The sequence below is a fragment of the Leuciscus leuciscus genome, assembly GCF_965113295.1.
Source record: "Leuciscus leuciscus genome assembly, chromosome: 6".
Classification (NCBI taxonomy): Eukaryota; Metazoa; Chordata; class Actinopteri; order Cypriniformes; family Leuciscidae; genus Leuciscus; species Leuciscus leuciscus.
Genome location: NC_138730.1, coordinates 26,763,250 through 26,907,428, shown reverse-complemented (window position 1 = coordinate 26,907,428; position 144,179 = coordinate 26,763,250). Strand labels below are relative to the sequence as shown.

Genomic DNA, 144,179 nt, shown 5'->3' with positions numbered 1-144,179 from the left:
TTTAATCAACTTACAGATTAGCCTATAAAGTTTATTGGAGCTATGTGAGCGCTCAGTTTTTTTTTTCTGTCATTGGCTAAAATCTCATGTTATTAAAGATGGAAGTGCAACACACAGGCTATTTACAGTAAGACTATTTAGTACTTGCTTTGACTCGACAACAATTGCTAAACTCTCAGCTCCTCAAATACACAGAACCTTAACCTTTATATATAGTGTGTTTATAGAGTAAAGAAATAGCTGTACATATTCAAACAACCAGTTCTTTATTTAACATTGCATTGCAAACAAGCAGAGGTTCAAATGTATGCTGCACTTCTTTCAAGCATGAGTTAGGTTTAGTCACAAGCTCTTTAATACATTTCAGTGGATAAATATTTGCAAAACCCACAGACAGAAGTAAAGGGTGACGAATAGTAATGAATTGTGAAAAAAAATATTTGCGTGTGACCGTGATTCTTACGCATTTGCACGGCAATATACGTCAAATTCATAGTGAACTTTTAAATTCAAATTTTGGCCACATCTGAAATGGGTCAAAACACAGATATTACCTGAGAAGTTCATGTAAATATGCAAGAAATCCGCGCTCATTCAAAAATATTAACATACAATAATAATAAAAATAACAAACATTACTATTTAAATTAAAAATGAGTGAAAACGTCACTGTAAATTTTATGATAATTCATACTTTTAGTTCCCAAAAACATAATTTCACAGTACGTTGCAATAAATGTACATGCATTTTTCTGTTAAATCTAATAATCATAATGTGATTTTTAAAATTATTATTATTATAAAAATTCAACTCATTCTAAAAAAAATACTTAAATACATTTTTTTATATTTTTGTGATCTTAAAATCTTAAAGCTTAGAGCTTTTTGTGGCGTAATCCTGAGGCAACTTCTTGACTTTATCCTGTGTGCGCTCATCATGTCAATAACATACACACTAAGGTTTTTACTGCAGAATTTTTTCATTCATCTTCCGTTAAAAATCCATACAGACTGATTCGCCATGAAATAGTTGCTGTAACGTGCTCAGTCAGTAAGCAGACACAAAAAGCAAAAGCAGTCACACGAGAGAGAAAATGGATCACTGTGTCCTCACTAAACCTAACCCTCTGTCTACAAGCCTACACTATTGTCTCCTAAGAGCAAAATATAAAAGAAAGTGCATTTTACCCCATCTGTTTCTGACAGGCTCATATGTTTGGGCGGATGTGTGAAGAAGGGGCATCGCTAGAGGAAGAGGTTGATTGAGAGGGATTTAGTGCTGCTGATGTTCCATCACTTGCCCATAAACTTCCTGAACCAAACACCCCCCTCGAAAGACACTAAGTTAATCCATTCTAAACAAGCATGAGTGTGCTTGCCAGTAAACTAAGAGAGTTCTCTGAGGATATTTCATGTCTTGCTCCATCCAGTGTTTCTTTTGGCACAGTAAGATAAGCAGAAAAGGCTTTTGAAGAAAAGGATGCCTGCTACGGCTCTGCAACAGAGATGAAACACGAAGCAGCCAAGAACTTTTGTTGCTAAGTGTCTCAGTGATTTCTGCAGCACAGTCGATATCTTACGAGACTTTTTAATGAAGACCAGCTTGGCGCTGTTCCGCATGAAAATAATATGCCTCATATTCCTTTATGAAATCAAAAGTGACTCCATTTACTGTAATACGCATTCTTATTTATATGATTTATCTGTGCATGTTATTCCAAATACAAAAAAGGTTATTTTTGGTAATATTTAATCAAAATGCACTACCTTGCTCTTCTTCTAAAATGACTTTCCTTTTCCACTGATGCCATTTACAAAAGCTATTAAATAATTTTAATAAATAGCCAAAAAGCTAAAAAAAAAAAAAAAAAAAAAATCAAATTATTATTTAGACAAACTCAATTTAGTTTGGCTCCATTCTGCTATTTACATAATTGATCAAAATATCAGTACGATTTTATATATATATTTTTTTACATTGTTACAAACAGTGGTGGGGAAAGTTACTTTTAAAAGTAATGTTACAATATTGCATTACTCCCTTAAAAAGTAACTACGCATTACTTTTTTATAATGAAATGCAAATTCACACATGTACAGTAGAGGGCGCAGCTCAAACAAACTGTTCAGCTGTGCTGCTATTCTGGATGAAGAAGTATAGACGCAGGATACGAAAGTTAAATTAAAACATGAAGAAAATGAAACGCATTGCTTATTGGTATGGAAATTGGATAATTGATAATTGGTATTGGTCAGCGGCAAAGACATTGATTAAAAAAGTGAGATACATTAAGTATATTTGTGTTATTTAAAGGTGCAATAGGTTGGGAAATGCTAACTTTAGCCTGTTAGCATTGAAAGCATACGATCCCACCCACCCATCAAATCGCCGTCCAAAGCCACGCCTCCTCCAAAACGCATGAAAGTGCACAGACGAGAAGCAGTCGACCAGAGACAACGTTATTGGATTACACTCAAAACTTTACAGTACAATGAGTAACAGTACTACAATAACGAACGCAAACAACTTTTTAAAAACGTAATTAGATGCAGCAAATTTTCGGTTGTGAAGCTACCAAAACGTGTCAGTGTTTAAAGCTACACTGTGTAAGATTTTCTCCCATCTAGCGGTGAAATTATATATGACTACCAACTGAATATAACTTTCTAGCCCCTCCCATTCCGAGGGCGTTTTAACTCCTACCATGGCTTCCAGTTCGACTTCGTCCATGAGTGTTTCTTCAAGTGATGAGGTTACTTTAGAAAACAATGAAAAATAACAAAAATTTACAGTCCCCTTTGATATAGCCTACAAATGGCGCCAGTAAAACTATTCATCGCCTGTGATCCGTTGCAGCACACAGATTTATGTTTCAAGGTAAACAATCCTTTTTCATAATTGACGCGAGGAAAAGTATTCTAGACGTCGTTCTAGCATTATGCACAACCATGCTATAGTTTTAGCCAAGCAACTATAAAACTTTGAATTTACACAAATAGGCTGAATTACCTGTCGAGAAGAAAGCAGGCCACTTTGGTGTCCCTTTTAAATTTCCTTGCTCCACATGAGCTCTTTCCATCTTGGAAAAGCCACTCCAATATTGACTTTGGTCTTGTTGATTTGCCTGTCGCGTTGTTTTAATTTGTTTTAATTCTCTCTTTCGCTTCCTTGGCGACTCTACATGTCCTCGAGAATAGGCGTGATCCTCCAGGCTTTAAAATCTGCCGGCAGTCGCGAGTAATCTCCCCCTCGCATTCGTCACAGTGCCACTGGGCGAAGCTTGAATTTCCAGGTATGTCCCTCTTTGGCTAAAGTATTTTCAAGATGGAGGCACAACATGGCTGCTCGCTCGCTCGTATGTATTCTGAATGGCAGATTCTATGCTTACGAGAATACTTGATTAGTTGGTGGAAGTAATTACACATGAATGAGCACATATAATTTTGAAAGAACAAATTGTTTTTGCTAAGAATCAACTTTAAAAATTACACAGTGTAGCTCTAATAATATTACATGCATGACAGGGTTTCCACGAGTCTGCTTGAATCCAATGAAGATAGATAGATCGTAGATCCTTTGATAGTGCCACTTGTTGTCGGTTCAGAAGGAAAGTTAGGTTGTTGCTGTTTGCCTCCCATTCTCGCTCTGTCTGAACAGCATACGTGAAATACGCTGATGACGAATGATATCTGCGTTAACAACAGCCTGCGCAGTGGTGTGCAAACACACGTTGACTGACAGGGAACACATGCTGAATAAAATGAATGGACGCACATTCACATTTAGTCTGGAACTGCAATAACCATAATTTTTACACTGCACACACAACACCTTTGCACTTTACTCACAATTTCTCTCAACATGGGGACAGGAGAGCTGTCAGTCAATCAATGGGAAAACAAAGTAAATTTGTGCTTCTTATTTGAAAAAAGTAACTCCGATATTTTGTTAAAAATATAAAAAATGCTGCTGAAATTTCAGCTTTGCATCACAGGAATAACATGTACATGTATTAAAATAGGATACTTTTCAAGAACATCAAAGGGGCTGTTTACATCTGGCCACTTCATGTGTTTTCTCAGATCGGATAGCTATCCGATCGTGAAAAGACCAGGTGTAAATGCCCTCCGAAACACATTCGAGACGGATTTGAATCCGATCGCTCAAACCACTTCAGGAGGTGGTCTGGGCCACATTCCAGACGAAACTGGACAAGTGTAAATGCATCTGGTTGTTGAAACCCCATATGTAAATTGTACTCCTCCCAAAAATGCAAAAAAAATTATCGTGTGAGACCGTGTTATAGGCTATATGTAATGTTATAGCCAGATATGACGACGCTATGGAACACGCATCACCGCAGATGAGCTGAGCATCTATTCATTAAGCCAACTTGCAAACTATCGCAAATCAAAGTGAAAGTAAGTCGTAGACGCTTAACACACAATCATCATCGTTAAAAGTAAATACTTAAAAAACGAAATGATCTTACCAGGGCTGTTGCCGCTCTCTCTTATGCGGTCTTTGTTTTTGAAATTTTTGCTGATGATCAATAAAATGCAACTCATATCTGTTGCTTTCGGTGACGTGCGCTCCATTAAATCTGCATATAGCGCGGGAATTGAAGATCGGATTTAAATCCGTTTCGCAAAAACACATTTATGTGACCAGGTGTAAATGGAATCGTTTTGATAAATCAGATAGCTATCCGATCTGAGAAAACGCATGAAGTGGCCAGGTGTAAACAGCCCCAAAAAATCTTACCAACCCCAAACTTTGAACAGTATAGTGTAACCTTCACCTTCAATTCAAAAAAAGGATTCAAAAATGGACAATCCATCAAAATGGAAAAGTCCCCAATCCTGTTTCAGCTAAGCAAGGCAAATTATGAAAGAAAAATGGTGTGGCCAGCGACAATTCACATTGACTTTAATATCCCAAACATATCTGCTCAAGAATCTCTCAAATATTTTGTAGACATTCTGTCAGTCCATTAGTTGTGATCCTCCTTCGAATTTACAGTACCCTGGAAACCATACATCTAAAATTCATTTTATGAAATATTCCCTCTTTTCTCACATGCCCTTTTCAGTCACAGCAGCTACATAGAAGAAAAATGATTCACAGCCCTTATAGCATAATGATATACAGCAGTCCAAAAAGTGCACATTGGACCATAATTGATATAACTGCATTAATGCTCATGCTTAGCTGTATTGTTCTCATGTAAACCCCAGCCAACTGTGGTTAGATCATAATTTTATAGGGAAACAATGTGAGCTGGACTGAAGCCATGCACTAAATAGGAAGATGGGACAACGTTGTTTCTCTCTCAAACATTGGCGTGATCTGATGCGGAGCTCAGATTAGTGAATATTTGTTGCGGAGCTTCAGTCTCTGTTTACAACAAACGAGTCAAACGAGCCACCAAGCATTCAGAGTTTAAAGCATGCCAGCATGCTTTGCGAAACAATAGAATATATTCGCTCACAAAGGCAACTAAAAGCCTGAACTCCATCACATATTTTACTTCAAAGGATGAAAGGTAACAGTAGAAATTTTCAAGTGTAACTTACAGCAGCAAACTAATTTCAGCAATACAGGGTCTTTTGAATGAGATTGCTGGAGAGAAAGGCATAATAGAGCCCATTCAACCTCTCAACTTTCTTTTTTAAAAGAACCAAAAGGATAAGTCTAATTAATTAAATCATTTACATATCAAAACATTCATTTCTCCATGATAATGGAAGAAAACTTGAGTCATTTGAAGGGGGGAGGGGTACCTGGCTACACATAAAGGCTGGTCTGATGACACTTTTGTGCGAGGAAAAAAAAAATAGTAGAAAGATCAGACTAACCTTTCTCTTTATCTGATGAAGCGGGTCTTAAGCATGGCTTTATAATGAGCATCATTACTAGGGCATAATGCTAAAGTCTATAGGGATCGGGCATGTCAATGACAGGCAAAAAGGAACAATGAGATAAACACACACTAGCTGGACATATTTGCCTCTGCTTACCTCACACAACTATTGCTGCATTTAAATGGGAAGCAAAGAAGATGAAGTGTGACCTGTGCACATGATATAGGACCGTATGGCACTTTTCACTAATTTAGTTATATCGCAGATAACCTTGGCAGCGGTTAATGTCTGTTTAGTTTCTAAAACAGATGTTCAATCATTTACCTTGCCCCTTCTCGGTCACGAAGCAGAATAATGTTATGCTAATGAGCACCTGAATGACTGAAGTTGGTTAGTTAATCTGGAAATCGATGCTACACTCAAAAAAATATTTAAGCCTAAATGTATGATTTATGTATTTAAATTGCATATAAAATTTCCAGAGCCGGACAGTAACGGAGTACATTTACTTGAGTACAGTACTTAAGTACAATTTTGAGGGATCTGTACTTTACTCGAGTATCATTTTTTGGGGAGTACTCATGACTTTACTCAAGTACATTTGAAAGGCAAATATTGTACTCTTTACTCCACTACATTTCTATCCATAACTGTGAGTACCCGTTACTTCTTCTAAAAAAAAAAGGAAAAAAGAAACATCTCGGAAACCCTCAATTTGTTGTTTCCCTCTCAAATGTGATTGGATTGTGCAGGCGCCACTGATTGGGACAGCCTATCAGCAATCACCTTCAGCTTTCCGCCAAAGTCAACTCCATGGTCAGATTTAGATAAGAGACGAAACCATGGACGAAACAATGGATGAAGACGCAGCAGGTCCATCCCGTGAGCGATATTTTTATTTTTTTCAAGATGGTAGGGGAAGACTGATGAATATTCATTAGGGAAGTCATCCCTGATTGGTCTTAACCCCAGTGACGGGTAGGTTTAGGGGCGGGGTTATGGAGGTCATAAGACCCCCAGTGACGGGTAGGTTTAGGGGCGGGGTTATGGAGGTCATAAGACCCCCAGTGACGGGTAGGTTTAGGGGCGGGGTTATGGAGGTCATAAGACCCCCAGTGACGGGTAGGTTTAGGGGTGGGGTTAGGGAGGTCATAAGGCCCCCAGTGACGGGTAGGTTTAGGGGTGGGGTTAGGTCATCAGACCAATCAGGGATGACTTCCCTAATGAATATTCATGAGTCTTCCCCTACCATCCTGGGAAAAAAAATATCACATCCCGGAAATGTGCCAACCTGTGCCCCACCTCGCCAGACTATTTCAATTTTCTGAACAAGTTAATGATAGTTTTCGCTTCAAGTGTTTGCTGTGTTTACCAATGTATGTAAGCACTGTGGCAGTAGTAATGCAATATTTAGAAAATGTACTCTTGTACTCTTGATACTCAAGTACTTTTAAAAACAAGTACTTTAGTACTTTTACTTAAGTAGACATCTGACTGTAGTACTTTTACTTGTACTTGAGTAAAATTTAGCAAGGGGTATCTGTACTTTTACTCAAGTAATTAAGCTGTGTACTCTGTCCGCCTCTGAAAATTTCCATCAATTTTGCATGTTTATTATACACAGAATAACAGGTAAAGGCTACTAATAAACTGAATGTGTTTTAAATAATCAACAAGGTTGATAGCCTACATTTATCATCAATATCCAAATTGTTCCAATGGCATAGATTTCAATTGAATATTGCTTGTTCAACAGCTAGCCATATTTTAACCATCTTCATACTTTTTTATTTTAACATAATAATTGTAATGGTTTTCACAATGAACAGATCTATGCTAGTACTGAGCAATTTTGAATAAATGCATTTTTATATGCAAGGTATACATTTTTATATATAAATCTTCAATTTATATAGGCCAAAATATTTTTGAGTGAATATATGTTAAGCGTCTGTCTCGATCACATTTAAAATAATAACCTAGCCAAATAACCATGATATTCAAGTATGGTTAACATTACATAATTCACTTGTTTTTCATTCCTTTTAGCAAATGATTGAACATCTTAATGTTGGTCTACTCTTCTGCAAAATAGTTCTGCACAGCAAAATAATAAAGCATAAATTGAAGTTGACCCAGTAATTCATGAAACCGTGGGATATAAAAGTGCAGTAGGCTATGAATGTGTCAAAAGACTTCATGCAGGCAGTGCTATAGGTGGGAAATATACAGTAGCCTATGCTCTGTTGTGCAAATCAAAGCGATGGCTGATGGTGAAAGATGGAAAGGCCTCTGATGCAGCACCCAAACCTGCTGATATCAAAGAGCGGGGATAATTCAGATTCATGCCCCTGTAGAAGCTCCTATCGGAATGTTTTCCTGAAGCCCAGCTTGCACGATGAAAGACAGAGCTGGATGTCCAAATGTTGCTTTAATCTAATACAGTTCAAGAAACATGTCAATATCTCCCCTCAGATGCTGTTTCATCACTAAAAACAAGAATATAGGGCAAATCATACGCGTAAATTTGAACCGGGAAAAGGAAGCATTTTCTTTTAAAATAAATGTGTAAAAGATTTGATTTGGAGATGATGACAGTAAAGTAAGTATAGACTGATTCCTGAGAATTTTCACCGTTTGTATACCTCCGCTTGTCTGTGTTTGCGCGTTGTTCGCTTATAACTTCGCTTTGGACTTGTTCATTAAGAAGTCTAGCAGTCACGGCCTACGACTTTCCAAAGTTAGAAATATTGGCGTATTTGGGCTTGTTGGTGGTTGGCTCCCATAGGACAAAACGTCATGCCTGAATGTGTTTAAAGACTACGTTATTGAACCAACGTGTATTATGAGTTTTGAGAACAGTAAAATCCCGGTTTTAATTCAGTGCATTTATGAAGTGGTCATATGGCCCTTGAATAACGTGTAGGGGAAAGTTCACAGTGTTGTTTGCAGATGAAATATAACACAGATAACATTAAATAAATATTTTTTATCAGGTTAGATTTGGATTATTATTGACTTTTACTACTCACAAACATATGTCATGTTAGTTCCTGCAAGTGCAATGGGTTGTGGGAAATATAGAGTGCACGGATCCACACTTCGGAAACCTACCAGAAATAGTAGACCAACTTATCATCTTTCAGTATATTATGCTTTAGGACACACTTATGCCTGTTCTCACATACTATATTTAGGATGGATAGTATAGCAGGTGACTGTCTTTATGAGGGAGTCAACTAATCATTCATTTAACCTATTCATTTAAAAAACAGATTAATTCAGGAACAAAACATTTGAGTTTGTTCAAATATACTTACTGATTCATGCTGTTCACTAGCATAACACAAATACATGGCATTTTGTGTCTAAAATTAGAGTTTGAACTTTTTCTTTATTGAACTATTAACTAATAATACAAGGCCTAATAATAATATGAAAAAAATAAAATAAAATATGAAAGCAATAGGCCTATCACACCTGCAGTCATGCGGTTGGTGTGAATATAGCTCAGCTCATGTGATATTATCTAATAACAGCAGTGAGGGAAATGCTTTTCTAGCTGCATAGTGCTATAATCAAAGTTTCTCTTTTATGAAAGAGACGGAATGAAAGGTTAGATAAGACCAGTGGCGAAGCTATGGGTGGACCCAAGTGGGCATGGGCATTGAGCCTCACTTTATCAAAAGTTGTCCCTTTTCCAAACAGATGTATGATGATAAATGATTATGATAAATGTCTATATACACACTATAATTTATAGTATTTATTTAAATAATGATTAAATTAAACTTTCCATGTTCAATTGCAGGCGATTTCCTAGAATTTCCTCTCCCTATAGGTGCATATCATGCACTTGTCAAAATTGTAAAACTTGTAATAGTGATTTGTGCATTTGTGAAGTTAAATTTGAAAATGGCGAAGCAAATGTCAATCAAGCCAAATTGGATATCCCAAATGTTCTGCTGCAAGCTACAGTAGCAATGAGTCTGGCTGATTCCTTTAGCGTAAACGGAGACACTTGATTATGAGGAGTTCAACCCCATTTTTAATCAGAAGTTCCGTTGTCTCAGACTAATATTGCATTCGTACAAATATTTTCTCAATGTTTATAGTTTAACATTTTTAAACATTAATTCATATAGGCCTAATGTGCATACTGACATAACCTTCTTGATAGAAAAAGGATGATTGTTTTTTTATACTCTGTAAAAAATTATATGATTAATAAGTCATGCCAACATAATTATGTTTTTCAACTAACTTATAGAGATAATTTCAATTTTTTTTACTTTTTTATAAGTTAAACAAGTTTCAACTTGATTTTAAAGGTATTTGTAATGCAATTTAAGTTGAAATGATTTGTACAGAAAATTTGATTATACTTAAATTAAAACAGCAGCAGAACTTAAGTTTTTAAGTTTAAATAATTTGACATGTTTAAAATATATATATATATATATTTGTTGTTGTTTTGTTAATTTTTTTGAAGCTTTGAACTTGAAACTGTGCTGCGATATATTTTTTTCTGGTAATTTGGTTGGCAGTTTTCATACTATATACACTTTGCCCACCCCCTTGAACATGTCTGGCCTCGCCCCTGGATAACGCAAATAATTATTTGCTACCATTTGACAAAATAATGTGACTTTAATACAGAGACTTCTTACGAAGACTTCAGATACCCCAACACCTGTGAAGAGATGACTCCTGCGAGGACTCCAGATGACGCAAACTGAATCAACATGCACCAATGCTACATTTTCTATCTGAGCTCATTGTTTCTGCCTAAAATTAATACATGATGTTAGCTAACTCTGTGATTTGTATATGTACCTTTCTGAAATCCATTACTTGGACACAGTCATCTCTGATAACAAATCACTCTAAATTGTAATGTAGACACGTGCGTTTTAGCTGATTTGAAACGATATGTATTGTGAAAAGCGATATACAGATACATGTGAATTGAATTGAATTATTATTGGCCTAATAATCTGTGAGCTCATGTGTAATTCAAACCGATGGGCATAATGTATCATTTATGTATTTTTCTTTCTTCAGAGTTTCTCTTTATTGCTCTGTGAGTATTTCACCTCTTGTCCTTGAACAAGAAACTCATCTGCCTCACAGGAACAGAACGGTTATTGTGAATTCTCCCTTCATAGTAGCTGTTTGAGGGCCACGCATCTTCACTGTTTCTTTTCTAACCTTGAAGGTCCTTTCTTTGTGATCAAGCTCCAGCATCAACATGTCACTCATCTTTTAGCAACTATTCACTGCTGTACCGCTTAAGGGAAACGTGTAAAAATAAAGTCTGGATAGATGCAAAGAGAAGTTAGCCTTTGAAGTGATAGCAAATATTTGGATTTTAAAGATGTTAAGATGCTGTCAACACTTTGTTTTTAATTTAAGATATTGTTACTGAGCTACTTATATTTGAAGTCGAAAGGTTAATGATTTCCAAACAACAGCAGTAGTAATTGAAAAATGTCTTGTTTTAATTAATAATCCCAGAAAATGAAACGCTTTTGTCACTTTATTCAAGTTAGCCAGATTTCTGCTTTAACAGCAATCTCTAAAAAATCATGGCGGATCTCCAAGACAGCATTCCAAAAATATCAAAGTTATGACGGGAATGTGTGATGGATAGACAACTCAACTAAAGCAAACACTGCTCTATATCAGTCAGTATAAGCATATGCTGATGCTATGCAGCTAGTGGTTCCTGTCAATCATTTCCTATTCACAGAGCTCAAAAATCCTTCAGATGTCATGGGCTGAGACTTCAGCACAGAACCATGCAAATACAATATGTATAATTTAATGGCAGTGACTTAAATCAGTATAAACAGGCTTTCTTGATGTTTGGGCTGGGTCAAAGAATCTCTCTGCTCCCAGTCAATCAGTGATGGTGTTCAAGAGAGACACCAAAGGCATTTGATTTTTTTTTTTTTTTTTGTAGAGAGACTTGTGTGTGTTGATGTTTGTGTGTAAACAACACTACGGACTTTGATTTCACCTCAAAGCTGCTGTAAACACACACTCCTTTTACCCGCACAAACAGATGAAGACCATCGTTTCTCCTCTTCAGCTCCCATGATGCTCTCCGGGTGGCATATTGACAGTTCAATTTGACGCTTCTCTGCTATAGTTAGTGCTGACACTCCCCACACCCCTCGCCTGTCCTAAAACTGAAGACAGACCGCCTCTGCATGCAGTTCATCTTCAATAGCCTGCCTTACATAGAAACAGCCATTCAAATTAATAAACTGCATTCTTATTCTAACTTGTTTTGTTTTCCATTAGTTGCGACTGATGACAGGAAATCTGGTCGATATATGGTAGGAGAGTGAACATGGGCGAGTTGTGATACAGTCGGTTTAATCAATTAGACGTATAATCAACACAATTCTGAGGTAACAGCAGAGCTAGCAGAGCTGCCAATCTAAAATATATTAAGGATTTGCAGGACAAAAAAAATCACATCTGACTTAGCTTGGTAGCGTTAATGAATGTTAAATGACAGAACTTGTTTCATCTGAATTAGCAGATTCTCTTGTTAAATTTGATTTATAACACAATATTCACACAAGATTTTCAGCTACACCTAAACTTGAATATAACACTTCTTTCCGAAGTGCTTCTACTGTTCCCACAAAAATGCCTGTTTAATTAACAATAACAGCACTGTTATGGAGTGATTTTGGATGGCATAATCATTGTTTTGAACAAATAAATTTGATTATCAAAGTTATTCAAATTCAACTCGTACTGTTAGTGGTGTTGGTTGTAACATTAGCACATGTGTACTTGACATTAATTTACACCGTTTTATAGTTTGTAACAGACGAATATGAGAATATCAAACCAAAGTTTGAAACATTGCATGTGCAAACAAACACTGAGTTACAGACTTTAAAACAAAATGTGTTATAAAATGTAACAACATTACATTTTATTTTATTCTAACCTTTCCCTCACCCCTTGGATTCCCTCTGTTCAACCATGCTTACCTCAGCCCAGTAAGAGGAAACTGTGTGGTGCGCCCCAGGATGCAGAGATCCAGCCCTAGGCACCCTAACCCCCTCACCGCCCGCCACAGGGCTAGACGTACCTACATGAATGCTTCTCGGGGTAGAGCGGCTGGCATGGTCCACTGCAGCCCCAGCCTGTCAATCTCAATTGGGACAGGATACTCTGCACAGATCATCTGCATGTTTGCTGGCTCCCGACGGCAAGCATGGAACACCACAGGATGTGACTCAACTGCCAGGAGGCAGAGAGGAGTAGGTAAACAAGTCAGACACCGAGAGAAGCAGCTAATGAGAGGTGATGTACTGTATGCACTTGCACTGTAGCTGCTATGCATGTGACAGAGAAATTGCACTGAATAATGTGAGGCTTTGGAGTTTGACAAACTGTTAAAAGCTGGTTTGAAAAAAAGCAGTACAATGGTTGTGGGGGGGTGGGGGGTCTTGCTACTGTTGTTAGCAAGGCCACAAAGTAAATACTTTTTTTCACCAAACGTCTGTGTTCAAATATCTTAACAATTTAGACAATTTTAGACTCTTTAAATGAATTTGTTCAGTACAAATTAAGTTCAATTAAATGCATTTGTGGCATAATGTTCATTACCACAATAATTAATTGTGGCCTCCTTTTCATTAAAAGATTTAATCTGGGTTACAGTGAGGCACTTACAATGGAATTGAATGGGTTTAATAAAAAAAAAAAAAAAAAAAAAATGAATCAATAAAATACCTGTTTAAACTGTCTAAATAGTAGCCACAAGATAGTTTTAGTTTGATCAAGTTTTTGCAACTTCATTGCCATAAAAAGTAACTCTGCAATAATAGCATTTTTGTCTTGTAAGTTATTTTTTGTTTGTATATACTTCTGTTATTATTTACCTACTCATTTTATATTGTTTATTCTTTGGGAAGGGATTAGTAAAGAGGTGGGTGCCATTTCATTTACAGCTTGTTTTCTCCTGTTTAAGCTAAGTTAAGGAGTTATATTCTCATTGTACTTTTCTTTTCTTTTCTTTATAGCTTAGTTAGTTTCTCCCTAATAGTTAGAGGGTTTATGTTTGTTGTTTTGGCCTCGCCCCCTCTTGAAGCCTTAATTACAGCTTTTGTAAAACATTTGTAAAATAAAATGACTTGTTTTTGACATTGAGTTGTTTCCGGTCTTTGTTAAAGCACTGGGGTTGGGAATTTAACTTTGCTGCCTCCACACATCACACCATTTTTATTCTGTTACATGTTCCTCCAACCCTAGACTAAATAGGGACATAACAAGCATATATTGGCAATGGTTGCCAATTCAGATCAAAATATAATCTAAATCATTTATTGTATAATAAATCATTTTTATGAACATTATTTAAAAATACTGTTGATCTTAAAGTGTCCCTATTATGCTTTTTCGAATATTACCTTTATGCAGTGTAGTATAACTGTCTGTGAATGTAAACGGTCTGCAAAGTTGTAAAGTTGAAAGTGCACGATAAATAAAGTTATTGTCTCCAAAACGAAAGAATTGACTCTGAACCAACTAAACGAGTCGTCAGGAATTCCAGTCTCACTTCCATGACCTGCATCCGTAAAGCGGTAATACATTTGCATAATGCCCACCACCTATGGTCTTCATTAGCTGCCCGCGAACAACGTCTACTTTGACCTGTCCTCAAACACTGTAGCACGTTTGTGTTGTACACATGTCGAGAAGATGCTGTATTCTGCTCTGCAAAAGCAAATAATCTTCGTAAACATTTCCAAAGGATAAGGATGTGAAGAGTCATTAAAATTACCACAGTGATACAACAGCAGTATAACCTTTTGACGCTTGCTTCTCAAATCTCTGTGAGGTCTAAATGGGATTTACAAAATGCTTATCCATTAAAGATGGGACAGTACTCACTTTATTTGAACTAACTTGCTCGTCAGAATCACAGCCGTAAGTATGATTAATTATTGATGTATATATTTTCTACCGGGAGTTCAACCGAGTAAATGGCTAACTGAGTTATTACTGTCTTACTGAAATAGTTCTGCTAAGCAGCTGTGGGCCACTATTACCTAAAATTGTGTTCATTAATGCAGATTGTCTGTTGCTCTTACTACTTTGAGTAATAATAAAGAATGGAGCAGGATTTGTTTTATAAACTTTAATATTACATCAGTCATTCACGTTAGTGCTCGGCTAACGCATGTGCTGTTATTGGTACAGTTAATAATACAGTTCCCACATGTTCACATCAATAAATTAGTAATATACACATCGGTTTGACGATGGACATATACTTGTTAATCCTGATGGTGAGGAATTACAGTTGCAACATCTCATAATGTATGTCAAACTGAGTAGAGTATCACTGAGAAACGTCCAGTTCAAGTCGTCCTTGCTATGGATGTTCGGGTGGAATAACTAGTTCTTCCAGTGTTTCATTATTGGACTCGCGCACAGATTGACATGGTAAAATCGACACCATCGTTACTGTCTTTACAGTGTGTTCAATCGCTGAGGACTGAGGAAGCCTCCGGAGCTGAAGTTCAGTTATGGTAATGGAGGTTTCATTTATGACAGGAGCTATAAGCAAAGACCAGTCGTAACAGACTGGGCCGTCTGGCCAATCAGAGCAGAGTAGCTCGCGGAAAGGAGGATTTAGAGAGACTGATTTATCAGATGAGTCATTTGAAAATTGTGGTGATGTGCAATGTATATTATGAGGAACCTTTAAAATAGCATAATAGGGGCACTTTAACTTGTACTGGAACCATAATATTCATTTAATGTGAAGTAACTTTAAAAAGTAGCATAATACAGTACCTTGACCAGTCTTAAGTCTTTATAGCTCATGCAAAGTGAGTTTTTTTTTTGAAGCAACATAATTCAAGACATCTCAAATGAGCTTTCTATCAAGGTAATATATTTAGACAGGTCTAAATGAGGCACACAATGCAAGTGTGCAAATCCATGTAAAATGTGAAGAAGTAATGCTTCTTCATTTTTCATTTAAATAACTTCTCTGTGTTGAATTTAACCTCAAGCTTTGAGAAACGTGCCATGGCTTTGTGTGACGTGAGAGGATTGAAGAAGAGATACAATATCACACCATACAGTGACTGGCTGCTGTATAAATACAAATCCACCTGTTTTCCCCAAGTCCAGCAGGGCCCGAACACGATCCGAATGGTTCCATTCACACCTGAACAAGGTGAGGGTGAAGGGATCAGCTTGTGAGAGCCGGTTAAGTGTGAGATGTGTGAAGCCACAAGAACAGAGGAGGATGGTACTGAGATTGCAACAGACTTTTCTCCAGAGAGCTTTAGGGCTGTGCATCAGTCTGGCCACTAAAGAGATTAAAATGCCAAGAGTCATGTGTTGTGACGGTCAGAGCCGCTATATATTTACTGACGTACAAAATGACCAATATCATGACTCAACTCACTGTGTCAGGTGTGACTACACAGGTTAAAAAACTATAATTCCCTGTCCACACCTTTAAAGCGTGAATCTTATGGCCCGCCGGTTTAGGGAAGTTTTCTGCCCCTAAAATTCCTTCTGTCAGCTTGCTTTGGATCCACTTGATAAAAGGAGAGAAGCAACCTCAGTGTGATTTTGGACTCTGCCCAAGGAAAAAAATCTACACAGTACAGTGGAATTCACTTTTTATGTTTAGGTGCTCAGCCTTAGCTGATGCTCTCTTCTCACAAGCCCAAAAGGAGGAAGGATATATTGAAGTTTATTATGTAACAGCTCTGGATCTTCAGAGGCCTTTTAGCAGAAACTGTAAGTTGACCCAACTCAATCCCTCCAACCATATGAGCAATTGTATTCATTGATCTGATCGTCTTACTATGCGTTTCATCTCTCAGACGTTGTCTAAAGTCACACAGAGCAAAAGTCTGTTCGATTCACGTCAAGATTCAGTTTATTTTGTTATCAGATCTCTCACTCCATCAGGTAATACATGAATTTGTCTGATATTCAAAGTCACTGAATAATCTTACTTATCTCTACCACATGTTAGTAAGACTTTGGGTAACTGTCGGGATTAGGATATGTTCTGTTTAGTTGTTCCTCTGTTCTTGTTTTCCATCTCTGTCTCTTTCAGTTACTTATTATTCCCTTTGTTTTTGTAGTTACTGATTCATTTCACCTGGGTTTCATTTAGCTCCCTTTGATTGCCCAGTGTATTTAAGCCCTGTGTTTCTGTTATTCCTGGTCGTTTCATATTGATGCGTTGTGTGTTTTTGCTCCCGAGATTATTCTAGTGTTTTTCATGAGTTTTAAGTTTAATAAAGACTATTATTTATATCTTCTTCATCTTGATCGTGCCCTGCGATCACACATGCTACAGTAACACTTTATTTTGATGGTCCTTTACACAGTCTACCAATTATAATTAACTTTGCAACTACATACCACTAAATCTTATTAAAGTATTGGTAGAGTATTAGTAGACTGTTAATCTCTGCTACCCCCAAAGTAACTTTGCAAGTAAATGTTAACTCTAATAATAATACTCTATTTCTAATACTCTAATGGGAGTTAGTTGACATGTACTGTAGCTGCAAAGCTACTTATAGTTGGTCAAATGTCTAAAGTGGACAAAAGTTCAACCTGACTTGGTCCAACCAGAAACTAATTCAATGTTTGCTATTTTAAACATGTTTTATCATGTAATTTATTCCTGTGAATTTTCAGCATCATTACTCCAGTATTTCAGAAATCATTCTAATATGCTGATTTGCTGCTCAAGAAACATTTATTATTATTACCAGTGTTGAAAACAATTGTGCTGCTTTATATTTTTGTGGATACATCTTTTGAAAGTTCAAAAGAACAGCGTTTATTTTATAATATAACTCTTTTTGTAACATTATAAATGTATTTACAGTCACTTTTGATCGATTTAATGCACACACACATTTTTAAGAAACTCAGAACCTTTAGATCCTTCAGGATTTACACTACACACACACAAAGTAGAGGATCAATCTCAAAGCAGACTTTTCAGTCTACACCTTTTGTTCATACCACTGAAACTGATGTGGAATTCATTCACCATGTCAGCAAGAGTTTTTTTCCCCCCTACATTGAATGCCAACAATGTTCCATATGAATGTTGATTGTGGGGACAATGGCTCATCGAGTACATTGATGTGAGGCAACGCTCCATACAGAGGACAACTAATGTGGCAGAACTTATGTGGCTTGTGTCTGAACATGTTACCGCAGCTGTATTTCACCCAGCGCGAGCACAGTCGCACGCCTTAAGACCATCTCCCCATGCGCAGATTAACCTGATTATAGCTATTCTATGTCCGTGATAATCCTGTATGGTGAGTTAGGAGGATATAACCGCTCAGGGATGATAAACAGAGCTGCAGTCCATCGACAGCAGGAGGCCATTCATAGACATCGCTGCTACTCAGCATTAGCAGTGAGAAAGCCCTTGAGTGTGACAGGCACAAAGAAGAACTGAAAAAAACTGACAGTGTATATTAAAGTCAATATTCATTCTCACTGAGGGCTAATGAAGGGCCATTTGCTTTTTTTCAATAGCGATCCAATCAAAGTGACTTTGCAGAGGGTTTCTTTCTTTTACAATGTCATTTGCACTGCAGATACAATGTAAGGTTTAGAAGGAGACATTAATGGCATCACAGTTGAGAGGCTTCTCTTTTTCATTTATGTATTTTATCCAACAAATCTAAGAAATATTAGCATCACGTTGCCATGCATGCAGTTCACTGTTGCTTGTCCATTCTTAAATATTGTCATTCTCCAGCTTTGAGGGTGATTAAACTGTAAGAGTTTTTGAATTCCTGTAGGAGGCTTCAGTCTGGCCATCTAATCCATCAGACCAGCCTAGATGAGTCGTGTGGATCTGTGCCCTAATCAGAATGAATGATGCCGCAGTGATCAAGGATGCAGGTCAATCTCTTTCCAAACTTCATTTACATGAAATGTTCCAGCCTCCGGTACAGCATTCAAACACCTGGCTACAAGCACGGTTTACCAAATATCTTGTGCCCTTGAGATGTTGTCCCTGTAGACGAAGATGCAAAAGTCAGCAGAACGCCCCCTGGATCATTGCAATTTTGGCATCTGATTAAGATACTCATTGGGATCTATAGAGTAGAATCCGCCCTGTAAACAGGAAAATTTAACAGGCACATTTAACCATATCACACACACACATATATATATATTAGGGCTGGGGGAATTAACGCGTTAATCTTTGCGATTAATTTTAGATGTTTAACGCGTAAAAAAAAATAAGCTTTTTGTTGCATTGTTTTAATGATTTCCTGTTGCGGCTGCTATTGAAAAGGCCGAAAATATGCCGTCCCGCCCCTCCGTGTTCGGCGATCAGGCTTCATTCTCGCACAGCTTTCATGAGCGGGTCTTTTCCGCTCCGTGTGTGCGCTGCGCTCTCCGTTCCGTGTGTGTGTGTGTCGGCACGCTGCTGCGCTCTCTACTCAATGTTCCGCTCCTTGTTTGCGCTGCGCGTTCTGCTCTGTCGTTAACGGCCCAAACGCTCCAATCATGTACCGATCACGCACTGGAAAAGCAAAGTCCGCTCAAATAACGTGAAATTTCTCAGTAGTAGACTTCTGTTTGCAATAGCCCTACTGAGCTGGTATAGTCATGCTGGGCAACAATGGTAAAATGACCTGCTCTGATCACATGCTCTGGTTATAATAGCTTTGTAGGACTACATTTTATTTTGATAATTAGTGTAAAATAAAAAATAAAATAAAAATCTGTTACATTTATTATGTTGATTGATTATTGAAAAATAATAATATATTGCTATATTGATGTTTAATATTATTTTAATATAGGGCTATTTTCTGTTCCTTTTTTTTTTCCCTGTGTTGTTTAATTTAATTAGGTGATTCTATTGATGATTACAAGCTTGGGCGAAATGCAATTAATTGCAATTAATTACAGCAAATTTTGCAATTAATTAGTTAATTTTTTTAAATCGATTCCCAGCCCTAATATAGTTTTGATTTGGTATTGACTTTGAAGTGCTACCTATTGCAATACAATATTGTCACTCTATAGCAACGCTCTCCCACATATTAAGCTATTGTAACTGCACTTATTTCTGTCGTTGGTATAAGTGGCAGTGGGTGGAATAGACAAGAAATGTAAAATTTTCTACCATCTTGCTGACAACTTTTCTTTAGTCATTCGGCAGTCTTGCAGACTGAACCGCTGCAGGAAATCCACCCTTACATTATTATATAATTCATTATATTAATAAACTGTTCAAAAGTTTGATGTCAGTAAGATTTTTTTTAAAGAAATCAATACTTTTATTCAACAAAATGCACTCAATTAATCAAAAGCACATTGGTACAAAATACTTATTTTTCAAATAAATGCTGTTCTTTTGAACATTCTATTTATCAAAGAAGCCTGAAAAAACAGCTAAAGATATTAAAGATATTAAGCAGCACAACTGTTTTCAGCTTTGATAATAAGAAATGTTTCTTGAAATGTTTATTCTCTTCTTGTATTAGAATGATTCCTGAAGGAATTAATATATTTATTTAGCAAGTGCCAGTAAAGACATTTGAATGGGGAAAACTATTATGGTTTCCTTAAAAATATTAAGCAGCACAACTGTTTTCAACATTGATAATAATAGGAAATGTTTTTTTGTGTTTTTTTAGCATCAAATCAGCATATTAGAATGATTTCTGAATGTGACACTGAAGACTGTAATGATGCTGAAAATTCAGCTTTGCATCACAGGAATAAATGTAACGTTTATTAAATAGAAAAAAAAGTTATTTTACATGATTTCACAATATTACTGATTTTACGGTATTTTTGGTCAATTTAATGCATCCTTGATAAGCCCAAATCTTACCAACCTTGAACTTTTGAACGGTGTATGATTAAAAATGATATATGAATAAAATATTATTGCAGTAAATAACATCATTGTCTCCGTCAGCAATCCTTTTACACCTCATTGATGTCACGCGCCAAGTTGGAGCGTTCATACATGACATCAATGTTTGTGGGCGGGGCGGGGCCCCAGCTCAGTTCACACTTCACAGGGGCCATCAAGATTTGCGGTACACAGCAGGTAGAAGTCAATTCTCCAACTGTCGGTCGATTTTAAGCAAAGTAGACGTCGTGCTGACAGGCTGTATTTAAGTTCCAGGAAAAAGAACCAATTGCACCTCAGCTTATGCATACAACGTGAAGTGGTATATGACAATATTCACATTTTCCAGTGGCTTGCCAACAATATTCTTCACAAAAGAACAGTCCATTCTTCCGTATGGCACTTCACATTTTTAACATCTCTCTTTGAAGATTCAAGAAGATGTATCATATAATGGCATGCTTTTGATATGAAGTGGCAGCATTTAACCGAAGGAAAGCGAAGAGATCTGGCTGAAAAAGGATGACAGAGTATCAAAGCAGATAGAGCACTTAAGACTCAACTCTAACTGAGAGCCTCTTACAGCTCTCATCAGATGAACCATGATCTAGATATGACATTTCTGCCTGCTGCCCCTCATAAAAAAGTTTTTCTGCCAGCCAACACAAAACTCTGCAACTGTGACACACAGCTTGGCGGCCTATCTCCAAAGATAATTGAAAGAGTTTACGAGGTTCGAAAACTAGCCTTGCTCGGGTGGTTTAGAGAACTCATTTCTGAGTGGCAATTTACAGTTGATTTGCGGACACTTAAGAAAGGTATAGAGGGGTCTGTCTTATCCTAAAGTTGTGGAGCCTGAGGCCTGTCTGTTCTAATCTGCAGATTGAGGTTCTGATAGCTCTATGTGTGTCTGATTGCTCTCGGTTTCCCTGAGGGCAACTACCCTCGCCCAAGCTGTATCCTCCTGCTCTTGATTGGTTCAAGCACCCTATTTTGATCATAACAATAAAAAATAAAAAAAGGTATCTGCAAGGTAAAAACTAGTAGCTATTTTTTTTTTAAGTAAACCTGCGAAATTGAAGTGTGTGTTAATGTTTTTATTTATTTTTAAAGCAAATGCAAGAACTTGAACTTCTCCCAGCATTCTGCTGTACTTTGTTATTGCGAGATGTGAAATGTGCAAATGTAGCTGAAGCCTTAATAACAGGCACTGCAGAGCAGCTCTGGGACGGTTTTTAGTTTTGATTCACATTGTTAAATATATTTAATGTACAAATAAATAAAACAGTCCATAACTTTAAAACATTTTCAGAGACGCATGATATCTTATTTATTCATCTAAAGGACGAAGTAAGACTGCCAGCTGCTCACTGAAAAATAGATAACTCTGCCAATAACGGCATATTATCTCAGCTTTAACGTGATGAAAAAAATGTGATATATATATATATATATATATATATAGTACAGAAAACATTGCAAAAGACTGTACTGTATAAACACTCTTTATTTGTTATGTTATAAAACATTGTGAAAAGCCGTAGATAGGCAACTGGCTGTGAATGAACAATAGATTTCAGTAGCTCTGAATGGAGTCAAGGTACACTATTCAATGCACTAGCCAATCCTACAGTATAATTCTTCATAACGCTGGATTGTATAGGAACGAGGCACAAAAGGAACCATTAAAGGGTTAGTTCACCCAAAAAATGAAAATTCTGTCAGTAATTACTCACCCTCATGTTGTTCCAACCCCGTAATACTTTTGTTCATCTTCAGAACACATATTAAGATATTTTTGATGAAATCTGAGAGCTGGCTCACTCCTTCATAGGCTGCTATGTAATCGATATCTGCCATCCCAGAAAAGTTAGTAAAGACATTGTTAAAATAAATTTTCATTTTTGGGTGAACTAACTCTTTAAGCACCACGTCTGGAAATTGTCAAAAGGCATAATATGAAACAAAGTGTAAAAAGATTTCATGGTTAGATCACACCAAAATATAAATTTTCAGCCAAACTTGTAAGCGATGCGTGTGGTGCTAATCTAACACTGCCCACACCTTCAAAAGCACTATACCTTCAGAGAAGTGTGCTGGTGGTGGTGCATCATGCTGCGAGACTGAGGACTTGGAATCTTGTTGAAATAAAGAGAACAATGGATTGTGCAAAATGCAGAAAAATACAATGAGACGACATATTTCACCCTGCTAAAATAAATTTGTGAGAGCGTTTTTCAGCAGGACAAACAAAAGGCAAAATTAACATCGGAGAGGCTTAAGAACAAACAAAAATGTAATGTTGAAATGGACCAGTCAAAGCCCTGATCTCACTCCAGTTGAGATTCTGTCACGCTACTTGAAAATTGCAGAGCACCAGCACAATTCAAATAATTTGAACAAGCAAATCTGTCCGTAAGAAAGATTGAAATAGCTCTTGAACTGTGTGCACGCAGCTGTCATCGGCTGCAAAAGTACCTTTTAAATGTGCGTTTTTATCAAATATTAAACAGCAAAGTTCCTTCAAAGTTGTTTTTAGCATTCAACAATGTTGTAATTTATACTGTATACTGAAGACCTCTGCAAAGCACTGTATATAAACAGAAAGCGGGCGAGCGAGAGCGAGCTATAGAAAGGAGAGGTTTGTGTGTGTTTATGAGTATTTTGACAGAATCAACACTTCAAAGCGGAGCATAGTCATCCCAAGGTCAGTTCAAAGCAAATAAAAGGCCCACTCAGCAATGTGAAGATATGTGCATGCACTTCAGCATTCTTCACTCCTGCATGCAAAAATAAATACATAAATAAAAATAATAATTAAGGGCCAAGCCAACAATGCCGAAATATTTAGATGTCTTTTAATGGTCTTAATCATTTTAATTACAAATCACTGGTTAGGAAATGAGCAAGAATTGCACAAATACTGTAGATAAAATAACTTTGCACAGAATAGACTTCCCCAACTTGCAGACAGTTTTTTTTTTACAGGAGGAAGAGTCAGTGTTGTTCCACTCAATGTTGATGGCTTCAAACAGTTCATGAGTAGTTGTAAAATATAAAATATTCAGAGACTAAATATTCACTATATAGGTTCAAATCTCAAAATCTCTGACCAGGTCAAAACATGAGCATTGTTCCCAAGCCACTTCTTGGCTGTCTTTGCAATTTGGGCAGGAGCATTGTCTTTTTGGAAAATAACATAATTCCTCTTTAGATAACCCTTTCAAATGTGGGAAACAAGCCAAGATGTGAATTTGCTTAAATTTTGCTAATTTTCTGACCAATAATTTCTGGTTAAGACAATTAAAAGCAAAGTGTTTAGCCATTTTGGGCTTGCACCCCCAGAGTGTAGGCTACATTAAACATACACCAGCCAAAGAATCAACAATCAACCCAGGGCTCAGCTTAGAGGACAAACCCCCGCGAATGTTAACATGCGACTTGAAAACAGAAGTCGTCACCAGACAGCTCTGCATTTGGCCAGCATTAGACGTGCCTGATTGTGAATACAGATCCAAGGCCTGCTCTTTAAAATTATTGATCAGAACACCATTAGTAGAGACCTTAAAGGCTTAGCTCTGCATATCGCTCTGATTATTTTGTTATTATTACATCTTCTAATAATATTAGCCTATACGAGTTGAAAACTCATCCCGGATCCCAGCTGTTTTCGTAACATTTCCAAATCCGCCTTTCCCTTGGTTTAAAGTGCCATTGCTTGCATAATTATCCTGGCTCTTTTAATGAGTTTTCTACTGGCTTGAAGAGGTAATTGGATTTTTCTTGAAGCAATCTTGTTAAATGCATAAAATCGTATATTTAATTTAGAGAGGAAATCGATGGCGTAGTGAGTGTCGTTGGCAGCGCTCTTGCCATAGTGGACATGCAACGAGCGCCGCTGAGGAGAAGCCGGCAATATATTAACACACACACTAACATCTCGTTACTGTAATGAAAGCTGTAAATCCAAAGCGTGAGCTTTATAAGTGTTTCATGGGAACCGTATAAGCAAGATTCGGGTATTCTGTTGTGTTAAGGAGACTTTATTAATGCTGTTAATTTTCTAAATGGACCGCAATTTTTCACGGAACGCCCGAAGCCGTCATATTGCAGTCAAGCAAGAACAGACAATTCTAATCAATATTGCTGAGCTCTGTCTCTGACATTTGTGTCTGTCAAACTGATTTAAAATCTGAGAGGGCAGCGAGTTGGAAAGCTGAGGTGGCTTGACTCACAGGCTGCAAACACCTCGCAAGTGGTGATTCGCATGAAGATGACGTGCTGATGATAGCTGTGCTCTTTCAGTTCCAAGTTCAACTGAGTCCAGGCACCTAAAAGAACCCAAGAAATCAAAACGAATATTTTTTACACCATTTGAGTTTGCTTTGGGTTGGTCTAGTGTACACCTAAATAATGACAAAATTCAAGTTTAAAATTAGCATCTGTCCAAATTGCATTTTTCTCAGAGGTTCTCAGAGACATATATATCTCATGCATCTGTGACCTTTGTATACCTGTACATGACATTCTTCAAAAACAAGACAAAAAAAAAAAAAAAAAAAACTATATAGGCTACTACACTGTATTCTGACATGAACTGGTTCATGGCTGACATAACTTAAGTCCATAGTGTTCCGGAAGTAAAACTCCATACATTTTTTCCATAGGGGAACTGATTTAATAAGAACAGTAACTTATAAACCGTAAAAGACAGACCTACGGTGATCTACAAGGTTGTTAATTGATGGTATATGCTTTTGTTGAAGCCAATCACCCAAATTATTTCACCTTATTTTTTTTAAATAATCGAGTTCAGCGATTACCCATGATTCTGAAGTAGGGACAGATGTTTTCTTGCATTATTATTATTTAATTTTTTTTGACGAGTGTAACAGCTTATCGAAAAAGAAAACCTATAGGACGGGACTTTTGTTCTATGTTCTATGCATCGGTTGTTGATTGGATTTTGAGATATGGGCATTACACTCAAAAATAGATGCAGATGAATGCAAGCTTGCACAAGTGTGTTTAAGCAGACTGGATAAGTTCGGACGTTTTAACCAGAAGCTGCATTTACGCATGTCATTTTGATAAATTTTTTGTATATATTTTTTTAAACATACAAATTGTCAGATTTTCAAATAGCCTACTTTTTCGCTTCAAATCAAAGTTTGTAATGTTTTAACTCACCCCATAGCTGGCTGGTTTGATTCATGGCTTATAACTCTTAAACAAATACTTTCCTTATGGAAAAAATACATCCAGAACTAGGGCCACTGAAGCAATGGCAGAGCACTGTTGCACTCTGTTGGCTACAGGAAGAGAGCATCTCCGTCGATATGCCCCTCACAAACATCCAGTTTTGTAAGAAAAACATCACATAAAGAAATTTGGTCGAAAAATGGTCAAGACATTTAATGGTATAAGTGCCACTTCAGAACTGTTTTTTAAAATTACCTTAATCAACAGAAAGGAATGTAATAACTACTTTTATGGTATTAAAATCATTTTACAAGTCATATTAATTCTAGGTAATCAGTTATTGGACTGAAGCTGTCATTATCACACTTTTCAATCACTTAGAACTGTGCAGCTGAAATGACCTCGCACTGTACTCACATTGAAACAATATATATATATATTATTTAATTAGAAATGATGCATATAAATTATAGTGGTTTCCTTTAAAAAAACATGCCTCTATACATCAGGTCTTTGAGAAGAAGCTGTTGAATTGATTGTCAGCCATACTAATGCTAAGCCTTCTGCTGGGTTCAGAAAGGAAAGGCCACTTAGACAAGCAGGCATTCACTCTCAGTCTCAGTCAGTTAATGGAAATGAATGTGAAGTCATTAAGTAAAGACATGACTCAATGTGAAGTAAATAAAAAAGAAACAGAGGACAGGACAAGCTTTCTATTCCGAGCTGTTCTTATAATTTTTCTGAATAAATAATGAAGGTCTGCCAGAGATCTTGAAGAAGTGAATGAATGATTCTTCTTTTTAAAAAAGGACCAGTTTGTTTTATAAGCCTCTTGTAACAAGCCCAGCATTCCTCTCAAGTGTCTTATGAGATCATTTCCTAATAACGTCCATAATCCCAAAGCAAAGAGTGACCAGCTTGTAAAAGTAAAGTAAATAGAATCAAACTCATGAAAAGAAAAAGCGACATTGATTTGCAGTCCCTTTGATATATGTGTTATAGAGTCTGATATCTGTAAAGAGAACAATGATGGGGTGACCCTATCCTCCTTTGTTTGCATTATCTGCTCGCTGCAGTGACTTGCTTAATTAAAACTGTATTTATTATTACTTAGTGCCAAGTCAAACGAGATTTCAATTGCCCTTTTAGTTTTCATTTAGTGAGCCAGTTAACAAATAATTACATTTGCTTTCTGATAGCAGCTTCCCTCTAATGATCACAGACAGTATTCTCAGTCTTTATTACCCTTAGTCAGATAAACAAACAAAATGACAAGTTATCACTTGCGTTGAAAGCCAAATCCATTATCGACGGCGTAACATGATCACTTTATAATCATACAGACTGGGCAAGACACAAAATATCCCATATAATTCAAATCAAACTTGTATCTCAGATTTTGACAGGCACAACCACAGTTGATAATGAGCACGCAAACAAACTGACAAATTAAAAGCGTGTATAGTTTGGACACTTAGATTCAATCTCCAAACGCCATCTGAAAAACAGTTTACAGCATCTTTTTGAGTGCCAGAAGTTGTTGGGGAAGAAACTAAAATGGAACATGTTTCATGACTCAGAACAGATCACAGCTATCTCACACTGTGATAGCGCAAGCCAGGCTGCAACAGGCGGACTGCCATCCTAACATGTCAAGCTGTGTACGAGTCCGACAGCGAGACTAGGCTCATTGGAGAGATCTAACTAGCCCGGGCGAGACAATTTATAGGCTAAGCTTCACGTCCGACCGTGTCGTCGCACACCCAGTCTGCCCGTGCTTAGACGCTTGATCGTATTTCTGGATGTATGCTTGTGTTCACTAACTGAATCATCAATCTCCTCTTTCGGAGGCTAATTTAGCTGAGGCCTTTTAAATGCTCTGACAAGCTTCGTGTCATTTATCAAACTCGAAGCCCTGTTGGTTCTCTCTGCTAGCCTTGATTACATATCATGTCTGTGTGCAAACCAGCCTGTTCCACAAACAAAAGCAGCCAATTCAGCAGCAAGATCTCCACATCAAAACATGCACTGTCGGGATGTCCGAATGAATGAAAGCAGTCAGGAAATGGACACACTGTGTGCTGCAATTTGTGTGCTTTATTACAAAAATCTGTACAAAATGTCTTCCCAGTTTTAGAATGTGTTACTGTCATTTCATATCATTACAATTTAAAACCATGATAATAACCTGTCGGACAATAGCTAAACATTGAATATACTGTAGTAGTAAGGTCTGTGTTGTCCGTATGTTAACACCGTTTCACACGTCGCCAGATATTATTTAGGATAATGTCTTTACATTCTTTTTTTTCCCATACACTTTGCAACTCAGACTCATATAAACACCAGGCCTGCTTTAAAACAAACAGCTCTCACAAGATATTCAGCAAGAACCACAGAAAAAAAAAAAAAAGAAAAAAAAAACTGTACACGGGACAGCATAGAGCACTACAAAAACATTTTGCCGCTTAGAGTTTCTCCATTGAGACTGAGGTTTTCGAGAAAGGAATAGGCTTAATACAAAAGACTCCCCTTCAAACGTTCGCTGTCGTAAGGGTTCTCTCTACAAACTTACAAAATAACATCTCAAAATAACTCAGGTTGACAGCATCAACTGAAAGGCAAGTACTATACATTTTCAATGATTAAATCCACTCTGGCCTGTCCTGCTCGATACATCAAAGTCTATTCACTACGAGTTTGACTTGTATTTTGGTCGGCGTTACTGCAGGATACTTCAGAAGTTGTGATAGCGATACGCCTCGGCCCAAATTTTCTCATGGAACTAAGGCCTGATAACAGACGTGAAGTTATGCATAACGGATATTTTACAAAGCAACAGCTGCAGATCCTCGCTAGGCAATGCGTTCGGAAAAGATACCGTGTTCTCTTGCTGAATTCATATTGATTTTTTTTTTTTTTTTAAGAACCTATGAGTCATAGAAACATCTGATAGAACAGAAACATTGATCTTTTGAGCATCACTGCTATATGGCTAGCAGGATGGCACTGTCCTCATTTATAACCATGGGGAGAGCACTTCAAATGTCTCTTAGAAACAATTGGTATTCCTTGACCAGCTCGCATGGCGCAGCGGTCCACCGTCCATTATTCTCTTGGGCCTGAAGATCGCTCTTTGGGCGCTTGCAACCACATCCCAAGTCCAGACTTGGCATCTAACTGTAATTTAAATAGAAGTGCTTCCGAATCGAATCTCCACAGTCTATTCGTTATCAAAACTGCTGCTCTCTGCAGATAAATCTCCCCCCTTCGCATTGAATGTTCCTTTTTTTTTGCTCTCCTCCTCTGTCAAGCATCAATGAGTCAGTGGTATTCTCTTGAGCATTGTTCATTTCCATTATTCCCTTGATTGAGCAGACCTTGGCAGTAATTTTAATCCCGGCTAGGAGGAGAATATATTGCTGCTGTCGCCGTGACCATACAGGTCGGCTAGCTTCCGGAAGCGAGGTCCCCAGTCGCTCAGATAGTCATAGTTCTGCTCCGAGTCTGTGCTAAGGGAGTCCAGAGAACTGAGGGAATCAGCCACAGAGCCGCTGCCCTCGAAAGCATACGTCTGCAGGGAGTCATAGGGAGGTGCTGAAGGATCGACGTCAGCGTCCTTCAGGCGGTCCCAAATAAACTCCCGGAAGATCCCGTTGTCGGGAGTGATTTTGTAAGGGGGAGGGCGGGAGCAGTAAAGGGTGGGCACTTCCGGGGTGACATCTCGGCGGGCTTTGCTGTCCCTCACTATGTTGAGGTTTCGCAGTGCCACCATGTCAAATGCCTCTGTGTCTTCCTCACCTCCACCTTCATCGTCATAGCGCACAATGTTCTCCCGCACATCCCGGTCTTCATCCAGGATCAGAGGTTCCTTCTTCCGCCTCCTCATTGTCACAATCAGCAACACCAGAACTGGAAACCCAAGACAGAAAAATCATATGGTGTTAGTACAAGCAAACCAGAAACAGAACAGAAACCAGATTTGTAAAAAATTTATAAATAATAACAAATTAATTTTTTATTTATTCAGCAAGGAAACATTAAATTTGTCAAGTGACAGTAAAGACATTCATAATGTTACAAAATATTTGCTGTTTTTTTTTACTTTCTATTAATCATGGTTTCCCCCAAAAATATTAAGCGGAACAACATTCAACATTGATAATAATAAGAAAATGTTTCTTGAGCAGCAAATTAGCATATCAGAATGCTGAAGAATCATGTGACACAGAAGACTGGAGTAATGATGCTGAAAATTCAGATTTGCCATGAAGGAATAAATTACATTTTAAAATAGAACACAGTTAATTTAAATTGGAATAATATTTCACAATATTACTGTTTTTTTACTGTATTTTTGACCAAATAAATGCAGCCTTTGTGAGCATAAGAGGAAAAGAATGATTACAGACAGCAAACTTTTGAATAGTAATGTACACTATTTGCATACTGTCAAGAAATATACAACATTATTAAAAGCATATAGTAATAATAATATAATGTATACTATTTTGTGTGTAGATGTATGTACAGCATGTATATGTATGTGTTTGTGTAAATATACATATGATATTAAATGTTGTATAACATACTATTAGGTAATATCATAACTTGCATGTTGTTTACTGACTAGTATACTTGCATATAGTTTAATAACTTATGCATATAGCCTACATTAATAGTTTGTTATTATTATTAATTATTGTATTCATTTCTATAGTTTAAAACCTTAAATACTACAGTATATCACAAGAGTAACTTGTTTGCATTTAATTCATTTCATTACATTTATTTATTTTCCTTTTTAATAATATAGACATTAAGAGTGGAGTCTTTAGAGAAGATGGGTTCGAACAAGTCACAAGCTGTTCAAATTCATCGATTTGAAAAAATTAAATAAAAAATCAAGGCCACTTCTCTGACATCTTAAGTATATTTATTCATAGTTCTGTTTCCACCAGACTTCTGGGGCACAAATAGCTGCACAGTGTTGTTTACACTTTGTGCAAATAGTCATTACGATTAAACTATTTGCTAACAATGTGAACAAGAAACCCCTTTTATATGAGAGTAGTGTTTAATAAATTGCTTCATTACAGATTCATGTCCACAGTAAACAACAATTCCATGAAAAATCAAGCACCAAGTTAGATTTAGATGCACCCAAGCTTTTTTTTTAAAAAAGAAGGAAGAAGAAGAAGAAGAAGAAGAAGAAGAAGAAAACACACATTATGTTTTCATGTTTTATGGGGACTTTCCATAGACACAATGATTTTTATACTGTACAAACTGTATATTCGATGCCCTTACACTAACCCTACCCATCACACAAAACTTTATGCATTTTTAGATTTTCAAATAGCATCACTTAGTATGCTTTATAAGCCGTTTTCAGCATAGGGACCAAAAATGTCCCCACAAGGACCATTATTTTGGATACTGCCATCTTCGTGGGGACATTTTGCCCCCATAATACAGGGTTTTCAAAGACACAAACACCTTCAAATCTCAAGCAGTCCATTTACCTTCGGTGCAAGATAAGCAAAGACATAAGAGGTGTAGAATCAGATCAGAATCTCGACCGTAACTGTATCTCAAAAATATGACACCGGACCAAAATATTACTCTCTCATTGTTTTACACCCTATAGAACAATTCTGCCTCAAGGCCTGACACTTTGAGATACAACATGAAAGATAAACTGAATTATCTCTGCAGTTCAATTAGGGCAGATCTGGTACATTAGTTTTATCAATAAGTTCATCAGACTGGGCTGTAGTGATTTTAATAATGCTGCTGACAAATCCTGAGCAGGAGGCGTTTCATCATTGGAGGTGCTCCTGGGAGCAGGAGGAATCAAAGGAGTTACAGTCGGATTCAGTCTCATCCTGCATGTTTGTTTACAGTGGTTATTAACTGTACGGGCCCTTATCCGGGCACAAAAACACATGCCAGCACTTTTGTCTTCTCACTCTTAGCTCTGTCATGTGTGAATATAAGCAAACAGACAGAGATAAACACATAGATGCACGAAGAGCAAGATTTAGGGCAGGATGTGTTGCTGTAAATATGAGGCTTTAACGGCCACTTGCTTCCTTCCCGCTCCAACACAAGCTGCTTATTCGGGAAAGGCCAGCATTAAATCCTTTTAATGAGTGCAGCATATGCCTACTGTATGTGTAAAATAAGACTGGATTATATGTCAGTCAGAAAATATCACCCTGCCCTGAAAGCACAGACCCCGTATACAGCACATCAAAACTATCAACGAATGGCAAGGTTGCACCGTCGCACAAAAGACGTGTCTCTGTGATTCAAACCGGGGATCAAATAATCCACGGAAAAATATGGCGTGAAAGAGACGGAGAATTTCTGTCATTTTAAAAAGAGAAAAGGGGAAGCGAATTGCAGGAAATAACTAACATAACAAGACACATGCACAAAAAAGTAAAATAAATCCATTTTTGTGGCGTGTGGAATGCAAAAACCAATCCTCCGTGTTGCCGCTCTCAGACCCATGAATGCGAGGGATCTTACAGTATAGCCACAACACAGTCCTCCCACGGGAGTCTATCTCTCTCTCTCTCTCGCTCAATGTAGATAGCGCATTTGTGTATTTGGCTGCCGTTACTAAGCTCGAGGGGGAGGGAAGGGAGCAGATAAAGTAGGGAGAGAGAAAGAGGAGGTGTAAGTGGGAGCAGGCTGAAGTGAGAGAGAGAAAGATAGAGTGGAGGGAAAAGGGAGGCAAACGTCTAATGATCCATCCTTCAGGCCTGCCACAGCAAGTGTGAAATATGGTGCCAAAGTCTCATACTTCATCCTCAGGCCTAGTGTCGTTTTGCAGGGGCAGACAAGCTGGGCGAGTGGGCTGGCGAGGCAGCGGCTGCACGAGTGCAGTCATAATCACAGTACACACACACTCCAATACAAAAGCAAAGCATATATCAGCCTTAAATTCAAGAGCAACGGTCTTACAACCATTTATGGTGCCAACAAAGGAAATGCAATATAAAACTGAAGATAAAGGAATAGAAAAATAAAAAATTGGTCGTAATTTACTCAACCTAATTTCTTTTTGAAAATCTGTATTTTTTTCTTCTTCTGTGGAACACAAAAGGAGATTATATGAAAAATATCCAAGCTGCCTTATAATAAAAGTGAATGGTGACCATGGCTCCAAGGCAAGATTTTCAAGAAATAAAAAAAAGAATTTCAGTCTTTTCCTCACACAAAGCTAGCAGAAAAAGGCCTTGTATAGAGAAACGAGCCATTTGAAATACTTTTATGGTGATTTTTTTTGTCCTTTTCGGAGCTTGAAAGATCCCTTAACTTTTGTGAAATGCTAAATATAGACAATTCAATAGAGTATAACAGTAGCAAAGGAGACAAACTGAAGACCTAGAGTTTGTACCAAAATTATACATATAGAGAAAATTATGTATGATATTTTTACATATCTGGAAATCTTTTCTTACTTTCTTATTTAATGTGATCATTGGTTTCAGTAAAAAGCAAAAAGGTTGCTTTGGATATGATTTCCAGGGTGTACTATAGAATATGTAATGCAATTACATATGTATGTGCAATAATTTACACTTTTTGGGTGAACTACAGTATCTATACATAATGTATATATGCATATCCTACATGTATATCCTATATCAATGCAGTTGTTTTTTTAATATTTTCTAGGACAAAAGCAAATGATTGTATTTCTACATGAAAACAGTTTATTTCTCTATTAAACTCAAAGCAACTCGATTTAAAACAGAAACTTCTATTTTGCTAAAATCAAATTTTGTGTGAAGCATTGTTTTATTAGAGACAATGTGAACCTGTTGTTTAACAACCCAATATTAAAAGAGTTCTTTAAAAGACATACAATGTAAGAAAAAAACTGTAGAAAATGTTTACTTTACCGCCTAAGGCGTACAACAGCTTGTTACTGGGTTAGTACCCTTAAAGAGATAACTGTAGTAATATGTACCCTCCTGGCATTATATATGAAGCGTTTAGGTGAAAATAAGGTACTAAGATCTCTTTGAAAGTCTCTTTAAGGGTTCTGCGCTGAAACACGCTGTTGTATCCTTAAATCCAGTAAAAAATAAAATAAATAAAAAAAACATTCTGAGAGTGCAGGGTTTGTATTTTTTAAGCCATTGTTATGAAAAGTTATATAGATCTAAATAATGCAGTCTTAAAACTTAATTGTTACAGACTGTGCCCACTTTAAGGCTTGATTTACCCTCTCTGCAGTTTTGACACAAGATGGATGTTCAACGGGAGCAGCAGATCAATTTAACATTATCCTCAATTTGCAGTAATTGGATTGAGAAAACAATCCGTCATCCAGAATCAATTAAACAACAAGTGGGATATTTTGTGGGGGTCTCGTTCTCATCGACCTCTTAAAAATGAGGCAGCGACTACTAGATTATGCACTGCCCTTCATTCTCTCTTTCACTCCCTCCCTCTCTTTCTCTCGGTCTCATGCGTTCCCTTCACATATCTCAACCACTGCCAATAGCCCAGGGCAGTGAAGACTAATCAAGATATACTGGCGATATGCGGATCTATCTGGCTGTTGACATTTATGCCGCTGCCCAACACAAGGTGTTTGTGCTTTATGACACCTGTCTGTCCCTGCGTTTTCACAGCAGTGACATTATCTGCAAAATAAAATATGATTTATTCTGGCTGATGAAAGAGCACAGTGCATCGCCTTAAGGGCCCTCATAAGTATTACTGACTACCGTCCACTTGCACCGTCAGAGGCCATAGTGAAGCGCGCCTGGAAGACAAGATGCCCTGCAATCAGTCGAGCAGAAATTGAAAAGGTGATGTCAGTGTTGCGAGTGTGACCTGTGGACATGAATGTATCAGAGCGCCTCGGGCTTACCTGACCTCTCTGTATTCCTCCACCTAAGACTGGAATAATGAGCACATTAAGGTTTCCCTCAGAACAACTAGAACGACACAGCGGCTGTCATGATGTGATATGCGCTACAGAAATCCTTTAGATTACTTTATGCAAACACTGATAAATAGCAATGTGTTTACAGATCCCTTCTTTTGACATTTTTTGCACCATTATCAATGCTTGGGCTTGATAGTGTGAGTAGGAGTAATAGAGAGTTCACCTGAAAATATGTCATCATTAACTCGCCCCATGTCGTTCTAAACCTGCATGAGTTTCTTTCTTCTGTGGAATACTAAAGGGATTATTATTTATAGCACAACATCCAAGATGCTCTTTACCATTCAATGGAAGTGAATGGTGACCAACTGTCAAGGTATGACATTCAATCAATTTTTCCTCACACAAAGCTATCATATGGCTTCATCATCTACTTTCATTAAAATATGGCTCGAAAAGTGGGTTTTCGCAGTGATGTGACCCATTTTGTGTTCCCCAAAGAACCTTTCAGCAAACAATTCTTAAAATACCCATTTTTTTCTTAGTGAGAAGTACATTTTAATAACAAAGAACCTTAATTCCACTATATATATAAAACAAAAAACGTTTTGTGGAATGGTTCTAAAGGTTCTCTAACTATAGATGCCAATAAAAAATCTTTATTTTTAAGAATGTATATCAAAAAGAACAGCGTGAACATTCTTTAAAACATCTAATTTTGTGTTCAACGAAAGCACAAAAGAGTCATGCAGGGGTGAAATAACAATATTTTCATTTCTGGGTGAAAAAAAAATCCTTTAATGGAGAAACTCTTTTGTACTGTATGTTGTTAGATAAAAAAAGACAAAAGACTCAAAGTTGACATGTCCTTGTGTATCATTCATTGCCTGGCATGGTTTAGTTGTGCGCTGCTTTGAAAACTAAAGCAGCAGCAGCCAAAAAGCTTGTTGATTCATTACTCTGAATAAGATAAAAGCAGGAAAGAAGATTATTTTCCCTCTGCAGCTCTCCTACTCTGAAGGCATCCTCCTCCGTCTCCTCCTCCCCTCAACCATGAGTGAGCAGTCTTGAGCCCCTTAGGGGCCGGACTCTCTTTGCCAAAAATAACTGCATTGCTCTGATCAGGCAGAGCAGTGGTCTAATCCAACTTGTGTAGTTTGGGAGGAGATGGGGTAGAGGGGTGGCGGCACTGGAGATCCCTACATTCACACGAGACGGCAAACCACAAGAATGCCAATATAACATCATTTACAGTTGTTTGCTGAGCTCACATTCGGATGATAAATACTTAAGAACAGCGATCAATCAAAACAGTGATGGAGTCTGCTACTGTGTGCCACAAGCTGTGCTGTTTGGTGAAGATGGGATTACTCACAGGTTCCTGTTGAACCTGAGGATGGACAACAACGAGAAGCAAAACATGTCTCATGGTTTCCACAGTAATATTAAGCACAACCGTTTTCAACTTTGATAATAATTAGAAATGTTTCTTGAGCAGCAGTTCAGCATGTTAGAATGATTTCTGAAAGATCATGTGGCACTGAAGACTGGAGTAATGATGCTGAAAACTCAGCTTTGCCATCACAAGAATAAATTGCATTTTCATATATATTAATATTAAATTTTGTTCAAATAAATGCAGCTTTAGTGAGCATAAGAGTCTTCTTTCAAAAACATTTGAAGGGGAGTTTATTGTTTACTTTTCTGTTTATTATGTTGTTTTCCATGTTTTAAGCATAAACCTCAATACCTTTAGTTAGATTTGTACTGAAAATAAGAGGAAAAAAAGGAATTTGAATCTGAAATCAAATTTTGCTTCATCATGATCTTATGTATGGTGCTCCAAGTCATGTGTGAGAACAGCAGAGAGTTCTTAGGGAATGTGAAATTGAAACATATTGCACTCAGCTTCACTGCAACATATTATTTCAGATCTACTGTTTAGTTGTAACGTATTTATTCAGATAGAAATGAACTAGTTCATACTTAGATGTAATGGCACAGAAGAGGCGGAAAGAGTTTCCATTGTTACGTATTCATAATCTGTGCACTCAGGGGGGAAAAAGAGAGTAATCAAAAAATGGAAATTACTGAGGTTTGGATCAAAATGTACACACACAAATTCTTGTCTTGTCACAATAACAGGACTCAGACAGAGACAACATTTGTCAGCAAATAGAGTTGTGGCTGTGTCCATAGACAGATCTCCACATCGCCATCACAGCCAGAGAGACAACCTATCAATGGTATAATCAAGAAATCAATCAAACCATCAAGACTGCATTCACTGCCTCTGTGCAGTCTTCAGGTCGACAAATCAACACAAAGGCACGCCAGTCAACCAATCAGACCAAGTGAATGGTACATATGGGGTATAGGTCACTCATCAAACAATCAGCTAATAAGGCTCCAAATAATAAGTAATCATCCAGACCTGCAGCCTCCCTGTAAGAAGGTAAACAAGTCAATTGTGGCCAAGCAGACCTCTCAGCGCATGCCGAGTCCCAACTGTTAGAGCAGTCGTGCCAGCACTTCTTAAGTAACGACAGCCCAAATGTGTGCTAAATGTCAGTACGGGGGAGGTGGAAATGCAGGGAATGCTCTTAAAAAATAATTTGAAAAACAATAACAAAAATTGGGAAAATATCCTTTGATTGGAAGCTGCATTCACAAAGCTCTCTGGCATTTTTAAATGCGGATACCTTAACATTAGTTTTCTCTTAAAGACAACATGAAATCAAAATATTTTGAATCAAATGTTATTCATAAAAAAAAAAAAAAAATAAAAAAAAATACAATATACACTACTGTTCAAATGTTTGGGGTAGGTACAATTTTATAAATGTTAATTGAAAGAGCTCTCTTAGGGCGTTTTTCCACTGGGTTCATTTGCTGCGGTTCGAACCCGAGTGCGCTAGTTCCCGGCGCCCCCCGCAGCGTTGGTCTGGTTTCACACTCAATTAGTTGTATCGAACCCAGGTGCGTTTGCAGTGATCTTACGCACACAGAACGCACACAGAAAACGCATGGAGAATACAACTCGTGTGAGGAAACAATGATATTCGACAGTGATACGCATGGGCGGGATACTATACTTCCTGAACAAGCGCGCACCCGAGTCCGTGTTGCTTGCACATTAACGCGAACCGCACCACGGTTCGGGAGCAACCGAGCTCAGACCACCTCCTCCAGGTAGTCTCGGGTTCGGTACTCTAGTGCGCACCCGGGTCCGATGACAGCGTTCACATTAGCGATTTTTCATGCGAACCGTGCCCCGGTCCGCACTAAACTGCCAGTGTGAAAGCACCCTAATACTCACAAGTAAAACAATTTATATTGTGCATATATTTATTTTTAAATGTCATTTATTTCTGTGATGGCAAAGCTGTTACTCCAGTCTTCAGTGTCACACAATCCTTCAGAAATCATTCTAATATACAGCATTTATTTGAAATAAAAATAGTTTGTAACAATGTAAATGTCTTTACTGTCACTTTTGATTCATTTAAAGGGATAGTTCACTTTGAAATTAAATTTTGGTATGTTTTAGCTTACCTCAAGGGCATCCAAGATGTAGGTGTCTTTTTTTCCGCAGTAGTTTCAATTTTGATATTTTTAGGTCAAACCGTTCTTGTCTGTCAGTCATATAATACAGGTCTATGGTCACTGTCTCAAAGAGCATGCACAGAGTCCAAATTAAAACAATTCCCCATCGTCCAAATTAAACAATTCCCCATCGTAAGTACACATTGATGGCCTAAGACACGAAACGAGCGGTTTGAAGTCGACAATAGAAGTCGCCTTGGCTACTGCAGTTCATTGGAACGAAACCGTAGCCAAGGCGACATCTAGTGTATATATCTATACCCGCCCACGCTCTCAGATCACTTGGACGTGGCTGTGTACAAGAGGTAAAAACGATATAAATACTGTTCGTTTTCTCACACAAACCGCTCGTTTCGTGTCTCAGGCCATCAATGTGTACTTACGATGGGGAATTATTTAATTTGGACGATGGGGAATTGTTTTAATTTGGACTCTGTGCATGCTCTTTGAGACAGTGACCATCGACCTGCATTATATGACTGACAGACAAGAATGGTTTGACCTAAAAATATCAAAATTGAAACTACTGCGGAAAAAAAGACACCCACATCTTGGATGCCCTTGAGGTAAGCTAAAACATATAAAAATGTAATTTCAAAGTGAACTATCCCTTTAATGTATCCTTGCTGAACAATAAAAATAAAAAAAAAGATTAAAAAAAAGAAACTTACACCAAACATTTGAACAGTAGTGTATTTTAAAAATGTAACTTTCTCAGACTCTGAAACCTTTTCTTCAAATTTCCAGCAAACTATTTTGTTCATAATAAGCCATTTGTGTGTTGATTTGATCATCTCAAACAGCCGGACACAAAAACACTGGTTAAATCATTGGCGGGAGTTTGAGGCGGGTCTATATGTTATTCAAGAAAGGGAAATGATCGTCAAGAAACAAAGAAAAGCAGCACTTTGTCAAAGTCAGTTTGTTTCATTAAACAGGCTTATTTAACCATTGCTTTATGTGCTCAGGAGGTATAAATGTATTTCCTACCAAGCAGGGTGATGATGCAGGCCAGGATGGCGATGAGAGCTCCGGTGCTGAGTCCAGCTGACAGCATGAAGGCCTCTGTGCCACATGACTGGGGCGTCCCATCAGGGTCACAGTCACACACTCTAATAGACAGCGTGTTAGTGCTGCTGAGGGCAGGGGACCCGCTGTCCACTATCAACACTGGCAGCCGATACATAGCCTGTTCCCTCCTCTGAAAACCACTCCGCTTAGTTAGAACAGAAGCGGTATTGTCTGGAGAGAGAAAGAGAGAGAAAGAGACATGATATCAGGTGAAAAGTGAAAAAATGACTCCTATGAATAGATAAAACGAAACCTTTTCTGTCTTAGGAATAAGAGCTGAGATTCAAGGATTCGCTATAAACTGTCTAAATGAAATGACGCACCTTTATTGTCTCGGAGGGTGAAGTTCATGTTCCCAGCTGTCTCTGCAGTGAGGGAGAAGAAGAAGCGATGCCCGCTGGGTGGTTCATCTTTATCCACTGCACTTACTGTTTCAATGACCTAAGACAGTGTTGAAGAAGGAGTAAAGAACAGGAAGATGAATACCGCTGCTATTGCCTCACTACAGACAAAATCGTCCACAGCTCTCTCGCTCAAAACACTGCATTGTCACAATAACAATGAATGTTTCAGATTACAGATAAACCTGAATATTTCATGAATGGACTTATTTAATTGATGAGTAGATTAATTAGTAAAAAAAAAATGTAATTAAAATATTTCCTCAGTAAGGCACCATAAGGAAGATCATTTCAGATATTACATTTTTGTGGCAAGTTGAAGCCCTGAATAAGTCAATTAATTATGTAATGAATTAAGTCAATTTTGTTTGCATATAACTGAAAAAACACTGTACAAAGTGGATACAATGTGGCTTCTTCAAGCAGTCATATCTAACTGGCCTGACCATTATTGTATTTGTTGATGTAACCTAACGTAATCAAACTGAATCCGTCAAATTATCTAATATTTTTTCGCTTAATAAAAAGTTGATTTAGATGCCACTCTATGAATATTTTAGGTTCAATTGCGATACTATTTTTAACAGTATAAACCTATCACTCAGCATCTCTCGCCATGAGAGCCACATATTAAGACAATTAACAGTTAATCTTTTAAATATTAATATTTACAGAACTTTACAGAATTAATGGTAACACTTTACAATAAGGTTTCATTAGTTAACATTAGTTAACAAAGATTAGCAAATACTGTAACTCATACAATACAAATACTGTATTGCTCATGTTAGTTAATAAATTAACTAATGTTAACAAATGAAACCTTATTGTAAAGTGTTACCGAATTAATTAACAAATATAACATGTTAAATCAGCAGCTCTTTTTCATGTAACACCACACAACAAATTTCAGCCATCAGCTGAATTCAAGGTGGTGAACTTGGAAGAAACAAATACACAATTCACAAGTTTAAATCACACTGAAAACAACATCAGGAGGATAGGCGAAGCCAGTAAGCTATCTGTGAGAGATGGCGCTCATACGGTATCCAGGGATTTAGCAAAGTAGAGGGCCATCCCAGTCTAAATCTGGACCGAAACCCCTCTAAAGCTGGGCAAAGTGCTGCGTTTTAGAGATGAATATCAGGGTGACCCATCAGGTGGTACGGTAAGAAGATTCTCCTGACACACTGTTGTGGCCTAATCTGTGGGCTTTGGCTGGGTTAAATACTGTGCACAGCTCTTCCCTTGTGTCAGGCTGGAGTCAGCACAAACTCAATCTGCTTGAAAAATCTCCTAAAACCTCACACACAGGCCGAATGCAGCGGAGCTGTGGCTAACAGACTCTTCTGTATCTTTTCCCTGTTCGTCCGAGGAATATGACCTTGTGCTAACCTAGAGTTTTCAGCACTTTAATTCTCCACTCATTTATTTTTATTTAACACCCCTTCCCCACATTTACGCTAAGTGAGTATTTGGCAATGGGAACTCTGACGGATTTATCATTTATCTGTAAATATTTTTAAAAACGTTGCACTATTAAAATCCTGCATAAATGACACAAGCAGCACAGGATGTTCCCTCAGCACCAAGCGCTGATTACAGTAAACTGTGACAAATTTAATTTCAGATAGTCCATTAAGGCGAATGCAAAGTGTATTGATAAAATCATTGATGCAACGGGTTCATTCAAAATGAATAAGAACATCTTGCCAAGGCAGAACAGCTTAAACAAAACCTGATTTTGCATTTGACCAAAGAGAAAAGTCAATAATTTTTTTTAAGAATAATACTGCAAAAACACAAAATAGCTCTTGTATAGCCAAGAAGTGCATATACAGTATGAAAATAAAATGGGTGATATAAGCTCCTTTCACAGTGCATGTAAAAATGGCTGGAGGGCAAGGAATCTCCCCTGTGCCACCTGGTTTTAAAGAGGGGTAAAAGTGGTAAGACTGCCCGTGGAGAGTTAGCAGTCACAAGCGCTTTAAAACACCAGTCTGTCAGCCTGCCACTGCAGACCGACCGTGTCTCTGAGGCATAAAGAAACAAGACAGAATATAGACGACCTTAAAGAGATTAAAAAAAATGTAAAAACTCTCACTCCTCATAATCTAATCTGCTAAATCACCTGTAACAAATCATCTGGCTCATTTAGAGACCGAAGCTTCAATTCATATTAAGCTTCTATTAAATTCAAAAAGGCATATTAGGAACAAAAGAGAAACCAAGGGCACAGAGAAAAGAGCTTTGCGCTGGGAAGCGAAGGTGAAGACATACGTTTGGTGCATGTGACCCCATTACAAGCACTTGTTGGATGGGGATCTGGGGACCCTTTTCAACGAGCCATCTGTTTTAGCCTCGAATGCAATGATGGGGAATATTCCCTCTCGTATCACATACATTGGAGATGGGTGATTATGATCACCTTTATCTAGATTTTTCATGCATTTTTTTAATTTTTGAATTTTTTAAAAGCCAAGCTTTCATTGTTAATAGAACTGATTGTCAACAATAGCAAAGATGAAACAAAAATGTGCTAATTAAACAATATTGCTGATGAAAATAAGATATTAACAATGTACTAACAATGTTTAAAAAAAAAAAAAAAAAAAAAGAAAGAAATAAAGATTTAAATAATCCAGTCACCAATAATTCAAACTAACTTCTGGTTTTAAAGAAGGAAAGACTAGAGCCTGGCTTGCATAATTTTTTAATGTCTTGCAGTGAGCGTTTTTTTTTTTTTTTATGACGATGTATCAAGATAAAAACAAATCTGCAAATGAATCTGCATTCTGGTTTGTTACATTGCACTACTGTAGTTTATTTTTAACACAAGAACATCTTACGTCTGAGCGGAATCAAACAATCACAAAACCAGCCTAATCATACAGGACTTCGACTGGTCATTCAGACATCCCTCATTTTGAAATAACGTACTTTTTCCACAGTCTAGCTCTCTGAGTACATAAGAAAAAAGTGAAAGAATTAAATGTGCACTCAAACCTGGTTTCATTTGCTCATGAAACCTGGCAACAGCATTACCATACAACTATATGCAACACTTCATTCTTCCTCCAGGCAATTCTGAATTTAAATTCAAGAGCTCCATACAGTCTCTTTCAGAGGGGCTGGCTTCTTGATGGAGCAGGTGTGAAGCTCTAAATTTACAAATGTGCAGATGAGGTGTACGAAAACAATAAAGTGGAGATACACTCAAAGATAATTTAACAGCAAGCGCAAAAGCTGGCTGAAAAAGAGCCTATTTCGCCACAGACGCAAATAGAAAAACAGAATTTGCGACAATTTTGCAAGGCACTGAAGTGACAAAGAATGTAAAAGTGCCATCACTGTTTCTTGATGATACTGTCCCTCAAGGCAAACATTCTGTCTGATCAAAATTCTTCATCTAACAGCTCCAGAATGCCTCATTGAAAGGCTTTGACTTTCAGATTTGGTCTCCAAAAGCACTCCAGGATGTCTGAGAGCCTCTGTTCTGCAGGTACAGCGTTTTAAGGGCCGTGATAAGGACAGAGTCCTCATGCCAAGAATCACAGGAGAGATCCGTGCAATCAAGACAGCATTTGACTATCACTGCTGCATCGCTCAAGTGCTCCCATGGCTGAAGATATGGAAGTGAACATGAATCACAGGGGAAACTAAATCATTATGAAAACACACAGACGCTTTCATCTCTACTCAGAGAAAGAGAGACCGTTCTACTGTTCCTCGGAGAGGCTGGAAAGTAATTTACCCTCTAATATGAGAGAGAGCTCTGAAAGTTAGAAGTGATAGAAGTCTGAGGTGTCCAAAACACATGGAGAGTGTTCTTGGGGGACTTAGGTAATGCGTTTCAAGGCTACGATAGCATTTGTGAAAAGAGCCTACCAGCACCTTTTCATTTAGGCAAAACAAACACAGTTCCCTGTGACTCTGGGACACAAGCAGGCCAGGACTAATTGTTATGGCCCAGACAATCATGCCACTACAGGGGATTGTATCTCATGCTCAGTAAACCCTGTAGCCTTGTTCTGTTCTCTCTTTGTTTTGAGAGCTCTTATGGGAGGGATTATTTTTTCTTAAGAAAAAGAAAAACATCCTTCAGTATTCTTTCACTACTCCCAAAAGAACTGATCAGATCAAGTCAATTTCTGATACACTAATAAAAACAACATCGTAATTAAATGAGTAAGAATTTCAAACAGCTCTTCAAATGCTTGACCATTAACTCTCCTCTAAATATACACCATCTTTCTGAGCTTTAAAAGAAACAATTACAATTACTAAGTGGGGTTTCTATGGAAGCTTGCTTTTTTCGACTATTTATATATAGGAAAGGTGCCTCTAGTTGATTGTCTTGTTTTCACCACTGGTGTTGGTTCTCTGACATTACCCAGTGCTTTTCTAGATCAATGGTGAATCGAGTCACAAAATTTGTCAGCGGCTTTTATCATTCCCATTTGGACAGAACAAAGGGCCAGAATGTTTTCTCCATGCATTTAGTATGTGGCATTCGTAATGCCCTTTATACCACATTTATCTTAGTAATGATGTTCTGACAAACATAGGAATATGAATGTGACAGAGAATGTGTTTGAATCAGGGCATGTTGCTGACTCGAAAAAAGAGGAATCCGTTGGTTTGCTTGTGTTTGTGTTCAGCAATTGCCTGCAGCAGGACCTCACATTTGGCTACTTGACAATGCCACGCTCCCCAACAAACCAATTTCATGCCACAGTCACCTCTGTCTCATTTGCATCAGTGTAAAGCTTTTTCTGCATGAGCGCACAATGTTTTGATCCCCTGATTAGAGTGATCTGCAGCAGAAAGTCACTAGAATCCTGTTGTTATCATTTTGTCCATCTGTGGCTCTCGCTGTTCTTTACTGGCTACTGATCAGCACTAAGGTCCAGATTCTATCTGGTTAATTTATATAAAAAATATAAACTAATGAAAAGCAATTTTTTTGTTTTGTTTCTTTCTTCTGTTGAACACAAAAGAAGATTTTTTTAAAGAATTTTGGTAACCAGACAGTTGACGGAACCCATTGACTTCCATAGTAGGAAAAAAAAATACTACGGATGTCAATAGGTGCCATCAACTGTTTGATTACCAACATTCTTCAAAATATCTTTTTTTGTGTTCAACAGAAAGAAAAATAAACTCCATCAGGTTTGGAACAACATGAGGGTGAGTAAATGATTACAGAATTTTCATTTTTGGGTGAACTATTCCTTTAAGCTGGACATAATCTCTTTTCTCATTTATTAGTTGCTTCCAACAGTAATAGTGCACAATTAATTTGTGTAGTATCAGAGAAGATTATTTTTTTTGTTTAATTGCACTATATTGCAGAGTATTGAAATCACATTTGATATGAAAGCCTTTCTGTTGAAGAATCAAGAGCCACAATTACCTGTCCTGGACCAACGTTTTCACACAGGAAAGTCTCATACTCTATGGCAAAGACTGGTGCATTGTCATTAATGTCCATCACTGTGATCAGAGCCACTCCTTTCCCCACCTGCGACGGATCCACTGAAATCACAGAGAAAAATATGCGTGCATGAACAGGCTAACAGATGAAAAAACATGAGGACACCAACACATTTATTTCAATATGTTTCATTTATTTAAATGGTTTACATTTCTTAATGGGTCGCATTTATTTAAATATGTGCCTTGCCATCTTTCTGGCCATAGTCACCATTAGTTTATTCACTGGGTGCTTTAAATCATCATTATGAAAATACTTCACAAAACAAAAAGTGTTGTAATGAATAGTATAAAAAAACATTAAGTATAACTATGATGTAAATTCATTATGTATCAGTGTATAATAAAGGTAGAGAAGAGATTGTGAGGGGATCCTGAAGCAGTTGTCACACGAGTGTGCTAAGTAGCCATTTAGCTACACTTATGTTGAGATTGACAGGATGAGATGAACATTCTCCTCCTGAACTTTCTTTTAAAGACTCCACTTAAATATTCCCATTGATGTTCTTACAAGCGATTGCAAATGTAGTTCTCCTACTGCGGCTGCCTAAACTTTGTTCACTTGGCCCATTTTATCCAGAGAAACAAACATTTATATTTGAAGCTGAGTTACATTAACAATTTGACCCTTTGTATACAAAGGTACAAAGGAGACAAAGCCGCACTGAGGAGTAAATCTTATCTTAAGACATGATAGTCACTGCGATTTATGCAATACAGCAAACTGAAATAGGGATTAGCTGCTGGGGTTTTTTGTTGCTCACTTCTCCCATGAGTGCTATAAAAAAAGACTCCAGGAAATTTACTGCTGCAATACACGCAATAGAATTTTATGTGAGTTTGAATCAAGCAGAATTTGCAACTGAGCTGTCAAAATATACAGGCCAGTTGCAACATCATCCCATTTATCAGCAATCGGATCCAAAACAGCAGACGTAAAGGGCCTTTTCTGGTACGACTCGGGAACATACATGATTGGTTTGAACGTTAAGCCATGTGCACATTTGAGTCAAGTTTTTGTTCTACTTTTAGCAAATAAGGTGATACTTTCAACCATCAGGCGTGCTGCACTTGGCAATCAACAAATTAACAGACTGCACAAGGGCGTTGGGTTATTTTTGTTGTGTAACTATGAATGTAGATATCCCAAATGGTATTGGCACTTAAGCACAAGCCAATAGCAAACACCTGTTGAGGGCAAACTGCCGCTAGTCAACCAGAACAGACACAGCTGCTAGTATTCTTTGAGCGGGCTGACTGCTGTTTGCTAGTACATACTCACATTCGTTGCATGCTCACAATGCACAACAAAACTAATTAAGAGCATTTCAGTTGTGTGCTAATCGACAAAATCTCCATGCGTTTTTGCAAGCTGTCCTGTATTATGAGATTTCCATAATTTTGGCACCGGTGATGATATTGGGGGGCATCGATGAGGACAAAACGCGGTCATGGTCTTCAGCCAAATGAGTTGATGGAGAGCAAAAATAAATCTATTCTGCAGGTGTGAACACAGCAGCAGTGGGCTGGAAATATGCTGGCTCATTCGGAGTTGATTTCCATTGAAAACACAGTGATTTATTGTACGCAACACACTAGCTTGACTCTTTACGTGGCAAGCAGAATTCAGCCTAACTGTCTAACACAAACGCTGCTCTGGTTTAGGGAAAACGCATATCCCAACAAAACCACGCTAGTAAATATATGACTCATGCCTCCCACTATCTTCAGCCCAAGATATATAGAGCCCATCTGCCTCCGTCCCGTACACACCTGCAGGAAACATGCTGAGTTGCACGCGGGAAGAGAGAAACAGTGTGCGGTTTGAGCTAATTCATTTATTAATTTGACTTTTTAGAGGATGAGGGATCTACCATGAATTAAATCCAGGCAGACTGCCATCGCTGCATACGTATCGTAGCTGGCTTTACAATGCTCTAAACAATAAAACGGGTGATAAGTTACCTCAGCGCCGATGGTACGGACAGTGGCTGTTAAGCACATTGTCGTGGCGGTGACTATAATGTCACAACTGACGCCCCTGGGCACAGGCTCATAATTCGCCATGTTAAGTGCAGTCACATGTAATAGAGCCACACTTTTTTGACCAATGAATTTCCATGATTTTTTCAAGACCTTCTCAGTCATTTGTGATTACTTGATAAGCACTGTTTTGAGAAATAAATGTAGAATAATTCCTGAGCTTATGTCAGGTAACAATGTTGTAAACTAATAGCAAGTATTTATTGATATTAAAAGTGTGGTCAATCCCCATAAGCCAATGATTATTTTCATGTTATGGCAAATAACTAAGTCAGTCAACTAAACTAGCAAAAATCATTACGTCGTTATTCATTACAGTCGTTACAGTGCTATTAAATTACTGTTTTTAAAGATTAACATTGCCATCGTCTAAAGTGAAAAATGGAAATCCTACGCTGTAAAAAGTCATTTTTCAGCTTAAATTATTTTTATTTTATACGCTGATGCACATCCCCCCCAATCCCCCCCCCCACCCAATTTATTTTTTATAAATAGAACATCCAGATCGTTATAAAATTATTTATTCTTTTTTTTCTATATGGCAATAAACATTGCAGAAAAACTAAATATCACAATGTCCCTGGTAATAATTATCAGAATAAACAGTTCTGTAATATAGTCAATTCTCCTAAATGAAGGCTGTTTGCGGTAACTGATGTAGAATATTGCACATTAACATAGATTGTGTGGTCACATTTATAGTAATTTTACAAGAAATTCAAAGAGATTCTTGCATACGAAGCAACTTTGTCCTGAATGTCCCTTTCAAATATGATTGCCATTAGAATCTAAAATATCCATTTTCCAAAATCCAAATTTTTTTAAGGCCATTAACACCTTACCAAACTATAACAAAGGACTTTGAGGCTACCTTTTGGTAGCTAGCAAACCTCTGTCTCATTCTTACAGACAAATAGAAGAGGACATTTCAATCTTCTCTGCCAAAACCCATTTCAGAGACAGTGGGTGCCTCTGACAATGACTGATTGTCTATGAGGGTAAACCAGCAAACTTTGGTTAAGTGTGTCCACATTTATGGATATGGGTTAAAAAATGTAACCACATGATGGATATCATTCCCCTCCATCACTCAAGTCAATATGGTTATGGCTGTCTGTGCGAAGACTGCAGGGGATCTGCGAAAACAGATGCACTTGAGTGAAGGTCATGGTGGGAATCAGCATCAAAAGTTAGGTGGGAGAGGAAGCTGCAGTTCAGCCCATCGGCTACAATCAGGACAAGACTCGATCAAGCTACACGGATTCTGGAGGTGCCAATGGACAGCGGTCAACTCAGTGGCGCAGCATCTGTTCCCATCCTGGCCAGAGCGCACTCGCATAGATTAAACGCTTATGCTATATCTGCTGTGCAGCAAGACAGAGAGGTGCGACATGCACATAGGATATGGTTGGACATATTGATCACTCCAGAGCAGTGCTGCTAACTGTTAGCCGAGGCAGCCTTGGGATAATGACATTCATTGTGAAATTCAAGGCTTTAATTTTATGAAGGATTTCTTCCTAATAGAATTTAGGATTGCAAAAAATAAATAAAAATGCAACTGCTCAACACTCCACAATTCAAACCGAAAGGAAAGTTAATTGGGTATCTTTCAATAAAACGTTTAGAAGAGCTCAGTTATGAAGGACAAATCTAGCAGTAGAAGTTTGATACTACATTGTTAGATAATAAAAAGGAGTACCGTAGCAAATTTATATAAATCAGGCCTCTTTCACAGATCATAATTTTGTGTTTCATTCTTTATTTCAGCCGAGAAAGATAACTACTTTCAATGTAACCACAAATTTACAGAAGACCTTCAAACCATAACATTAGCCATATAAATTAGCTCCATTATTGCACAAACTAATTTGAGGTTACTTACAGCTTTCAGTAGCCAGGATGGTGATGTTATGTACAGCATTGGCTTCTCTGTCTAATGGCTTAGCCGTGCTGATGACTCCTGTTGATGACTCAATGTTGAAAAATCGCTCCAAGTCTGTGTTTCTGTCTATTGAATACCTGGGGAAAAAAGTTTTAATGAATTTCAAGCTTTGACTTTTAAATGAATTCTATAGATATGGATATGCCCTTTAGCCATAGCTACAAGCCCAAGCAGCAATCATTATTTTCACTGGCTCTTAGGCACAGAACTACTTAATTATGAGCGTTTGTATTTTAGTACAAAACAACTAAAGTCCCACAACTCATTTACAGTCAACATTTGCATCAACTCCCACATAAACAAAATATTTTAATTCAACAATGATGACACTAATGACTTGCATATGTGTTGTCTTTGGGTCAGTAAGATTTCATTTTTTATAAATAAATTCATCCCTTTATCCAGCAAGGACATGCTAAATGGATCAAAAGTGACAGCAAAGATATTTGGCAAAATATTTATATTTCAAGTAAATGCTGTTCTATAAACTTTCTAGTTTCTAAGAATCCTGATAAAAGTCAACTTGTTTTGTTTTTTTTACAAAAAAACTAAGCAGCACAAGTGTTTTCTAAATTAATAATAATAATAATAATAATAAATGTTCCTTGAGCAGCAAATCAGCATATTAGAAAGATTTTTGAAGTTTCTGTGACACTGAAGACTGGAGTAATGATGCTGAAAATTCAGCTTTACCATAAAAAAAAAAAAAAAAAAAAATAATAATTTGTCAAATTTAAAAACTATTTTTAAATGTAACAATTTTTCACAATATTACTGTTTAACTGTATGTTATGTTTTATCAAATAAATGCAGCCTTTGTGAGCATAGGCTAATGTTTTTTTTCAAAAACGAAATACAAATTTTATCGACCCCTAACTTTTGAACGGTAGTGAATGTATTTTTTCATAAGCCATTTTGCACAGGTTTGTGTGATCTGATCTCTATCCAGAGAAATATTACACTGCAATGGTTGAATGCAATCCAGCTAAAGACAATCTAGATATTATCTAAATACGAAAATCAGGTCTTATATTTTTATTAAAGCTTTAAGCTTTAATAAAACGCTGTAGTCGTTCTCAAGATTTAATCTTGCCTTCATAAAACCAGTATCACTACGGTGTGAAGTAATTCCAGGCTATGCCTTACCTGATGGGACTATTGGTGGAGTCCGGGTCCAGTGCAGAGACGGTCCCTATGATGGTTCCCACTTTAGCAGCTTCAGAGACAACCATTTTACTGAGCGGAGAGGAGAAGATAGGAGGCTCATCTACATTCTCCACAGTCAGCCTCACCATCGCCGTATCACTGAACGGTCCTTGAGACAAGAACCGTGGGTCTATGTTCCTGTTGGATGCCTCAATTTTCAGAGTGTAGCTTGACTTTGTTTCAAAGTCAAGATGCTGAGGTAAAGAGCACAAAAGGAGGGAGGGAGGGAGAGAGGGGGAAAGTGTTGAAGAGATAGTTTTGTAATTATAAACAAGGACAGAGAATATGTGGTAAGGATCCAGGCAAGTCAAAAACAGAGTTCAGATTTGAAATCTAGCCATGTGATGTGTGTACATATATAATGCATCCAAGAACCTTTGATCCTCTCCTTTTAGCTCTCATATTTCATTTAAGTATTGCTATCGATTGACAGGACAGAAAAGAACAGTGTCAAAGCAGTACATTGATTTTAAGACAGAGATACATGATGCCGAAAATGTCTTGTGGAATACTTTCTCATATAGTCATTTATCACTCCTGTCTGCTGTAATATGCAACGCATTGAAAACTACCTTCCGTGCCTCCTTCATATCACTGACAATACATAACTTCCCTGAGGGTGCAACAAAGCCAAATCCAGGACTTGTGAACGTTTAAATGTAGCTTTAAAATGAGAAGTCAGAGTCAGTTTATTGTCAATTCTATCCTACACAGTTTCCCTGGAAACCACAGTGCAAATATATAAAACACTGTATATACAACATACAGAGTTCGAAACACAAGTTTTCAGACAGATTATCTTTGTATTTATGTTGGCTGTATACTTTTTGAAAAAGTTTTTATTAACTTAAACATATTTAAAATAGAGATATTTGTGAACAATCTAAAATAGAGTGTTATATCCAAAAGAAATTTGTGTCACGTCATTGACCCGTATAAAAATATATACTGTACATTATATGCTAGAAGCAAAACACATTACACTGTGCGGGGTACAGTCGGAATGTAAAGGGGTTTTAGTAAAGGGTGCAAGCAAAATAAATTAAAATCCCCCCAAAATTCAAGATATGGCTGCAAAAAACAATTCCCCTGTTTGAGTTTTTATTTCTATAACATATGGTACACAAGCAAGGGGGGGATGGGTGGGCATAAGGTGGGTCAAAGAAGTTGAGGAGCATGATCGCCTTTGGGAAGAAACTGTTCTCGAGTACAGTGGTTCAGGAGTGTATGCTCCCGAGGCTTTTCCCAGAATGAAGAAGGGCAAAAAAGCTGAAGGCCAAAGTATTGTCCTTCATGCTGTTACTGACTTTCTTTAGACACTGCTTGGGGGAAGTAACATGCTGAGCAGCCTGCACTGTAGGGACTTCCAGCGAGAGGAAGAGCAGTTTCCAAACACTGTTGATTTCCTGAAGTCAACAATTATCTCTTTTGTCTTGTTGACATTAAGAGATGGTTGTTGACTCCTCAACATTTTTCTAGGTCTTTCATCTCCTCTCTGCATGATATCTCATCATTGTTATTGATGAGCCCAAGCACTGCGATGTCATCTCTAAAGTTGATGATATGGTTGCCGGGGTGCCTGGCAACCAAGCTTAGAGTCAACAGCGAGAACAATAGAGGGCTGAGGACATGGCCCTGGGGGACACCAGTAGCCAGGGTGACAATTTGTGAGGTCTGGTCATGGATCCTTACTGCCTGCGGTCTGTTTTTCAGGAAATCTAAATTGCGATGCTTAGTTTTAAAGCAAAATGCCTGCTATGCAGTATCTTTTAAAGAAAAATGTTGAAAAAGAAATAAAACAAAAGTAAAAAAACAACAACAACAATGAATTCTATCATGAGTGTTATTCATAATGGATAGTTTTGCCCATAAGCAAAATGTCAGAAGTCAAGTGTAGGTGGGTTGGAGGTCTTGATAAGGGTCATGACCAGCTGCTAACAGCATTTCATTATTATGGATGTGAGAGCAAAAGGATGCTAACCATTAGGGCATGCTACCGTAGAGTTCTTCAGCGCTCCTACTCTGCAGACATGCACAGAGTAAATTACTTTGTCAGGAATTCAAAGGGGTCTTATATTGGAAATGAAAGCAGTAGTTGTTAGTGTCTGCACATTTTCTCATCGCACTCCCTTCACAGGCATAAAAATGTATTGCCTTCCCTTATTTGCCATCATAGCAATGGGGCTGAAAGTACATATAAGGTTTGGGCTGTCTATGGCCTACCTTCTGCAGAGTTATGACTCCTTCTTGGGTATCATTGTCTGGTGCGACCCTGAACACCCCAAGGCCGTCGCCCTCTATAATTCTGTAGTCCATCTCAGCGCTTGGTCCGATGTCAGAATCCAAGGCTTTTATCTTGGCCACCACTGACGCCACAGGCAGGGATTCAGGCACAGCAAACTGATAGGATTCTGCAAAAGAGACCCGGCAAACACACACACCCACACACAGAGGTTATTGATGATGCTATTTCTCTTTTTTCCTTCCTTATCACCCAGCTGTTAGGGCCGGTCTGAGCTAATAATGTATCCCTCTGCTCCGTAGCAGGTAAGCCACTCTATAGATATAGCAAGCACGAGGATAGTCTGAGCTCTACACTTTCCCGGACACATAATGATGGTGGTGAACATATTCTCTTAACTCAGGTGATATTTATATTTATATTATTCATACTACTCAAAATACTGTAAATATGTTCATAATCTGTAACATGCACTAGACTCCCACTGTCTAGTGTAATATTCTCTAACTCAGGTGATATTTATATTTATATTATTCATACTTCTCAAAATACTGTAAATATGTTCATAATCTGTAAATGTTTATTCAGACTAAACCCAACTGTGACCCCTTTTTTTTTACTTTTTATACTATTTTATTTTATTTTATTTTTTTATATATTTTATTCTTAGAATTTGTATTACTATGTTTCTTGTTGTATTTGTATTTGTATATGTGCACTGGAAGCTTCAGTACCAAGAAAAATTCCTTGTGGGTGCAAGCACACTTGGCAATAAAGCTCTTTCTGATTCTGATTCTGATTCTGAAGGCATCGTGCAGCTAAAAATAGGGCCAGAAATGACTATGACAATAATCTAAAAAAATCCTCTATTATAAAAGAAGATTGTTCAGTTCTATTAAGAAGATCATCTCCCTGATAATTACACAGCAACTACAGCGAGCGCTTGATCTCTATAATACAAGATCAGCCTGAGTTATTAAACATATCAGATTGCACTCATGCAATTTAAATGGAGAGACAGCATGTGATAATGATGGATCAGGTCCACGTTTGCTTTAAGTTGGTAGTAGAATCATACTCCGTGAAAAGCGGGGCGGGTTGTCGTTAACATCCGTCAGCGTGACCGTCACCGAAGTGGTGCCTGAGAGTCCACCCATTTGGCCAACCATGTCTTTGGCTTGGATTACCAGAAGATACTGGTCCCGTGCTTCTCGATCCATGTTGGGCAGAGCTGTCCTCACAATGCCTGCACAGAAAAGTTTGAACTGTTTTACTGAACGTCCTGTTGTCTAGTGTTGATTAAAATGTAAGAAATATGGGGGGTGTTGATGCATGAGATGTACTGTGTAATGATAACATCCTCCTGGCCTGAAAGAGCTGTGAAAAAGCATCTAGATTACAATATGGATCACTTCCCTTCTGTATTATAGGGATATGGAGTGTGCATCAATTAAAATAGGATTACCATTTAGTAATCTAAACAGCAAGGACCTTTTTCAGATTTGCTAGGCCATATCATAATGGATCACTCATCGATGAGTCAAATTCACTGAAGCCAGTGCAGGACTGTAAATCAATTTCCTCTCCAAGTCATTGTTAGTTTTGGAATTATTTATTGGCACACCAAGAGTGATTAAATAGTACCTACTTCCTTTTTGCATACAGAAAGCTATGATAAGTCCTAATCAATAACCACTGCTATTTGCCATATCTGGCTTCATTTTCCCCCGCATGTTGTGGTGGCGTCTCTAAAATTAGCTGTACACTTTAAAAGAAAAGGGAGAAAAAGTTTAATCAAGGTTTGTAATTTACCCAGTTGATTGAGTCCATATGTGGAAATGACCTCAGTTACAGCTAGAGTGCTGATTACATTAAGGATTTCATTCCCTGTATTCAGTTGCTAATGTGCGGCAGTAACTTCATCACAAGTCCCATCAACTTTTTTCTATCTTTAAGTCAGTCAATCAAAATAGTGGTCTCTTGACGTTTCCATATTTCCATTACAGGAACTGGTGGTTACCGCGTCAATGCCTTGAGAAGACTGCTTACTCAAGTTACAATGGAAAGGAAGGGTTTTTTTGTGTGTGTTTTTTAATTAATCTGATTTAAAATGCACACTATTTAGCTAAAGAGATTGACGGGTGAGAATGATGCTGCTGGATAAGCTTCAAATCTCAACATTTTAGTGTCTGAATATTTTACTGACAACATTGCAAAGAAATAAACATTTGTAAATTCTGCATACCTGTTTTTGGTTCCACTGAGAAATAGGGTTGTCCCTCAAGGATGCTGTACACAACTCTGGCACTGTTTCCATATGTGGGATCATCTGCGTCAGTTGCCTTAACCTCAACCACAGATGTGCCTGGAAAAAATTATCCACCTAATTTGGTCAAAATGTTACCAGACATAAACTGGATTCATAGGCATTGGGCCTCACTTGATTACAGAACTGAAATCTGATGCAGCCTATCACGAAAACATGAACGAGCTCAAATAAACCTATAAAGAAAAAATAGGATGCACGGATGTAGATCAGTGTCCATTGTTCTGATCCAGCAAGTCTTTTATGCCAAGGTTGCATTTATTTGTAAAAAACAAACATTTTAATATATTTAAAAATGTTATTTATTCCTGTGATGGCAAAGCTGAATTAAAACGTCTTGCTCTTGCATTCCTGAACCATCTGACACGCTGTCAGTTACAGAAACGAGGCATCTGCTGCAAAACGCATACATGAAGTTCATTAGAGCATTTTGTAATCACATTTGATAAGAGTCACAATGGCTTCCCCAGTGACAACTTTCATTTCAATTGTATGCCAATTTCCCCAGAAATTACAATTATGTTTTCTTGAACACATGGGATAGAAATACTGCGTTATCCGTAAATTATTTCCGTGATTGTTTTTCATATTTTTTTGCATAAATTAACAATGAAACTCGGATTGAAACATATCTTGCGTGGCTTCTGCAGTGTTTTTTTTATTTTTTTTATTCTTGTGCCTGTCTTGATTACAGAGTACTGAGCGGGTGTTGCCTCAGTTCTCATTACGCCATGCATTCTTGCAAAACAACAACTTTAAACACAAATCTGTATGTGGCCTGCACTTGCATCCCCTTATCTTATCATGACTTTCTGTTTTGTTTGTCTTTTCTTTGCACAATACAGGTTTTGGGTTTGTAAGATTTTGTTATGTTTATTTATTAGTAGTATTATTATTTAAAAGAAGGTTCTTATGCTCACCAAGACTGCAATTATTTGATCAGAAATACTGCAAAAAAAACATTACGATTGTGAAATATTAGTACAATTTAAAATAACAGTTTTCTATTTTAATATATTTTAAAATATAATTTATTCCTGTGGTGGCAAAGCTGAATTTTCAGCATCATTAATCCAGTCTGAGCCTGGGTTCTCCCAAGGTTTTTTTTTCTCCATTAGGTCACCTGATGGAGTTTTAGGACACCATTAGGTCACTTGATGGAGTTTTTTGGTTCCTTGCCACTGTTGCCTTTGGCTTGCTCAGTTGGGGATATTTTGGGGATATTTAATTTAATTTTATGAATCAATAAATTCCTCTTGAAACAAACTTTGTTGTATTATTTTTATTTAATACTGTGAAGCTGCTTTGATACAATCTGTATTGTGAAAAGCGCTATACAAATAAACTTGACTTGACTTGACTTCAGTGTCACATGATCCTTCAGAAATCATTCTAATATGCTGATTTGGTGCTCAAGAAACATTTCTTATCAATATTGAATACAGTTGGGCTGCTTAATCGTTTTGTGGAAATTGTGATACAGGATTAGAAAGATTATTTAACAGCATATTATTTGAAAAATAATTTTTGGTAACAAATGTACAAATCTTTACTGTTATTTTTGATCAATCCAATACCTCAGTGCTGCAGAATAAAAGTGTTAATTTCTTTCAAAATGATTAAAGGTGAAATAGATGATATACTTCAGTTACTATTATTTATCCTGTAGAACTGGAGCACAAAGGGAAGTTTAGTGCTGTTTTACTGTTATTTCCCAGATTTTTTATTTAAACTGTAAAATGGCTAATGGAAAGTGCCAGACCCTCATTTGAGCACAATTTACAGGCCCATTCCAAACTGCGGTGTTCCTCACGCAGATTATTCTTAAATGCGTTTGCTTGTAAAAAACTAGAGCAGACATTTGGGGACAGGCCCAGATGTTGTCATATTGGTAACCTAAGCATCTGGAGACACAGCCGAGTGTACAAAAATGCAGCACCATGGCAACACTTCACCGCAGGGACCAAGGCCAAATGAGTGTTACTCTTTATAAGATGGTGCGATGTGATTTAGTCTGTTATAGGTAACCTTGTACCTCTGCAGAATCACTTTAGATTCAACAGGCTGATACATTTATAGCCAGTTAAGGACATGGCATATGGTCAGCCCTTAAACACACATCATTCCAAAACCGTTATGTGTGAAAGTGATTGGAAGGGAGTATAAAGGCATATGTTGTGAATTTCCATTTGGCCTCATGCTGACGTCTGGCGTGAGGGAGAGGTGCCTGGGTTAGGTTGTGGTCCTCAAACTTGTGTAAAAAAAATAGAAATCTCCTGTTTCTTAATTACCAAATTAAATTAATCATTTTCTCGTTAATCAAATCCATTCATCACCGGTTGACTGCTAATGAATTTAAATGGATCTATAAAGCAGTCATTGAGGACAAGGGTCGCTTGCATTCACAGAGGCTAATGGCTTTGTTCACGCCGTTGGACAGACAGTGGCAGTCAGCATGTTAATTGCTCTTCTAAAAAAGCATGTCAATGTTTGCGTGATTGTCAGCTACTATGCTCTGCGTGGTCGAACTAACAAACAAGTGCCCTGTACCAGGGGCATTCATTATCCTCAGCTAACCCCCCATACCTAAACAAATACATGACACAATTACCAATAATCATCATTAAATTGGATGCACCAATAAACCCTGGCTGATATGATAAGCTGATACTTATCTTAAAAATTTATTACAGATAAATGGTTGTTATTTTTGTATTTTGTAAAAAAAAAAAAAAAAATGTGATCAATCATAAATTTAGGCTTGGCAACATTATAATGTACAGTAGGAAAAATGGATATTCATTTTGAAATTTGCTAAAGATAAATTTAACAGTTATCGTTATTTTATTATTAGTGTTTTAAAAATGTATTTTTACATTTACATTACCTTAGAGGAAATGAGCATGCAAAATCAAACCAATCAGTAGGAATACATCATTTAGTTGTATATCCATCTTTAGTTTTGTATGAACAAATCCAAGGCACTTACCAACAGGAGACATTTCAGGAACTTGAGCATTGTAAGGGCCATCCAGGAACTTGGGCTCATTGTCGTTAATATCCTGCACTTTGATAACAAACTCTGACTCTGGTTCGACTGGCAGGCTAGTGGCGCGGTCTTGGGCCTGAGCTCGCAGCGTGTAGTAGGCCTGTTCCTCTCTGTCCAGGCGCTTCGTGGCATGTATGTCACCTGTGTTCTCATCGATGGTGAAAATGGAGGTTGCACCTTCACCTCTGAGCACGTATTTCACTTTGCCCTCACCTTTGTCCACATCAGAATGAAGCTACAGGGTAAGATGAAAGGAGAAAACAGTTGTTCATATCTATCATCATCGTAACGGTTGTCTAGTTAGCATAGTAATGAATAATGACATTAATTCTGTTTACTCATGTGAAAGTACTTCTGCAGTGGTTTAAATAATAAATGGGGATAAACCATCTCCAGCAGAGAAGAGAACGGACTCAATAAATGTCATAACTCAAGTTATTCAACCTCATAAATCTCAAAACACATGGATGGATGAAAAAAAAATTAAATCTATCTTTCTTGTTATACAGAATATGGCTTGAGGTGCTGTTGCTATGAGTTACCTTTCCAACGAAGAAAGAAACAGGAACAACAGTGAGGGAATCTCACAGTTATTTGAGGTCAGTCGCTCTGTCCTAAATGTTTGGTCAGATTTATGAGTGTACAGTTGTTTTGCGAGAAGCATGACAATTATACATGGTTTGTTGTTTTATATTTACCATTGTGCTTAAATAGTGCCAACAATGCACATCCGTAATAAACCATAAACCAATTTAATTCAGTCCAGAAATCCTTATTATGAGCCTTTTTCTCATGCCGTTACCATTTTATGGAAACTGACTTGGTATTTCTGTCACCAGCAGTGAATTTTATTTACTTGTTTATTTCTTGAAAGACTTTATTTTGCTCCCTTGGGGATTATAAGCCAAGTCCTTAGCTTTCCCTTCCTTTGCTTTTCTTTCCTTTATATAAATCTAACATTTTTGGACTTCAAATCCACATTTCACAATACACTGCCTTTCACTGCTGAACAATACTTTCATGTACAGGATCTTGCTGGTTTGAAAAGACAACTTGTTTGCTTCAATTAAGCTGTCCTGTCATATCATAAGTCTTTATGATGCTGTTTCTCACAGACATACTCAGAATGATTGGCTGGTGTGTCATAGTTGCATTACTTTCATGGGACAAAGTGAATGAACGACTGTATTTGGGTAGAAGGCATGCAGTGTCCTGTGGTGTGACATGCTATAATTCATCTAAAACCATTATTTTAATGATTTTATATTATGCATGCAGTTTATGACCACATTTGAACTGAGACTCTATATGGAATTGTACTTTTAATACATTTTTCACACCACAGGACTGCAAAAAGGAAAAAAAGCTCCCATCTAGTCACATCTGGTTTAGGTTGCAGTTTACTTGCCAATAATATAGCGCTGCTCCACATATGATGTGAGTTAATCAAAAATTACAATGGTTTCAGTGCAGAAACCGAGTGTGCTAATGACATTTGAGGCTAATTAATCAAAGTAAATGTGTGTTTGGATGTCAGTGCTGGCAATTCTCCAAGGCCAACTCCAGTCTGATGACTGTTGTGTGGCTCGGCTCTGCATTTCTTTTTTCAAATGTTTATTCTGACCATAATTCACCGTGATGATGACTGCAGATCATTAGATTGTGTGTGCTCAGCTGTATCGCTCCAGCTCACAAACTCATCTAAAACAATTACAATAAATGTATATATCTTTTCATCTGAATAAAGCTGTCAAACGTATTATCATTCTCAGAAGTTCAAAAAGTTTTTAGTAAAGTGGTTGCTAAAAATGGTTTACTGCCTTTTAACTTTATCCAAAAACAATGCAATATACATTTTTGGTTCTTTTTCCAACAGTTTAGCTGATAAAGAATGTATTTTGGCTACCATGTATGTATTGATGGTATAACATCTTCTTATAATGCTTGCCCCAAGGGGGTTCCACAAGGTTCTATTTTAGGACCAATTCTATTTTCACTTTATATCAATGACTTTCCTGGAGTATGTAAAGATGTAAATGTTCAGATGTATGCAGATGATGTAGTAATTTTTACCCATGCTAAGCATTTTGAAAAAGCCTCGATTACTTTGACTTCTGCTATGACCAATATACAGGATTGGCTTACCAGGACAGGTTTAGTATTGAACACACAAAAAACCTGTGTGTATGATGTTTTCAAAACAGTTAGTAGAGTTGACACATTCAAATGTATTTCTGAGAGGGGAGGAGCTTGAAGTTGTTAAAGAGTTTACGTATCTTGGGGTTACTTTGGATTATACTCTTACTTTTAAAAGCTTTGTAAAAAAGTTGTCTAATATTGTAAAATTTAATTTAAAGAATTGTAAGTACTTTAGGCCATTCTTCTTGACAGTTGGTGCTGCAAGGTTGTATTTATATTCAAAGATTTTTTCACATATCCAGTATTGTTTCAATAGTTGGTCATTCACAGGTGACACAACTCTAAAGTTAATAGGAACACTGTATAAGAAGGCGATAAAAGTGTTGGATAAAAAAACCTTCTCATTTCTTCACTGTAAAATTCAACAAAAAAACCCCCATTATTTATTGAGTTTTGAAAATTTTCAACATTTCAATTATGCATGTTTTATTTATAAGGTATGGCCTTGCCCCACCTCCGTTGAAATAATTTATAAAACAGAGGACAGATTGTGGTATTGGTACCAGGTCTGTCATTAGAAGAGATTGTGAAGTACCATATAGGCGAACATCTTTTGGTCAGAAAGTATTATCTGTGATAGGGAGCAAATATTATAATAGTTTACCGCAGTCAATAAGACAATGTTCTACTTATCACACTTTTAAAGAACATCTACAGAAGTGGCTTATGACAAATCAGGTTTTGGGTATTGTTTTTTTGTAGTGTTGTGTGCTGAGTATTTGTTTTTATGTGTACCTGCCTAGGGACTGCGGATGTAAATTAGCAATGTTGCTATAATCCGGCTTGTTTACATTGTGTATTTAGTGCAAATGTTCATTAACATGCTTTGTCCCTATCAAATAAAAACAAACTGAACTGAAACATTTTATTCAAGAATCCTGAAAAAAAAAATTTATATCATGGTTTCCACAAAAGTTGACACAACTGCACAACTGTGTTGATGATAGTGATTAATGATAATAAAAAAAAATTCTTGAGCAGAAAATCAGCATATCAGAATGATTTCTGAAGGATCATGTGACAGTGAATTTCAGCTTTGTCATAACAGGAATACCATTTTAAAATATATTAAAATAGAAATCAATTATTGTTGTGATATTTCACAATATTACTGTTTATATATATATATATATATATATATATATATATATATATATATATATATGTGTGTGTGTGTGTGTATATATATATATATTACAGACCCTAAACCTTGGAATGGTAGTGTATATGCCAGTGTACTCCTAAAAGTTTCTTTTTAGGCACATACTCATTTAAAATTCTGGGGAAAAAGAGCACAAATAAGAATAAATAAAATAATTGATGACTCATTTCTGCACTACACAGATTTTTGTCCAATCAAATGTAATTGAACCTCACCTTAATATCAAAAGCAACCAACTACCATGAAGCAAATCATGGGTCATGGCTATGACGGAACTAAAATCAATTAGGCTTTTAAAAAAAAAGAAGAAGAAAACAAATCCTTCAAAACCTTCAATATGACCTGCCCAGTCTTCCTGTTTAAATAGGATATATGGCAACACAGGAAATATAAACAACATAAAGACAATATTGGAATATCTGTGCCAAGTATTTCAATCAATTTTATCAGCTCTCTGAGCATAGCTCATTGTATACAGTGGGGAGAAAAAGTATGTGATACACTGCCGATTTTGCAGGTTTTCCTACTTACAAAGCATGTAGAGGTCTGTAATTTTTATCATAGGTACACTTCAACTGTGAGAGACGGAATTTAAAACAAAAATCCAGAAAATCACATTGTATGATTTTTAAATAATGCATTTTATTGCATGACATAAGTATTTGATCACCTACCAACCAGTAAGAATTCTGGCTCTCACAGACCTGTTAGTTTTTCTCTAAGAAGCCCTCCTGTTCTCCACTCATTACCTGTATTAACTGCATCTGTTTGAACTCGTTACCTGTATAAAGGACCTGTCCACACACTCAATCAAACAGACTCCAACCTCTCCACAATGGCCAAGACCAGAGAGCTGTGTAATGACATCAGGGATAAAATTGTAGACCTGCACAAGGCTGGTATGGGCTACAGGACAATAGGCAAGCAGCTTGGTGAGAAGGCAACAACAGTACTGTTGGCGCAATTATTAGAAAATGGAAGAAGTTCAAGATGACGGTCAATCTCCCTCGGTCTGGGGTGCCATGCAAGATCTCACCTCGTGGGGCATCATTGATCATGAGGAAGGAGAGGGATCAGCCCAGAACTACACGGCAGGACCTGGTCAATGACCTGAAGAGAGCTGGGACCACAGTCTCAAAGAAAACTGGATTAAAATCCTGCAGCGCACGCAAGGTCCCCCTGCTCAAGCCAGCGCATGTCCAGGCCCGTCTGAAGTTTGCCAATGACCATCTGGATGATCCAGAGGAGGAATGGGAGAAGGTGTCTGTGGTCTGATGAGACAAAAAATAGAGCTTTTTGGTCTAAACTCCACTCGCCGTATTTGGAGGAAGAAGAAGGATGAGTACAACCCCAAGAACACCATCCCAACCGTGAAGCATGGAGGTGGAAACATCATTCTTTGGGGACGCTTTTCTGCAAAGGGGACAGGACGGCTGCACCGTATTGAGGGGAGGATGGATGGGGCCATGTATCACGAGATCTTGGCCAACAACCTCCTTCCCTCAGTAAGAGCATTGAAGATGGCTCGTGGCTGGGTCTTCCAGCATGACAACGACCCGAAACACACAGCCAGGGCAACTAAGGAGTGACTCCGTAAGAAGCATCTCAAGGTCCTGGAGTGGCCTAGGCAGTCTCCAGACCTGAACCCAATTGAAAATCTTTGGAGGGAGCTGAAAGTCCGTATTGCCCAGCGACAGCCCCGAAACTTGAAGGATCTAGAGAAGGTCTGTATGGAGGAGTGGGCAAAAATTCCTGCTGCAGTGTGTGAAAACCTGGTCAAGAACTACAGGAAACGTATGATCTCTGTGAGTGCAAACAAAGGTTTCTGTACCAAATATTAAGTTCTGTTTTTTTGATGTATCAAATACTTATGTCATGCAATAAAATGCAAATTAATTACTTAAAAATCATACAATGTGATTTTCTGGATTTTTGTTTAAGATTCCGTCACTCACAGTTGAAGAGTACCTATGATAAAAATTACAGACCTCTACATGCTTTGTAAGTTGGAAAGCCTGCAAAATCGGCAGAGTATCAAATACTTGTTCTCCTCACGGTATGTTTGTGTGTGTGTGTGCGCGTGTGTGTGTGTGTGTGTGTGTGTGTGCGTGTGCGTGTGTGTGTGTGCGTGTGTGTGTGTGTGTGTGTGTGTGTGTGTGTGTGTGTGTGTGTGTGTGTGTGTGTGTGTGTGAATAAGAGGAAAACATGTTAATCACACTCCTATGCAGGAATGCAATGCTGGGGTCGCTTCTTGACATAGTCCTCTATCACTCGACCATTGGCTCTTTTTCAGAGAAAGAGAAAGAGATAAAGAACCAAGGAGTGACAAAAGGTGCACATTAATGGGCTGCTGAGAACAAGAACAAGAACAAGAACAAGAAGCTAAAACATGAACGAGAGTAAGGAAGAACTGAGCCTGAAGAAAACTATACTGGAGGGTGAAGTCTTGGGATGAGTGCTCACCTTTTCTCTCTCAGCCTTTAGTAAGACCTGCCGGCAATATCACCACCCCTAAAAAACTATTCGGCTGAGTCATGCCATGTCTGACTCTGTAAATAAGCAATGTGGGTTGTTGTTGACGTGGATGATAGCACAACGTAACGTTTCCTTCATCTGGACCGGGACCAGTCTCACGCTGCCAACGCATTCCACCACAATAAAGAAGATAAATGAAGAGTGTCATTACATCCCTGTCATCTGTCTCTGGCAAACCAGCGAGCCCAATTACGTTGTGAGATTACAAACGCTGCCTGTTTTACACACAGCTAATTTATGTTCATCTGTCTCCTTCTTGGATCCTGCAGGGGTGCCCTTAATATGATGCTCCCTCTCTTAGCCACTCTCACTCACTCCAAATACGGAAAGATTATGGATGTGGCAAATGTGGAAGTGTCTTGCCTGCCAGCGCACATCAGTTACTTTCCTCACAATCTCACATAATGAGTGACTTTCAATCTGAAACGAACTTCATAATCAATAACACAATTGATATGGGTGTTGTTGCTGGAGTGATCGGCACTGGCGAGGCGTTTAGTGTAATTTCTTCATATAGCGATTCAGAAGCTGTGACTAAAATTGCACAGCAAGATATATTACAGATGGTGCCTCCTTTAATTAACTACATCTACTCAATCAAAACAATGAACATGCCTCTTGTCTTGCGAATTAAGCACTGCAAAATAAGTGGCATCATATAGATGTGTAGAAATTGCTTAGTTTTACATTCACACAGGACAATTAAGGTGATACAGTACGTTTATATTATTTTTTTTAAATGTCTATTTCAAATAAAAGTGGCTTTCAAGGTTTCCACAAAAAATATTAAGCAGAACAACTGTTTTCAACTTGAGCAGCAAATCGGCATGTTAGAATGATTTCTAAAGGATCATGTGACACTGAAGACTGGAGTAATGATGCTGAAAAATTCAGCGTTGACATCACAGGAATAAAGTAGAAAACAGTATTTTATTTTTTTTATTTTTTTTATAAATGCAGCATTGGTGAGCATAAGAAACTTCTCATAAAAAAAACTTACTGACCCCAAACTTTATGAGCAGTATGAACTATATTGAGACAAAAGCATATTTATCATGCTTTATATGATCTTTTGGCAATAAATATAGTAGACTCATACTAAATAATCTATTAAGAGAATTAAAGTATATACATTTTTCACCACAGAGCAGTTATAGTATTTAGGCTACCCACAGTCACAAAACAACAATGCTTATTATTTATCATAAGAAATATCACAGTATCACAGACCATAATTAGACAACTTTTTCTAAATTATGAAAATTTTTGATGTAAAAATCATACTAACATTATAAGTGAACCCTTAAGGAAACATTACAAAATAATAATAAAAAAAATGCAGTTCTTGGCCCCTTTTAATACTGCTGAGAATGTCAGCGTTGTTTGATTTGGACTTAAAAACTTAAATCATTTGTGACCCTGGACCACAAAACCAGTCATAAGTCGCATGGGTATATTTGTGGCAATAGCCAACAATGCATTGTATGGGTCAAAATTATCGATTTTTCTTTTATGCCAAAAATTATTAGGATATTAAGTAAAGATCATGTTCTAAGAAGATTTCTTGTAAGTTTCCTACCTTAAATATATCAAAAATGTATTTGCCTTTTGTCTGTTTGCCAACAGAAATGGACAACTTTAAAGGCAATTTTCTCAATATTTCGTTTTTTTGCACCCTCAGATTCCAGGTTTTCAAATAGTTGTATCTCGTCCAAATATTGTCCTATCCTAACAAACCACACATCAATAGAAAGCTTATTTATTCAGCTTTCAGATTATTACTTCTCAATAAATTGAAACACTTCTCACTGGATGTCGCAGCACAGTTTAATACCTGTTGTGTGATCGATCTGCAAGTAAATTAATCTGCTCTGAGCTTGCGATGCGCTGTCTGTTAGGCCGAGCTTATAAATGGTTTGTGCCGCACAATTCAAACAAGTTGCGCTATTTCTTTCCGCTTTTGGAGCATTTGCAGTTTGATGTTTCTTATTTGCCATACGAATGTCAGCCCATAATCTAAGAGAGTTGGGCAACTTAATTTGTAGCTGAACCAGTGGGTCCTCAAACAAAACTTAATTGCAAGGAAAAAGTTCACAAAATGCAAACATTTATTCACAGTCAGGAGCCCTATTTACATATGCTTTGCATGTGCCTGTTCACCTTTATTTTAGAGTAAAGCATTTCTCATCTCTTCTTGTCTCAAAATAACAGCTCACATCCTTTGCATCTCTTGGCAGACAAATGCAAGTGGCATGCTGTTTTTTGCGCTTAATGTTTTGATGGTAAATCCAAGGTGACAAAGATATGAATAAAACAGGGAAGTGGCATTTTCCCATCCTGAGCCATTACCTACTGTAGCAACAGCTTTTCACCTAAACTCAAAGTGGTACTCATGTTGATGACGCTTTTTAAAGAGACAAAATTAGCTCAATATGATTTTTTTCATTATAATAAAGCAGGAATGGGATCCAATATTAAAGAAAGAAACTAAAAATGAAGCATCCACCAACAAAACATTATGAAACAAAATAGATTATGACATTTTAATGCGTCTAATCAGTTAGACTTAAATTCTTTAGCTTTAGAATAGTGGTGCTAATGAAGCACGAAAGCTAATTGCAATAATGCTAACCAGCAGCCATGTGGAAAACGTATTATGTTAGATGATTCTTAAACAAACTAGATGCTGAGTCACTGTGCTAACCTCGATGTGTGGGAGTTTCTTGTTCTGTTCATCAGCCTGAAACAAGAGCGCAGTCATCCTCAAAGACCAATGCTAATCATGCTATCACTGCAAAAATAGGTTACCCTCTCCTTTAGGAAATGACAGAAAGAATGAAGGCTGTTTGATCCAGTACTTGAAGCTAATACGACTAGAAACGTGAACATGAAGAAGGCCTACTGTTGCCATTCAGAGTTATTTTATGATAATTTACAACAGGTCTTGCATAATACCATTGTCTTACTGTGGTGTTTATCAACTTGAAGAATTAAAATATATATATATCTTTTTTTCAATTACATATGTAATTGTAAGTACTTTTTTAAAACAATTACAAATTATAAATTAAATAAAAACAATTGAATGTTATAAGTTAATTATATAAGCTAATATAGCAGATCAAAACATAAAAGCAAGTGGAAGATAATGAAGAGAAACAATAACAAAAACATATTACATGCAATAAACAAAGAGTGCTTGAGTCCGAATGTGATTTTTCTCTTTCTGATCTTTACTGTTATTTGATTATTAGGCTACTGATGACATCATAGACAGCAGGAGATCTAATAAGCTGCATCCACACTAATACACATCTTTAACCATTTAAACGAGCACTCTTCACAAAGCGCAAGAGCATTTGAAATTGAAAGCAGCCTTCTGTCAGTGAGTTTCATATTTTTAAATATAAGCCCACTGCATTCCAAACGACATAATTGATGCCTTCATAGAGCATTTGTAATAAAAATACCGGCGGGCGAGACTGCACACGTATACAAGTTTTATATGCAAGCGTAACAAAGCAAAGCGTGTGTTTCTCACAGTGCATATCTTATGTAATGAAGCCAGCGAATGTTGTTGTAATTCATTTCAACCTTTCAGAACTTTCTGAAGGATTATTTTATGGATGGTTCGAGTGGTGTTCTGAGTAATTGGAAGCAAGCAGAATACGGGTGTTTCTAAAGCACACGCAGCGACACCGCGAATCTGGTTAAAAACTAAGCTCAGAATCGATTCTGAAATTCTCAGAATCGATCCAGAATCATTGGAGAGAGAATGGCAATGCATCGATTTTTTTCTCCCAGCGCTAATAAGGAATGTTATTTTTTAGTCCAATGATCCTGTATCTCCTTAGCATCTCACTATTGCACCTGTGGGAGGGGCCAAAAATGCAATGATGTAGAAAGGCTAGGGGTCCTATCTTGCACCCAGTGCAATTGACTTTGTACACCGACGCATGTATCATTCCTATTTTGCACCCGCGCAAAGCGGACTTTTCCCTCCACAGAAGCACGTCGGTTAACTAAGAAATACACTTGCGCTCCCGGGGGCGGTTCAGCGCAAAGAGGAGGCGTGTTCCGGCGCAAACGTTCCTTCATGCTATTTTGCAGGTTTAGAAAACAATACGCTGATTTCACGCAGCCGTTATTTTGAAATCGAAAGCGAGGCTCCGGTGGGAAGAAAACCGGAAGTGTCGCCTTTAATCACAGGAGAGTCGTGAATGTGATAGCGTATTGTTGTGTTTAATGATGTTGTGTCAATTCTAAAAATGTACAAACATTTCTTTCATACTTTAGACTATATACAGTGAAATTCGTTTATAAATAAAATATTTTTTTTATATATAATTCAGAATGTAAAAAACGAAGCAGGAATGAACTATATACATATCCTATATTGGATATTAACATCCAATAGTGTAAATCGCGGAGGCAGCTTCAGGTTGGTAATCCAAGGCATTGTTGTTTATCTTTACTTCCGGGGTTCTTCCCACCGGAGCCTCACTTTCGATTTCAAAATGGCGGCTGCGTGAAATCAGCGTATTGCGCCACTAACCAGGAAAAAAATAGTTTAAAGTCAGTGGCGCGTTGCGCATGTTATTCATATGCTATTTTAAGGGCGCATGCTTGGCCATAATCAATGTAGCGTGTGCACAACACGCACTTTGATTCTCTCATCTACACAGAAGCAGCAGTTTTCATTTTTGCAAATCATACATTAGATAGATAGATAGATAGATAGATAGATAGATAGATAGATAGATAGATAGATAGATAGATAGATAGATAGATAGATAGATAGAGAGATAGATAGATAGATAGATAGATAGACAGACAATTTATTATAAAAGCATACATCTAACTTACACATTACCCAAATTATCATACGCCTGTTTAACCGAAGTAAATTTGGGTGGGTTTCTCCATCCCCAATGTCCCTGATGAGAACGTCGGTCTCCTCGGCTGTGAACCGCTCCTGGCGTGCGCCTGGCAAATCCGCCGTTATAATAGGAATCCGCTTTAGAACAAGCGTGCCTGCTCTTAAAGGGAATGTGAGATGTCGCTCTGATTGGTTTATTTCACGTTACGCCCAAACCACACCTATGAATAATGAAGCTACTTCAGACCAACCCCTTTTAGATTTGCGCCGGGCGCAAGAGGCATTTATCCCGCCGGGAAAATAGCAACAGCGCCGGAGATCCGCCCACAAAGTTACTTGCGCTTTGCGCTTGAAACTTGCGTTTCAGATCGTTAAAATAGGGCCCTCGGTGTTGATCTGATTCAGTAGAGGCAATCTTTCGTCTCTGTCACCAGATGTAGAAGAGAAGAGAAGGCAGATTTAAAATGTATACAAGATTTAATCCAAAAGCAGGTGCAAAGACATAACCGTGTGTCCAACAAAAACACATACAACAACCGACAACCAAAGACTGAAAACAGAGGAACTAAATACACAGAGATAATAAAATTATAATGATGATTAGATGAGATAGTGATTACCGTAAAACTTCAAATAATAGCCGAGTCCCAAATAGACGCCTGTCTCTTTTACACGCCTGGTGTGGCTACAGGTTTGGATAAATAAAGGTCGGTCTCAAATAGAGGGCTGGTCTGTTTTTTTTTTGTTTCGGGTTGTATTTAATCTTCTAAAACCCATCAGATCGTCTGTTTAAGACAGTTCTATGGAGCAGATTGCGCACGCAAGAGAGCCCTGCGCATCTGGGCGGGAGCTGTTAGCGCAAACAAGGCAGGCAGAGTTAGCGGAGGCCGGAGAGGGAGAAGTGGAGGAGAGCGACGAGGAGGAGGAATTCACCAATGAACTTGCAGTTGAGGATCGCGGTGATGATGATAGTGATGAATAGGGTCCTTTTGTATAGTGCAGCGCCGCGTCGCGTCTATGACAACTCGAGGTATCACACACCGGACGCGCACTTTGTCAGTTTATGGCCAGCAATATTGTTATGTTTAAGGATATTATGTAATTAATATCATGTCTGTACTATGTTATGATTGTAGGCTACTGTACAATTAAATACAATCGTTGTTTTGTCTGCAGTCTGAATTCACTTTACCTCAGAGCGTCCGTTAACTGCATGAATTGAGAATATCACCTGAAAATCCGATAACATCAGCAATTTTCATTCAAGCAGCTGCAATGTACACTCATAGAGAATAATGTGCTCGAATTTTAAAGGCGTGGCGCTGCGCGGCGCTTCTCGTCTGGTGTCCGACCCCCTTTAGACATTCGGAAATATAGTAGGCTAATTCTTACATTAACTGATTTATTAAACACAAACACAGATTTGGTAACCTCCTACTGTCATGCTTTCCATCTATCAGCCTATGCTATTTGGATCTTTATCTCTAGGCCTACACTCAACAACATCTCTACACTAAATTAAAGGCCTGTCTCATATAGACACCTGTCTCAAATACAAGCTGGTGCAGTTCTGCGATTTGGGAAAATAAAAGCCCGGGCTATTATTTGAAGTTTACGGTAGATAGTGTCCATGACAACTGATGACTGGCGGGAAACTAAGACAAAGAAACACATGTGACTGATGAAAACAAACTGAAAGTCCATGAAAACAGAAACTAAGAACAAACAAAACTGAGTGTGTGTGACAGTCACACTATTACGTCATAATGTGACAAACTCTGAAATGAGTCATTTTCGGAGCTTGGTTTCAAATAAAAGCTGTTTTTTGATGAACAAGAAAGTTTTGAGTTCTAAAACTTGCAGGATGTTTTAATAGTACAATGACCTCTTGCATGTCAAAAGATCAAGGAAAAATGTATTTCTCAATTCATGACCCTTTTAAAGTGGAAAATAAGAGAAACATTGAATTGATCAAAGTTAGAAGGCTGATCAATTCACAAATCACTTACATCTACCATGGATTTACTGTACTAACATGAACTGTAACCATGGTATGGGATAGTCAAATTGAATGTTACTATATTAGTCATGTATACTGTATTAAATGTATAACAGAGGTAAGGGAATATATTTACAGTATTTTAGTTAGAAACCAAATAGTTACTTTTTTCCATGGAAGTGAGGAGCCATACATGATTTTACCCATGTTACCATGAACTCCAAATGTATAATACTATGGAAAAACAAGTACAAAGAATCAAGGGCTGTACAACACAAACTTAGTCACACCATAGGAATATTTAAAAGGGTGGTATAATGCCCCTTTCACAAGATGTAAAATATGTCTTTGATGTCCCCAGAGTGTCTATGTGAAGTTTTAGCTCAAAATACCTCACAGATATTTTTATATAGCATGTTAAAGTTGTCACTTTTTGAGGGTGAGCAAAAACGCACCGTTTTGTGTCTGTTCCTTTAAATGCAAATGAGATGCTGGAGCTTCAAGGGCTTGTGTCCTTTTACCTCACACAGACATGGGCTGTTTCTCAATATGCGTTCTTCAGTGATCTTGTGTCCTTGTGTTCTCGTACTACGTCATCATCAACCGTCGAAGTTCAATTCCAATACTCAAGAACGCAAGTACAGAGGAAGCATGAAGTGCCCGGATGTGTCCTTGATATCGAGGATGCATCAAATGCAGACTTGAGAGAATCGAACCGCTAAAAATCCCAGAAGACGTTGCGGGCAGTCGACGTACGGAAGGCTGTAAGCTTTAAACTTCTCGTTCTCACTTAAGAGATTCCCGCTGCAAGCTCGAAATACGTGACAGCTCGTGAAAGTTTACATTTGTCGGTCTCTTTTGCTTCATTTTAATAAAGTGATAAAGACCTTAAGAAAGCGGCAGTATTTTTATTGGCATATTAAAAAGAATCTTAACATTGACAAAACATAGGTAACACATAGGCTACTCATAAATACACATGGTAAAATAAAAAAGATATAAACTATGAAAACAATGTCTATAATAATATGAAAGAAATGTTTAAAAGGTTGTGACATATGTTTGTGATGTTGTGTTGTGTTGTATTTGCCGAGATGGTCAGTTAAGCAGCATCGCAGCACATCTCAATTCTCATAAAGATGCGTTCTGTGTTCTCGCGTCCTTCCGAGTTCGTTCTTTCAAGGTCGCCTGGCAAGACCAGTCTCAAAGAGAACGCAAGTCTGTTCTTTGCGTTCTTGGAATTGAGAAACAGCCATGCACTTAAAATTTCAAAAACGTTTAGCCTTTTATGTACAAACCGGAGTCAGATGATGTCAACGGAGTCAATGATGGAGAGACTCTAGAAGAAGTGACAACATGTAGAATGCAACAGGACATTTCTAAATGGTTAGTTGATGAATTTATGTAGCTGATGTGTAGTTATCTTCTAGTCATTGATTAGCATATTCTGTCTTGATAATCTATAAATCGTGTTCAGGGGGCGGGGTTTATGTAAATTCTAGGGTTGGTGATGTCACTAACCCGGGAGGAATGTTGTGTTGTCCCTTCCAGCCGTTTGTTAGTCCTTAAAAAGCTATTTATTTAAAAGCAAATATCTCCCTTTGCTTTGAACTTTGAGCATTGTAACTTGCAAATGTTGTTTATGCTCAAACAGCAACATTACACACTAACTAAAGTTAGAAAAGTGAAATCATAATCAACCACCCCTTTAATTATTTCCCAATAATAATTAGGTTTTTAGTTTACACTTCTTACAGATGTTACTGTTGCTAATATATATTAAAAAGAAAATGTGTGTTTTTGATAAATTATGTAATATTATTATTAGTAACTGTAATTATTTGTGAAATTGATAGGATGATTAGTTTTTGTCCATTCCCTTGGCACTATCAAATCTGGTGCCACTGCTCTCAAATGTTAGTCTGGAGCCCTTCATCAATAATCAATAAATCACTGGTTCACATTTAGATAAAAAAATAATAATAATGCATTCACACCAACTAAACAAATCCAAACTCATATTTTTAGCATAAAGGACAGAACTGAGGCATGTTAGTTTGTCAGCTATCAATAATCGCTGCGTAAGCACATAAGCATAGACACGCACAGTCTCATTAAAGCGACAATTGCCTCAGAAATACCCTTGGCTCACCATTTAAAGGTGAAAGAAACCTAGCTTGGCATTCTGGAACTGTTTGTACATCAGTGCTTGCTGTTTGCGACTCTTATGGATAACGACAGAACCGGGACATGCATTTTCTTCCCTGTTCCAAGCTCAGATGATGTAGTGCTTTCCAATGTCATTTTCCTTTGCTTTTAAAACCATCTTACCACCCCGGGTAATCAAGAGCCAGGCTAAAATCCTGTCTATAATAAAAGGCAAACGACTGATTCTGTGAGGAAAGGCAGTCATTTGTACTTGATAGCTTTTTACATACTGGATCTATTTGCCTGTGCCTTTCAATACGCTTTCGTGGTGTGGGATTCTTCCCCCTGTTGTAATATTTCACCTGAATCAACACCTGCAGAGTGCTATATAAATGCAAATGGTATTTTATTGTGTTGTGGAGATGCTCTTCGCCAAGGAGGTGCGAGCCACATCTCTCCCTTATTGTGGAGGATTCCTTATTCCCTGTCATTAGATTCAGTGGTGTCAGCTCATATCACTCTCCATATGAGAAAGACTCTGCCATATTCTATTAAAAAGCACCTCTGCGACTAGACACCCTCAATGCCCTCAGCCTTAATTATCTGAAAAGACACAATTCACCTTCTTTACCATCTCCATTTGTGGGCGTTCTGGTGCGAACCCATACTCGCTGATTGTATATGTGCGCGCAGCCGCGCACACATGCTCGCAGGGTTGGCACCAGAGCCCAGGCCGTGACTGCCAACCCAATGACTTTCATCTGCACTGATGACAAATGGCCGTGGCATGGACCAGTACGGACTGGAAGCAGATGAAAAGCGGCCCATCTTCTCCCGCACTGCATTTAATTACCCAGCATATGTTAGAAATCACTCCAGAGAGGATTTGGGGAACGCTTGTTGATCTGCAACATGAAAAGAGCTCTTTCTCTTCTGTTTCATTTTGTTTAATTCAGTTTGCACAAATCATTGATGTGGTGGGAGGGCGGGCGCGACGGAGGGCGCGTTTAATCTGCTCGGCCTGGCTGACGAAAGGCTTCCCGGTGGCCAGAAGGGGAGAAAAGTCTAGATCTCTCATCCTCACCGCAGGGTTACAGCGGCACTCCTGGTCTGCTTCTTATTAAGCGCGCATTTAGAAGGTGAGCTACGAGTTGTTTTTGGCAGGCTAGGAAAAAGGAAATGCAAATGTATCATGACGGAAATCGGCCTGGGAACGTTCCCCACCTTGCTATTGCACAAACTGCACCATCAAAGGATCCCCCCCAATTAGAGCTGAATTCAAAGCCTTTTTCTCTGGTGTACTCAACAAATATAGGCAGAATATGATCGGACATTCAACACCCAGCTGAGGGATTTAAACCGACGGACCCTGCACATCTTATGATGTTCAAAGATGACAATGAGAGGGCAACAAGCAGCTGCGAGTCGTCAAATCAGTGTGATTCCGAACCAGAAGGAAGATTTTTAATTACGTGGTTAGGATAAAAGTCCAGGAAACTTGGAATTGTGATGGAACTATTAATGACATCGGACACTTGTTTATGCTTATTCCAAAGTGAACTCGCCTGGAAGTACTGTAATGAATGTGTACTTTCAGTGGAGACACTGGGGTCATTTCTAATAATTGTTGATATTACTGAACTCACCCCGGAGACACGGATATGCATTATTCATCGCGCTCTCTTTGACATCCCTCTCGTTTGAGCATTTTATTCAAGCTGGACCTATCATATCCATATTCATCAGGCTGCAAAGAGGTCACCATGGGCAATAATCCTAGTCGCTGATGGTACGATATCAAGATGGCAAAGACATATTCATTAAATTCATTCTGGTATAATTTCACAGATAATAACGGGTGAGCAGATTGGACTGCTGTATGTCAGACTGCTTGTTTGATTATGAATAAGCCGCTCTGTACGCTTCTCTGCTCATTGTTCTCAGTAAAAGAAAAATCTTGTTTTCCAGCATGAATCAAGAGTGAGAGACAATCAATAAAGCATAAAACCAAAAGAAAATGTTATTTCAAGAGTTAATTAGAGACGGAAATTAAAGTTTTCTTATGTTTCTTATAAAGACTGGTTGAAACCAAAAAAACAAAGATATAAATGAAAAGATGAAGATAGTTGATGTGAAAATTGCTTCAAAAGGTTCTACTCTTTTACTCTCTGGAAGCATCAAAGTCCTTCTTCAATCAGCCTGCAGTCTCGACATCAAATCTCTGCCTGGGAAGTGTGTTTGTCTCTTTATAGGAGCACAATGCATCTTTCAACTTTCTGCATGAACGTAAAAATCAGGTTGTTATAAGTTAAGAGCATCATCAAGCCAAATTGCTGCTGAAAGGGTTTAGTCTCTGCTCTCTGTTAGATTAGGGTCAAAAGGTCAGAAGCCAGAACTTATGCCTAACCTTGCAACAGTGTGCATGTCTACCTTTTATGTAAAGTTTTTATGTTATGATTGATATATGTTTGCAATTTCCATGAAACTGTGTATTGAAGATCAATAAAAGCTTTTGGGTCCCAGACTTTATCTCCTGCTCTTCTATTTGCCTCAAACCTCAAGAATACAACAGCTATCCAATTGTGTCCAATGGTAATTGCAGAGTAGCGGTACAATTACTATCTGTCATACACTCTCAGAAAAAAATGGACAAAAGCTGTCACTGGGGCGGTACCCTTTCGAAAGGTACATATTGGTACCAAAAGTGTTATTAGTTATTATTAAGTTATTAGTACCTAAATGGTACATTAGAACATTTTTAAAGGGTACCTTAGTAGTGACAGCTTTTTTGTACCATATTTTCTGAGAGTGTACCTAAGCTTACCAACAGATGCTCACTCTGGTGAATTGTTACTCAAGAACATTTGTTTTTTATCATTATTATCAATGTTGAAAACAATGTTGTTGTGTTGCTTAATATTTTTGTGGAAACTGTAATCAACTTTTTCAGGATTCTCTGACGAATAGAGAAACCTTTTGTAATATTAGACATTACTTTACGGTCATTTTTTTTTATCAATTTACGTGTCCTTGCTGAAAAAAAGTATTAATTTCTTTCAATTCTTTTAAAGTTACATTTAAATATATGTACAGTTAAATTATGTAAAATAAGGGCTCATTCAGCAATTCTGTGTGCATCTCATAATTTAATTACAATTAATAATATGTATTAACATAAAATATGTAAATATAAATCAGCATATCAGCCTCCCTGCCCCCCAGATATCAGCCTTAAAAATAAATTAAAAAACATCTCAGTCAACCACTACTTTTTATTTTATTTTGCTGTTTATAACATCAAAAGGGGCATAGGCATGAAAAGAAAGAAAATATGAAAATGGTCTATAGATCTTATGGTTAGTTGTTTATGAGGACCCTGTCTTTTATGTATGTATTATGTCACTCTTATCTTGATGAACAAGACCATATTTCATGCTCACTAGAGATCAAAGAATGAATGTCTACATAAAAGCCAAGAAATGAGAACAAGCAACCAGCCATTGACCATCATACAGAATACATTCAGCACTTGAGACGTGAAAGATGACGAAATTTGAAAGAGAAACCAGGAGGAAAATGTTATTGCTCAAAGGTCGCCCTTTCATAGCTTAATGGAGTTCTCAGTTCTGCCTCATCAACTTTGTCTCAGATGTTTATCCTAGAATTTGTTCAAATCAATTAAAAATAGACGCAAATGTGTCATATGTTGACATATAGCAATAGAGGTATAAAATTAGCACCTCTTTCTAATGAGAACCAAAGCATAATCTCTTTATGGTCCAGGAGGAACATCTGAGAGCTTCAAGAGATTTTGCAACTTCTCTTTCCTATGGGAAGATAGAGAGATAAGCCACCCTATACTGTACATTACTCCGCTGATCATTATTCAGAACGGGGGAAACATTTGTGTTCAGTCACTTCTCTTTTGCCCGGATCCCTCCGGCTAGAGTGAATTGGAGATGAGCCAAAATCTAATAAGGTTCAACCTGGCTGTCAGGGTTTTGAGTGTGTGAAGGTAGAGAGGTGTGTGATATAGTGGCTGAGAGATAATGTATTGTAAAAGCCAAGGATAGTAGAGCAGGTGGCGTGTTGGAGTATCTGGCTCATTATCCTTAAAACAGGAAAGCTTTTGGCTGTCTTTGCGTTTAGCATCAAGCTAACTACTTACAAGCCTGTGCATATAAAGCAATCACATTGCTAGCGGACTGGAGCCAATACATAAAAGAAAATACGCTTCCTTTTGTGATGATGCTTTTTTTCCTCTTTGTGTGGCTCATTTACTGTAGATCACAGTACGACTATAAAATCCACATCGCATCAAAGAGGTTTGATCAAACACCACATGTGATATTCATTAAAAACATGATCATCCACATGCCAAAGAGTTTTGATCAAACAATGCATCAGATATTCACAAGCTAGGAAAATGACTAAAACACTTTAAAAGCCAAAGCCTGGGCTTTGATGGGACAGCATACATCAACCCCTGCCTTCTCTGTAAATGAATATTAGCAAAGCTTTTAAAAGAGCCTCAGAGTAATGTTATATTACTGATTCAAATGTTCACATGTAGGAAATATGCAGGCAGAGCATCTGTTCTTCACATGCACTTCATTAAGGAGCTTGATTGACACATCTTCACAAAGTACTATTAAACCTCATCATGACAGAAACATGAGACGTGTGTGCGAGGGTATCTGTTTCACTGTGCCATAATGAGAAATGCTTTCTAATTGGCAGATATAATGCTACTATATCAAAAAATCAGCTCAGCAAATGTGATAATCAAAAGTGTTTAAACTTTCAAGCACATCATATTTCTGTTTTAAATTGTATTTTTTCTCACTCTCTCTGATGTTTCGATGCATTCAACAAACTGCCTTTGCAGCCTTTCTACGGTTCCAGTTGCAAATAAAGTTTTTTATATTTGCGTAGGGGAGACCGGGGACAGTTGCAACAGGGGACGGTTGCAACATGTCATTTTTCTCCAATCAGAAACAAGCTAGAGTGATGACACTCATACTGTACATGCACAGTTAGACCCTCCACCCACCAAGAAGACAGTAGACATATTCAACATCTGCTGATGTATTTATTGAACAAAACTTGTTTTGGAGGTATGAAAGTAATTTTTTTCATGAGATATATTTTTGTCATACTGTCCTGAAATTTTGTATGATTTAATCAAAACTTACATAGTTTGAATTGTTGTTGTGTTGACTACTAAGTGACATGGTTAGCATGTGTCAAAGTCAGCGTGTCTAGCAGGCACATGATGTTCTGTCATGGCTGATAGGGTCGGGGACGGTTGCAACATGTTATAAATTGCATGTTTAATAAAAGTTTGTTGCATTACAAATTGTTAAATTCTTCCTGTCTGACACTGAAATATGGAGAGATTGAATAGCATCTGTAACACCTGCACACTGAATCTATGTAGGCCTATGTTCTACACATGAACAAACAAAACTCAATAACTGTTATTTGATAAATATGACTAAATAAATAAATAATAGGCTACAATAATATTATTGAAATAAATAATACTATAATATTATAGTAGGCCTAAAACAGTTAATATTTTCAGAATTCTTTGCTCATTGAGACAAAAAGCTTAAGTTAATTAATGAAATTTAAGGTATTTTTAACATGTTGCAACCGTCCCTGGGTTGTGTTGCAACCGTCCCCTGGGTCGGGGTCAGTTGCAACATCTGACTTCTTCCATTCAAATAAATACTGTGAACGATATGTCATATATAATCATCTTTAAATGGTATGGGTAATTAGCAGACAGATGCAAGTTTAATATATACAAATTTGGTTGGTCTAGTCCAAATAGTCTCTGAGTAATTGAGAGAAATGCAAAAAGTGTTGCAACTGTCCCCGGTCTCCCCTACCACATATCTTCGTCATGATTCCTCATGATACAACTCCTTTAAAATGAAAACTTTCTCACAAAAGCAAGAGCCTGTCTCAAGAGGCCTGCGTGTGCCAGGTCTATGCACAATAGCTTGCTAGTCATGTTTAATTAGCATCACATGTTTAGCAGAAATAGCGATCATGTGCGGCTAAGGCACAAGACATTGCCAGACACTCCAGAGAAATAAGTCTGCGACTGGACAGCTCTACTGGCTTCTGGGCACCCCAAGTACATTATCTAAATAAACATGTCAGCTCAGTTAACAGGCAGCCACTGGACGTGATCTAAGATCCCTTTTACACCTGGTATAAACATCCATTTCGGGTGATTTCTTTGAAAAAGAACCGAAAAGTGACCACACTGTATCTGACCAAAAGTAGTCAAAGGAGATGCACTACCATTCAAAAGTTTGGGGTCAGTAATATTTTTTTTCTTTTTATAATTAATACTTTTATTAAGCAAGGATGCAATAAATTGATCAAAAGTGACAGTAAAGATATTTAAAATGCTACAAAAGATTCCTATTTTTATTTCTATTCAAGAAAAGAATGCATCACAGTTTCTACAAAAATATTAAACTGTTTTCAATATCGATAATAATAAGAAATGTTTCTTGTGCACCAAATTAGCATTTCAGAACAACACTGAAGACTGGAGTAATGATGCTGAAAATTCAGCATCATTACTATTTTAATATATATATATATATATATATATATATATATAATAGAAAACCATTATTTTACATTGTAATAATATTCCATCTGTTTTTACTGTTTTGATCTAATAATACAGCATTGGTGAGCATAAGAGACTTCTTTCAAAAAACAATCTTATTATAACCCCAAACATTTGAACAATACCAGGTATTAATTTTAGCCTTCTCAGTATTTTTCAAAATTTGTCCGCCTTTCTGATGATATTTGTTACATTTATGCATTTCACATAATGAATTCAACATAGAATGAAAATAATAATTAAACAATAGTGCTCAGCCCTAGTTGTCATCAGGAATGGCCTCAGTGCACTAGACTCGGTACATATAAAATATCAGAGCCAGAGGATATAGCCTATTTTGCTTTACCTTGCCAACATAGAGAGGTTCATCTCCTGTGTATTCCTCCAGGACGAAGAATTGGTTCCACACCCAGTTGCGCTTGTGTCTTTGAAGGGATGCACCCACACTAGCTCTGATGGGCCTCAGGGAAGTCGGACGGAGCGGGACAGAGTTCAGTGTCATCCCCCTGCAGCCCACGTCCCACTGGGCCAACAGCAGCATAGTCATCACAGTCAGCCCAGTCCACACTGCAGAGCTTATCTGCATCTTTTGGATGAAAGATGAAAGTAAAAAAAGGAAACAAAAAAAATACACTCCTCCGTGTTGAACGGGCACCAGAGATCTTGAGGCTAAGACGTTGCTCCTGGGAAACTGTGCACCACCCTCAGCACTGGCGCGGGTATCGGGATAGAGCAGACCGTCTGACCAGTAATTGATGGGAGAGACCACAGGAATGAACGATGATTGTAGCTGAAGCTCTCAAACCTGCGGCGAGAACAGACATCAGAGAGAGAGGTTGAAGAAAATCAGAGTGAGAGAAAAGAGTCAAAGAAATATACAAAAAGAGAGTCATTTTTACAATAGCACTTCACATTTGAACCACAGATTTAGACAACATGACTTTTGGCATTTCAGAGGTTGCAGTCTGAGATGCAGGTGCAGGCAGACCACTACAGGTGAGCAAAACGGACATTCAGCTCTTTCCTCTAGATGGGCATTTGACAGCACTGCTGAAAGTGGAGCACATTAATCTTTAGTGCTGAAGGGAACCGGGGAGGGAGGGGGAAACAGACGGAAGGAGAGGAATAGAGTTCCAATGCAAAGGTTTGGAGAAATAAAGCAAATATGTACCATCCCAAGTCCCAACAAAGGAGTGAGCATACTTGTCTTATGCAAGGCAGCATATGGGTCAAATATGTCAAATAAGTTTAAAACACCTGTTCTCTGTATTCATGATGGTTTCATATGGTTTTGAAACCATTTTATATGGCTTTTTTACCATTCTCGAAAAAAAGGTTTTCAGTTAATACAAAATTAATAAAATAAAATATTTCATTTTAATGCTCAATTAATAATGTCACGTGATCTATCAAACAAAACGTAATAACATTTACCTCTTGAATGTGTGTACACATCTTAATCATAAAAAAAAACCTTTTAAATATATTTTAAGGTAAAAAGGTAAACACCACATGACATTTTACAACTTTAGCTAACCTTGCTTTGTCATAAAAAGGTAAAATTATCTTATTAATAAATAATAATGAGCAGAGAAGCATCTTTGTTCATTTTTTTTAAAGAAATACTAACAAAAGATTTTGCCAAGTACTTAATGTTTTCTTTTCAAGAATTAATAAGGCTTTTTTCTTCATTATGATGTAAGAGTTGTACCATTTTTAAACTTAAAAATATCTAAATTCATTTCAATTTGGACTGAACTCGTTTCATAATTGATGAACTTTACAACATTGACCGTTATTGAACTGATTCAACTGAAAGTTGAAATAATAGAAACAGATGGCTTCAACTAAAGTATATACCATCAATTAATTTGGATATTCATAGAAGTGGTATAACAGGTATGAATTGCATTTTAATGTTTTTTTAAATAAACGAATAGTTCCTGACAAAATAAAACAACGAGCATAATGTCTTTGACCCACAGTTTATCATCATCATATTTCACAGGTATATTACATTATATTATTCTTCATTTACCAGTCACTTTCTAATCTAATGTGGCTTTGCTCAAGAGCACAATGGCAGTGGCTCATGAATGGACCCATCTGGGGTTTGAACCTACAACCTCCAACTCAAGAGCTGCTACTAAGAACTACAAAGCTGCACTGCACCTAATGTGTTATGTAAGTGACACTGGATTTTTATATTGTATAAAACCCCTCATGCTCCAAATTGAAAAGGAGAACTACAATTTAAAAGTGTGCACTCTAAGTTGAAGTGACAAAATTCCAGGCACAAAATTCTCCTAAGGGGTCCCTGGAGCTTCTCGGTCCGAGAGAGCCTTTTAGGTGTTTCTAACATCCTTTTAAAGTGAAACACTTACAAGTCTGGAAAAAAAACAGTTCAAAAGGGATTTGGGTAGAGCACATATACGTTCTCTAGAGAAATCTGTCCTTCCAGCAGTTCAAACCAACAGTAGCAGGATTCACGCCTCAACAGCTTATTTTGATGTTGAACGGGATGTCAAATCTCCACAGAAATCCTTCGTTGTCCGAGAAAAGATGAGATCTGACCTACACTTTACAGAGAGAACAACTTCCATGTTGGGTTTAGAGTGCGTGGCATTTCAAAACTACGCAATTATCGCAGCATGTACATAAGATTCATTATATTTCTTGCAGGTTTAGGTGGACTTCAAACGATGTCTCTGTTTCAAAGTGTTTAAGAGTTAGCATCGTTAAAAAGTGTTGATGGTAATATAGGGTTTAAATAAAAGGTGTTAAACACATCTGCGACATTAAAGCTTTGACGGATACTGTAACTCTGCAAAATAATAGCATAATTGAAGCTCGAGCTCTGAAGGTGAACAGAAGAGTAAATCAAAAAGCATCCCTCTGGGATTGCATTCCCTCCTTGTATTCTCTCCAAGCTCAAAAGCACCAGCGCTGCTGGAGAAGAACAGAATGTCTTGCGCTTTGCTTCAGAAGACCACAGTGCCAGGACCCTTCAGTGGGGAAAAGTCTCATCTAATGCCTGTAATCTCTATCATAAGCTTCACTTTATAGGGGAATTACAAGTGCTTAGCAGCTGATTATATCTCTATGCGTTTGACTGAGTAGATTCTACAAAAAGTTTTCAAAAATGGTTGACGATGGGTATCAAGAAAGCACACTTATGGAAAAATAATCCTCTAAACATCTCAATTATCTCTGACCTCCAATAGTTTCATTGAAGTGCTACATGACACCGCTGCGAAATAAAAAGAGCTTTGAGTCTGGAATGCTTATAGCGTAGCGCAGGCTAATAGAGAGCTGGAAGGTGATATGAATCATTTATCATTCGCTTGCATTAAAACACAGCAAACAAGGACATAGGAAACAAACCCAGGGATTGTTTAATGCTGTGCTCCTGAAGCAATATCTTAGGACAAGTTTGCACGACTAAATTGCTTAGGACCCAAATTAGGACTGAAATTATAATGAAGGAAAATTGCAACACAATACACAAAGGAATTTATTTCAGAAATTAACATGAGGACAGCATGTCACAATCTTGATTATACCTTTGCAACATCGACACCATTATTGAACTGAACTGAATCAACATTGATCTGACTTCAGCTGTATAATGCCTTCTGCAGAGCAGCTTATAGCTGAACTGAACTCGTTTCATAATTGATGAACTTTGTAACATTGACAGTTATTGAACTGATTAAACTGAAAGTTGAAATAATAGAAACAGAATGCTTCAACAAAAGTATATACCATCAATTAACAACCTATGAGCTCACAACAGGTCTGTTTTTAAAGTTTTACAAGTTATCGTTGTTGTTCCCCAATGGAGAAAATGAATGGAGCTTTTACTTCTGGCACCCAACTCTTGCACTCTATTATTTTCTGTAGAGCTGCTTTATGGCTTAAATTGAAAATAGTTTCATAATTGATGAATTTACACTGTTAGTTTTCAGTTTGAAGCTTCTTTGAAACAGTCTGTATCAGGATCCATCATAAATCCTTTTTGGTTTTATTTTATTATTCTCTGATTATTTTGGATGGATCAAATAATGGATCGTGACTAAAAACCTATTACGAATTACTGTACATTACAAGGCGACTATATGCCATGCCATGAGTGTACTATATTTGTTTCTCTTCTCCGTCCAGCCCCCCACTAACATTTTTCCCCGCCCGAATCTGCTCACTGTCAGGCTTGGCTGAGGCCCCGGACTTTGTGTTCAGCACAGATCGCCCAAATGGTCTGGGACAGGATGATGAAGTCTCATTAGCCCCCCATGCCATCTGACGAGAGGAGCTTAGGCTTCAGCGCAGACCGCCCTGTGAGAGAGCGCCCACAGCCACAGCCAGAGACTCAGCTCCAAAAACCCATCTCAACACACTATCTAGTCATAGCCCCCCTGCGGTGCAAGAGCGATTGTGGCACGCACCAGGGACAGTATGCTCGAACACAGAGCAAAGCAAGGCTCCTGGCATCTGGACATCAAACACAGCACATTGCGGACTGGTAGCATATGGCCTTCTTATTATGGCTGCCCTTCGCTGTGCAGACTCTTGAGGGTGACTATGACAAGATTACGAAAGGATCTGGGCTGGATATGGCTGCTTATGAGAATGCGAGATGAAAATTTCTAATAAAGAATACATTTATAATTTATTAAAAGACAATTTTTCTGGCACTGTTTCATTACATGCTTCACAAAAAAAGCCTTTTCATATTATATTTTCATAAAAGTGCAATCAGTGCATCGTGTTAATGCAAAACACAGTCAATTAAAAATTCCTGGAACAAAATGTTTATAGGTGACCCAGAAAAATATTATTGGACTGCATTTGAAAATAAACACTATTTCAGAATTTCTAATTCTGCAAGTGTCCCTTGCAGTTTCTTTGTAATTAATTGTGAATTTTACTAGCTACTTTTTTTTTTCAGTGTACAGCATGGCCTGGCAAAACTACACCAGTCCCATTCCACAAACATGTCCAAAGCCCTAAAACTACCATTTTACAACAGTGGTTCCCTTTTTCATAATCTTTTCTTGGGGCCAAAAAAACAACAACACGACAGCCATGGGCTATAGCATATACAATCTTAGTGGGACCCCCATATTTCAGGGCGACATTTATTGGTCATCCCTCTCTGAAGACAGCCCTTTATGCTTGGGCACGATAGTGCAAATATGCTACAACCAGATGTTAAGTCAGGAAGTAGCCTAAGCAATTGTAACAGCACAAGGAAACTGAACATATTCTGCAAAGAATTACTTTATATGCCTACTGACCAACACACCCAAATCCACAATTAATTTTTTGGACAGCCTATAAACTAAATCAAGTTGGCCTCACAAACAGTTCCCTCACCGCGCCACCTAGCGGCCGTCAGCTTCACATTACAAGTGAAGTTTCCACTACGAGCCTCCGTGCTGTTGTTGGCATTGCAGTGGCGTCCTGACAGAGAGGTATTTGATATCGATACGGAGGTGTGAGGAAAATCTGCACCTCTGTATCTGTTATATCTGCTTTTGTTTTGGTATAATACTACACATAAAATTAAAAACAACAACCTCTGTAACTAACATTGGGCAATTTTCCCATCAAAAATAAATCTTTCACAGTCACACTACAGACGACAGTATTTGCATCACAAATGCGACTCTCTGGCAAGGTCCCAAATATTGCTCTTAGGACTGAGAAATTGTACTTCGCAGCGGCTCGATTAAAATGCTGACTGCCAGACCTTAACTTTTGGACATCACAGATGCTCCTGAGGGAAAAGCGCTGAATATTAAAACATCACAGGCAGTGAGAGAAACTTTGAGAAGCGGCTCTTAAAATCTTGATGCAGACCACACTGTTCTACAATATTTTAAACTGCATAGTGCGTGAATATATTGTATTGACTTAAAAAGGCTTCGTTCATTTTTCCTTTTTATTATTTTTTTTCCCCATAGCAAATGCAATACTTTCATTGCAGTCCGTTAAATAAAACAGACATTTTCTGAAAAAAATAAATACATAAAATAACAAAAAATACTGCCCTTTCTCAACTTTTAGATGTCATTCTATAATGATTGTGTAGCCGTATGTTAATACCACACCGCAAATACACTCAGTCTGTACGGTATTGCACCTTAGTAAACGCTGCAAAAAAATCACGCTCACCTTTTCCTCTTGGTCCTTCGCGCGCGGATAAATAGTCAATGTTCTTGTGAAAATGCAGAAGGATTCCGTCACGTCGCAGGCGCTCTAGACGCGCTCTTCCCGAATGAGTGAAGGAAACATATTCAGGAGCATCCCTGCACTACAGGCGTCTTTCCCTCCGTTCCGCTCAATCACTGCGCTGCTCGCTCACACTCCGCGCGTCTACAATAAGCCCTATTGAGAAGCCACAGCTGCAGCGAACCTCAGCCAGGGGAGAGCACTGTGGAGAAACTCACAAAGGGACCACAACACTGTCGGCCATCCGTGAAGCATGCCTCGGGAGTCACAGTCCTCACAAACTCTGGGAAAAAAGTGGTAACGCGCAACTTATTGTCCCTAGTGAAAAGTGGCTGACAAAATGGACAAGTCTCTGTTAGTGTGCTAGAGGAGCATCGCTCATCAGGGAAACGTTGCACTGAGGGGAGGTGCCGATGTCAGTCAGCGTATCCAAGGAGCCGTGGCGACTGTAGGATTCTAGGGGGGCACAGAGGGGCCCAAGTGTGCAGAGAGGGACTAAATTAAAATCTCGTCAGTGTGATTCTGTGTTCCTGAAATGTGGGTTCAAGCACTTACAATTATTATTTTTTTCAATCTAATTAAGAATCATATATCTCAACTGATGGTGTGATCTACACAGGAAACCCATCTGTGGGTATAAGTTACAACTGATTTCCAAACATTTAAATTGAGCATAAGGCAGTTTACTAATAATAACTTTTGACATAATTCTATTCCCACTTTATTCAAAAATTATTTATTCAAAAATACATTAAATATTGAAGAACAGGTTAAAGGCACACTATGTAAGATTTTTTGATTAAAATATCCCAAAAACACTTGAACAATGTTATATATTTTCTTGATTTGTGTACTTACATTATCAAAAATGTTTCTAAGAATGTTTAAATCCGGAGAAATAAGCAGTTGTGACCAGGACACGAACAGTGTCCGTGCATCGCCTAACAATGACATCATACTCATGTTACCCTCGATTTCTGGTTTTATTTAGTAGAAACCATGGAAACACCAAATATGCTTTAATATATTATGTGTTTTATTAGACAGGTGAGCAACTGTTCATCGACAGAACAGTTGGATACATTCATCGACAGAAAACTAATCATTGTTATACAGCTCAACCGTTAGTCTTTTTGTTTAAATCTTGATTTACCGCGAGTACCATTTTTTCCATGCCTAAAATTGATCTAGCTCACTGCAGTGTGCAACAAGTGTCTCATATAGTAGCCACCGACCGAACGCACAGAGTAGCATTATAACAACTTTCAACACACTCAAATGTATCTAATATGATAAAACAGTGCTGCGTTACCCCACATGCGCATGAGCGGAAGAAGCGGAAGCACCAGTCATTCATGAATATGATTTCTACCCCAGTCCCATTGTATTCTCCACCGGCTGTTGAGGTGAAGACAAAAACTCCAATGATTCCACGAAATCAAGGTGTCATCAAGCTATGCCTTTGTTTTGAATAAACAATCTCTAGTGGAGAAAAGTTCCACAGTGTGCCTTTAAGTAAAAATATAATCAATATGTAATATAGTGCATACATTTATCAAAATGCTTTTCTATAGAGTTTTTTTTTAAATCTAAATAAATAACGAGTCATGGTCATTGAATCGCTTTTCTGAGGTAAATATATGGTAAGTAACATAACGTCACGTGACATTGTTCCGATTTTCCATTTTCCTTAAGCGGTGTGTTCATAAACAAAACACTGCCTGAGAAGTGAGTGACTGGACAGCCAAGAACTGCCTTCAGTTTCGGATGCAGCTGGGATCTTTTGCTGTTTGTATCAGTCAGCTTGTCTGTCTTCTTGGCGTTCAATACTTGCGTCCCAATTCAGAGGTGGCATCCTTCAAAGGCTGCATTTAAAGGCTGAATGTGTCACAGCGGAAAGACAAACGCTGTCCCAAATCAAAGGCTCCTTCAAATGAGGCCTGGAAATGTGTCCTTAATTTCCCAGACAATGAAGAATACAATAGATGCGCTACGTCCGAAATCGCATTCTCTCTGAGTAGGTACTACATTTGAATTTACTTTGTGACCATTAAAAAAGTACTCTATAGTATGAATATGGGTAGTATGAATGAAATTCGAACATACTATATCCACCATGTTGTTACTGTCACATGATCACTTTACTTCTATTCATAAATCCCCTCCCATGGCCTCACGGGATAGTAAAGTGTCCATCGAATGAGCACTTCAGAATCTCGGCGGAAGTAGGTCATCCGGGGATTTTTCGGATACTACGTTTTCGGACATTAGTTTTGCTGTAGTATCACAGTTGTAATAGAGAATTGTGATATTTCACTAGTATAAACATTTAAACCAGTGACCCAATCCTTAGCACTGAGCCCTGATGAAGCAGCTCTAAATATGTGCTGTGCTATTAAATTAATGATAAAATATGATAGAGCAATAGAATGAAAAGTGAAAGTAACAGAAGATCATATTTTTAGAATACATTTTAGCAGGCTTAATTAAGCATGAAAATAACTGAAGGAAATATAATATATGACAATGAATTCTGAGGTAGGCTAGGACACGAAGGATCCATTGCTGCATACGAAATTGAATACTTTCCTGTTACAGTATATAACATGCAAAAACAGTATTGCCGAAAGAGTAGTATGTCCATTATACTCTCTGTTGTCGTTGATGTTTCTATGTCTGGACACAAACACTGTTGCTGCTTGGTATCGGAGCATTTTTTTGAGTATGAGTACAAGAAACGAGCGTAGTATTGGGCCGATACCGATACATTCCTAGTACAAACGTTACTTTCACTCATCACCGGCAGCAGTCACACTTGCTAGGCGACAAGAACTATTCTTCGTAGGCTAGACCGTCTCATTTAACAACATTTGGTCCGACCTTCACGACCTTCGAAGGATGCAGCCTCCGAATTGGGGCACAGCTAATTCGTGCAATGCTGAGAGGAAGTGAGGAGTTTTTTTTTTGTTGTTTTTTTAAAGACAGCTTCTTGCCGATTTCTCTTGTAACAGAAGCATCATTTTTCCCTGTAGCCAGGAGGAGCGTGTTGGTTGTTTAAAGGCAAACTTTGTGCGTTTTTCCATAGCCTCATGATCACTAAAAGTAAACAGGGAGCGTAAAATGGAAAACATGGAGTGGAGCTGCAGCAGAGGATGCTTTGAGCAGAGAGGGGATTTATTTTGCTTTGGTCTATTTTGAAACTACCGGTACCTTCGTTGGTCTTCTAGATTATAAGAAATATACAAATTAGCCAGTTTTTGTCAGAAAGTTACTTAATATTCATTTCTTCTATTTTAGAACTGTCACACCCAGTAAGATAGAGGATTCAATTACGAGTGAAAAAGGTGTTTATGGATAAAGTGAAAATTGTAGTAGTCGGTCAAATGAAGAAAGATTTCAGGAAGCAGTCTCTTTTGGTAGCGGAGGGACTTAGATGGGCAACCCGATCCTCCGTGGAAGGTGAAGGAGCGACCAGGAATCCAACCCGAATCCAGAACCAAACTCGGGAACTCAAAGGTAAGGATGGCTGACGCGAAACAGTCGTTCCGAAGCTTTGCGAGATCCCGAAGCGCAGATGTTTCGAAACACTGATCCGAAGCGTGATTCAAAACACCTATGTCACGTGACTATGGCCAAACGAAGCCTCGAAGTGTTTCACTAAGTGTTTCATCAGGTGTGGTCCGCCGAATCAGCGTTTGATTGACACGGTCGGGAACAGACCACACAGTCGCACATCTGTATAAGTGAAATCAACGCATATTGACCTCGTGGGTTTTTGTGAGAGGAGTTTGATTTTGAGATAGCGGATTTTTGGTGATATAGTGACATAGTGCGATTTGATTAGTTATAGGCTATTTAGGCTTGCATTTAAATTTAACTGGAATTTAAATGAAACTGGAAAGAGATAGCAGTAATCTTTCCTCATTTGTATGTCCTAGCTAAAAAAATATCTCCGCCGTCTGCGTCAATGGCCTCGTGGTCAGTGCGCCGACATGTAGCGTCTTTCCACTCGGGCGTCCCGAGTTCGAGTCCCGGCTCGTGGACCTTTCCCGCCTCGTTTTTTTGTCATCTCTCTACTGTCCTGTCACAATAAAAGGAAAATCACCAAAACAATATATATATATATATATATATATCTTTGCATGCCAGCAACAAGTGTCCCTTGTGAGAGGATTTTTTCAAAGGCTGGAGAAATTATCTGTAAAAAAAGAAGTAGTCTAAGTCCTTCCACAGCAGAGAAATTAATATTTTTGAATAAAAATCTCTAAAAAAGTGAGACATTGTGGCTTGATTTCTTTTATTAATATTCATTTTGCAAGACCAAAATAACATTATGCACAGTGAGGAGCCTATAGGTTACAATCTTCACATATTAGAAAATTATAATAATAAAAAAAAAACACATTTTTTTAATGGCTCGTCAAGGTTGTTTCAGATCAACACCTGCAAGTGACCACTAGGTGTCACCGTTGAGACGGGTGTCGGATTGATTCGAAGCCTCGAAACAATATGGCACATTTGGTTCAACTGTTTCATTGCTTCACGAGGCCTCGATCTGGCCATCACTACTCAAAGGCAAACTCCACTGTGGAAGTAGGCAGAGTGATCAGAAGGATCCAATAATCCAGCACAAAAAGTCAGGGAACTCAGAAACAGCCAGGAGACAAGACACAAAGACTGGAAACATCCACAATGATCTGACAAACAAATCGAAAGACAATGAGTATAAATAGGCACGACTGATCAGATGCAGCTGGCGCCGATGATCAAATAAGTGGTGATCAAATAAGTGGTGATCAGCGGCCACACCCACAAGCACACACAAAAACACTGAGCGAAAAAGAGTCAGTGAATTCATGAACCTTCATGAATATTGTTTAATAATATAAACCCTGTAGTTTAAATACTGCAAGATACAACAGTCAATGCATGATCTTTATTTATTTTTTTATTTATTTTAAGTAATACAGGTAAAATATAGATACTGCACAATAATTATAGAATATTTTCATAAGGGCAAGTACAGTATGGCGTGGATCCATATGAATACAGATCAAGCTTTTTAAAGTGGGTGTTAATTAACTTAAAAATGTATCTACTCTGTAAAAGAACATTTGGACATGAGCTGTATTGCATATCATTAGAATAAAGCTTATTGGCATGGTTGAATGAAACGTTACATAAATGCTGAAGTCTGCTGTATCTCGTCCTTTCCACCCTCTCTTCGAAAAGAGAGAAAGATTTACAGTACTTTTTTGTAATAATTTAAATTTCGATCTTCCTTTGTTTGTAATAGCATGCCTGTTTTTTTCTGACATTGAGAAAGAAAAGAGTCAAGTTTTTTTTTAATGGAATTACGACGTGTCAAAAAAAGCTCCCAATGATAAAGTGTGCTTGTGTCTATCATCCACGACTCCAGTGTGATTTAAGTCACATAGCTGCAAGGCTCCTTTGGCTCAATCCCTCTGTGACCTAAAACAAACAAGAGAAACTTTATATTGAAGAGAGTCCTCTAATCCAGCTGCGAGCATTACTTTATGAAAAAGTTAATTAACTGTTGCTGGCTTATGTCACCGTCAATAGACCTATGCTTTCAACAGCAGTGCTGAGCCAGTCAAAACTACATAAATGCAACAACTCCTCAATTACAGTAGGACACTCTGCAGTGTCACATTGCCCTGGATTAACGAACATTGGCGACAGCTAGAGCCCTGAGCTTCACTGAGCTACTCGGAGTCCAATGTTCTTGCATTTAATCCCACAGTTGAGAAGCGCTGAGGCAGGAGAAGAGTATTTGTTTGAAGAACTGCATGGTAAACCAGATCTCTAGTTCATAAGTGAGGGTGCAACAGAGGTAGTTTAAACCAAGGAAGGCAGAATATTTAGAAAAGGTTTCATTTTTGTTGTTGTACAGTTGTGCCAATGCGTGGCATTCACAGATAGAACCTTGCCCTTGATACTAAAGGACATTGTCAAAGTGTGGGTGAGTTTGCGATCCAAGTAAGTGTCGGCCTTGTGATATTGCATTTGCTTTAAGTGCATAATTTAACAAGTACAGCCAGAAAGTGCACAGAGCACTGTGAGGTTGCATAGAAGCTAAGAATTTTTTTTTTTAAGGATTGCCTCAAAGGTAAAGTGGTGTTCTGGCGAACACGATTCATACTCAAAAGGCACACGCTCGCCTTTCTGTCTCTTGAGCAACCCATAAAAGATCCAAAAAAAGCATCCATATAAACTGACATACATTTTTAGAATAAGAGAATTGTTTGTACTAGGGATGCTTACGATTAAATCGGCGATCGATTAATTGTCGATAATAATTTAATCAATAAAACGTATCAATGGTCGATTAGCCAGGTCATCATTAAAGTGAGTAGTTTTGAGGTGTGTGCGGCTAATGCCAGAACATGTGCAACAGACACGCGGAAAAATGTACTTCCGTTTTTGCGCTAGCTCTGTATATTTCTATGGCATTGCTGTCGAAGAGTAATTAGCTAGTAAAGTGGATTTGCTTATTGTAGAGTTAACAAAAGTTATCATGACCCCGGATTTCCACCAACTGTGGAACGGCTGCGGATTGGCTCCGCTGCGTGTCGGCTCCGTGCTCCGCCGTCCTTCAATACCCACCAGGTCCGGATTTGTTGCGGAACGGCTGCGGCCATGACTGACAGCTGAAGTCACAAGGACCCACGAGATCTCGCAAATTCACATATGATTGCGCGATATAAGTGCTGAATTCCTGTGGAGCTCTCTGGTATCCGGCAAAAATAGAAGCTCTGCGTATCTGCTCCGGAGGGCTGCGGATCGCCGAAGTCGGAACGCAGCCGTTCCGCAGTCATTGAAAATACACACATTGACTTTAATGGAAATCTATTGACTCCGCCGCCGTTCCAGAGCGGATCCTCAGCCGTTCCGCAGTTGGTGGAAATTAGGGGTGAGCATTTTAATGTTTGAAGTGAATGTCATAACAAATGTTAGTAGAAAATGTAATATGAGCGGTTCATTCATAAATCCATAAGATCTCGCCTTCATGGCATGCAGTGGAAATACAAATCTGAAGACAGATCACAATGAGTGCAGCGCTGAAAAGGGGTGGGACTACATAAGGTCTATAGCTTTAGCAAAGCAGCATGTCATGTCACTCCTAGATCTATGCATTGTTGTGTGTGGACTCATTTGAGACCACCTGCTCTAAATAAAGATACTGTACTGTGTGATCTACTATGGTTTACTAATGTTTTCGCAAAGTTACAAGTGTATGCGCAAAAGCATCATGAGTATACTGTTTGCATGTGCGTCAGCGGAGCCTTTTCATACAAATACTTGGTATAGATTGGTCTCTAACTATAAAAAATATGCTTGTCCTCTGCTAGTTGAAACCTTTCAATGATATATGACATCTAATAAGTCTATCTGTTACAATGATTTTACAGATCATATTATTTTCATGTAAAGCAGCAATTTTTTCAACCTATGAAAATAGAGCACTTCTAATATGTCAGCAAATTTAAAAGCAATTGTTAAGTGATGGTCTTACTCCCTATATTCACTGTAAAGCCAAGCTGCTGAGCTTTAAAACTCTTCAGATTTAAGAGGTTGGTTACGATTAAATCGATTAATTGATCATTAATTTAGACTATGATCGATTATGGGAATTTATGTAAATTGACATCTCTAGTTTGTAGTGATAAATTTTAATTCATCAAGGCCAGTTTTTACAGAAAAAAAGAAAAAGTGAAATGGACTGACATCAAAGGTTTCTATTCACTTATTTGTGAAGAAAAAAGCCATGGTCATTCACATGCTTTAATCAAAGATACAACACACAAAAATAATTTTGCTTGTTGACCAACAATATCAACAGCTGGAATATCTGGAATACTATTTCCGGAGAATCCTGACACATTATTACCCAAAAGTGCCATCCCAGCCACGCCAACAGTCGACAACAAGTCCACGACATCACTGCACAGCTGGGTTTTACAACACTAAAGCCAACCAGGACAGCCAGGTATATGGGGGTATTGTTTAGTGACCAAATGGAATTTACTGCCCATATCTCAATGGTCATCTGGTCTTGCTTTATAGCATCAGCACTGGTGCTTCAAGACTGGTACTGAAACAGCCTCTTACCTGAACAAATGTTCTCTCCCATCCTCTATAGTCTGTGTGAGTGAGGGGAAGTTGCTTCCCAGAACCTTTACTCTGTGGTAGAGCGAGTTTCCAACCTCTACCCGGTTGAATCAGACCATCCTAACATTCAAGAAACAGCTGAAGGCACACAGCCTCTGTGATCACTTCAACCACAACCATAATCAAAGGTACTTCCTATAAATAAACTATTAAATTCTCTTTTTATTATTTTTCTACTCTCCTTAATTTTAATAAAGCTCCAGCTTCTGTGCTTTAGCTTGCACTTAAAACTTGCCATTTGTGGTACTGAGAGAATTATTGGCTGTTTTATCATAAATTGCTTGTGATGTTTCTTAATGTTCCTGATTTGGATAAAAGTATCTGCTATACTGTATATTATCAATGTTGAAAAATGTTGTGCTGCTGAAACTGTGATACAGAAACCTGTTCTGTCAAATTTCATCCCTAGTGTAAATAAGTCAGTTGGAATTGATTTAGTCTCGTTCACACCGAATATTCACTCAATATGTGAATAAACCATTAGCTTTAATCCTTTGCTCGTAGATAGAAATATTGCTTAACTCAGGTCAGACTGTTTGATAAAGCTGAATGATGATTACTGGATGGATGGGTTTTTAGCCTAATTTTGGCATCTGTCAGATGATTGATTAGTAGATCATCTCTGCCCTTATAGCAATCCATGTCCTTATACAATTCAAATACTGACTGTTCATCCATTCATGAAAATTCTGTCATCATTTACTCACCCTTACGTCGTTACAAAACTGTATGACTGTTTCTTCTGTGGAACACAAAAGAAGATCTTTTGAAAGTCACTAAGGTCCGAATGAAAATTAAATGGACAAAAAAAGAAATTCGGAACGACATGAGACAGAAAATGGTGACAGAATTTTCATGTTGGGGTAAACTTTACCTTTAAAGCGTTTAAAGCCTGATATATTGATGGGTCAGGTGATGCCATTAAAAATAACTGATTTATCAAAAACTAAAGCTTTTTCCTTGAGGTGTAATATATGTTGACAAATTTAGGAAGGAAAGAATCACTATTGTAATTTATCGAGGTTTGAAACTATTAAAAATGCCATAATTTAATTCAAACCAGTTTAACAAAGCATTTCATTCCACAAACTCAAGTGTTTTTGTTTCAGCTTCACTCCATCTGTGTTTAAGTCTACTTATGTTTGGCTTGTGCCCCCCACCAGAGCACCACACCAGAAGCATACGGCACCATGGAAACCCTGTGTCTCCGAGGTTAAGCAACAGAGTGAAAATAATGCTTCTTTTGTATCAGTGTGGTTACCGCAGTCCCCTTGCTGGGCTACTTTGGGCTTCCTGATGTGAGGCTCGTATTAGTCCATGGAGGGAGCTTGGAACGGGACAATGAGACTCCACTGAGAGGCTGCCCAGTATTTCAGAACAGGTAATGGGTATAACAATGTCTGCCATGTCAATCAATTATCTCTTTTCTTCAAGTCCCGCTCACAGGCAGCATAAATTACCCCACAGTCTTGACTGATAATTGGAAGACAGCACTTATGTATTCCTGGAAGAACACATTTCGACCACACGTATAGGTTCTATTGAGCTCGGCTTTGACACTCGCTACACTACCTGGATCATGATAATTTGCTTCTTTCTGAAAATGATATGGTTCACAATGGCAAAAACTTTTAACCTTGGTGCAGATGTTTCATTCAATCACACTATGTTGTATGTTCTCACATATGGCCTGTCACCCCATTATTACGGTCTGTAGTCGCACAACAACACATTGAAAAAAAACTGATTAAGCACCATGTTGTGTTGGAAGTTAATCAAAACAACATTTTCATAGGATAAAAACAGTTTTTTCACTAGCTTTCCACTACAATAGCACAAAACACCAAAGGTGACAAAGTAATAAGTGTGAAAATATTAAAAAAATGTGTTTATCTGTGTCAAACAGAAATATTAACTGCCCATAGGAAAGCAAAAAAAGCAACAGAAAAAAAGTATTCCCTTCAGATCAAGTTTATTAAACTTCATAATGAAATGATGATTCTCTTCTCCTCCATTTCCTTGAGTGGATGGGGGAGGGGGGCATTCACACGACTCTCGTCAGAGTCTGAGGAGTGAATGGAGTGACAGACAGAACACAATAAACCCCAACCCAACTCTACTGGCTCTCAAAAGCCAGAAAATTGCATCAATCTCCTCCCATGGTTTAAAAGGAGGAGAACAAAACTGTCAATGCTCTTTATGGTTATCTCAATACTTTTTTTTTTCCGCTTCAAACAAATACTCCCTTTTTTGGGAGGCTGACCGTGTCTTCAATCAATCAGGCTCTTACTGAAGGGCAGCAGATGTCATCAACACTGTGGCAGCAACTCGGTGACCCGCCCCCCGAACCGCACACAGCTCTCTCCTCTATTGATCAGGAGATGCACAGAGGGAGAGGGCGGATTTTAAGATGGGCGGCTTTGTGCTTCTATGGTTTTATCTCCTGCGGGGCGTGTGCTTGTGCACATGCTTCAGCGCTCGTACTGAAAGACTTGGGGTCCCGTCTTGCTCTTATTCACAAGGTTGGGCCCGTCATCATGCTTGCACAGATTCGAACAAATCCTCTTCTTTAACCACTCTCTCTGTATCTGCACCCTTTAAACAGATGCACTGTGACCAATCAGACCAGTGCAGGCCACAACTGAGGGTGTGAACATATTTAGCTGCAGCCATTCAAGTCACTTTTACACACACTTTGGATCACTTCAACAAAGCACCATGGGATTGGATTTGATACAGTCAATATGGAGCCATGTTGTACACATGGTTTGAACCAGGGCTGTCAGGGATACAATGAAGTGAGCATCTCTAAATGACATGAAGATGACGATGGAGGAGGCTACAGAGATTACGCTGATACACCTAATTAGAGCATGAAAATCCATTTCAAGGGGAGAGTCAGAGGAAGACCGAGATGAAAAGGAACAAGGATAGATTAGTGTAAGGCCAGAAACATGGCTAATATGTGCGAAAGCCCCAAAGAATCCCTTTTGACTGATCTCTCTAATTTTTATCAGTTGTAATCCAACCCCGAATCCCCACCCAAAAGGAAAGCACCAAGATAAATGGGTGTTTATCTATATCAGGCAACCCTGCATGTCTGCTTTGTTGCTAAAGTGTCTCTCCAGAAGCCTGTCTGAATACATCAGTAACAAGATTGTTTTGAGTAAACACTCAACACATCTGAAAACACATCTGAAAAGCACTCCCAGATGTTGCCGCTGCTGTCATTGCCTTCGGGCACTAAGGCATAAGGCGAGCCATTGTATCTCAGGTGTGCCACTTTTTCAAGCGTGTGAGTTAAACACTGGGGAATAATATCTTGTGAAATCTATGAGTGCATTTCCATGAAGGGTGAAGAGGACTTTTCCCGACTCGTTTGTAACAAATAAGGAAAAATTGTGTCCAAAAAGACAGTGGGGTTCAAAAGATTTTGAATGAAATCTGCGATTTAAAAGCAAATTTGAACCTGTAAAACACATAGTACACTATAAAACTTATTTTTCAACATTGTGAATGAAATAGTAGAAAAAAAAAGAAGCATTGTCACGTTTAATTAAATCTTACTTGGCGATTAATTGTAATTAGTTGTGAAATTTATAATTTATGAGTGATGGCCTTGTACTCAACAAGCAAGCAAACACACACACACACACACACACACACACACACACACACACACACACACACACACATATATAAATACAAGTTAAACTGTGGTGGGTGGTCCTTGGTCCCTAAAGGGGGGTCCAGGGGTTTGTCCCCCCCATTAGACAATTTTTTACATTTTAAAGTTAAATTCATAAATTTGATGCACTTTGAGAGTTCAAAATTAAGAGCTCCAACCCATATTCAGTGTGCAACTTGACTTCTACCTGAACTTTAACAGGGACTCAAACCTCTTTTTAGTTGTTATATAGTGTCTCAGTCTACATTACACAACATACTACAACTACTACTACTACTATTACTACTACTACTAATAATAATAATATAATATTATTAATTCAAATGACAGCAATAGCCATATATTGTAAAACAAATGCACTGAAAAATCTTATTTCGGGCCGCAACAGTCAAGTTAATGAATGGGAAGCACTGAAATCTATTTGTGGCGGTCAATGTTGATATTGTGGCGGCTCCGGTCGCCACAAGATTAAATTTTTTTTCGATTGCTAAACGACAGTGGGCACAACTGGAGTCACGTGCAAAACTCTAACTACAGTCTGCACAGCAGCAGTTCATGTGGACCAAACTCTAGTTCGTTTTTCATTGCTTGAACACAGTTTTCAAAACTCTACACACTTATCCCATGACTTTAACCACAACCTGCACAACACTGTGGATTTACAGCACTTTGTTCAAATGCTAACACACTGCTGTCAAAACTGTGAACCACACATTCAAAACAGAATAGATTTCAGCCTTGTGCCTTTCAAACACTGCTGACTGCAATTTCAGCTGAAAGGCTAAGCAGGGGTCTTGTTTTAGACTTGTTAGTGAACACACACACACATATATATATATATATATATATATATATATATATATATATATATATATAGGTAGAGCTCAGAAAGACTAATTTTGGAAATGGAACAAGGAAGACGGGTTCGTGGAGGGAGAAGGGTGGCAGGGAGAGGGCGGATGCGTGCCGGATGTGAGGACACGAGTCCAGAGGACTGCCAGGGATGGATAAGGCACTCCAGAAGGTTCTTCCCCAGGTGCATGGCAAGAGAGAACATTAGATGTGATGTTGATGAAAACCTGTGGCCTGATGCTAGAGAGAGGCAGGATTAGCCCCTCAATTATTTGTTCGAATTACAGTATGTACTTTTAGTTTCTACCTTTTTTTTCTCATTACTGTAATTCCGTAAATTACTACAGACTATTGAAGCAAACTGCTAATTTTCATTTACCTTAAAGAATTGTTATGTGCTAAAAAATTTAATAAATCATGTTAAAGAATGTCACTCTTTTCTTTGAAGAAAATATTACTTTGTATGAAGTCACTGAAATTGTTCAAACTGTAAAGATGAAAAGTTAGTATTTTCCATATTGGTGTTTGATGCTAGTGTTTTTTCTCTCAGTGTGTTCTGAGTGACAGTGTGTGTTATCTCAGTGAGGGTTGTGTGTAGTGTTTGGCTGCACTGAGCCTGTTTTGAGCCATGTGTTAAGAGTTGTGTTGCTTGGAATGAGTTTTGCAGGTGATGTGAACGGTTTAGCCCAGGTGACTGTTGGTAGTGCAGACTGTAGTTAGAGTTTTGCACATGTAGCTCCAGTTGTGCTCACTGTCGTTTAGCAATCGGAAAAAACTGTAATACATTTATGTGAAACACTAATACATATAGAACAACTTTGTACCTCAATTCATATACATTTTCAATATGTACCCTTAAGATTTCGCTTTGAGGGTACTACCCCAGTGAATAATGGCTGAATTTTCAGCATCATTACTCCAGTCTTCAGTGTCACATGATTCTCATTAATTATTTTTTTTTTTTTTAAAGACCGCAGCATTTTGCATGGTAATATTGTTACAAAATATATTTTTTATTTTAGATAAATGCTGTTGTTTTTTAACTTTTTATTCATCAAAGAATCCTGAAAAAACAAAAGGGGGTCCAACGTGTTAATAGCAGAGAGAGAGAGAGAGAGGGGGGGGGGGGGGGGGGGGGGGGGGTTTAATGTATGTACATTTGTCTATTTTCAGGTTGACAGTTTTTTTCCAAACACATGTGACCACACTAGGAAATAATGAGGCATGCAGCAAATCAGGCATTGTTCATGTCACAGAAACACTTTTCAAGGGCCTGGCTGTCCACCTCTTTATGTTATGCATGAAGCCTCATTTGTCCCTCTGCCTTACTACTTTACAGCGCCTGCCACCCATGCCTGCTTAGAACAAACCAATAGAGAGAGAGTGAGGTACTACAACCACTGATAAAGAAAACATGTGTATGTGTTTAGAAACACACTAAATATTTACAAAGGAACATTATATATATTGTTTAATATTGATGTTTGAATCCATTTGAAGACTTTAATCCATAAAAAATAAACAAAATAAACTAGATTACTGATTAGTTATATAATTATAGATTGATGTTGATAACATATTTTGGGTAATTCATTCTCAAAAAATAAATGTGAATAATGAAAGCTGGTAGAAGGGGGGGGGGGGGGGGGGGGTGATAATGCACAAAGCCTTCTCTTCTGCTACTGATCTTATTGAACAAGCCTAGATCAACAAGGGAGCATGCTGTGGGGAGTGTATTAATGCCACTGCACTCTGTAAAGGAATCACTGAATGAAGTGACTTTTCACTTAATAGAGTTTGGTCTTCATGAGACTAATCATAAGTTGAAGAGGCACCTCAATATGCAAAGCCTTTCTGGTTGAGTTTTCTCGGTTTTTGAGAGGGATTGGAGGGATTGAGTCAAGTTGCATCTGTCAAAAGCAGCAGAAGCACACATAAACAGCTCTAAACAGTTTTGCTCATCAGTCAACAGCTGAGACGTTTCGCCTTGATTCATTTTCTCAGCTGTGAAGATTTGTCCCCTCATAATTCAATTATTTCTCATTCAATCACGCTCTATTAGATCACGATCACTCCCAGCTCGCCTCGTTACCGCAGGAAACACAATCAGGACGATTCGGTGGTGACAGTCTCAAGACTGCACTTTGAAATGACTGCTTGTGTGTTTGGATACATTTCATTATATGACATGGCACATCATAACACTCTCTCTGCAGGCTGCACTGACTGATTGAATACTTTATTCACAGGGTAAAAATGAGCTTTGAAGGCCCTAATGAGAATGAGAATCTGATGCTTGGTATATGCAACATAGTAGATTATATGTAAAAGACTGCAATAATTCATGTTTATTTGTGAAACCATCTCAAATTAGTTAAAATAAGCATGAATGAGATGATTATAGACAATACTCGATCTTGAATTGGCTATCAAGTTGTGCATTTTCATTCTCAGAAATCACCCAGAGGTACTTCGATTTTACGGCTTTTGAAAAAGATATTTTTCTCCAAAAGAAACATTACAAGTTGACCAGAAACTATGCGGAGAAGCTGTGATTGGCTGAGGTTAATCATTCCCCTGCCCCTCCTGAACCTGATGCCTGATAAAACTGGTACAAATAATTGCACACCGGACCTTACTTTGAGTTTGGAACACGTTTTTCATAATTGCCTCATCCCTTATTATCCCTGTGTTGTGTTTAATCCCTTCGTTGTTTTTTTTTTTAACCGACATTTTAATAATTATCATTTAGGAGCAGATAATTACAGTAACCTTCAGAGCTTAAGAAAAGCAAACAATTCCAAAGATGACCATACAAGTTTTTACTAAGACTGCATTGATTTTCCAAAGAGGAACAGAAATTGGCAACATAGTTATCCCATTGTAGAAAAGTTTCATGTAAGTTCAAAGACATTTTTTTTTTTTGTTCTACACTATATAATGATCAAGAGCTGCAGGTCACTCTTTGAATGTTATTTTCGACGAATTCAGTGAGGGAGAAAATAACTCTGAAGAAATCCTGAGCCTTTGTGAGAGTAGGTCAGGCCAGGGGTCTGTGAAGTAGGTGTTTAACTATAGGTACAGTCTAAGAAGTCCAGTCATTTGGAATCACACAGGCTTGTCGTGAACATTAGCCACTATTCCACTTTTGGTCAGTGCGAGCCAGGGCTAACAATGTGCAGGGCGGGGCCAATAGCCTCGGAACTTGGGCCCTGAGACCAAAATCAATCTGCGTTTCCACTGTTGGGCCAGTAGCCCTGTCGTGCTACCCTAATACCCACCCTTAACATGCCTCGGTAGAACAAAGTCACAATCTCACCATTTCACCAGAATGTGGAAGCTAGCTGACTGAAAACTAGATCGCAAAATGAACATGACAGAAGTGGAAGTTTGGTCTTTACTTTAAGAATTAAGGCTCCAGCATTGATATTTGACCAATGATTTATAATAAAAACAAATTTACAGTGAAAGTAATCACACATCAGTCATACTGAATCAAACAAATTGACCATCATTTCACATAAAACAAAAACTTATTCAGTCAAACCTGCTTCCATTTTTATTTTTATTTTTTTTGTGATGACAGACATCCACAAAACAACGAACGACGTTAAGGCTTTTATGTCAAAAGGCTTACACATTTAGAAAAATATTGAAAAAATATCAAGTTTAGGTCGCATTTCCAGTAATTTTTCACAATATTTTTTTTATCTGAGGAGGTTTGTGCGATCTCTCATCTCACTATACTGTTATCCTTTCAGCCAAAGCAACAGAGTGAGCTCACAAACAGAAAAGGGATAGTTCACCCAAAAATTTTATTTCTGTCACCCTCAAGTTTTTCCAACCTTGTACAAATTTCTTTCCTCTGCTTAACATTAAAGGAGATATTTCGAAAAATTTCAGTAACCAAACAGTTGATGGACCCCATTGGCTTCCAAAGTATATATATATATTTTTTCAATATGGAAGTCAATGGGGCCCCATCAACTGTTTGGTTACCCATATTCTTCAAAATATCTTCTTTTATGTTCAGCAGAAGAATTAAATTCATACAGGGTTGGAACAACTTGAGGGTGAGTAAATTATGACAGAATTTTCATTTTTGGGTGAACTATCTCTTTAACCAGAGTATGTAATTGTATAAGTAATGTAATGACATACGTGGATGCAGACGTCTGGTATCAACAAAGGCACAGGGAAGATACAGATGAAATATGAAATCAACTAAATACACAATTATAATCAAGCAGTCTCTGATATTTTCCAAAATCGTATGTGCATTTATTATGGCAATTGTTAGCATGATAGCCTTTAGCATTGCGTATAAATATATTTCTGTCTCATACAGTGATCAGAATTTGCATCGGATCTCAATTGGAAGTTATTTCATACTGTACACTCGCTGGTGTCTGTAAGTGAGTTTTGGGCTGTAATTTGTTTTAAATGTCTTTGATTTTGAGGTTAGCTGATAGCCTGATATGAAAACATGGGAAATGAGCAGTGGTGTTGACCCTCTCAAAATCCGCTGTTGTTCATAACCACTCCTTCAAGCCTCAATTGGCCCGCTTTGGACCAAAGTGTTCGGCAAGCCAATAAAAACCCTGCCAGTGACAGTGGAAACACGGCTGGCCCTGAAACACACTAGCATGCTCGCTTTTGGCTTAAAAGTGGAAACGTTGCTATTTATTGCCCCTGGCCTTAACTTCTATGCTCAGAGTTTCAATTTAAGGCTATTTCTCTACTTCATGCTAACCTACCAGTGCTATTCCTCAATATTGTTTTGCAATTACTTGAGCTCTCTTGTAAAAAGTGATATTTATGTTAGTCCAGAACTAGGGAGTAGAGAGAATAAGGTTTAAATAAGCATACTGTATGTGTCATTAAGGGCCAAGTACAGAAGGTGCATAGGGACCTATTGTAATCGTTAGTGTTCCTATTATTGTTATTCTTCTTCGCTCTGGAAGTCTATGGTGGACAGTCTGAAACACAAAAGTCTCTAACTCAATCGCTATAGCGCCACCAACTGTTCAAAGTTGCACTCATGTTTAATAACTTTTTTTAAAACGACTTTTTTTAACTCCTGCTAGACCATTTGTCCGGTTTTCACAAAAATGGAATCAGATCATCGTGACAAAAAAATATGGAATTCAATTTGTTTCGTCAAACTGTTCTTGAATAACTCGCGAACAAAGAGCACGCCAAAATTAACATGAGGCTGTATCTCCACAGCTCTTAAGCATATTCTGACCAAACTTGGTTTGTGCCATGACAACCATGACCTGTAAGGACCTGCACAGTTTCAGCACAGTGCCACCTAGTGGTCAGGAGATATGAAAAATGTATCTTTTAGATTATAACTTCTGAACAGTTTGGCCAAAAATCACAACAGGTCTCTTTAGATTTGGTGCAGCATGTCGAGTCTAACAACACCTAATTTTCGCATATCTGCCATTTTAAGAGTCGGCCATTTTGAATATTGTCATTAAATGCTATATTTTAGGAATGGTACACAAAAATGGAGGTACACAAAACGTTTCAAGACAGCACCATCTTGTGGTCAAAGGTTATAATGAAATTTCCAAAAATGCTAATAACTTTTGATTAATTTAACCAATTCATGGGTTTCATCAGGTCCCTTTCCACAGGTGTATTAATCAAGCACAATGCAGTCTGCATTCATAATCTAGGTGCTTGATTTTATACACCTGTGGAAAGGGACCTGATGAAACCCATGAATTGCAATGAAAATGGGTTACTTGGGTCATGCCAAGAACATAGATACCAATTTTGCCATGGTCAGCCGAACTTCCTGTCCGACATTTGGATTTTCCTTTAAAACCTAATTTTTCAAACTAATCCAAGACCATTTCCTCCAATTTTTTCACCAAATAAGAGTCAGATCATCTTCAGACTATGCCGACAAAAAGTTTTGTGGATTTCGTGTCGATAGACAAAACCGTTTTCATATACGCATCAACAAATTTGATGGCATGATGCCAAAACAATTGCTCCAGTGCTTTGGCATATTGACTCCAAACCTAACTCTTACCACACCATATACATTTTGTAACAGTGCCACCTACTGGTCAAAAGTGATAAACCATTAAATCACATTACTAGTGATTGTATTCATGTTTTTCCAGCCATTTTGCTTAAAATCATCTTTATGTCTTTAATTGCTCATTGTTGCAGTTAGTCTTATGCTCCCAGCCACACTGGCGTGACTTCTTTGTGCTGTGAATGTGAAAAAAATTAATTACTTTGGTTTGAGAAACTAACAACATAGATGAACTTACATTAAGAAATTTAAATGTAATTTTGTTTTTCCATTTCATTTTATTTTTCTGATCAATGTGTTTTAAACAACCTGTTTCATATCAATTTATAGGTTTTTCTTTTGTCTCTAATTTCATTTTCCATTTGGTTTTAACTAACAAATGCCATATTCTTGACATCATCGTGGCATCTCGTAAACGCCACGCTGGTATTGATCCTCGTTTTAGTTCTCCTTTTGTCCCACAGTCTGCTTGCCATGGTCCATAATGTTTGAACGAAACAACAACAGCGTGAGCGTGCCACTAGACGAAACGCAGTTGTCTACGTCTGTCGCCATGGTAACTATGGCAGTACGAGCGGAAACCAGGGATAACGCGGATATTACGTCATTGACGTGTGACAAATGACCAGGGACGAGCCATTATTTAAAATTGGATTTTCTCTGAAATTAAAAATCTTTGGGATATTGTAAGTGCACAACTGCAGGAAATATATCACACTGTGCAAGTGATTTTGGGATATTTTATTACAAAAACTTACATATTGTACCTTTAATTTTCTTGACATTGTGTAAATAACCCAGTGATCTTTTTTGTTTTTTGCCTTTTTCAGATGTGACAGTGGAAAACCAAATGGAAAGTAAAAGGAGAGAGAGGCAGAACATGAATAGGTCGTGGCCCAGACTGAACCCAGCTCCCCACAATCACAATGTCTCCTTTCATGTTGGAAGCACTACCCTCATGTTTCTGAAATTCTTGCATACCCAGTATATAAATATTTGTATATAAATGACAACACAAGCATATTCATTCAAGTTACAGAGCTCAGAAGGCATTGCATAATAGGAATGATCCACACATTCCCCATGTCATCTCCACACACAGCTGACGATGTTCCATTATTTTCACTCGATCATTAAGTACAGTCATCAAAACTTGCTCGTTGTCCACTTTCAATATAGGCCTAATGCTCCAAAGCATTTATTTTGGTAAATATAGTAATTTGTCACATCACATAAATAGCCACAGCATGTAATTTTACTGCATGGCCTTTTATGCAGTCCAAATCTAATCTCTATCCATACGGAGGCACCATTTACAAAGTGACAATTACGGTCCACATATACCTCTCTATATCTGAACATCAAGAAAATCTGCAGTTCATTCCACATATCATATCTCACCCAGGGGGTTCCTTTGACTTATCATTGAGATGATGAACATGGTTCAAAGGGACAGCAACAAAGCCTCTATCTTAAGGACATCTCAATGAATGCCCAGGTAACAAGACACTCCAGGTGAGGAAGCTATTGATAATGTGCACCCCAGATAGAAAGTACTGTAACACTATCATGCAAATGGAACACAGTGGCAGAGGTTAGCGAGGTGGGAGATGGGCGGCTGGGAGGCAAATAAAACTCTATTTAATGAGGACTTTTACAGTGACCTTCCACATCAAAGATCCCCAAGTTAGTCTCCATCAACCAGCGTGCACACCGAGGCTATTGCACCAGCAGCTAGAGAATTACTACCCCCTCCGTCCAAGTCAATGGACCTCTGACTCCACACAGAGTTTATCACCTAAATCTGCTCTCCCACAGTCACTCTCCCAGCTGCTTGTTTTAGCTATCGACATCTGGACGAGTAAAATCCTCTTAACCTTTTATGCAGTGGAGGTCAGCGTTAATTTACAGTCTATAGTTAATGCTACATAACAATGCACTCAGGGATATCAATTTATTACGTGCACAAATGTATGGATTACAAACCAAGTCATTCAGGGATCCAAACCCCTTTTTCTTGGTCATTAAAAAATAATCCGTTCAAAAGAGTCAATTTTGTTCACTGATGCATGCACGAAACGCTATATGAATCATATCTGAAACCCCCAATGGACACAAACAAAATGTTCCCAAATTACTAGATTTTGGATGCAAATTTGTGTTTTTGTTGCGATTGCAATCATTACAGTCATAGTCTAAAGAACTGCACAATGCAAGACAAATTATTAACATTATGTACCCTAGGAATTTATTGTTAAAATAATTGCTTTTGGCTTGTTGTGGATTAAATAAAGTAATGATAAAGAATGGTGAATGTGAGCCGGTGTCCCTTAAGAGTGATGTTTAACGGGGATGCTGAAATGAATTGGATATACAGCCTAGAGCTCAAGGTCACATAAAACAAGACCCAAGACGTCTATATCCTCACACAAGGTCATAAAGGTTCATTACAGTCACAGCGCTTTTGACATCATAGCACTGCTTGAAATATCAAGCTCCTTGCCTCAATAGAAATCTTTATTAAATCACATTAGGTCCCTATAGCCATAGACAGGGCACTGCTGCGCTGTACTTGAGTGACCGGCCTTTTGCCACCAGCTCCCCGATCTAATTTATAACTGTGTCTGCAAAGTCTGAGAATGCAGATGACACATTGAATAATGCTAAAATGAAGAAGGGACTAAACCTAGAGATTTTCATTGCCTTGATCTCCATGGGATACAGTGTAAGACAGTCACGGCTATTATTAAAGGATTACGTTTTTGAGGCACCTTTTTATAAAAAAAGAATCAGTGTTCTTCCAAGTAATAGGTAATTAAATGACTAAAAAAGGTCACATAACACTCTTGGTCCATAATGCAAGTGACATGGGTCAAAACCCTTATATGTAACAACAGCCCAGCATATAAAGACAACCCCCAATTGTGACAAACATCTTCCATACTGAGCACATCCTTTCTCTACGCTGAGGCCTTTGCTTGGTCTTGCCGCAGGAAATGTCTTGGCACACATAAAGGTCACTGATATCATGTTTAATAAGACCTACACATCAGCAACTCTCAAAACATTGTCAAGTATTACCCAAATATCCTCCTTTTAAAAAATGGGCCCTTGATGAAAGCTAATAGAAGAGCTGTTGTTTTAAAGCAACATGAAATCAAAACTGACCTTATTTATGTACTTTATTAATGCAATTTTCTACACATATTCTAAATAATTAATCAATGCAAGTTTTTCCTGTGGAAAATGTATTTTGTTTCTATGGTTTTAGTCATCTTGAATCAAAATGTACATTAATAACTTTATCTGACAGGAATAACTTCCTTCTTTTCCCACCAACATTGTTTATTAATAATAATAATAATAATAATACATTTTATTTCTAGGCACCTTTCTTGACACTTAAGGATACCTTACAAGCATACTAAAGCACAAAAATATAGGGAATGAACCACAACATTCAATAAGCTGGATACAATAGTATACAATCACATAAAAGCCTCTCTAAAAAGAGTTAAGTCGGAATTAAAAAACAAGAAAACTATCACTATTTCAAATATCCTGTGGAAGCGAGTTTCATAAACTGGGGGCTACATAACTAAAAGCTCCAGAACCCATGGATATTACCAGTTAGTTCATGTCCTTTAATTTCCTCAGCTAAATGGCGTTCCATGAGTGCTGATATTCAACAATGGGACTTTTCACTCTTTGTATCACTTTGTGTGTTCTAGACTGGCTGTTTTCCTGTGCATTAGCAGTGGGCACTTTTCAACGATTTTTTCGGCAGGTAATGCCAGTAAGTGACGACAAGGGACTGTCTTTATAAGTGAATCATAGAATCATGCACCCAAATAATTAGTTCAAACCTTTCTAATTCATTCAGAAATGAAATCCCACCTGGAAACGCACAATTTCTGCTGTGGGTATGTTTGTTTGGAACTATATATATATATATATATATATATATATATATACATATATATATACACTCACCTGAAGGATTATTAGGAACACCATACTAATACTGTGTTTGACCCCCTTTCGCCTTCAGAACTGCCTTAATTCTACGTGGCATTGATTCAACAAGGTGCTGAAAGCATTCTTTTGAAATGTTGGCCCATATTGATAGGATAGCATCTTGCAGTTGATGGAGATTTGTGGGATGCACATCCAGGGCACGAAGCTCCCGTTCCACCACATCCCAAAGATGCTCTATTGGGTTGAGATCTGGTGACTGTGGGGGCCATTTTAATACAGTGAACTCATTGTCATGTTCAAGAAACCAATTTGAAATGATTCGAGCTTTGTGACATGGTGCATTATCCTGCTGGAAGTAGCCATCAGAGGATGGGTACATGGTGGTCATAAAGGGATGGACATGGTCAGAAACAATGCTCAGGTAGGCCGTGGCATTTAAACGATGTCCAATTGGCACTAAGGGGCCTAAAGTGTGCCAAGAAAACATCCCCCACACCATTACACCACCACCACCAGCCTGCACAGTGGTAACAAGGCATGATGGATCCATGTTCTCATTCTGTTTACGCCAAATTCTGACTCTGAATGTCTCAACAGAAATCGAGACTCATCAGACCAGGCAACATTTTTCCAGTCTTCAACTGTCCAATTTTGGTGAGCTCGTGCAAATTGTAGCCTCTTTTTCCTATTTGTAGTGGAGATGAGTGGTACCCGGTGGGGTCTTCTGCTGTTGTAGCCCATCCGCCTCAAGGTTGTGCGTGTTGTGGCTTCACAAATGCTTTGCTGCATACCTCGGTTGTAACGAGTGGTTATTTCAGTCAAAGTTGCTCTTCTATCAGCTTGAATCAGTCGGCCCATTCTCCTCTGACCTCTAGCATCAACAAGGCATTTTCGCCCACAGGACTGCCGCATACTGGATGTTTTTCCCTTTTCACACCATTCTTTGTAAACCCTAGAAATGGTTGTGCGTGAAAATCCCAGTAACTGAGCAGATTGTGAAATACTCAGACCGGCCCGTCCGGCACCAACAACCATGCCACGCTCAAAATTGCTTAAATCACCTTTCTTTCCCATTCTGACATTCAGTTTGGAGTTCAGGAGATTGTCTTGACCAGGACCACACCCCTAAATGCATTGAAGCAACTGCCATGTGATTGGTTGATTAGATAATTGCATTAATGAGAAATTGAACAGGTGTTCCTAATAATCCTTTAGGTGAGAGTATTCCATTTTATATATATATATATATATATATATATATATATATATATATATATATATATATATATATATATATATGTGTGTGTGTGTGTGTGTGTATAACAGCACTCTTGCTTGTGTAACATTGCTTAAATATTAACCACATTCCACAACTCACATAGTGTATCTATGATATTATATATATATTATCTCTGAGCATCTCTGAGTCCAGATCTTAAATTAATTGAAAGTATTTGGGATGTGCTGGAGTTGACTTTCCAGAGTGCTTGACTCTTGCATTGTCAACACAAGATCTTGACCAAAAATTGATGCGCCTCTTGATGAAAATAAATGTTGTGATATTATTTCCATCAAGAGGTGCATTCATTTCTGATCTTTTTTTCTCTAACAATACATGTTTCTTAGTCATTGGTAATCAATGTATAGTTTTTTTGTTTGTTTTTTATGTCCCCAATATCACTTTACATTTATTTTTTTAATATAACAGCACTCTTGCTTGTGTGACATTGCTTAAATATGAACCACATTCCACAACTCACATTCAATCTGGTTCTATTCTTGTATGCTGTATGTAATGCAAACAATGGTCAATAGATTTTTTTTTTCTTACAGTCTGAGATGAATATGTATTTTATCTGTGCTCTTCGATGAAAAAGTTTGTTTATGTAATATTATCACCCAAGTTGCTCTGCAAACAAAATCTGGCATACAGTAGATAAGTAGATATGTCCTATATTTAATAGGTAGGTCTCAACTTCTTTCCAGCTGAGCTCTGAAAGGCTATTAAACTAGGAAAAAAGATAAACGAAACCGACTATAGTGACCTTAATGTTCCACAAAACTTTTCTTACGCATTATTTTCTATTTCTTGCTACAGTAAACGACCCAAATGATTTAAATATACAGGAGGAAGAAAGGGGGACAGCTTGAGACAAAAATCAATTCCCTGCAGATTCATGGTCATTCTGATGGGAACACCATCCTCTTCGTTTAGAGCCGTTGGACATCGGAAGCCTCATTGTGGGAATGTCACTTAAAAAGAGTCCCATGGGGTGATGAGAGTATAGGAGAGACTGGCCAGGGACAGCATCACTGAGACACACTCTGTCATTGTGTTCTGACTGAGCCAGAGCCAAAACTCAAAGCAGTCTTGCTGCCGAGCCCTCATTGTGATTTGCTGTTAAGAGCAATCGATCAACCGGAGCTCACCGAAATGTGTCAATCACCCAGAGGAGTGGCCAAGAAGGACGAGCTTTCACCTCAGCCAGTGAGAACAGATGTGACACTAATGAGTTAGAGCACTTCATCTCACCCTAGATAGGGTGGGAGCACGCCAGACAGAAAGACAGAGAAATTACACTGAGGAGAAGCATGCTTCAAAATTTTGGGCCTGTGTTGGAGGCATTCAATCATCTGGTGTGTGAGAAAAAACATTGAGCTTTTTTTAGACACTTCCCGTTTTGTTTTTTCACATCGTTGTGGAGATCGATCTTGTCTTTTATGCGTTTCTCAAGTTATGGTGCAATAGGGTTATGCAACCACACTCTTTAAAATTCTTTATTTGCATTGAAGACGTGGCCGAAGTTCCCATACATCCTCCCCACCACCACCACTAGGTTGGCCCTTTCCTCCTGTCCAGGGTTGGATCCACCCGTCTTCATCTTCAGGCAGGACCTGCCAGTTTACGTCAAGACCTAGACTAAGGACGAGGCTTATACCAAAGAACTGTATGATAAGACTGTAACTCGACTGGACACAAATTCATATACTTGTTTGAAAATTCTTTCAGAGAAAAAAATTATAGGATGTTTATCTGCCAACCAAGTCTTTTTGGTAGAACCTAAAATGTATATCCGATTGCATTGCTACAGAACCCCCTTTTGGAACCTTTATTTTTAAGAGTGCATTTACACTGATGTTTAAATAGGCCAGCACCGAGAACTTTTACCCTTTTATTGATTACACTATGAGGTACAGAAAATACTACTTGACCTAATCTGCACATGGCCCATAGAGGAAATTTTGCTGATGGCTGTATTTGCGTCATTGCTCAGTTTTGTCTTTCTTCTCTCGTGTTGTGAGGAGTCCAACATATCAATATCAGACAAAGCATTACCTTGCTTACGCTGCACTATTTTGATTATTTTTCTAAGTGAATTGCTTTTGCTTTGCTTCATGTACATCATTCTCCCTGCCACAGAGCTACCAGGCCTTGGCTGCTAATCCTCCAGGGCCGTGCATCATTTTAATTTCTTAATTCTTACTCTTCTTTCTATCCAGGCCTCCTGGGAGTGTGGAAACAGTCCTGGAGCATGGTTTGAGGGTAGTCCCAGAAGACACAGCCATAATGTGTGCCAGGACTGCATGAGGAACATGACATATGTAACAAATTAATTCTCCACACACACTCGCTGCTGCATGGAATACCAATGAGAGTCGTCAGCAGACTGCTATCAGGCTGTTCGAATGCAGCAAGGTTGTCCGGCTACAGTGGGCTGTTGTACTCCAGCTCTGCTTGACATGACCCGCGGGTGGATTAATTGAGAGTTCAGTGGAAGGTTAATAATCAGCAACAACAGGACTATGAAAGGATTCACCCATTCAGACAAGTCTTTTGTTATATTGAAAAAACAAAATGAACTGAGAAGCAGGTGAAGTTTGTTTAGAGCTTAGAGAGCTCGTTTCTGTGACAAAAGGGGTGGAATTAACTATTGGTTTAATTCCCTCACCCAAATGCACAGTCACTGGTTGGCCACACCACAAAAAAGTTTAGAAGCCCTAAGCCTCCCCTCCCCCTTTAGATTCTTTAGATTATTATTATTTCTTTTTTTTTCTTTTTTTTTTTCAGTTTACTGACTGATTTTGTGAACATTTTGCAGTAACATTACTATGCACTCCTAAAAATAAAGGTTCCAAAAAGGCAGTGATGCCATAGGAGAACCATTTTAGGTTCCTAAAAAGAACCTTTCAGTGAACAGTTCTTAAAAGAACCATTTATTCTAGAACTACTTTTAATAATCTAGAACCCTTTACACTATAAAGATCCCTTATTGCAATGAAAAGATTTCATGTTAAAGGCTATTCATGAAACCTTAGATGCTAATAAAGAACCTTTATTTTTAAGAGTGTGGATTTTTATCGTGCAACAAAATACTAAATTGTAGGCAAAATATGCCAGTTTTTCACAACAAAACAATTCCCACCAAATCAGATGAAAATTCTACGTTTTCAACATAACAGCTCTACATTAAATTGTGGTATATTCTTTAAAAAAACTTTCTTAAAGTTTGCTGTAGTGCTATACAGCCAGGTTTAACAGGCGTTCTCGCAATCTACTTATTTCTGGTGTTTAGCAATGGTATACTGATCTATCCTGCATATTTTATGTCACCATGACTGGGTGGGCCAAGTTTCCGGACATCAAATTAGCATTGGCAAATTAAATGTGGGTGGTCATATATGTTGATGCTTTCATCTGTCTGAGATCAGGAAGCTGCAGATATTTGGAAACTGTTTTTTGTTGTTGTTGTTGTTGTTGTTGTTTTACTCTGGAGAAGTTGTTTTAAGGAAGTTCTACATTTTCATAGTGCAATCAGAAAAAGTGACCTGTTTTATTTCAAAAGATAAAGGAATTTTGATTCCTCATGATACAATTTCTTTACGGTAATGAATCTAATGTAAAGAAACGCTTAGAACAAAGTGGTCTTTGTATGTAAGATGTATTTCAATGGCATGATATTACAGTGCACAGAAGTATGCAAATTAGGATTTAGCTGTTTTTTAAAATAAACTTCACATTTTCTAACAAAACTCCAGCTTTATGACATATCCCTTGCTATGATTATTTATATTTTTCACATTTTGTTAAGAGGATCACATACTTAGGATATATTTCACACATAGAAAAACACTGAAATAGAATACAAAAAGTACATACAAAATATACATAATCTTAGAAACCTCATCTTGATGTATCAGTTGAGGGATTGTAGGATTTTTCTAGATTGTAGACCTTTCCCATTACCTGGTTAATAATAAATGCAGTGGGTGAATACCTGGGGTTTTGCATAATCTTTGGGAATGGATCCTGTTTCCTTTCTGTAATGGACAAATATAATCAAGCATGAAATCTTCAGCTATGATCTGCCTTTGATTGAGAACATCATAACCTTATTCAGAATGATTCATCCCTTCTCAAGCTGCGAGTCCTGTTAAGAAAATAATTGAGGCAGGGAATCAGGGCAAATTTACTGCTTTATGAGGAAATGCTGATGCTCTGGCAAAGCCATTCTCCATATTGGTTTGTTATGCGAATTCTGACATGCACAACAATATAAGTGCAAAAATGCAAAATGAGATGCTAATAAGGTCTTTGAAGCATTTCATCTACATCAGTCTATTTTCAAAATGCAAAAAGAGTGCACTTTCTTAGAGCAGTATATGAGATCCATTCTGATGAATCACTATGGTAATGTGTAGTGATGTGTTTTACTGATTTATCTTATCTTGATTGTGTGACTGTAAAACTAATTCCTGGGCATTTCAATAAGCTAAGAAGAAAATCACAATATCAGAAGCTGTATTGCTTTTATATGTTATATAATACAATATGCAATAACTTTATTTTACATTAACAAAGATTAACAAATGCTTCAAATATATACTGTTCACTGTTAGTTAACGTTAGCTAACTATGGTTAACATCTTATTGTAAAATGTAAAGTCACACGTTTTATTAAGAGATGTTTATCATAAAAAAAGTTTAATCATAATACTAATATAAAGGTGTATGATTTTAATTCTTAAAGTATAATTATTATACTAGAGGCAGTAATTGTTGGGGAAGTTCAACATAAGGAAAAAATTGTAGGTGATACAAGCATTTTTCACAAGCTGCTTCATTTATAGCTTTGGATTTTTCCCGGTTAACCTGTATTTTGCCTATTATTTCATAACATTGTTAAGGGTTTCATTGGATGGTAATAATTCTAATGCTATATGAAGGCTGTCATTATCCCAGCCTGTGTTCCCCTGGTCTTGTGTGGACTTTTATGTTATTTCCTGTTCATGCCATGTTTTGTATACCTTTGTAGTTTGTCTTGCTGATTAGTCAAGGTGTGTCTTAGGGGTGGGAATCACAGGGTACATCATACGATACATAGCTCACGATACCGATAATAACGTGATACAGCAATTCTGTGATAATAAATATATTGCTAGACAATCCTATAATGATACATCAAGATATCGTTCTAACTATGAAAACAAAATGCCCGTGAAAAGGTTAAGGGTAGGCATACAGTATAGGTTCTCAGTGTTCTCAGTGAACATCTCAGTGTTTACCAGCTTCCTTAAAATAAACCTGGGAATATTTACATTTTAAAAAAATGTGACGATACCAACATTTCCCCCTAGCATTTTGAGCAGATTCTTAAAACACCTCTTATTGGCCATTGTGTTCACGCGCTCAACATATATGTCTGTGATTGGCTACAATGATCAATGCTTCCAAAACATGTTGTAAATTAGCATATTTGACGCTCTATACCGAGCACTTACACAGGTAGGCCTACACACGGGAGTGTTTGAAAGCAGGCGTCTATCAGCGGATCCCTGATAGACGCCTGCTTTCAAACGCTCCCGTGTGTATCTGTGAAAGCGCTCGGTGAAGAACGTCAAAGATGCCCATCAATGGGCCCATCAATGCCGAAGTGAGTCCAGACTTTGGACTTGGCTGGGGCATCTATTATTTTACTCACACTGCTGTCCGCCATTCCGTTAAAAAACTATTTTTCTTAGACTTAACTTATGTTCACGTTCCCCTCTTTCATGTTCCCCTCTTTCATCCCTCTTTTCTCCACTTCGAGGAGCCATGAAGTAGCGACGCTTGAAGCAGGAAAATCTATTTAGGACGCCTTATTTTACGAATTAAAATATCGATATTTGGTGCAATCGATTCTTGTATCGCACGGAGAAGGACAATCTCCATATCGATATTTTGGCCCACTCCTAATGTGTCTTGTTTGCCAAGTACCCCTTGTGTATTTACCCATTGTTTCTTGTGTTCCTTGTCAAGTCTTGTTCTTAATGGCAGTATGTTTGGTGTGCTCATTCAGTTCCTAGTTCACTGGTTTTCTTGTTTGATTTGTTTGTTTATAATTTTGTTAATAAAATAACTGCATTTGAATCCAGCTCTCCCTCGGTTTTTTTGGGGGGGGTTAGTTCACCAATTATTACAAAGGCACACAAATATCTTTAAAATGCTTCTTTCTAAGCTTGGAAAAAATTATAATTCATCATATATACATTACAGGTCCTCAATTCTAATTTTAGTCTGCTAGTGTTGAATAACATCACACCACTTGATAGAGATGCTAATATATAAATAACGGGATAAAATTGTAATAAGCCTAATTATCTTTTAATGAGTGGAGGTTATGGCACTGTGTGTGTGTGTGTGTGTGTGTGTGTGTGTGTGTGTGTGTGTGTGTGTGTGTGTGTGTGTGTGTGTGTGTGTGTGTGTGTGTGTGTGTGTGTGTGTGTGTGTGTGTGTGTGTGTGTGTGTGTGTGTGTGTGTGTGTGTGTGTGTGTGTGTGTGTGTGTGTGTGTGTGTGTGTGTGTGTGTGTGTGTGTGTGTATGTGGTGTGGTGTGGTGTGTTGAGGCAGACAGCCTCAAAGAACTCTGGAAGTGACACCTTGCAATCACACCAAGCTTCTCCTTATTAACTACTGAGGGAAGTAATTAAGACCTGTTCCTCAAAGGACAAGCTGAGGTGATGGAGAAGGATGGAAAAGTACAAAGTAGTTCTTGTTCCAAGAGCTGCCTCACAGCCAACAAAAGCAGCTAAAGCGGCATCCAATGGACATTGAGCCTAAAAAACAACTGGTTTGAAATGCTCTACATGGGAAGAAACTTCATGCGCCACACAAATAGTGGACTGCATGCGAAACACACGGGAGACGCAAATCACAACTGAATACGTGTAGTGCCTGCCCACTTTTTCAGCGGCCTTGGTTCCAGAAAAGTATTTTGAGAGCCTAGGGAGCTTACTTCATTCACAGTGCTTTGAAAGGGGGTGGTTTTGCAGTGATTTACTCGTTCCGATTTTCTGATTGGTAGACCTTTCCTTGCAGAAGCAAATAATTTTTTCCACCACGAATTCTGCTGCTAAACAAAAAAATTCAGGCTTCAACAAAAGCACATATCATCTATAGCTCATAATAGGTAAATCTTCAAAGGTTAAAGCTATCATTAAAAATGTATTTCCTTATGGAGAAAATGAATGAGACTTGCTTCCGGAAGCCAACTGTTGCAGACGACATGGGCAGAATGGCGCAAGATAATCTAATAAGCATAAATGTGACCCTGGACCACACAACCAGTCACATGGGTAAATTTTTTTAAATTGAGATTTATACATCACCTAAAAGCTGAATAAATAAACTTTCTATTGATGTATGGTATGTTAGGACAATATTTGGCCCGAGATACAACTATACAACTATGAAAATCTGGAATCTGAGGGTGCAAAAAAATCAAAACATTGAGAAAATCACCTTTAAAGTTGTCTATTTATGTTCGCGATTGTGCTGCATTCACTTATTATATATATATATATATATATATATATATATATATATATATATATATATATATATATATATATATTTACGATAGGAAATTTACAAAATATCTTCATGGAACATGATCTTTACTTAATATCCTCATAATTTTTGGCATAAAAGAAAAATCGATATGTTTGACCCATACAATGTATTGTTGGCTTTTGCCACAAATATACCCATGCGACTTATGACTGGTTTTGTAATCCAGGGTCACAAATATACATGACACACACATTTTGAGCGAAATAGTTTTTAAAGGTGAAACGTAACCTGTTTGTTACGTTTGTTCAGTGTTACGCACTGTTTGTTCAGTGGCCAGTCTGGTCTGGACGTAATAACATTTTTACAACATTAATATGCAACATGGCAACAGTATACTTCTTTTTTTTTTCCTTTTTTTTTGTAGGCTACATTGATTTCACTTCAAATAACTATAGTAAAAATGACTAGTAAAAAAATTGCAGCAGGTCGAATGTGAGACATATGTTGAGTCATTCCGTGTCAATATTTTGATCTTTTTTTTTTTTCTGGTGAAAGAAATACATAATTGAAAAAGAGAGCCAAAATATTAAATATCATGGATGTATATGTACTGAGTAATACATTATTTTATCGAGGGGGGTCAAGACAATTTTCACATGAGATTTGGAGCCAAATTACAGGGGGGTAAAAATGACTTTAGAAAGATGGCAGCATCATTATTTCATTTTTACACAAAGATTGGTAGATCTATTAGTAAAACTAGATGTACCGCATCGCGGTACAAAATATGACCGCCGCTCAGGCCTGCACTGGCTTTCCACAAAAATAAATGACGTGGAGTAATTTGGCTGTATTGCGTGTTTATGTATATACCTAAAAAAAGTAATAGTATGTGCATGTCTGTCTGTGTGTGTGTGTGTGTGTGTGTGTGTGTGTGTGTGTGTGTGTGTGTGTGTGTGTGTGTGTGTGTGTGTGTGTGTGTGTGTGTGTGTGTGTGTGTGTGTGTGTGTGTGTGTGTGTGTGTGTGTGTGTGTGTGTGTGTGTATGTGTGTGTGTTTGTGTATGTGTGTGTCTGTGTGTGTGTGTGTGTGTGTGTGTCTGTGCGTGTATGTATGTGTGCGTACATGTGTGCGCGTGTGTGTTTGTGTGTGTGTGTCTGTGCATGTGGATTTGTATGTGTGTGTATGGGTGTGTGTCTGTGCGTGTGGATGTCAGTGTGTGTGCATGCTTGCGTTTGTTTGTATTCCTGCATGTGTGTGTGTGACAGTATCATCCTAAACCAGCAACCTTTCGCTCAACAGCACCATCTACAGGCCGATGAGTGTACAGTCACTAAATGTGCACATAAATGAATTTATTTTATACCCCCCCATGGATGAAATTCTACAAAACTTAGCAGAGGATACCCCCAGAGGATGTCAAGTTAATCATACACATTAAATATGGTGCAGTTCTGAACATCTCCACTGCAGATAGGGGCGATTAAAGCAGAATAATATTGCATTTTCATTTTTTATGGGAGGGGCGCAAATCACAAATGAGTGATTATGGGCTAGGTTGATGTGGGCCCTTAAGAGCAACATACCATAAAAATTTCTTCATCCTCGGTGCCACGGTTCAGGTAGTTATTTAGGAAAAACTGCATTTTTGGGGGTTTGGGGGGGCCCAGCGCGGGGAGGGGGAGGGCTTGGAATGGCCCCCGGGGACCAAACGAAATTTTTCCGTAGAAGTCTAGTGGGGCTACATGCCCACCAAATTTCATGTTCCCCGGTGTTTCGGTGTCCCTGGTATCGTTGACGAAAAATTTACGGGGGCCCCAGCGCAGGGGGGGGAAGTGGCCCCCGGGGACCAAACGAAATTTTTCCGTAAAAGTCTAGTAGACCAACATACCATAAAAATGTCTTCATCCTCGGTGCCACGGTTCAGGTAGTTATTTAGGAAAAACTGCATTTTTTGGGGTTTGGGGGGGCCCAGCGCGGGGGGGGAGTGGCCCCCAGGGACCAAACGAAATTTTTCCGTAGAAGTGGAGTGGGGCTACATGCCCACCAAATTTCATGTTCCCCGGTGCTTCGGTGTCCCTGGTATCGTTGACGAAAAATTTACGGGGGCCCCAGCGCGGGGGGGGAAGTGGCCCCCGGGGACCAAATGAAATTTTTCCGTAAAAGTCTAGTAGACCAACATACCATAAAAATGTCTTCATCCTCGGTGCCACGGTTCAGGTAGTTATTTAGGAAAAACTGCATTTTTTGGGGTTTGGGGGGGCCCAGCGCGGGGGGGGAGTGGCCCCCGGGGACCAAACGAAATTTTTCCTTAGAAGTCTAGTGGGGCTACATGCCCACCAAATTTCATGTTCCCCGGTGCTTCGGTGTCCCTGGTATCGTTGACGAAAAATTCAGTAAGGTGACAAAAAAAAAAAAAAAAAAAAACTTTGACAATCCCTATATGACCGCTTTCGCTAGCTACGCTAGCGGCGGTCATAATAAGTTTACTTCAGCCATCTTTGTGGCATTATATGCCAACGGTGACTGTGTTGTCTTTTAAGGAATTTAACTTTAGAGTTTTTGTGTCATGTGGTGATGTCACTTCCTATTAAGTCCCTTCCTGTTTGTCCTTCCTGGTACTGCATGAAAACAATGAGACAGACATGGGCTGCGTCCGAAATCGAATACTTCCCTACTATATAGTATGCGAAAAACAGTACGCGAGCAGAGTAGTATGTCCGAAATCATAGAATTCGAAAAACAGTAGGCGAAAAGTACCCGGATGACTTACTACTTCCGGCGAGATTCTGAAAAGCGCATACGATGGACACTTTACTATCCCATGATGCCACGGGAGAGGAGTTGTCGTCGTTATATTTGAAAATGGCGGAAAACGGAGACGCGGCTGTTTTCAAGTGTAAGTACTTTACAAAACACTTTTTGTTTCTTTGTGGTTAAATTGTATTTGTTTAACATCATATAAGTAAACGATTGACTTGTTAAAAGTTTAAATAATGTAAATCGAGGGTACAATTTTGTGAATTGGCTGCAAAATGACAATTTTATCATTATTATTACCGAACAGAACGAGCTAATGCCTGTCAGCTAGTTAACACTGTTTTATTTAAACAACGACATTGTTTCTCAGTTAAATGAGATAGTGACAAAAAAATTTTTTTTATTTTACAACGATTTAATTTCTCATTTACCATTGTTGATATGTAATATGTGTTGGCGTAGCAAGCTACTTTATCAAGTGAACCTCAACTAGTCCATGTAACATTAATATTAATATAATAATATAGGTTGACCATGGTTCATCACTAATGTTAAATTCTGTGTTGATTTTGCAGGGGGCTGATGAACACACCTGTGTTCTTATAGAGTGGAGAGTGGCTAATGAAAGGGAGGAAAGAAAAAAAAGAGTGACGAGAGCATGAGGAGAGACAAGAACTGGAGGCCAGAGAGAGAGAGAGGGGAAAGATTCATTCAGCTTTTAGAAATAATTGCTAAAAAATAAAAATGTATAAAGAAAACAAATGTTTCACACTCTCTTTCCATTTATTTGTTAGTAAGTTCATTTTGTCATGCTGTTTTAGCAAGTTTTATTACAAAACACTTAATTCACAGGGATTTACAGTAGTTAGATTGTCAGTTGTAAAGTGTTTAATATGTGGCATTGAGTAATTAATATTTTTAAAGGGTGTTGTGTGTGCACTTATTTTGTGGCAGATTCCAGATGGTTTTTGAAACAAGCAAATTGCAGGTATATCTCAAATATGAGTGCCGCACTATAGAGAAATACCCACTCCAGACACCTTTAAAATGTATTTGCTTTATTTTTGTATATTATTTAACTTTTAAATGGATATAGAATACAAAGCTTAAAACAAAATCACAAAACTTTTGTCACTTCAGTAAGGTAACCTTCACAGGTTTCTAAAAGATCTAAAGGGACTTTCTTACTAACAATCTCATTTGTAGGGCATCACTTTAAAATAATTCAAAATCTGTTTCTTTAAAAGCATGTGTACAAGATGAGAACTTTACACCTTGTGTAATTTTTGGATTTCCACTTGAATTTTTCCTACCCAAATTTAAAGTAAATAATTTGTAAAAAATTAAGCTCAAATATGTGATATGTAGCTAGAACACCAGCACCTCAATGTCCTTTTTTTCCACCCATGGTTGCAATCAGTGACTGGATGGACTACCGTGAAAGTCGGAGGTTGGGGTGGAGGTCTTTAAAATATAGATGAAGAATTGGTGCAGTAGGTTGTAGGGCTCACAATCTGTAAACGTGTTTATAGTTTATTTTAGAATACAATTTGAATCGACAAGACACTTGTTTTCTGTGTTGGCTTATTTATAAATATGTATGTATGATCCATTTCTTATGTATGTGTGTGTATATATATATATATATATATACACACACACACACACACACACACATATACACACACACACTGCTTGTGATATTGCCATCCATGAATGAATCAACAGAGATACACACACGCATACTATTGATTCAATCATGTTTATTCATTGATGGTAATATCACAAGCAAATAAATTACTTTTTCCTGACCAAAAATCAACATCTGTCATTGTTCACAGGTTTGTGTGTGTGTTGTTGTTTGTTTTGTTTTTTTAATGTAAAATGGATTGGCCAAATGATATTTTACTTATTTGAGAAATTACACAAAAGCTCTCGACAAAGGCGTAATTTGCGAGCAGCTGACCGACTCCTCCTCTGAATTGTGAGCATTAACGATGTAAAAACGCAGACGAAAGCGGAAAGAAGAACTAAAAACATTGCTAGTTGGTGCAGTCAGTGGAATGGGCTCTTTATATTTTCGCGCTGATGTGACCTCGCATGTTACGTGACAATACCAACATGCATGCCATGCATGTAGTACGTCCGGACTCCATTCATACTACCCGTATATAGAACGTACTTTTTTAACGGTCGCGAAGTGCGCTCTAATTTAAATGTAGTACCTACTCACATAGTACGCGATTTCGGACGCAGCTATGGTGTGCTCTCAGGGTTCAATCCATTTGCATCCACCTTAAAGCATCACAGAGGCAATGCCGTAAGTTTATTAATGTGATATTAGACATGTTAAAGATCGTAAATTAGTAGAGATTTTGTTGAAAAGATGATGTTTGATAAGATTGTTAAAAACGATGTTTACTATTGTGTACAAGTTCACAGAAATGCTAATAGCCTGTATAACTGCTGCTACATTGAGAATAGCATTGTATATTCATGTTATGGAATTCACAATGTAATTTTACTCAAGAAATGGACACTGAATATTGCTGTATTGTTTTATTACAGTTTTCATCACTACATGTAAATGAGGAAGCGTGACAGTAAAGCATCAAACTTACTGCCAATTTCTGCTCTGTCTTCATTTGCACGGTTTAACTTGGTGTTTAGTCAGAGTTTCAACACACTGCACAAGAACACTACAGTGAAAAGGCACCGTTTGATGTTTGAAGTGGTCAAGATGGCAACGAGCAGCAAGTCGTCTGTGTGCAGGCTAGAAGCGGCAAGTCATCCGCATCATCTGCGAGTGTAGCCCACGCTCGGGCCAGAGCTGAAGCTGCCAAAGTGAAAGCGTCATATGCTAACCAAAAGGCTGCAAGAGAAGCTCAAAACCAGCTGGAAACAGTAAGAATAGACACTAAGTTGGAAGTGTTAATGCTACATCGAGAAGCTGATGTGGCCGCAGTGGAAGCACAAGTGCTGGAAGATACTGAACTTGCAATGCATGCTGCAGTTGAAAGAGGAGGATCTGAATCAGAGAAAGTTAAAATTGAACGTATCAGTGAATATGTCAATTCTCAAATCAATCTTCAGAGTCATTCTCCCTCTCCACTCTTATCAGGCTTACCTGTCGCTCCTTCATTCAACGCTGACTCGCATAACAGTTTCATAACATGGAGCCCACCTGCAAAACATATTTCACGTATGCAGTCTATCAACAACAAGCCGAAGTCTGAGAAAGCTGATAGTATGTACTTACCTGCAGCAAACCTATCTGATCTGTCTGTGGGTGCGATGAAGTCAGAAGGACAGGATCCATCATGAACGCACATGCGAACATAAGTCATATGTTCCTCGATGCATTCCTCCAGCTGGCACGCCACCTCATGCAGAGCCTTTGGCACAGTATTTAGCAAGACGAGACCTTGTTAATTCAGGACTGTACCAATTTGATGATAGGCCAGAGAATTACCGGTCATGGTATTCCTCATTCACCAATGCAGCTCGTGAAGTCCACCTCACAGCAACTCAAGAATTAGACCTCATGACTAAATGGCTGGTAAAGGAATCTGGCGAACAAGTGAAACGCATCCGCTCTGTGCATGTCAGCAATTCCAATCTTGCTTTATACAAAGCATGGGACAGACTACATGTGAGTGCTATGCTGCGCCAGAAGTAATTGAAAAGTCACTAGCCGCGAGAGGAAAAAATGTAGTTTTAGTCACATAACATCAGTTAATGGAAATGGCGTCATTTCGCAATAGTTCCATTAATCTGTAATGGAAACGCGCCTACTGTTTCAGCGGTTGGACAGTTTTCCTAGGATTTCTGCTAAAGATCACACCAAATTACGTGAACTCTGAGACTTGTTAATGGAAATCCAAGGTGCTAAAAAGAAGATGGTTATCTTACAGGTCTGTTATACCTCGACACTTCACGTGGAATTGGACCTATTGTAGAGAAACTTCCATATGGGCTTCAGGACAAGTGGGTGACTTCTGGGTCATGGTATAAAGAAAACAATCATGGTCACTTTCCTCCCTTTGAGTATTTCTGTAACTTTTTGTGCTCTGAGGCAAAGAAGCGAAACGACCCTAGCTTTATGTATCAAAGCAGCTACAACACTCATAGCTACAACACTAACAAAACCAGATAGATCCATTGTGAAGAGTTTCCATACCAACAAACCCATCTCAGTGCACAAAACAGATGTGTGTGTAGTCAATGATGACCCAAACAAAATCTGTCCATTGCATAATAAACCACACCCTCTGAAAAAATGCAGAACATTCAGAAACAAACTCCTCGACGACAGAAAGGCCTTCCTCAAGGAGAAAGGAATATGTTTAAAATGCTGTTCTTCAATTTTTCATCTCGCTAAAGAATGCAAGTCTTCTGTGAAGTGCGCTGAATATGGCAGTATATATCATGATGCGGCCATGCATCCTGGTCCAACACCTCAAGCAGTCAAGGCTCCTTCACCGTCACAAGAGGACGGCGGGGAGGGAGAAGATAATTTTAACACGGCTATTGTCAGTACAAGCTGTACAGAAGTTTGCGGTCCAGGTCAGTGCTCATGTTCAAAAAATATGCCTCGTAAAGATATACCCCAAGGGTTCCAAGAACACGGCCATTAAAACCTATGTAATTCTGGACGACCAGAGCAATCGTTCATTTAGCCAGACCAGAGTTTTTCGAGCTGTTTGACGTGGAAAGCAAACCATTCTAATATCATCTCAGAACTTGCTCTGGTACCCAAGAAACATCTGGCAAGAAAGCAGAAGGATTTCAGATTGAGTCACTGGATGGAAAAGTTCTCATCTCTCTTCCACCACTCATTGAGTGTCATGAGATCGTGAATAATCAGTCTGAAATTCCAACGCCGTGTGCAGTTCTACACCAGTCTCATCTCTGACACATTGCTAAGCATATCCCAGAACTGGAACCAGAGGCAGAAATACTGCTGCTACTCGGAAGAGATGTCATCAGGGCACACAAGGTCAGGCAGCAGGTCAATGGACCAAACAACGCCCCCTTTGCCCAATGACTGGACCTGGGCTGGGTAGTAATAGGAGAAGTGTGCCTGGGTAATGTACATAAGCCAACAGTCAACACATTCAAGACTAATGTGCTAGAAAATGGTCGCCATTCAATCTTTCAACCCTGCACAAGCTTCATGCAGGTTAAGGAAGATGCAGCCAAGCTGTAACATGTCTGCCAGAGTAACTGAGAAGATGCTGGGACAGACAGTGTTCAACAGAACTGAGCATGATAACAAACCTGCTCCATCAGTGGAAGACACAGCTTTCCTGAAAATAATGGACACAAACGTCTACAGAAATGATGCTAACAGCTGGGTAGCTCCTCTGCCGTTCAGAGAACCACGCCAGCCCTTGCCAAACAATAAAAAGCAAGTAGTGAACCGATTTACATCCCTGCAACGTACCCTGAAGAGGAAACCTGAGATGCAGCAACAGTATATGGCATTTATGGAAAAGATCTTCGCTAACGGACATGCTGAGGTAGCACTGCCACTGAGAGAAGAGGATGAATGTTGGTATCTTCCAACATTTGGGGTCTACCATCCAAAAAAAAAACAATCAGATCAGGGTGGTCTTTGATTCCAGTGCTCAATACTCAGGTGTTTCTCTCAATGACGTGCTCCTCACAGGCCCTGACCTTAATAACTCCCTTGTGGGCGTTCTGCTACGCTTTCGGAAAGAGAAGGTTGCAATCCTAGCGGACATTTAGCAGATGTTCCACTGTTTCTTGGTGCGTGAAGACCATCGCAACTTCCTCCGTTTTTTATGGCATAAGGACAATGATGTCAACAAGGAAATTGTTGATTATCGAATGAAGGTCCACGTCTTTGGCAATGGGCCATCTCCTTCTGTGGCAATTTACGGACTGCGAAGAGCTATCAGAGAAGGCACACAGGAATCATATGGTGCTGACACTGTCAGGTTTGTGGAAAGACATTTCTATGTTGATGATGGCTTGATATCCATACCATCTGAAGCTGAAGCAATCAATTTGCTTCAACGAACACAGGCCTCACTAGCTGAGTCAAATGTCCATTTACACAAGTTTGCTTCAAACGCTCAGACATTCATGGACGCTTTCCCTCCCGAAGATTGTGCTCCAGTAATCAAGGACCTAGATCTGAGTGGAGAAACTTCACCCACACAACGGAGCTTGGGTCTGCTGTGGGAGATCATGAATGACACCTTCACTTACTCTGCATCGATCATTAACAAACCATTCACCCGCCGTGGAGTCCTCTCCACTGTCAACAGTATTTTCGATCCTCTGGGTTTACTGGCACCTGTCACGATCCAGGGAAGAGCCCTTCTCAGAGAATTTACCTCTGAACTGTCAGACTGGGATACATCTCTCCCAGAAGACAAGCTAATCAGATGGGAAGCCTGGAGAGATTCACTCCAAGACTTAAAACAGCTTCATGTTTGTCGTACATACATAACAACTTCACTCACTGAAGCAGTGCACACACAATTGTGTGTATTCTCGGATGCATCGACCAAGGCCATAGGTGCTGTGAAAGCACTTCAGAAAGATGGGAAAGTTGAAGTAGGATTAGTTATGGGCAAGGCAAAGCTAGCACCTCTGTCCAAACCTACCATCCCAAGGCTGGAGCTGTGCGCTGCTGTCTTAGCAGTAGAGATAGCAGATCTCATTCAGGATGAGCTGGATCTAAAGTTGGATGACATAAAGTTCTTTACGGACAGCAAAGTGGTGCTCGGCTATATTTATAACGAGTCAAAGCGATTCTACGTGTATGTTCACAATAGAGTCCAACGTATCTGTCACTCCTCAAGACCTGAGCAGTGGCATTATGTACGTACAAAAGAAAATCCTGCAGATCATGATCAAGTTCAAAGATGGGGAAAAGCACTTCTTGTGAACAATATATTTTGACCAAAGATTGCTAAAGTAAACTAATTTAAATATCTTTCTAAAGTCATTTTTCCCCTCTGTAATTTGGCCCCAAATTTGTCATTTTGACCCCCATCTACAAAATACTGGATTACTCAGTAAATATACATCCATGACATTTAATGATTAAGCTTACATCAATATTTATGTTTGTCTTTCATCAGAAAAAAATAACAAAATAAAAAATTTGAGCCGGGGAAGTTTCCAAAATTTGGTTGATTTGACATGGAATGACCCTATTGTGACCTGATGAAGAGCGTTCAGTTCAGCTGTGAGAAGACTTCCATGACTACATGAAGCATTGCAATCCACAAGCTTTCAATACAAGATAACTACTGATCTATGGAGCAACAGGACTGGAATTAACAGGGATTGTGAACATGGGGTGCATCAATCTTGCTTCAAAAGTTTCTCCCATAGGCCCACTGCTGTTGATTTTTCTCTATCTCCCTGGCTTCAATGAAAGGGAAGGTATATCAATACCAAGTCGATTCCCCTACTGCAAGGGTGTGGGGCACAGTGTTGGAAGTCCTAAATTGTTTCCAGCTTGAACAAGGACGTCCGCAAGAGCTCCTGTTTGTCTCTAAGCGTCAGCATTAACAAGTGAATCAATTACAGGGGCTATATGTTCCCCCAGGATGTCAGTAGGAGGACATAGAAGTGCACCTAACCAGAGAAAAGTAAAATTGCTAAATCACAGGCAGGCTTCAAAGAGTACTTTTGTTGTTCCAGCTATTAAACAGCAAAAAGCTTCGTGAAATCATTTTAAAGTTGTGATTGTTATATTCTCTTAGTTGTTTTATAAGTAAAATAATAATAAATTTTTTCACTACTAATAAAAAAAACATAAAAATACATTTCAAGACCACACCAGAAATGGCAAAACATTAATTTGTATTTTTTTTGCCATTAGTTTATCTATTCATTTTTAACAAGACAAGAAATAAACTGAAGTCTCTTTCAGATTTCATGTTCAAATAAATTTTCCCCCATGGCTAAACACAGCCAGTGGAGCTGTGAAGTATTCATTCATTTTAATATCTGGCAACACATAACTCTTGCTGTCAAAGGCATTTGACACACAGGTACTTTGCTGTGAGTTTCAAATCCCGGAGACATGAAATCCATATTTATGCTGGATATTCTTATTGTGTTTATTCCAGGAAACAAGCATAATGGAGCAGTCTTTTCAATATTTACTAGCAAGCCTGCCATGTGACAGAACATATTCTCATTGATATTTCTGAGCTGTAAATATGACTTGAAGTAGCACGTAGGCCTGTAATAAAATAAAATGCAATGTAATCCCACAGGTTCTCTGAGAGATCACATAATACCGTATTACAAGTAATTGCGGATGGATTAAATAATTGCATGTTGTACCTTAAAATGTAAGTCAGCGTAAACACACTCCCATTGCAAGTACACTTAGAGATGTTTTATGTTCCTTTTAAATTATGTTTTAAGTTCAAGATAAGCTTCTATGATCTCCTACATCCAAGAATACATGTAAAAGGGGGTCTTCAACAACAAGGTTGATGTGCCCAATGCTTGACCTGAGGATGTCATTGACAGGTGTTTCATCTCTCAGCTCAAATGCTGAGTTAGCCTGTGTGTGTGTTTGTTTGTGTGTGTGCATGTGCATTTGTGAGTGTGTAGCGAGCAGGATGGGATGCTATAATGCTTTAATGGGGACATCAGTTAAAAAAAGAATTTCTTTGCATTTTGTAGTTCCTTGAGGCAGTTTTACTTACTCAAGAGTCTTTTTATTATTAGCAAACAGTTGAGATGTCCATTAATAGTTAAATGCATTGATTTAATTCATTTACAGTGAAATAAAAGGCTTGTCTTATAATGAAAACAGGCCATTTGCTAATCTTTGTAAATGTTTATGTAGAGAAATCTACTTGTTATTAAATGTTTTTCAAAAGAAAATTATTAATCACTCAAAAATTAATAACTTTTTTTGTTGATTTTATCTGTTCAGCATGCTTTCTAAAATAAATAAATCTAATATTAAAATAAAGCAGGAAAAAAAAACTAATGTAATGAATAATTGTACTGCTGTCTCATAAAATAAAAATGGTGTTGGTTTGTAAACTGTAATGATTTCTAAATTGTACAGATGGTGTTATTGTATATATATATATATATATATATATATATATAGTAAGTAAAGTAAGTACATTTTATTTATAAAGCACATTTCAACATAGCAGAGCTATCCAAAGTGCTGGCCATAGTAATGACAAATAAAATAAATAAAAGCACAGTAAACGTAAAACCAAACAAAACAAACAGTGAAACAAGAATGATAAATATCAAAACGCCAGAGAATAGACGTATGTTTTCAATTTTGATTTAAAAATGTTAATGGAAGGTGCAAGGCGGATGTCCAGAGACAATTGATTCCATAGACGGGGGGCGGCAACTGAGAAAGCTCTATCTCCCTTAGTTTTTAAACAGGAGCAGGGAATATATAATAGAGCCTTGACTGCAGATCTTAATCTGGAAGGTGACAGAGGAGTAAGAAGATCTTTAAGGTAAAATGGAGATTGATCATTAAGAGCTTTAAAAACAAACAACAAGATTTTAAACTGAATTCTAATATGAATCGGGAGCCAATGAACGGACACTAAAATTGGGGTGACCCAGATACAAAGAGTTACAGTAATCTAGGCGTGAGGTAATAAACGCATGCGTAACCTTCTCCAAGTCTTGCGCTGACAAAAACTATTTAATATTGGAAATAATCCGCAATTGATAAAAACTATTCCTAACAACGGAATTTATTTGTTTAGTTAAGCACAATTCTGAGTCCATGATAACACCAAGGTTCCTAACTTGGGAGGAAACAGAGGGAAACTGATTGCTTAGCTCCTTAATAATACTACTCCTCAATTTTGGGGAACCAAAAACAATTGTTTCCGTTTTGTCCTCATTAATTTGGAGATAGTTAGCAATTTACCAAAACCATTTCTTAATGTCCCCGATGCATTCCAACAAAGGCTGAATTGAATCGCCAGCTTTTAACGGCAGGTACAGCTGTGAATCGTCTGCATAAAAATGAAACGAAACATTGTGCTTCCTAATAATATCCCCCAATGGACGCATATACAAGTTAAAAAGAAGGGGACCCAAAATAGAGCCCTGAGGAACTCCACTAATTATAGGTGCAGAAGATGAAGAAAATGTACCTATCTCCACTGAAAAAGATTTATATATATATATATATATATATATATATATATATATAGGGCTGTCACTTTTGAGAAAAATTTTATTCTAAAGGGTATCAAATATCAAGCAATGTATTCGAATATCTATTCGTCTAAATATCTAAAATAACATCAAATTCGGCAAACTACCTTATCTTTAACGGTTACTTTACCATCTACGGTGTAGAACCCAAAATATTTCCAGACACTACTTTTTAGATGAGTTGGGGTCGTAATTGTCTGCTCAGGCTGGCCGTTCTGTGCGTTATCTTCCATTTTCAAAACAGGGTGGCTATTGGCTATTATTCGCTTGATTTGGTCATGGGCTTACGCTACAATACGTTTAGAGCGCCCGCTACTGGATGAGATGCCAAACAATATTATATATATATATATATATATATATAATATATATTATATATATATATATATTATATAAATATATAATATATACACACACACATACATACATATATACAGTTGTGGTTGGAATGGCAATGGCACCCCTGGTGTATATGATAAAAAATTACTGTAAAAAATCAATCTGCATTGTTTATCCTTTTGATCTTTCATTAAAAACAAATTGCAATTCATTCACCTTTCATTGAAGTAAAATAATTGAAAGTGGGGGGGTAAATCACCTTATGAAATAAATGCTTTTCTCCAAAACACGCTGGCCATAATTATTGGCTCCCTGATATTAAATACTTTTTGCAACCTCCTTTTGCCAAGATAACAGCTCAGCAGAGTTTTCTTCTACAATTCCTGATGAGTTTGGAGAACAACTGACAAAAGATCAGAGACCATTCCTCCATACAGAATCTCTCCAGATCATTCAGATTCACAAGCTCATATGCTTCTTCTCTTCAGTTCACCCCACTCATTTTCTATAGGGTTCAGGTCAGGGGACTAAGACGGTCCTGGCAGAAGCTTCATTTTGTGCTCAGTTACCCATTTTTTTGTTGATTTTGATGTTTGTTTTGGACCGTTGTCCTGATGGAAGATCCAACCACGGCCCATTATAAGATTTCTAGCAGAGGCAGTAAGGTTTTGATTTTGTATGTTAATATTTGCTAGAATCAATAATATCTGATGTATCTGAACCTCCAGAATGTCCAGGACCTCCAGAAAAAATAATAGGCCCATAACATTAAAGATCCAGCAGTATATTTAACTGTGGGCATGGGGTACTTTTTATCCCTGTTTGCACCAAACACATCTGGTGGGTTTGCTGCCAAAAAGCTCTTTTTCCTTTCCTTTCTTTTTTTTTTTTTTTTTTCATCTGACCATTGAATTAGAATCCAGTCCCTTTTGAAGTTCCAGCCATGTCTGACAACTGAATATGCTGGAATTTATTTTTGCAGGAGCAAGGAAGATTTTTCTTGAAACCCTCCCAAACAAAGTGGTGATGTAGGGGTTGTTTGTATATATCTTTTTTGGCTTTCTGACCCCCAAGACTCAAGTAATCTCTGCAATTCTCCATCTGTGATCCTTGGAGAGTCTTTGGCCACTCAAACTCTCCTCCTCACCGTACATTAAGACAATATAGACACACGTCCTCTTCCAGGCAGATTCGTAACATCTTAGTTGATTGGAACTTAATTAAAATAGGCTTAATTTTTGCCCTGATGGTCAAAATGGGGATTTTCAATTCTTTAGGTATTTTCTTACAGCCACTTTCTATTTAGTGATGCTCAACAATATTTTGATGCACATCAGAACTATATTATTTGGTTTTACTTATTGTGATGGATGCTTAAGGAAATTTGGCCTTTGTGTTTCCTCATATTTAAACTCCTGTGAAACAATAAGTCATAGCTGGACAATTTCATATTCCTAGTCACCCTGGTGTGCTAAAAAAAAAAAAAGGTACATTTTAATGGGAATATACTGTACTTCAGAGATATTTTACTCAAAACATTCTAGGGTAACAATAATTGTGGCCAACGTGTTTTGGAGAAAAACGTTTATTTCATAATGTGATTCTGTCAAATGTGGGAAAGTCTCTCAAATCTTATGCTGTTTCTGGCCATGTATAGCTTTCCTATGCGCGTCCGTGTTTGTGAGATAGAGCTTGCGCAGCACTGAGACAACGGTAGCCTACTGTTTAATCCATAAGTAACTAACACGCTAGTTTTCAAACAAAATAAATATGTAACATAAATAGGTACTTTAGTTATTATCAACACAATAAAGTAACACATGCAGGCTACGTTTCTCAACACTGAGAATGAATAAATGCCTGTTTCTCCAGATTCGCTCTTATCAGTCATCCACAAATCACAACACTTTCATAATCACTAAGCCATAGCGATTTCAATTTTATTTAGTTTTATTGTTCAGCGTTACTTGAGTATTTTATAATTTGCATGGCTGAATGATGTCTTCCTCTTATCCAAGTAACCATGAATGAATGACGGAGTATTTTAAGATAATCCATGCGATCACTCCCGTGTGATAATCGAATCCAGATTAAGATAACTCAATACAATATTTCAACTTTCCACATCCACCCCAGGCTGTTTACCTTCAGGAGTCAGAAGTACCATGACTACTGTACTAGGGCTGAAACGATTAGTCGACATTGTCGACAATATAAAATTGTCGACAAAATATCTTTGTTGTCGAGTAGTCGTTTGATCTCATGTGACCTAATGTAAGGGCCTGCAATATCGCGATTTGACCGCTACGGCGCTATAGCGCGAGTGTAATGCAGCCAGAAAACACAGTGCGAAATATGACGGAGTGCAAACGAATCAGGGGGTCAGTGTTTCATAAAACATTGAAGCTTCCCCGAGCGCCGCCATTGATTAGTGGACCATCACCTGCTGTTAGCATTCCATTGACTCCCATTCATTTTGGCGTCACTTTGACAGCGAATAACTTTACATCTGAGGCGTTTAAAGACTCCATTTGTCCATCATTTATTTCTAAAGAAACACGAAAATGTATAAAAGGCTCCATTACCTTGTATCTTACGTTATGGCCCCGTAGAAGGAAGTTTTGTAAAAATAGGCTAACAATTGCGTCATAACCACGCGACTCTCTGTCACACAGTAGAGAAATTACCGTATGGACAGGAGGAGAAGCTCGTGCGCAATCGGGGGGACGTGGAGGCAAAATGACAAAATAATTAATCAGAATACTTAGCGAAAGTTTCTCCTTCTCCTCGCTCATGAACACCTCCTACTCACGCTCTACGTCTCTGCAAGTTTCAGAAGGGAATGATTCAGATATCTCTTGGCACAGCTACTAGACGACAGACGGGTTGCTCACGTCACATCTCCGTCGTCAAGCTCAGTTTGAGTCTGCGCAGTACGCTCGAACATCAGGAAGTGAGAGCTTCTAATTGACTTCACTCGTCTCCGTTGAATCCAATGGGGTCGCTGTGTCCAGTTTATATACTGTCTATGAAACGAATCCGAATTAGCTAGGTGTGTGAAAGTTTCACAAAACTTCAAACCAAGAATGCTGTCGTGTGCAATACATGCAAGGCGGAACTTGCTTTTCACAGGAGCACAACATGCATGTTAAAGCACTTAAAGAGGAAACACCCCGGCACAAGAGGAGCCGGTGAGAGGTGAATGTTCTCCAGCTGGAGCTAAATAACTAGCAGTAAATATCTTTTAGAGAATGCAATACAACTAATAATAGTAATAATATTAACAATAATAATATAATTGCAGTAATGTGATGATTTATTTTTGCATAAAATAAAGCTTGATCGAGCTTAGGAGTCAGGGCTGTTTTTATTATTGTAACACTATTAGGTATTACGGTCTTATCACTTGCCTGTATTTTGTTCCATATTCATGAAGACTTACAAAAAGAGATGTTATGAAGAATATCATGTCAGTTACTTTTTCATACTGTAAATTAAAAGGTGAATGAGAATGTCTCTGTCAGCTCAATTGTCATGTCAATTATTTATTTTATTTTATACTTATAATAATTGTTTGCAGATAAAGTTTGTCTGTAATGCAGCTGATTAATTTTTTATTTTTATTTTCTATTGAAAGAGAACAGAATATTTAAACAATGCTTAGAGAGCATTTGTGTGTGATTTGAGTTGGACAGAAATCTGAAAACTTAAAGAGAATAACCTGTTTAGTTGGCTCAAAGTTCATTAAAACAACCATTTCAAAAGCTGAAGTGATTTTCTTTTTTTTATATTATAGTTAGAATATGTATAACTCAGTGTTTTAACTAATTGAAAAAGCTGAATAATCGTTCCAAACTTAAGGCCATTGCACACTGAGTCCGAAATTCGCATCCGAAATTTTCGCACGTAAAAAAAAATACATCCTATAAATACAGCTCGCAGGCAGCTGATATCTGATTTTTCATCTCTTCAGCAAAGCACACGCATCGCTGGATCCGGAGAGAAGCAGCGCCATCTGAGGAAGCACTTGCAGCGGGACGAGTCGTCACTGAAGTCGCTTGCCGCGCCGCCTTCAATCGTCTTCCTGCTGCGCTATCCGGCGCCTATATCCTTTACACTCTCTGTTGTGTGTGTGTTCGCTGCCGCGACACACACTGTCTAAAAGAGCTTGCGTCTTTTTAAAGATGCCTTCCTGCGGCTCGTGCAGAGCCACACTCAGCGACGGGGACCGCCACGTTATCTGCGTTTCCTGCCTGGGTGAGGATCATGCAGCTCTCGCGCTCGCTGACGGCGGATGCCATCACTGCGAGCTACTGCCTATGGCGACTCTGAGGACTCGCCTGGCATATTTCACTGAGACTGCACCTCCGCCCGCTGTAGTGCCGCGCCGTAAAAAGCGCCGTGCTCAGCGGGTCCCGGAACCTTCCCCCACCCGTCAAAGCTCGCCGGTTCGCCCGCCAGCTTCACCGGCTTCGTCAGTGTCTCTTCCTGATGGACAGCGGCCGCCGTCTGCCGCCGCTTCCATCGATGACGCTGATGAAAAAGTCGCGTTGGGGGAGGATGATTCCTGCTCTCTCCTGGCATCGGGCAGTGAGGATTGGGCGAGCTCTGTGGATCTCGCGCCCTCTGTCCGCGCATCGTCAGGCAAAAGAGCTAGCATCGAGTCAGAGCTGATGCGCATACTCGCACAGGCCGCGGCGAGCCTCGGCCTCGAGTGGTCTACGCCTGAACAGCCTGCTCACAACCGGCTGGATGGATATTTTCTTCCCAGGGAGCGCGCTTCACCTGCGTCCAGACCAGCGCCCTTTCTTCCTGAGTTACACGAAGAAGTCACTAAGTCTTGGAACGCCCCCTTCTCAGCTAGAATGCGCTCTTCTGTTTCGCTAGCATTCTCCGCTGTTGACGATGCTAAAAACAGAGGTTACCATTCGCTGCCGCCGGTCGAAGAAGCGATAGCAGCCAACCTTTGCCCGCCCTCCGCTGGACGGCGCGCTAAGCTGGCTCTGCCTTCAAAAGCTTGCCGCATGACGTCAACCCTGCTCGGTCGCGCTTTCTCCGCCGCTGGGCAGGCTGCGTCAGCGCTGCATACTATGGCCACACTGCAAATTTTCCAGGCCGATCTCCTCCGAAAGCTGGACGAGAAAGGACCAGATGCAATTTGCGTGCAAGACTTGAGAAGTGCTACGGACCTCGCTCTCCGCGCTACTAAGTCTGCTGCACAGGCCATAGGACGGAGCATGACCTCTCTCACTGTGACTGAGAGACACCTATGGCTAACGCTCTCTGAGATGTCTGAGTCTGAGCGCACCGCGTTCCTCGACGCTCCGCTTTCTCCCGCTGGCCTCTTCGGAAATTCCGGCAAAGATTTCGCGGAAAGATTCGCCGAGGTACAGAAAGCGTCACAGGCTATGAAGCACTTCCTGCCGAAGCGCTCCAGTTCTGCAGCAGGCCGTGCGAAACCGTCTGCTCAGAGCTCACAGCCTCAGCCTCAGCCTCCGCCCACCGCCGACATTTCGCAGCGCCGACAGGCCCGAAGCGCGAGACCGCGCTCTCGCTCATCTGGCCGCCGCCCCGCCCCGCGAAGTCGTCCTTGCACGCCTAGGGAAACGACGGTGTCCAAGTCCCGCTGCGGCCGGACTTCCACCAAAACTCATCGCTCGTTCAGTTCCAAGAAATGTGACTGTTCCAGTGTATTTTGCAGTCAACAAGCCAGTTCCACTGCCCGCTTGCCTGCACACAAATGCCGTTTTTACGGCTACCCAGATAAATCCCATAAAGAGTGTATTTTCCGGTGTCCCGGCCACGGCCGATGGTGTTATGAGTGTAGACAAAATGCCCACTGCCCAGTGCCCATTCCTACACACAAGCACAGCCCGTCACACAGGGCTCGCGCACATAAAATCGACCCAGTTCGATTGCGCATTAAACGTAGCAGATGTGCCCACTGCCCAGTGCCCACAATCACTACGTCCTGCATGTCTCGAGGTTTCTGTAAAAATGAAACCAACGTGCATTCGCTCTGCTCAGGCGGACAATGCTCTCGGTGTGGTAAATGTGCCCGCTATCCCGCGCCCACATCCACACATAGACATGACAAGTCCTACGGGACTCGCCCAGCCCTCCCCCTCTCGGTTAACCACCGCAGAGGAGCCGAGCGCGGGCAATCTGTTATCAGCGCGCTCTCTGCCTCGAATGTCATAAGCGCGACGCTTGTGTTACAGCACACCGAAGCCCCTCTGTCGCTGAGCGACCAGAGCGCGCTTCGCATTCAACCCCTAGCCATTCATGCAGATGCATGGGCAAGGCTACCCGGGGTTTCGATGTGGGTGCTAGACATTATAAAAAGAGGCTATTCGCTACAGTTTCGCCGGCGCCCTCGTCGCTATGCGACACGCGTCGAGACCACGGTAAAAACAGAAGTAGCACACCTACTTCGAGCCGAAATTTTGAAACTATTGAGCAAAGGGGCCATAGAGCCGTTATCTCTAGCTCAGAGCGAAGGAGGGCTATACAGCAGATGCTTCCTGGTACCGAAAAAAGACGGGGGTCTCAGACCCATACTAGATCTAAGGCAACTGAACAGAGTGCTTGCAAAGCGACAGTTCAGAATGCTCACGACCAGAAAAATCCTCGCACAGATTCGCCGAGGAGATTGGTTTGTGTCAATAGATCTGAAAGACGCGTATTTTCAAATACAGATAGTGTCACGTCACAGGCGATATTTGAGATTCGCCTTCGAGGGCCAGGCATATCAGTACACAGTCCTACCGTTCGGCTTGTCCCTAGCACCCCGTACATTTACGATGTGTATGGACGCAGCGCTCGCACCCCTCAGGCTACAGGGCATGCGAGTATTGAACTACTTGGACGATTGGCTGATTCTAGCTCAATCTCACTCGATGCTCATAGAGCACAGGACCATTTTACTCAATCACCTCGAGAATCTGGGTCTCAGAGTCAATTGGGCGAAGAGTTCTCTGTCCCCCAGACAGATAATATCTTTTCTGGGCACAGAACTGGACTCGCTGTCTATGATAGCAACCACAGCGCGTGCTAGACATTCAGCGCGCAGCGAGCTCTTTCCGCTGCGGCGCATCTGTCCCGCTCAAGAAATTTCAGAGGATGCTAGGTCTCATGGCCTCAGCATCATCAGTTCTTCAGCTGGGCTTGCTTCACAGGCGCCAGCTACAGTTCTGGCTGAAAGCGCGAGTCTGCTTCGTCTCAAGGTCAATCAGAAATGCATCGCAGCTCTGAAACCTTGGAAAGCAAACGACTGGTACCAATCAGGTGTAAGCCTGGGGACTTCCTCGAGTGTGAAGGTGGTGTCTACGGACGCATACATCTACTGCAGGATCTAGGAAAAATCTAATTGTTATTAAAACAGAAAATGTTGCTATTAGTAAACAAAAATTATTTCTAAAGCTAGGTCTTCTAAACATTAGATCACTCACACCTAAGGCAGTTATTGTAAATGAAATAGTCACAGATAATAGCTTCGATGTACTTTGCCTTACTGAAACCTGGCTTAAACCAAATGATTATTTCGGTATTAATGAGTCTACTCCTCCTGGATACTGTTATAAGCATGAGCCCCGTCTGATTGGTCGTGGCGGCGGTGTTGCAACCATTTATAGAGATATTCTCAATGTTACTCAGAAAACGGGTTATAAGTTTATTTCATTTGAAGTACTTGTACTAAATGTTACGCTCTTAGATGTTAGAAAAACATCCCTATTATCTCTAGCCTTGGCAACCGTATATAGACCGCCAGGGCCTTACGCTGATTTCCTAAAAGAGTTTGCAGATTTTCTCTCAGACCTATTAGTCAATGTCGATAAAGCATTAATTGTTGGAGATTTTAACATACATGTAGATAATCCAAATGATGCGTTAGGAGCTGCGTTTACAGATTTATTAAATTCATTTGGGGTCAAGCAAAACGTCACCGGACCAACACATCGTCTTAATCATACACTCGATTTAATTATATCACATGGAACCGATCCAACCGATATAGATATCATTCCACAAAGTGATGAAGTCACTGATCACTACATGGTAACTTGCATCTTACGTACTGCTGTAATATGTCATGCGGCGTCGCGTTATCAACCAGGCAGAACAATCCTCCCATCCACCATAGATAATTTCTCAAATTGCTTATCTAATCTGTCTCAGCTGCTGCCTGAACCCAAACAAACAGATGAACTAGAAGAACTAACTAGCACTATGAGCACCATTCTCTCTAGAACATTGGATGTGGTTGCACCTATTAAATTAAAAAAGGTCAGAGAGAAAAATAAAGCACCATTGTACAATAATACTACGCATGTTTTAAAGAGAGAAACCCGTATTTTAGAGCGTAAATGGAAACAAACTAATTTAGAGGTCTTTAGAATCGCATGGAAAGACAGTATGTCACGTTATAAAAAGGCCCTAAAAGCGGCCAGGGCTGAGCACCTCCGCAAACTAATAGAAAACAACCAAAACAATCCAAGGTTTTTATTTAACACCATGGCTAGACTAACAAATAAACAGACGTCACCCGAACAAAATATCCAGTTACAGTTCAGTAGTAATGATTTCATGAACTTCTTCACTGAGAAAATAGAAAGCATCAGAACCACAATTGTAAACGTTCAATCTTCAATTGCGCCTTATAATTCAGCTTCAATTATCACCTCGCAAGAACAATTACAGTGCTTTACAACTATAGAACAAAAAGAGTTAAATAAACTTATCACTTCATCTAAAACATCAACATGTTTATTAGATCCTATACCAACTAAACAACTGAAAGAAGTGTTACCTGTAGTGGAAGAGCCTCTCCTCAATATTATTAACTCGTCTTTATCTTTAGGTCATGTTCCAAGAACATTTAAACTGGCAGTTATAAAACCTCTCATTAAGAAACCACAATTAGATCATAATAATCTAGCAAATTATAGACCCATTTCAAATCTTCCATTTATGTCTAAAATATTAGAAAAAGTGGTGTCCGCTCAACTGGGCTCTTTCTTGCAACAAAATGATATCTATGAAAAGTTTCAGTCTGGATTCAGACCGCATCATAGCACTGAAACTGCGCTCGTTAAAATCACAAATGATTTACTTTTAGCTTCTGACCAAGGCTGTATCTCAATACTAGTTTTACTTGATCTTAGTGCTGCGTTCGATACTATAGATCACACATTACTCTTAGATCGAATACAAAATGATACTGGTGTTTAAGGACAAGCACTAAGCTGGTTCAAATCATACCTATCTGACCGCTACCATTTTGTCTATTTAAATGGAGAAAAATCGATCATAACTCCAGTAAACTATGGAGTGCCGCAGGGATCTGTGTTAGGCCCTCTGTTATTCTCAATATATATGATGCCACTTGGAAATATTATTTTTTTCTCCATTAGGTCACCTGATGGAGTTTTAGGACACCATTAGGTCACTTGATGGAGTTTTTCGGTTCCTTGCCACTGTTGCCTTTGGCTTGCTCAGTTGGGGATATTTTGGGGATATTTAATTAAATTTTATCAATCAATAAATTCCTCTTGAAACAAACTTTGTTGTATTATTTTAATTTAATACTGTGAAGCTGCTTTGATACAATCTGTATTGTGAAAAGCGCTATACAAATAAACTTGACTTGACTTGACTTGACTATACTGTACTGTCCTCTTAAATCCGGGCCGCGGGAGTGGAAGGCAGATCGAGCGGGATTCTTTATTGCTGTCGATTTTCAGTCTCTTTTTAATAATAGGCTTTACGCATCTGTCAATCTGTCGCTTGCTATTTGGGAAATTAACCCAGCGCTATGATTGGTCGAACTCCGCTTATTTAGCTGTTGCTTGATTTGAGGACTGCACGTGCACAGAGGTGTCACCAGCTTTTTGCGTAGTTTAGAGTGAAAAATCGTACCAGCGTACTTTGAGGTCAAAATGCTTATCCGCAACGCAAAATGCGTTGGCATTTCTGGTACAGTAACACATTTTCCTGCCCCTAACCTCAGAAAGTAAACAGGAAAGAAAGTTCAGAATACCCTTGACCTTGCCATAAGTCAAAATCAATGTGTCCTTGCCAACATAGTCTGGTTTTCACAAAATTAACATTTGCTTATTGAAAACCTTGTTTGCATAAGAAAAAGCACCCACTTTTCACTTTTAGTTTTATATACATTTTATAAAATATATACAGTTTTACAAATACATGACTTACAGCACGACCTTGTGCATGTCCTCTGCCTCATTTGCAAACTAAATCATTGAATTCTAATTCATGTTTATTTCACATCTTATCTCACAAGACTCAAACCAGCTGAAAAAATGACAAATTGGTCTGCATTTCTGATTGAGGCAGAACTGTTGAAGCAGATATATCCTTCTGTTATTAAAGTCTACAGCAGGGTCTCTTTCATCCCTAAAATGTCACAAAGATAACTGGGATGATACGGACTCTATGACACATCTACAACAATATCCTTCCATCACAGGAGAGATCTGTGAGAATGCAAAAATTAAAAGGTGCAAAAGCAAGTGTTTTATTAAAATGGTTGAATGTCACTTAAAAAGAGTGCCAAAAATGGATCATGACTATATGTGTGCACAGGCAAATGTAAAATATTTGCATCAGATTTAATTAAAAAAACTGAGTATTTTAATATGGATTGCATACTTACATATCTGTATCCAAAGTATAAAATGCTGCGTGAAAAAAAGAACTGAATGAAAGCATGAAACACTATTTTAACAGGTTATTAAGATGCTATTGTTTTGAATGGTCACTCTGTGTATATGCACATGTAGCATAGCATGTGCTGTATGTAGACAAACTGAACATTGAAGTGTCGACAATTAGCAATCAGTTGCTTGACAGGTCAATCGGGCAAAATAGAGAACCATAACCATACAAATTTTTCACACACAGTACTTATCAATCTAAAAAATATTTTATTAAAAGTAACAAAGAAAAAACTAATGACATCATAAAACTTTATTAGTTGCTGGATCTCATAGCGTAATAGGTTCATAAGCCATGTCTCCAAAGCAATACAATAGTTTGGCATTGCTTCAAGACATAAATGGATTAGTTTACCACAATTTGTGGAAAGACAATTATTGCCCATATACAGTGGACTAAAAATGTATTTTTCAGAACTCCACAAAAGGCTATCATAGCTAGACATAGCTATTTGGGGTAAAAAATAGTTATTATTCACCTTTTCAGTGATTGCAAGTATTCTGCAAAATCTCCATGTCAATGTAATGGGTACATGAGTGCAAGTCCACTTAAATATGAGTTTAAAACCAAATACTGGAAAAGAGAGGGAAAGGGCCCTATTTTTTTTTTTTTTTTTTGAAAAGAGATTCGAATGTCAAGCATTTGAGATGTCAAGCTCCTCACCTTGAAAGTAGACGAGAGTAGGCAGTTGCAGGCAGGGAAGGGATCAAAAAAAGAGCTGTTACGACGGACAATCTCCTCTTCTCGTAGTGGACCAGCGATCTATGCAAGCAACAAGGAAGGTATCACATTTGTGTTCTTCTTAGTAACTTACATTTTAGTTATAATATTGCAACTTTTTGTGGTTTTGCCCCACCAATTAAAGTAGTACCATAGGAAACCAAAGCGATTCGGGCGTCTCCGAAGGACAAACATTAGTGTTGTTATTGCTCATGAATGAATCAGTGACTACGTTTACATGCAGCCAATAACCCGTTCAAAATTAGCAATTAGCCATATTAGCAATAACCCGGTCGTGCACGGCCATGTAAACACCGGCAAAAACCCGAATATGCTCATATCCCGGTTTTTAAAAACCCGAATATCAAGCGTAGCGTACTGGCAGGTCACGTTAGTCAAGCTCGCATCAGCTGACTATCAGCTGATCCACATCTACCTATAGGAATACGACGCCTATCACCATATATGGGTCAATGATGTGGCGTATCAATTCTGGTGTCCAAAGCATATTCATTATATTAAAAATGTATACATTTTTAAATGCACTTCATAAGTGACTCAACTTCCCCCTCTTTAATTACTCATGTGAGAATTTATTATAAATAATTCATCTTTAAGGAACTATTGAGCTCAAAAGTCCTAAAATGTCATTCCGGGTAAATGTCCCGGCTTAAAATCTGAATACAAAAATACAACAAAAATGTATAAAATATAAATAAAAGTACTTAAAATCTACTTGGGCATAATTGTATTGATGTATTCAACAATACCTACAAATATAGTGGTAATACTAAGCTTATTTACATTTTTATGACAGAAAGACTTTTGTCTCCAAATTGTGATTTCGCTAATGTCAGTCCTGGATAACAGACATCAATGACCATTTTATACCATAATGCATTTTGGTATGTCATGTGACATAATATTGTATCAAAAAGAAGACCCTGAAGAAGCACCAGAACATGTGCAAAGGTCAGGAAGCGTCTCTTAAAATGTTGATATTTTGACCTTTTCAGTCACTGGTGCACTTTGTAGCAATATCATGTGTCCTTTTGGATAACACTAATAAAACATTCATAATGTTTTTATATTAAAAAACGATCTATTTGATCTAAAAGATTACCTTAAGCGATGATAGCTAAATTGTAGTTTTCCATAGGTGGTTAAGTTAGTGCCTGATTATAAAGAAAAATATTTGTTTTGTCATTCCTGAATAACAACATATCATTCTTGGATAACAAAAAAACTCTGTTAGCCAGGACATGTCATCCGTTATCCAGAATGACATATGCATAAAAATCGAGTTTTTAATTAACATTTGTAAACTTTTAGGCATGGTTATTATAGTTATATTATTAAAATTAACATTATTTACATAATTGTATGTTTTTTGCCATATTTTTGCTGTCATTCAACTTGATTTCATATGATTCAATGAGTCACATGGGTCTTTATCATTAAATTGAATTTTGTAATGTTAATGGTCAAATCATGAATAATGTAATCAAATTTATTAATTATCAACATTTTATTAAAGCTTTAGTATAGCTTCTGGTGTTTTAAGGTCAATTCTGTCCTGTCAGATGCCTCTGTCTGGCAGAGACGGTTCAGAGCCAGGATAAACGCAGATGCAGAAGCTAGGGCTGAGTATCTTGGACAAAAGAGAGCAAGGTATTATAGTGATGACTCAGTGGAGTGATAA

General features: G+C 38.3%; 2 protein-coding genes across 4 annotated transcripts; one reads left to right on the top strand and one right to left on the bottom strand.

Moving 5' to 3' along the window:
• Positions 1-28,069: 28,069 nt before the first annotated feature.
• cdh7a (cadherin 7a) lies at positions 28,070-86,449 on the bottom strand. Of its 3 annotated transcripts, none has more exons than XM_082172240.1 (12): positions 86,053-86,449; positions 80,222-80,680; positions 58,236-58,530; positions 55,166-55,285; positions 53,999-54,166; positions 52,902-53,089; positions 50,619-50,872; positions 49,413-49,549; positions 45,405-45,526; positions 39,911-40,028; positions 39,507-39,758; positions 28,070-29,905 (listed from the first exon to the last, which is right to left on the bottom strand). In XM_082172240.1, the coding sequence occupies exons 2-12, from the start codon at positions 80,459-80,461 to the stop codon at positions 29,397-29,399; spliced, it is 2,403 nt and encodes an 800-aa protein (XP_082028366.1). In that variant the 5' UTR covers positions 80,462-80,680; positions 86,053-86,449; the 3' UTR covers positions 28,070-29,396. The 3 variants fall into 3 exon arrangements, with proteins under 3 accessions (XP_082028366.1, XP_082028368.1, XP_082028367.1); XM_082172242.1 differs by lacking the exon at positions 86,053-86,449 and adding an exon at positions 80,788-80,912; XM_082172241.1 differs by lacking the exon at positions 86,053-86,449 and adding an exon at positions 80,775-80,910.
• Positions 86,450-124,176: 37,727 nt separating this feature from the next.
• Positions 124,177-129,318, top strand: LOC309501609 (uncharacterized protein). The gene is made up of 2 exons (XM_082173750.1): positions 124,177-127,321; positions 127,585-129,318. Exons 1-2 carry the CDS (start codon positions 126,221-126,223, stop codon positions 127,600-127,602), a joined length of 1,119 nt encoding a protein of 372 aa, XP_082029876.1. The 5' UTR covers positions 124,177-126,220; the 3' UTR covers positions 127,603-129,318.
• The last annotated feature ends 14,861 nt before the right edge of the window (positions 129,319-144,179 follow it).

Coding starts and splice junctions, on each gene's coding strand:
- LOC309501609 (XM_082173750.1), top strand. CDS start 126,221: ATGTTCCACTGTTTCTTGGTGCGTGAAGACCATCGCAACTTCCTCCGT.
- cdh7a (XM_082172240.1), bottom strand. CDS start 80,461: ATGCAGATAAGCTCTGCAGTGTGGACTGGGCTGACTGTGATGACTATG. Junction 54,167..55,165: donor CTCAGTGGAACCAAAAACAG/GTATGCAGAATT, acceptor TTTTCTGTGCAG/GCATTGTGAGGACAGCTCTG. Junction 53,090..53,998: donor CCCGCCCCGCTTTTCACGGA/GTATGATTCTAC, acceptor TCTCTTTTGCAG/AATCCTATCAGTTTGCTGTG.